A 142,639-nucleotide genomic window follows, 5' to 3' on the forward strand; every position below is an offset into this window, starting at 1 on the left:
TCTAGTCTACTTTTAAATTTTTATATGCCAAAAAAATTTAATGAATAAAAGTAATTTATTTTCGCATTTTAAAGGAAAATGGCTGACGTAATGATAAGAAATGAAGATCCATGTTTAGTAGACAGTGGAACAACTAATACCATATTGAAAAGTAAGAACACTATATCTAGCACAAGTAATTTAATAGAAGGCTTCGGAAGAGCTTGTATTTTGTTACCTGAAGGAACAAAATTAATAATAGATGATGCATTATATTCAAGTAGATCCAGAAGAAATCTACTAAGATTTGAAAAGATATTCGAAAGAATGATTATCATATTGAAACCATGAATGAGAAAAAATTGCGAGTATCTTCATATCACATCTATTAAGAATGGCCAGAAGGTCATAATTGAAAAGATGCAAGCAATGTCCTCTGGACTATATAGTACTTATATAAGTAGAATATAATCAAATATGGTTGCTAACCCGAAGTTAGCTGTTACTAACCAAAAGTTAGTTGATCCAAAATTATTTACATTATGGCATGACAGATTGGGTCATCTAGAAAAATATAATGATGATGAGAATAATTGAAAGTGCAAATGAGCATCCCCTAAAGGACCTGAAGATCATATTATCAAAAGACATGACATGCGAAGCATGCTCTCTTGGAAAACTAATTATTAGGCCATTTCTAAATAAAGTTGGACCTGAAGCTCCTTCATTTTTAGAAAGAATTCAAGGAGATATATGTGGACCTATTACACCTCCATGTGAACCATTTAGATATTTTATGGTGTTAATTGATGCATCAACACGCTGGTCACATGTGAGTTTGTTAGCAACAAAAAATGTTGCATTTGCTAGACTATTAGCAAGAAAAAGTGCTTAGTCCTGAAGTATCATACTTAAGCACAATTGGGGAATTATCATATCTTGCAAATAATACAAGACTTGATATCGCATTTGCAGTAAATGTGTAAGCGAGATATAATTTCAAACTAACCAGAAGACATTGAAATGAAATTAAATAAGTATTTCGGTATCTCTATGGAACTAGAGATATGTGATTATACTATCAAAATGATACAAAATCCAATTTAATTGGATATGCATATGCAGAATATTTGTCGGATCCACATAAAGCACGATCTCAATCGGGATATGTATTTATCTATTTTAGAGCTGCAATTTCATGGCGATCAACAAAACAAACTCTTACGGCTACATCTTCAAATCACGCCAACTGATCGCCTTATATGAGGCGGGTCGAGAATGTATTTGGTTACGATAAATGATTCAAAACATTAAAGAAGAATGTGGACTTGAACCCATCTGACAGACCTATTCACAAAATCTTTACCGACAAAGATTTTTGTATAACTCACAAAAAAAAAAGGTCTACATTGATTGAAGGATATTCAATGATATCAAAATGAGGAGAAGAGTTATACGCATTGTACTCTTTTTTCCTTAATCGAGTTTTTATCCCAATGAGTTTTTCTTAGTAAAGTTTTTAATGAGGCAGTACATGGTCCTGATGTATCATGTTAATATCGATTCTGAAATATCATATTAACAACGTATAATAAAATATGAACATCCAAAGAGAAGTGTTATAAAATATATTTATGTGGATGTTCAATCTATAACTCCAAATATTAATTCTCATGTTCATTGCCCCAGTACTCCACTACTATGGACATTCATGTTCTCATTAACTATTGTAATTACTCTTTATATACAATTTCTAATTTATAAATAGAGACTTTGTAAACAAATATATTATATACAAAAGAAGAGAATAAAGTTATGTTATTGTTCTCTCTATCTCTTTTATTATTTGCTTTATTTTTGTTACAGCTACATTTTAATTTTAATTTTACAACAGTGATGTCCTTGAATGGGAAAATTGTGAGAATGCCACTCCAAAACCTTGAAATTGGGAGATTGCCACTCCAAACTTGAAAATTGTGAGAATGCCATTGTAAACTCTGTTAATTGGTGAAAATGCCATTCATACGATATTCTTATACTATTTTGATATACATATTTATGTATTTCCCATTTTACCCTTTATACAATTAATTTTGCCTTACTCTGTTAATTTATTTTGCCAAACCCCTCTTCTCCGCCTCCTCTCTATCTCCTTGTGCGAAACCCCTCTCCCCCCTGGATCCCTGGTGCGAAACCCCTCTTCTCCGCCTCTTCTTCTAATCGCCAAAGCCCTCTTCTCTTTGTGCGAACCCCCCCTCCCCCGCCTGTATCAGCGCTGATTATAGTTGATTTCAACGCTGAGCCATGAACCGCCTGGATCAACGCTGAAAATGGCAAACCCCTCTTCAACACTGAAAAGTGCAAACCTCCTGGATCAACACTGGATAAACCGCCTGGATCAACGATGAAAAGGGCAAACCCCTCTATCCCAGTCGCCAAACCCCTCTATCTCCTCTTGGATCAACGGTCGGGCCAGTGGTCGTCTCTCCTCCGCCTTGCAAGGAATCAAACGAGCACCATGTAAGTCTCTCTTTCCCTCGTTATCATAGGTGATTTTGGAAGGAAGCTAACGTATCTATGGCATTTTGGTTTTGAAACATTTGAACTCGCGAATTCACCCAAAATCATGAAATATTTGAAGGAAAAAGAACAATGAACTGTTGGCTTTAGTTACAGTTTAATGGAACAGTGACATTAAGCATAAGCATGTTTGTAAAGCGTGCTAGTGACTCCTAATAGAAAATTCCAAAGAAATGCCAACAGAGAAATTAGACTTCATAAATTAGGACTAGGAGATTCTGACCTACGGGTCTTGTAAGAAATAAAAAAAAAAAAAAAACTAGGAGATTCTGAAAAATGTACCCAATGTTTTGTACAATTTGCAAACACTATGCAATAAACCAGCCTCAATTGCAATATGAGAAAAATAAACCCCATGGCTGCAAACAGAAGCTATTATCTGACAAATAATCGAAAGATTTGAGAGTAATTGTAAACTAATAAATAAGAGTAAGTTTTAGGTCACACTCAATCTCATTTACAGCTACATCAGCAATTTCTGGAAAATAACCAGTCTCAGTTGCAATATGAGAAAAATGTTTGGCATCATTTGAAAGTCCATTAATATGTCTATTATAATTTTAGGCAAGCCATTAAGCACTCATGGTGTATTGTTCAAAATTTTATTTTATTCAGAACTTTTTTGCGAGTGATTTATTTTAGATTCTTTTTTCTGTTATTTAGACTAAGAAAGTCTTGCATAATAATATGTTACTGCATGTTATGGCAGATGATAAAATTAACTGATTTTGGCGTACAAAGAGCTGATGTAAACAATATCCTCTACCTAAGGGAGATTGATGATGCAGATAAGATAGTTACCGCAATTCAAGCAAAGAAGGATGGCAGGGCCGCTGTTGTAGGATGAAGAACAATGATCTGGTGGAAGAACTTCTATTGCAATGAAGGCTTATACACTAATTAGCTAATTACCAGTTTAGCTAATTATGAAGGCTTCTACATTTTCACTTTTTTAGTAGGGATGAGCCGACGAGGTGATATGTCACCTTAGTGTTTCTATATGCACTTAATTTTATTTATCATATTTTATTTCAAAATCTCAAAATTTTGCTTGTACCATTTCTTCAATGAAATAAAGTAAACAAATGATCTTTGTTTTTCACAAAAAAAAGAAGAATTTAACTATGGTCTTTGCTGAGCCATGGTGCAGTATGTATGTTTCCCTTTAGTTCTTTTTTTATTCTTCTCTTCAATCAAATGTTGGTGGATGCTACCTTTGTTATTTAATTATCTAATTTGATTCCATTGCTTGTACAATTCTAGTGCCTCGATTGTTCACTGCTGAAATTATCTAATTTGATACAATTTTGACTATATATACCTTCCGATCAACAATTTAAGATGAATTCAATTCTTCTCCATTTTATTTCCGATCAACAAATTTCAATTGAAAATCATCTCTATTGAATTCTATTAAATTGAAATCAATTGAACTCTATAACGGTTGAGGTTCCAATCAGACCCTTCATTTAATCCATTTCTGACGTGAAGCATGCATTTTGTAGTTTTAATTACTCAATTGCAAAGTACCTAAAATAATGACCGCAATAATATAGCTAGCCCAATTCACAGTCACACATCTCCGCTTTATCAGCTTCTTTAACGTGTACAGCAAAATCGAAATATTAGAATCAACACTTGCAAAATATTAGAAGACAGTACCAAATAGCACGTACTAGAATCAACTTGCAAAATATCTATCTATTACAAACAATGACAACAGGTACAAGCCAAATGTTACAATCTTGCAAGAAATGGAAAATATTACAAAATCAATCACAACATGTAGTGACCCAATTGAATTAGGGATTACTACAAAGGAGTTCTGGGTTCTGACAGCTCGAATCGAGTTTGTCAGTTGGTGAATTTGGAAAAGTTTAGGAAGAATTGAAGGAGAAATGGTAAAAATTCAGATCATTCTGTAATACAGCTCGAATCGAGTTCTGACAGCTCATTCTGTAGTATACCTGTTCCTGCAAGAAATGGTAAAAATTCAGATCAGTCCCTGTTCTTTATTTTATTTCAAAATGAGTGCTTTCATGAATATTAAACCTAAATAACAGATTATGGTCAAGTAATCTGAAGGTGATAATTCAGTCATAATATATCAATCGTAGTTTTATCAAATTTTCGGTTCCAATGTGCTACCCAGATCACAAATTAAAATGTAACACATTGTAATAATTTGCCTAAATCAAAGAAATATGCTACTGGCACTACTAAATCAAAGAAATATGGTACTGGTATATACAAAACCATAGACAATTATGAAATTATGTAATTGATTGTACTACAAAAATGAATAGATGATTTAACTAGTTTAAAGAATAGTAATTGTTATGATAGTACCCATAAAAAATATTTAATTTTATGAATTTTGTAATAATTTGTACCAACAGTTTAGAATGAGCCTAAACACATGGACATATTTTGTTGCTATCATTGTTTATCTTAGAAGTCAAATTACTGTAATCAGGAAGGGAAAGTTACAAGATTTAATATATATGATCTAAGATCATTTGTTGTCATTATTTGTGCAATTACTGTTTTGGTCTAGACGCACAAGATTTAAACCTTATGGTACTGGAATAGATTGCTACTGGCACTACTGATTGAATAGATTGCTACTGGCACTAATTGAACATATTGAACAGATTGCTACTGACACTGATTGAATAGATGGAACAGATTGTAAATTTTCAGGATTTTAACATAAATCTGATGGAAATTCAATCTAAAGTTGCAAGACAAGCTTTTCAAAACATAATTTAATCTTCCTAAAAAATATAAGCATTACCAATTTTCAGCGTTGCCAAACTCGGTTCACATTGCCGCCTTCTCCTTCTCCCTGGAGGTCACGTCAGATGAAACCCTTCAAGTCGAGAGAGAGAGACCTCCTTACGAACGGACCACGGGGTCACTGACACCAAGAAAAGAGAGAGCGACAGGGGTAGCGAACGGAGGTGAAGGGGACCACGGGGGTCACTGATGCCAGGAAAAGAGAGAGCGACAGGGACACGAACTCACGAAGGAGAAGGGGAGAGCGTGTTCGCCTGTGCGGGGGGAAAAAGGAGAAAGGGAGAGCATTTTAGGGTTCGTGTCTTCTCCTGGCGTATTTTCTGAGTTTGGATTAAGGGTATTTCAGGTATTAAACAGATTAATACTGTATGAATGGCATTTTCACCAATTAACAGAGTTTACAATGGCATTCTCACAATTTTTAAGTTTGGAATGGCAATCTCTCAATTCCAAGATTTTGGAATGGCATTCTCACAATTTTTCCTTGAATTTAAACAATAGTATCTGAATTTTACAGTACATATAGTCAAATTTAGTCATGTGATGTCTTTGGAATTTGCGTGCATGCATATCCATTTGCCTCCCCTGCTATAAATAATGCTTTCTAACCTTTTTGTCTCCTCTTAACTCTAAAAGCACCAAAGACCAAACTAACCTCATCAGGAGAAAGAGAGAGAGAGAGGATAGGGAGAGGGAGAGGGAGAGGGAGAGGGAGAGGGAGAAGGAGAAGGAGAGGTTTAGGGAAAATCAAACCCTAGCTCCCATTCTCTCTCTCTAAGCGCTCAGTTCTCCCTGAGGTTAATTAATGTAAGCAATTTTAATTACATGTATTCTACAACTGTCTTGTGATCCATGTTCCTTTAATTTATGGATCAATCAAGTAGAAACTGGCTGATTTTTTATTCTCTTTTGTTATTTTCTGATGGATTGAAAGAAGTAAAAGATACTCAGGCGGGTTCCGACTTAATTGGTCTCAATACCCTGAATTGGGTCAACTTTATTCGGGTTATAATTGTGTAATTCCAGTTCTAGTCTTTGCTTGTATACTATTCTGTTCATTACTTTGTGAAAAAAAAATGAACCAAATGTTAGTTATCTAGTTGTACTACGGTGATGCTATATACATCTAAAAACAGGGAATAATTTGGGTCTGACGCGCACCATTTGAGTTTGATGGGTTCTACGTCAGTTCGATCCGTCTTAGGATCTGTGCGCACAAATATTAAAGAGGACGTGCACAGATATTGAAGAGGTACGTACGGATCCTAAAGCAGTTCAGATGGATGCGGAACCCATGAGACCCTAATTGTTCCCCTAAAATCCCACCTACATGTGTTTCTGATGCTTTCAGTTTTCATAATTGGTTTTGATTCTCTGTTCAGAAAAAAAAATAGTAAGAAATGGTGCTGTGGGTTTTTGGATACGGGTCACTTGCGTGGAACCCCGGATTTGATTTTGATGACAAAATAGTTGGTTTCATCAAGGACTATAGACGAGTATTTGATCTTGGTAAGTGGTTTCATAATTTTTAAAGAATACACCAAATCTAGTTTCTTAGGCCCGGAAAATTCTGCATGATTCATTTATTATATGATATATTATTTTTTATTGTAGCATGCATAGACCATAGGGGCACACCCGCAAACCCAGCACGAACGCTTACTCTTGAAGCTCAAAAGGGGGCAGTTTGTGTAAGCATATACTTAATAATTACAGTTTAATTGTGATTATAAAGAGAGAAATTTTTATTTCAGCAATCGTCAGTCGTACTTTGATACTTTAAACGGGAAACCTTTTTCGAAATGTATAATAACTTTTAATTGAAACTACTATGTAATAGTGGGGGGTTGCATATTGTGTTAACGGTGGAGCAGAGAAGGAAGCAGATGCAATTAAGGTACATGATTTTTCTCCTCTGCATAGTTTAATTTGATTTGTTCACCCTCAAACCGTTTTTTTCTTTTAATGGTTTTTTAATGCTTTTAGTATTTGGAGAGAAGAGAATGTGAATATGACAAGAAGATCTCTGTTGCTTTTTACAAGGTAAGGCCGTCAAATTTACCTTCAATGTATCCTAAGTTGTCAATTGTGTGCACATAAATGAACAAATGATTATACAGTATTTTGTTGCAGGAAGGAGCTTGCCTTATCCCAGCAATTACAGTGTATGAACTAAAACTTCTCAAGAACCTATAATTTCTCTGTGAAGAAATATTGCTGTTTTTCTTAATCTGAGATGGCTAAAACAATAGTGTCATCTTTCATGCAGGTTTGTGTCTACACCAGATAGAAACATCAACAAGTACTATCTAGGACCTGCCCCTCTTGACCAAATGGCAAGGTATCGTCTCTCTCAATTTTTTAAAATAAGTTTATTTATGGCAATGTCATGTTAATTGGGAAAATATTATGCTCATATTCAATTGAAGTACACTTCATGTTGTTTTGGTTGCTTTGACACAAACAAAATAGAGATGCAGTCTTTTATAAAGAAAATAAGGTCTAAATTGTAGTACATTCCAAAACATAGTCAATTTGAAAACTGTGCAGTCTTTTATAAATAGGGAAAAGAGGCTAATATGGACTTGTTATGAAACATTTGTTAATTCCAGCAACAATTTTGTTAAGATTTTGTAATTTTGTTTTATTAAGGATGATGATATTTCATGGAAAAAAAAGGCCACTTAACTGACCTTTTTGTTTTTAGGATAGCTCATTAAATTGTTATATATTCAATTGTTTTGCACAATTTTTGTAATTTTATTTAGGCAGATTGCTACAGCAAATGGGCCTTGTGGGAATAACAGGGAATACTTGTTCTCTTTGGAGAAGGCCCTGTTTGATATAGGTACTCATGTCATATCTTTCTCAGCATACATTACTGTATCATTTTTTTTTTCTTACTGCATCATTCTTTCTCTATATCCTTTTAGGAATGTTAATTTTTTATTTTTATAAATTCATCTTTGATCCCCCTTTTTTTTATTCCTAGTTGCACGGTAAATATGAAAACTAAAAGTACGCAAGGGTATTGCTTTGTGTGGTTGTTCCCTTCTCATTTTTTTTGTTGTTGTTAAAAAATCAGTTTGCAATTACAATTTACTTGTGTTGCAATTAATGAAGAAATTCTAGTAAAACTATTGATAGTATTGTACTGTTGAAGGAGATATATATACACTATGTACAGGACATGAAGATGATTATGTGATAGTACTCGCAAACGAGGTAAGGAAGGTCCTTGCAGCACAGGAAGGAAGGAAAAGCAAGATGAGTGGGTCCCACTTATCAGTCAGATTCGACTTCTCTCCAGTCCATCTCCCTGCCTTACGAAAGGCCACGGTCGTGAAGTCGGGATAGATAGTACTCTAGCTTTCCTTGAGAAATTAATTTCACTACTGGTAAATTCTGGTCATGCAAAAAGGCATTTCCCTCTTTTATATCCAAGTGGTAGAATTAAACTATTAGGTTAATTCAATCAACTAATTCTCTCTTTTGATTTTATGAGTTGAACCAATGGGCTGCTGATCTTGTGGGGCCATTGCTTGTTAAATTAGGATCGATATATTTGGAATTTTTATCTTGATCTAGAACCTTTTATCTAAGAAATATTTGAATCTTTTTTTTATCATTTTGCAGCAATTACTTTGTGAATAATTGTTTGATGCTTATAGTTAATTAATTTCGAGAAATAATATGACGTTCAATTAGTTGTATCCATCGATGTTTTTTTTTTCGAGGGTAAGGTGGCAAGATGCCATCCTACGGTTTTTCATTGATTAAGAAAAATATTTACATCGGTACTAAAAGACCGTAATAACGAAAACAAAAAATCAAAAGTAATTACAAAGGTTCTCTTTTCCCTAACAATATGTCAACCACTGTTGAATATCTCTTATTGTCTCGCCTAAAAGGATGCGGATTGTCTTTGTCTTTTGAGAGAAAAACCTGTTGTTCCTTTCCCGCCAAAGAGTGCAAAGTCCCGCCGACCAGACGATGTCCCATTCTCTTTTTTGAATTTTGTCCAACGGCTGTGAATGTGCTATCTAGAAGTCGATGTGTGAAGCTATAACCCGCGACGGCGGGGACCTCTGCAGTGACCGCATTAGTGCCCACCATAATGCAATCGAGTAAGTACATTCCCAGAATAGATGTACACTTGATTCGACTATGTTTAGCTCACACATTACGCATCCGTCCATTGTGTGACAGCCCCTTTTCATGAGCACCTCTCTTGTCAACAATTTGTTATGAAATAAAACCCACATAAAGACACGAACTTTCGGTGGAGTTTTGAATTTCTATAGTCGACGAGCGAATTGACAATTAACTCCCCTTGTGTGCAACACTTTGTATGTCGACGCCGTAGAGAAGAGACCCCCGGCTTCCCATTTCCACACCCCGGATTCCGTCGGATGTTGGAACACAGTTGTATCCATCGATGTTAAATGTCAGAATTTGAAATAGTGAGGTGGTAACTAAAAATTTTTCGGGTAAATTGGATAATTATATATATCAATTGACAAAATTAACTTTTAAAACAATAATACTCGAAACATGATTTTTGAAAATCTTCCTAATCTGTTACGCCACAGTTTTAGACAGATGTAAACATTTTTACGAATTAACGGAAATATTTGAAATCTAATTCCCGCGCACAAAAGAATTAATCCGATAACTTGCAAAATCAAAGTCTAGAAATCTTCATCATAGCTAATTTAATCTTCACTCTACAAATTAAATTTTAGAAAGTGATTTCGTTAAAAGGAAGCTTTCTAAAATAAGAAATCAGTTTGTTGAATTTATTTAGAAAGTGACAACGCAGATTTAGAAATGATGTAGATGCTCTTACAAATTTATTATGACAGATTAAAAAAATTATTTATCCAGTTTGTAATATTAAGTTATTCGACTAATAGTTTTGCGTGTTGTAAAATTAGGTAATAATTAGTTCGTTGATTGTATCATTAACCTTGAACTTACTATATGGATTCAGTTCGTATCAAATAAAAGACAATTGCATGTGCAAACTCATTCATATTTGTAAAAATTTGTTCATATAAAATAACGAGAATAACAATAAATTTTTTTTGAATAATTTTTTATCAATGAAAATGTCAGTGAGTCAGCTCACTGTCCTTAAAAAAATAAAAAAAATAACTGTTACAAAATATTGACCTACATGTGGGAAATTTAATTTCAGTAGAACCCTAGTGGTAGAAAATAGTCCGACACACACACATGCAGAATATAATTCAAATTGTAATCGAATAAGCAGACTAAAATTTGTGTTCCAGTTGGGTGAAGTAAAAAGCAACATAAATTTCAATTCATAGTTTCGTATAGGGTACAAAACTGCTCGAACTCGCAACTCGCTCATAACTCGCTCGTTAATGACTCGTTTTAATTCGCTCATTTACAAGTTGGCTGACTTGTTTAATAAATGAGCTGAGAGCCCAACTCGCTCATTTATAACTCAACTTATGTATTAAGTTATATGAAAAATTGTTAGATTCTAAGTTATTGTTTGCTTTGAATTAACCTATTATCTCTCTGTTAGATTGTTTGTATTTAGATAAATTATTACTAGACCGTTTCAATTGTTTGTGTATAGATAAACACATATTAATGTATAACAAAATCTAAGAACTTGACTGATTAAACGAGTTGATAACGAGCTGAACTCGAGTTGGCTCTACAGCTCGTTATTACCATCCCAACTCGAGTTGACTCGCTCGTTTATTAAATGAGCTGAGTTCGAGTTGGGAGTAACTTGCTTGAACTCGGCTCATTTACAGCCTTAGTTTCGTACCAGTACGAGAGTGGGACCCTTGGACTGGAAAACTGAGGCAAGTACCAGAAAGAAATAAAGAGAGAAAGAAAAAGGAGAAAAGCCATAAAAAAAAGAATAAAAATGTAAGATGCAGAATACACATTTTTGTTTTCTGTTCGAGGTATGCTGGAAAATTGGGGTTCGGTATTTTTCCAGAAAACACCTCACAATTTACTGAATTACCCTCCAATTCAAACTTCGATGATAAAAGAAATGCCCCACAGCATGAAAATAAGAATGTTTTTTATTGTTACTGTTTTTTTTTTTTCTTGGAGAAAGGATATTTGATTTAAGAAAAGAGAGTGAATATACCATACCAAGGAGGAATAAAAAGGATTTGTCAAAATAAAAAGTCCAATTGGCCTGAAAATTCAACCATACAAAGTATAGAACAACACATATTAACAAAATTGCGTTATTATTAAACATAAAGAAGTTAGAACTGAACTGCACAGTTATTCGGAATGAAGCTTCAGGCCATCTGAGAAACGCTTCTTGAAGCAATCCATCTCGTTTTTTGGGAATGCAATGCTGATCTCTGCTCATCTCTGCTCTCCGCCACTGACATGGCACCTGTCTTTGTCGTCGATATGATTTCCACCTACGTTGGCCTCCCCAGTCCGAAATCAACATCATATGCTCTAAAGTTTGATGATCCGGCTATGGTGAGAATCGGCACGTCCATAAAGGGGATAAAATCTCGGATCCAATTGCGTGCTGATTTCAACCTCTCGCTTGCTTGCGCAACTGTTTTGCCAATAGCTTCAGCTGCAATTACAATCCCGTCATCCTGAATTAAGTCGGTAACATTGGCTGAAGCCAAGCAAAGTGCAACACAATTCCCAAAGTACTCTGCAGGGATTGGTGGTTGTATACGTGCTCTAAGATCGGCTGCTATCCCGATACAAGCTCTCTCGCTGCTGTCGATCCCTTTTGCTTGAACAAAGCAAGACCAGATATAAGCGAACACGATGACTATTGTCGAGCAACGGAAAGAGTTCATCTTTCTTTGCTCAACCTTGGTCGAAACTAGTTGTTTCAGCCTTTGGATATCTCATTGCCCAAACGTGAATGTGGTGACAACGAGGTCAGAATGAGGCTTAAAGATACCATTTGGAGCAGATTTAAGTGCATTTTGAGTTTCATTAAAGAAAAAGGAGTAGAGGTTGGAAGGATCAGAAACTAATGTTTGATCGAAAATCGGGACACGAAAAGATGACAGGACTCCCGACAAACATGTTTCAGCCCAGGTGTGCATGCATTGCATGGAGGACATTCCATCGCACTCCGTGTGATGCACTAATGTCCCTATCACCATACCCTGCTTGGGAAAGACCGTCACCTGCACAGCCAAAACCGATTTCAGATCCTCAGCATCCTTTGATTCACATAATAGTGGTGGGACTAAGCAATCTAGATGTGATAGTACCATAGTAGGAATTATCGGTATCGGGATCGGGATCGGGATCGGTTCTGGCCAATACCGATACGGGATCGGAGTATCGGCTGAGGATTGGGTTTTTTTTTTTCTTTTCTTTATGATTTGCTACATGAGGATCGGCTCAGGATCGAATCAGACTCGGCCGATACCGATACGTATTGGCCGATCTGTATCGGTATCGGCCGATATTTCCTACTATGTGTGATACATCACGTTCATGGTCGCTCGCAAGATCTTCGAACCGGCTGTCAATGCACTCTGCCACGGTGAAAGACACGCCATCACCTTCATTATAGTGATGCTCAAACTCGTTGTCGGTGCCAGGCTTTCGACGGTAACCGCCAGCCAGGGGGTAGTATGTTGCGAGTGCGAGTGAGAGTGAATGCTTGAGGGAGGGAAGATAAGAGGACAGGAAGTGCGCGGTGCAGTGGCAGTAAGGATAGAAGAAAAGCCAGTCAACTGGAGGTAGAGCCATCAAGTAGACGTTGAAGAAGGTGAACGGGAGAGATGGGCGGCCGGGTGTGGTGCCCGGCAGCAGAGCCACCATGGATGTCTCCATGATTTCTAGAGGAAGAGGACTCAATGCCATTTTTCATCTACTTTCTAATTCAAGGAAATTAACAGTCTGATGGAGTGATTGTGCTTGGAGTTTTGGATCTGAATGATAAATTTGTGATGCAGCAATGTTCTTTTTATAACTTATGGATTTTTATAATTGTTTCTATATTTTTTATATCTTGCTGATCAACAGCTGCATAGGTGTAACTGAAAAAAATATTAATCACAGCTGTTCGATCTGATCAGCTATTTTGAATTAACTTAATTTTAATTTCAGCAACGCTTTACTCATGAAATTTAAAATCAACTTTTTTAGGGTCCACGCACCTCTGTCTGTCTCTTGTGCGAAATTCTTTCTGTATGTTTTTTTTTAATGAATCAATCTCACTTGCTCGCTCCCTTTGTCTCTTGTGCGGTTCCTTCTCTCTTGCCTCGTAGTAAAAGAACGGACTGGAGGTGCAGCCAATAAATCCAAATCAAATAAGCAACACGTACTCTACTTTGACAAAAAAATAACAATAATAAAATGCCAACTAAATGAGGAATCATGAATAGCAATAAGTGAAATTCAATGAAATCTTGCCGGATGTATTGTCATATTTGTAAACCTCTATAATAGCTAGTTTTTTTTATATTATAAATAAGTTCATAGGTTAGAAAGAGAGGAGATTACAGTTATTTCTTTTTATTTTAGTGTGATACTAAGTTTAGAGTGAGTGAGTCCTCTTTGGTTTCTGCTATAAATAGGCTGTAATTGTAACCAGTTGAATCACGCTATTGAATAAGAAGTTAGTGACTTTAACCTCTCTATTTGGCTTTCACCATTTTTATCGAGTTTGAGCTTAATGTGTGAAATTCGTTCAAGCAGCCATGTAATTGGCTCAATTGCTATTTCTGTCAGCTCCGTCAGGGCAAGTACCTGACATGGTGGATGAGAGAGAGCATACTAGGAGCACAACTAGGAGGATACCGGGAAAGACTTCCTCGCCGAATGAATCAACAATGCTTCGCTCACCATTAGTGCTGCAGTCATCCATTTAGCATGAAGACCAGAAAGAGAGAGATATAGATGAGGTTAAGAGTTCTCAGAGGAAGTGGGATTCGAGTTTTACAGTTTTCTCAAAAGCTATTTCGACTATTTGCACTATTTCATAAATCTACGCATATGATATTTCAGCTTAACAGTTTGGACATCAATTACCATTCTATTTTGTAGAAGTGAGCATTTCTTTTCTATTTTAATTTTGCCTGTATTTAACTCCACTTATTAAGCAATTTCAGTGAAAAACATAAATATTTTCACAAAAATGCATACAATTGCTATGAAATGGACCACATTCTGTACCAGTCTAGTCATGTACCCATTGGTACCAATCCGAAATATAACCCTTGCTGGACCAACATTCTGTTCCAGAATTTCTTGAACAAGCTCATAAGCCTGTACAAAATGATAAAACAAAAAAATAAAGAGCAATATATTGTACGTACAGAATTTTCGGAGAGTATATAAATTAAGAGTTTTTTCCATTTCAGTTGCTTGTGCTACATAAAATTCCTTTCTACTTGATTCTTTTGCTATTGCGTATTGATGATGCTGTTTGTAAAAAGTGATGTCTGGAAACATGTGTTATGGTTTACTGTGTGTACCAGTGAAATACTTACTTTGTTTTGCTATTACTGTGTTTTACAAAACTGTGCAGTCTTTTATAAAGAAAAAAAGGAGCAAATTTGGTCTTGCTCTAAGCATATCTAATTCCAAAATTATGTAATTCTGGTGACAACTTTGCTGAGATTTTCGAATATTGTTTTACTAATGCTGATGATTTTCCATCAAAAAAAGGACTCTTGTGACCTTTGGTTTTAGGATAGTTCATTAAATTGTTCTATCTTAAGTTGTTTTGCACAATTTTTTTTAATTTTATTTTGGCAGATTGCTACTGCAAATGGGCCTTGTGGAAATTACAGGGAATACTTGTTCTCTTTGGAGAAGGCCCTCTTTGTTGATATGGGTATTCATGTCATACCTTCTCAGCATATTACTGTATGCCTGTATCATTCTTTTTTTTTTTTCTTACATTCTTCCTCTATATCCTTTTAAGAATGTTAACATTTTTGTATAACTGGTCTTTGATCCACCTTTTTAATTTTTTTAATCCTAGTAGCACGGTAAATATGAAACTAAAAGCACGCACAGGTATATCGTTTTGTGCAGTTGTGCCCTTCTCATTTTTTTTTTTTTTTTTTGTGTTAAAACATCAGTTTCTAATTACAATTATTTATGTTTTGCAATTAATGAAAAAATTCTAGTAGACTATTGATAGTATAGTACTAATGAAGGAGAGATACTATTTGCAGGACATGAAGATGATTACGAAGGTCCTCGCAGCGCAGAAAGAAAAAGAAGAGCAAGATGAGCAGGCCCCACTTGTCAGTCAGATTCAACCTCTCTCTGGTCCATCTCCCCGCCTTACGAGAGGCTACAGTCGTGGAGTCGGGATAGATAGTAGTCTTCTTTCCTTGGAAAATGATTCCCAATTGCCAAATTCTGGTCAAGTAAAAATGCATTCCCTCTTTTATCTCCGAGTGCTAGAATTGAAGTATAGGTTCATTTAATCAACTATTTTTCTCTTTTGATTGTATGAGTTGAACAAATGGGCAGCTAATCTTGTGCTGCCATTGCTTTTTCTTGATCTAGAACCTTCAATCTTAGAATTATTTGAATCTTCTTTATCATTTTGCATCAAGTTTACTTACCTTGTGAATATTGTTTGATGCTCATATTTAATTAATTACGATAAATAATACGGCGCTCTTGTGATCGGATCTTTTGTAGTATCAATTAGTGTTATCCATCTATCAGAACCAGTAATTATTCGGAGAGATACTATATAATATTAAAATCTAGGCTAATTATCAATTTATATTAACTTGGAATAAAAATATTAGATAACTATATGGTTTTGTTCATATATATATATATATATATATATTGTTTCTGCCTTTAATTCTTTTCTTGGAGAAAGGATATTTGATTTAAGAAAAGAGAGCGAATATAAAATACCTTAGTGTTCAACCTGCGGTATGTGGGAGTGCCAAATTCAACAATAAAAGGATTAAATTTGTGAGTTTTTAAAATTTAGAAGGATAAATATGATATCATGAGTTTTAGAGGAATAAGAAGTAATTTTGAGGCTTTCGAGGGGTATACATAAAATTTCTCCAAAAAACAAAAAGGACCACACAAGAGACCGGTGTTGCAAAATGCGGTATGCGGAAGGTATGCGGAAGGGCACCGCATACCGCATATACGGTATGCGGCCGCATATGCGGATTTTTATGCGGACTAATATATGCGGATTTTAAAATAAGAATTCATATATAATTTGTATCATTATATGCATAATCTCACAAACAAAAATAAAAATACAAACATAAATGTGAAATAGTGAATAGATGTAGCGAACATATCAGTTATCACAGCAAACATAAATGCCACAACTCACAAGTCAGTTATCACTTATCACAGCATAATACAAACATAAATTTCATAGCATACAAACAACATAATACAAACATATCAAAGAACATAATACAAACATATCACAAGTCAGTTATCACAGCATAATACATAAATTTCATAGCATACAAACAGCATAATACAAACATAATGCGGTTCTATGCGGCCGAATATGCGGAACCGCATATTAGACTGCATATGCGGAACCGCATATTAGACCGCATATGCGGAACCTCATATTAGACCGCATATGCGGAACCGCATATTAAACCGCATATCTTTTTTCCTATGCGGTTTCCAACCGCATACGCATATGCGCCGCATAGAACCGCATTTTGCAACACTGCAAGACAGACAGCTAGCGTGGCATGTACCCTGAAAAAATGATTTTAAATTTCATGAGCAAAGCATTGCTGAATATAAAATCAAGTTAATTTTAAAATAGCAATGAAGTTAATTTTAAAATAGCTGATCAGAACAGCTGTGATATATATATATTTTTTTGGGAGAATTTCATATATACTACTCAAAAACTGTAAAATTATATATTTACCATTCAAATTTCTATAATTACATATGTACCATCTAAAAATCTAATAACTCACATATTTATTCAATTAATCAAAAAATGAGATTAATTAAGTTTAAGATTATATAAAATATAAATAATAAGTTATTTAGTCTTTTCTCCTTCTCTGTCTCTTCCTCTTTTGCACACATATTTCACTTCCGTCTTTTTGACGTAACTTCTCATTTTTGCTTAAACTCCCTCCTCATCTTGTATCTTCTGCTTAAACTCAAAAAGAAGGTGCAGCAGACTCGGATTTAAGAATTCTAATTCCAACTTGATTGTATAAAAACAAGGTATACACTCCAACATTTCCAACAAAATAACTTATACTGAATTCGACGCTGATATCGCAACCCGTTATCAAAGTAGTAACTGAGTTTGAGAATCTGTGTTTTGTTACTAACTCAATTTTTAATATTTATTTTTAATCTTTTATATTGAGTATAAAGGAGAACGGTTCTAAGAAATGAAAGAGAAGGTGCTAAGTTAATCCTTAATTAATTATAGTTTTAAAAAAATTAAATATAAAATTTGAGTTTTGGATATATTTGATATATACTTAAAGTTATATTGGGTAAATATGTGATTTATTGGATTTTTAGATGGTATATATGTAATTACAAAAATTTGGATGATAAATATGTAATTTTACAGTTTTTTAGTGGTATATATGAAATTCTCTCACTTTTTTTAATTACAGCGAGGTGTTGACCCGCAAAATATAAATATCTAGATTCCTCCAATTAGAATGTAGAACAAAAATGGCATTGACTCCTCTTCCTCTAAAAATCATCGAGACTTACCGGGTGGCTCCACCACCGGGCATCACACCTGACCGCGCATCTCTCCCGTTCACCTTCTTTGACGTCTTCTGGTTGCTTCTACATTCAGTTGAGCGGCTTTTCTTCTATCCGTACCGCCACTCCACCATGCATTTCCTGTCCTCTCATCTGCCCTCCCTCAAGCATTCTCTCTCGCTGACACTCGCAACATACTACCCCCTGGCCGGCGGTTATCGTCGAAAGCCTGGAACCAAAGATGAGCTTGAGTATTACTATAAAGAAGGTGATGGCGTGTCTTTCACCGTGGCAGAGTGCGTTGATGGCCGGTTCGAAGATCTTTCCAGCGACCATGAACGTGATGTATCACATCTAGATTGCTTAGTCCCTCTATTATCTAATTCAGAGAATGACGAAGGGTCAAAACCGGTTTTGGCCGTGCAGGTTACGGTCTTTCCCGAGCATGGAATTGTTATCGGGACATCGGTGCATCATACAGCGTGCGATGGAATGTCCTCCATGCAATTCATGCACACCTGGGCTGAAACATGTTTGTCTGGTGTCCTGTCGTCTTCTCGGGTCCCGGTTTTCGACCGATCATTAGTTTATGATCCTTCTAATCTCTACTCCCATTTCTACAATGAAACTCAAAATTTTCTTATATCTGCTCCGAAAGGTGTCGTCAAGCCTCATGCCGGCCTCATTGTCGCCACATTTAAATTTGGGCAATGTCATATCCAAAGGCTGAAGCAACTAGTTTCGACCAAGGCTGAGCAAAGAAAGATGAACTCTTTCCATTGCTCGACAATAGTCGTAGCGTTCGCTTATGTCTGGACTTGTTTTGTTCAGGCAAAAGGCATCGACAGCAGCAAGAGAGCTTGTATCGGGATATCAGCCAATGCTAGAGCAAGGATACAACCGCCAATCCCGGCAGAGTACTATGGAAATTGTGTTGCAGTTTGCTTGGCCTCAGCCAATGTCGCCAATTTAATTCAGGATGATGGGATTGTAATTGCAGCTGAGGCCATCGGCAATGCAGTTGCACAATCGAATGATTTGAAATTGTGGCAGAATTGGTTGCGAGAGTATGCCTCTTTAGTAAGCATGGCGCCGGTTCTGTCAGTAGCCGGGTCACCAAAGTTTAGAGCATATGATGTCGACTTTGGATTTGGGAGGCCGACAAAAGTGGAAATTGTGTCGGCGACAAAGACAGGCGCCATGTCAGTGGCAGAGAGCAGAGACGAGCAAGGAGGCATCGAGATCGGCATTGGATTTCCAAAGGATGAGATGGATTGCTTCAAGAAGTGTTTCTCAGATGGCCTGAAGCTTCTTTCCTAATAAATGTGCAGCTCAGTTTAAACTTGTTAAGTTTAATACTAATGCCGCTTTGTTAATTTGTGTTGTTCTATGCTTTGTATGGATTCTAAAAGTAGGAAGAGGTTGAATTTTCAGGCCAGGTTGGTCCTTTTTTTGAGGAAAAATAGGGGTCCAGCCCCTATTTGGATATATATTGATTGAAATTAAGAAGAGTTTTAACTTACATAAATAGTACAAATAGATGCTCCTAAAAAATGATTTAAATAGAACAGAAACAAAAGAAAAAATATATCATTGGTCTTTATTTTGGCAATTCTATTTTATTACTCCTTGGTATGGTATATTCACTCTTTTTTCTTAAATCAAATATCGTTTCTCCAAGAAAAAGGAAGAAACAATAAAAACAAAACCAAATAATTTCTTATTTCCATGCTGTGGGGCAATTCTTTTAATTACTAAAGTTTTAATTGAAGGGTAATTTGGTAAATTGTGGAGTGCTTTCTGGAAAAAATGCAGAACCAATTTTCCGTCATACCTTGAAGAGAAATAAAAAATATGTATTCTGCATCTTACATTTTTATGCTTTTTTTTGTGCCTTTTCTTTTGTTTTCTTTCTTTCTGGTACTTGTCTCAGTTTTCCAGTGCAAGGGTCCCTGGTACGACACTGAATTAAAATTTATGTTTCTGATAGATTTAAGAGAGAAAGTAATGAAATGATTGTAATAATCTTGAGTAAATCTTTAGCACATATACATCATGTATTGATAGCTATGGTTTACAAGTATAACAACTCTATAACAAATTAACTAATCTAACAAACTAATGTTAAGAACCCTTTTAAACTAGGCATTACACTGGTACACACAGTAAAGAGTAATAGCATATTTTAAACTAGTATTATACTGGTACACACAGTAAAAAGTGTTCCCGAATTGGGAAAACACAGTAATAGTCGGATTGGCCCAAATTCATTCTTAAACTAGTATTATACTGGTACACAGTAAAAAGTGTTCCCGAATTGGGAAAACACAGTAATAGTCGGATTGGCCCGAATTCATTCTGGATTGTGAGTTAATTGTTGTTTTTATTTTTATTTTGAATTGGGAATTGGTGTAATTTTTTGGAACTAGCAGCCCTAATCATAAATTGGTGAAAAGGGGTAAGAGAATTAATCAAGAAAAATAGTTTGTTATTCTCTCGACCTTGATTCCCCAATTGGCAATCTTACAGAGCTACTAACAGGCAGCAAAGGTAAGATATCACTATGTTTTCCCAATCTGGTCAGAATTCGGGCCAATCTGGCTATTACTGTGTTTGGAAACACTCTTTACTGTGTGTACCAGTATAATACTGGTTTAAAAGATGCTATTACTTTGTTTTCCAAAACTGTGCAATCTTTATGAAGAAAAAAAGGGGCTAATATGGTCTTCCTCTAAACATAGAGTTGTTTTGAGCCAAATTGAATTGATTTTTTATTCAAGAGCTTACAATATAGAGCTTACAATATCCTATTTAGTCCTTCATCTTTCTATAATGTCCTTTTTACCAAAAGAACCCTAACAATGATACTAATATAAAACATACAAATAGTACCAACACATAGCTAATTCCAAAACTATGTAATTCTGGGGACAACTTTGCTGAGATTCTGGGCCCATACAAATCCTGCCTCAATGTGGTCTATGATCATAATTAAAATCAAAGGAAGGTCCAACCCGGAAGCAGGACCTATCATCTTCTCTGCATATGACTCCTTTTTTTGGAATCAGCTGGGTACCATCAAAGGTCTCTTCAGATGGTCTACCACTTGGAATATAGGGTCTGGTTAAACTATATCCTTTTGGTTTGATCACTGGAACGGGGCCCCTCTCAATGCAACAATATCAAGACCTCCACAAGCTCTGATCTCACTTAGAGAGGCATGGCCACTCCTTCACTCTTTTCCTGCTCCCAACCTACAAGAGGTCAACCTTCAATTCTCGGATGAGCCAGACACCTTAACATGGAACTGGGACACTACCTACTCAGTCAAATCCTACTACCAGGTTTATATGGGTGAGGGAAGGATTGAGTGGGAATTTCATCACATTTGGCGATACAAAATCCCTCCTACGATAAGAATTTTCATCTTTCACTTGCTGCAGGGAAAGATCTTGACTAGAGAGTCAATGATAAGAAGGAATATGCACTGTGATCCCCAATGTGTAATGTGCACGACGGGTAACATTGAATCCGACCTGCACCTCTTTTTCCGATGTCCATATGCAACTCTGCTATGGAACAGATTGGAAGCAATATTGGGGTTTCAAGTGTTGTTCCAGGCCGAAACGGTACCAATGACTTGGTACGAGTCAGAGATAGTGGCACGTACATGATCGAAGGAGCAGTATGAACTTTGGAAGCTGGTCTTCACAAATGGATGTTGGCAGTTATGGAAGCAGCGCAATGCTACAATTTTTGATAGGAAGAGGTTGCCACCTGACAGATTAGCTCAGGTGATTTTGCAGGAAGCCAAGCTATGAGAGAGATTCTGTAATTGAGAATGCTGCAGACTGGGTACAACGTTTTTGTTATGTAGTGTGATAGAGGTGGCATGATACAGTGTAACGCATGACATGAAAGTTGTAAAGTATATTGTACCCAGATACTCTGTTTTTCATTAATAAAATTTCAACTTGGCAGCTTCTGCCAAGCTCACTTTAAAAAAAAAAGATTCGTTGCTTGAACCGCTGGAGAAACATCAATAATAGTATTTTATTAGCTTTTAGTGATATTATTGAAACAAAATACAATAATATAGTTGTCGGGAAAATAAAAGAAATTGAATTAGAGCATCTTTATTTCTAAAATTAATGAGAAATTGTCACATTGCATTAAACATTAGAATTGAAAGTCCAATTTAAAATTAACAAGTAATACTCAGTGAATAAAAATTCATAATTTTGTTAACGTGAAAAATTTGAAAGTAACTTTTTATAATAATTTTGCTAATTGTGAAATTCTCATACATTCTGAAAGTTTTAAAAAATTTACCATGTCAAATTAATAAATAGAATAAAAAATCTCATTTAAGTCTAATAAATATTTGGAGAACTGATCCAAGGCCCAATAACCAAAGAACTGACCCAGTAAAGCCTGATATTGGTTGCCTTAATGTTTTGTACTAATGCGGTTTAACTTAAACCCACGCATTCATTGCCCCTTTATCTCTATCCAATCTACTGTCAAGTTCACAAATCAATTTGGTACTGGATCAAAATACTCTTTGATTTGAGCATTTCATCAAACATTGTGTATGCATAGAACTATTCAATAAAATTAATTCAAAAGTTTTTATAAACTTCTTTTGTGATTCGGATTCAAACGAAGTCTAAAAAACGATATTAATCTACCATCAAATTGACAATAGAGAGAGGTCGAAGGAGATTTGAAAGAGATTTCAGACAAATAATTTTTTATCTCTACTACCGACAGAAAGCAAGAAATCACAGAAAAATCAAAGAAAGACTTGAGAAAAAAGAAAAGAAGAAGTCAAGAAATCGCACAAGATAGGTTTGAAAAAGAATATGATTTGAATCAGAGTTTTACGTCGGTTGAAATCAGCGAGTTTGCGGTTTAACGGCTTATAAACAGTTCACTACCTAAAACGATTCAATTAAAGAACCGAATCGGACAGATAACTGGTCCGGTTTTTCGGTTGAACCACTCTGTCCCATCTGGTTATGATAACATTGGGTTGTGTTAACGTTAGGGCTGCACAAAAAAATCGTAGTTCACGATTCGATTTGAGATTATTCGAAATTTTTTATAAAAAATTCGATTCGAAATAGTTTGAAATTAATTCAAACAAAATTCAAATTGGACCTGGTTTATTCAAAATAGGTTCATGAACTATTATAGTTCGAAATTCAAAGTAACGTGAACCGTTGATTTCTGCTCATGACTTATGTTCGATGATGACTTAAAAGTTAAAATATAAGGCCGTCTAGCCATAAGTCATAACTCGTAAGTTGTAACCCTCGTTCTAAGTTCTAAAACTCTAGACGACTTTCACATCTCGCTTTCGGTGACTGTGATCACTCTTCCTTGTTGTAAAAATGTTCGTAAAAGATTCAAAATTAAGTTCATAAAAAATTTGATTCAAAATTAATTCAAATTAAACTTAGTTCGAAATTAATTCAAACTATGGTATAAGTTTGATTCGTTTCCAGCCCTATAAGTTGACGTTATCATTTGCGTTGAAGTGTTAATAACCTAAAGTCCATCCAATCGGCCTTCAGATTCGTGCAACCCCTCTTGGCCAATCTGCTTTAGATTCGTGCGAGCCCCCTTCGCCAGAGAGAGAGAGAGAAGCCTGTTCGCTCTCTTCCATGAAGGAAACCTTCTCTCTCCAATGGAGAACACTGTGCTTTCTCTATCTCTCCTGCTCCTCTGGTTGCTTCTGGTGAAAAACCTTATGTCGTTGATCACTGAGACGACGAGGATGAAAAGACGAGAGCAATGGATGTTGATCGCTCGCCGCCTAAATCAATCTCTCAGGTCACTTACTGGATCTCTCTCTAGCGCGCGCGCACACACACTCACGCATAATCGCAGTTCAAATTGTAATCCAATTATTAGACTAACAATTGTGTCACAGTTGGGTACTGAAGTCGCAAAGAAGTACTAAGGAAACATAGATTTCAATTCATTGTTTCGTACAGTACAGGAGGGGGACCCTTGAACTGGAAAACTAAGGCAAATACCAGAAAGAAAAAGAAAAAACCCAAAAAAAAAATTAATAATAAAAATAAAAATGTTAGATACAGTCATACAGATTGCAGAATACACATTTTTGTTTTCTGTTCAAGGTATGCAGGAAAATTGTGGTTCCACATTTTTCCACAAAGCACTACGCAATTTACCAAATTACCCTTCAATTGAAACTTCAATCATTAAAAGAAATGCTCCCCAGCATGAACACAAGTAATTATTTGGGTTTTGTTCTAATTGTTTCTTTTTTTAATTTTCTTGGAGAAAGGATAGTTGATTTAAGATTATAGTGTAAATATACCATACCAAGAAGGAATAAAAAGGATTTGCTAAAGTAAAGGCCAATCTGGCCTAAAATTCAACCTTTTCCTCCTTTAAAAACCCATACAAACAACACAAATTAACAAAAGAGCATTAATAAACTTCACATTTATTCAGAAACGAGCTTGAGGCCATTTGAGAAGCACTTCCTGAAGCAATCCATCTCGTCCTTTGGAAATGCAATACCAATCTCAACGCCGCCTTCCTCATCTCTGCTCTCTGCCACTGACATGGCGCCTGCCTTTGTCGCCGATATGATTTCCACCTTCGTTGGCCTCCCAAATCCAAAGTCAATATCATATGCTCTAAACTTTGGTGACCCGGCTACGGTGAGAACTGGCACGCCTGCAAAGGGAGCATACTCTTGCATCCAATTACGTGCCGATTTCAACCTTTCGCTCGGTTGTGCAACTGCTTTGCTGATGGCTTTAGCTGCCATTACAATCCCGTCATTCTGAATTAAGTCGGCGACATTGGCTGAGGCCAAGCAAATTACGATACAATTCCCAAAGTACTCTACTGGGATTGGCGGTTGTATCCTTGCTCTGACATCGGCCGCTATCCCGATACAAGCTCTCTTGCTGCTGTCGATGCCTTTTGCTTGAACAAAGCAAGACCAGATATAAGCGAACGCTATGACTATTGTTGAGCAATGGAAAGAGCTCATCTTTCTTTGCTCAGCCTTGGTTGAAACTAGTTGCTTCAGCCCTTGGATATGCCATTGTCTGAATGTGAATGTGGCGACAACGAGGTCAGAACGAGGCTTGAAGACACGTTTAGGAGCAGATTTAAGCATTTTTTGAGTTTCATTGTAGAAAAAGGAGTAGAGGTTAGAAGGATCGGAAACTAATGATCGATCGAAAACTGGAACCCGAGAAGACGACAGGACACCTGACAAGCATGTCTCAGCCCAGGTGTGCATGAATTGCATGGAGGTCGATCCATCACACACCGTGTGATGCAACGATGTCCCAATAACTATACCCTGCTCGGGAAAGACCGTCACCTGCACGGCGAAAACAGGTTTCAACTCTTCATCATCCCCCGATTTAGGTAATAGCGGGACTAAACAATCTAGCTGTGATACATCACGTTCATGGTTGCTTGCAAGATCTTCGAACTGGCCATCAACACACTCTGCCACGGTAAAAGACACAGTGTCACCTTCTTTATAGTAATGCTCAAGTTCACCATCAGTGCCGGGCTTTAGATGGTAACCGCCAGCCAGGGGGTATGTTGCCAGTGCGAGCGAGAGAGAATGCTTGAGGGAGGGGAGATGAGAGGATATGAAATGTGCAGTGGGGTGGCGGTATGGATAGAAGAAGAGCCGGTCGACTGGAGGTAGATTTATCCAGAAGACGTCGAAGAAGGTGAACGGGAGAGGTGCACGGTTAGTTGTGGTGCCTGGCTGTGGAGCCACCCGGGATGTCTCCATAATATTTAGAGGAAGAGAAATCGATGCCATTTTTTTTCTAAGTTTTTCCTTGATAAATCAAGAAATTAATAGTCTGATGGAAGAGATTTCGCTTGGAGCTTTGGTTCTGAATGATGAATATGTGATGCAGCAAAGTTCTTTTTATAGAAAAAAATATATGTTATTTCTATATCTTTTTCTACTTTGCTGATGAACACCGGAAGCAAAATGAGATAATATATGCGGAGATTTATGTGACTAAATGGTCTTTGTAAACTGGGTGCAGATAAGTTTTACAAATTTTAATTAATAGACAAGTTTACCCCTAAATTTGTTTCTCAATCAAGCTGTCATTTCTTTCTTATTTTTTAATTAACAATCTTCTAAATTTTTCATCCTTCATTCATATTATCTTTTTTGGTAAAAGAAATTGTATACTATACTATGAAAAGAAGCAAAAATTATTTAGCATGTTATTCAACCAAATTTTGAAATAATATATTTCAATTGCCACTTAGATTTTTTTTTACATGTAATTAGTTCCTACTTTTAATTATGTTACTCAATTGATTGAAAATTATATTGATAGTATTTTTTGTTAATTGCAAATTATATACTTTAATTAAATACTTGGGTAATTTTATCTTTAAATCTGATAATTCAATTAATACAATCTACAGTTTATTATCTGTTAATTTAATTATAAGTTTTTTTTGTTAATTGGTAAATTAATTTTTCATCTCGTTATTTATATGAGTTTTAATTTGTGTTTTCTGTTCTTTAGAAAATAAATGTATTTAGAACGAGATGTTTTGATTTTAAAATAAAGTGAATTATAATTATTAAAATAAATAAAGTGAATTATTATTAAAATAAATAAAGTGTTGATTGCATAATTAAATAAGCTAAACTATAGTAACGATGAAGTAGAGACAAAATTATCTCCATACTTGAAACTTTTAAAACTGCTGTCTTAATAAAGAAAAATAGTTGTGTAAAATCAGCACGCCATCTGTTTTATGGTCCGGAAACAGCAACAAAATATATGGTGCGCGCGGTTACAGTTGGAGGAATCTAAGCAAGGGAATCGGGAAATTCTCATACATTCTGATATTTTTTTTTAAAAATTACCATGTCAAATTAATAAATAGAATAAAAAGTCTCTTTGTTAAGTCTAATATATATTTAGAGAACTGATCCAAGGGCCAAGGCCCATTAACCAAATAACTGATCTAGTAAAGCCTTTTGTACTAATGCGGGTTAGTTGCTTTTCCCTGTGAGTGGCTGTTAACGTTAGCATTTGCGTTGAAGTGTCAATAACCCCAAGTTGGTCTGATCTATATTAAGAATCGTGCGCGTCTCCTTCACTAAAGGAGCCGTTCGGCAAATGCATGGAATAGTGGAAAATAAAAGAGACTTCTATTTCATATAATTTCATTATGTTCGATACATTTGAAATAGTGGAATTGAACTAATTTTAACATGTAAAAAAGTCACTCTTTTTCGATTTCACTTTTATCTAGAATAGTGAGATGAAATAGAGATACTAGAGTGTAAAAGATAGGGGTGTCAATGGGTACAGTACGGATCGGGTGGAGACATTTTCATACTCTACTCATACCTATTAAAATTGACTTTACTCATACTCTACCCATACCCATTAAAATTTTACCTTACCCTACCCTAACCTTACCCGTTAATATTATAGGGTAACGAAACGGTAGCGGGTGATAACAGATAATACTAATATAATAATTAGTTTTATTATATTTTACAAATTAAATATCAAAAACTCATTCATTTCACAATATGTAATTGTATTTTTAATAAAAAAATAAAAATGAATGTGCAATCAGTTCCAACTAAATTGTTTTTTATAAATGAAGAAAATTTAAAAACATGAATATATATATTTAAGTGGGTTGGAAATTGAATTATATATATCTATGTAAATTTTATAGTTACCCTATAGAATAACGGGTACAAAATAGTCATTACCCATACCTTTATCCATTTGATTAACGAATTTTTTTTTTTACTCATACCCAACAAGCTAACGAAAAAAAATCTTACCCATATCCGCCTTATCGAATACGATACGGGTTGGATAAACGGCTAAAAAGGTACCATTGACACCTCTAGTAAAAGAGAAGAATTTGACTGCATATTTTCATTATATTTTCACTTTTTTTCTATTTCATTCAATTCCACTCACATTCAGCTATTATTCAGTCATAATTCCTCACTCTATCTCTATTCAACCACAATTCTTTTGTGCCGAACAAGCCCTCCAATGGAGAAAACCTTCTCCCTCTCTTCCATGAAGAAAACCTTCTCCCTCCAATGGAGAAAACTGTGCTTTTCTATCTCTCTTGCTCCAGACGAACCCTATGTTATTGATCACTGGCGAAGATGAGGATGAAAAGACGAGAGCAATGGATGCTAATCTCTCTCCCCCTAAAGCAATCTCTAGCTCAGGTCACTTGCTGGATCTCTCTCTCTCTCTCTCGCACACACACTCTCACGCATAATCATAGTTCAATCGCTGTTTTTTTATGGTTCAGATTTGCTGAAAACAAATATTTTCAATAAATCTAAAGAAATAGTAAAAAAATTCCAAAAAATGTAAAATTTGGCCCCAAACACATATTAATATGGAGAACAAGATGAATGGTTCGAATCGACTGTTAGGATTTTGAAAAGTCGAAATCCAAGGCGTTGCATGGAGGGGCTCTATGCTATGCATAGCATGCTAGCATATTCCTATATATACATATACATATATGGTTTTGGCTAATATGCTACGGGTAACTAAGAGGCCTCCGTGCTACGGCTCGGATTTCGAGTTTTCAAAATCCTAACGGTCGATCCGAACCGTTCATCTTGTTCTCCATATTAATATGTGCTTGGAGACCAAATTTTACATTTTTCTGAATTTGTTTACTATTTATTAAGCCACTTTGAAAACCGCTGATCCAACGGTAGTTTCTGGTTTTACTGTTGGGTTAAGCCACCGTTGGATCAGGGGTTTTCAAAGTGGCTTAATAAATAGTAAAAAAATTCAGAAAAATGTAAAATTTGGTCTCCAAGCATATATTAATATGGAGAACAAGATGAACGGTTCGGATCGACCGTTAGAATTTTGAAAACTCGAAATCCGAGCCGTAGCACGGAGGCCTCTTAGCTACCCATAGCACCGTAGCCACGTCCTACATATATTATACATATATTATAAAAAAATGAGTTTATAAAAAAAAACCAAACCATAGATATTTTCTTTCTCCAAACTCTAAAAAAAAAAAAAAATCGGGGCGCGGATTTTTTCCGCGGCCTGGTTGTTTTTAAAAATCTGACTGAAAACTGGTTATTTTTAATAAAATATTTATAGTTTTGGTTATTTTTAAAAAACTCGATACGTACCATAAAGAAAGAAAAAGAAAAAAAAACCAAAAAAAAAAAAAAAATTAAGCATAAAAATGTTAGATGCAGAATGCACATTTTTGTGTTCTGTTCGAGGTATGTAGGAAAATTGGGGTTCCGCAATTTACCAAATTACCTTTCAATGCAAACTTCAATCATTAAAAGAAGGCTCCCCAGCATGAAAATAAGTAATTATTTGGTTTTGTTCTTATTTTTCTTTTTTTAAATTTTCTTGGAGAAAGGATATCTGATTTAAGAAAATAGTGTCAATATACCATAACATGCAATAAAAAGGATTTGCCAAAATAAAGGCCAATCTGGCCTGAAAATTCAACCTCTTCCTCCTTTTAAAACCCATACAAAGTACAGAACAACACAAATTAACAAAAGTGCATTATTAATAAACTTAAAGAAGCTAGAACACTGCACATTTATTCTGAAAGAAGCTTCAGGCCATCTGAGAAGCACTTCTTGAAGCAATCCATCTCGTCCTTTGGAAATGAAATACCAATCTCAACGCTGCCTTGCTCATCTCTGCTCTCTGCCACCGACATGGCGCCTGTCTTTGTCGCTGATATGATTTCCACCTTCATCGGCCTCCCAAATCCAAAATCAACATCATATGCTCTAAACTTTGGTGACCCGGCTACGGTGAGAACCGGCACGCCTGCATAGGCCGCATACTCTCGCATCCAATTACGTGCCACTTTCAACCTTTCGCTCGGTTGTGCAACCGCTTTGCCAATGGCCTCAGCTGCCATTACAATCCCGTCATCCTGAATTAAGTCGGCAACATTGGCTGAGGCCAAGCAAATTGCGATACAATTCCCAAAGTACTCTTCTGGGATTGGCGGTTGTATCCTTGCTCTGACATCGGCTGCTATCCCTATACAAGCTCTCTTGCTGCTGTCGATGCCTTTTGCTTGAACAAAGCAAGACCAAATATAAGCAAACGCAACGACTATTGTCGAGCAATGGAAAGAGCCCATCTTTCTTTGCTCAGCCTTGGTCGAAACTAGTTGCTTCAGCCTTTGGATATGCCATTGTCTGAATGTGAATGTGGCGACAACGAGGTCCAGACGAGGCTTGAAGACACCTTTAGGAGCAGATTTAAGCATATCTTGAGTTTCACTGTAGAAAAAAGAGTAGAGGTTAGAAGGATCGAAAACTAGTGATCGATCGAAAACCGGAACCCGAGAAGACGACAGGATACCCGACAAACATGTTTCAGCCCAGGTGTGCATGAATTGCATGGAGGTCGATCCATCACACACCGTGTGATTCACCGATGTCCCAATAACTATGCCCTGGTCTGGAAAGACCGTCACCTGCACGGCAAAAACAGGTTTCAACTCCTGATCATCCCCCGATTTAAGTAATAACGGGACTAGGCAATCTAGCTGTGATACATCACGTTCATGGTCGCTGGCAAGATCTTCGAACCGGCCATCAACGCACTCTGCCACAGTGAATGGCACAGCATCACCTTCATTATAGTAATGCTCGAGCTTGTTGTCGGTGCCAGGCTTTAGACGGTAACTGCCGGCCAGGGGGTAGTATGTTGCGAGTGCGAGTGAGAGAGAACGCTTGAGGGAGGGGAGAAGCGAGGACAGGAAATGTGTGGTTGGGTGGCAGTACGGATAGAAGAAAAGCCGTTCAACTGGAGGTAGAATTATCCAGAAGACGTCGAAGAAGGTGAACGGGAGAGATGCACAGTTGGGTGTGGTGCCAGGTGGCGGAGCCACCCGGGATGTCTCCATGATTTTTAGAGGAAGAGAAGTCGATGCCATTTTTGTTGTAATTTTCTCTGAATAAGATTGTGCTTAGAGCTCTGGATCTGAATGGTGAATATATGATGCAGCAATCAATGTTCTTTTTATAGAGAAAATATATGTTCTTTCTATATTTTTCTATTTTGCGGATCGACACCGTAAGCAAAATGTGATGAAAATATATCTAGACTAGGTGCGGAGATCCGATGGATGTGACAAAATAGTCTTTAATGCTCGTTCTTGTAACGGATACAAAATATATGGTGCGTGCGGTTACAATTGGGAAATAAATCTTCTGTAATTCCTATGGAATAACAGGTTCCTGTTGTTCCGATCTCTATCATTCAACTTCGTTGAGATTCGTAAATGAAAAAGTTTCTTTGTTAAGAGTCATGCATGAGAAATTTGGAATGGTTGAGATCGGAATAACAGCAGATTTATTTCCTACAATTGGAGGAATCTAAGCAAGAGGATTGGCTTGTAAAGCGGTGCGGTTTGGTCACAAACTAGACCAGTTTTCTTTATCTTAATTTCTTCTAGAAACTCTATTCGGCTTTTTAACATTTAAAATAACTAAATTTAAATTTCGAACAAGATTTGGAAACATTACCAACAAATTGTACTTAACAACTTTTTTTTCTTTACGTTTGTCAATTAATGACAACATCCCTGTCACTGACATAAAACGTTGTCATTAATATTTTTGAAGTATTTTTATAAAATAATATCTATAGAGCATCACATGAAAAAAAATCAAAAGTTTAATACAGTTCTCACAAAAGTTTAGAATATCTTTATTTTTGAATTAATTAAATATTGTCACATTGAATTATTAGACATTAATTGAAATTTCAATGTAGAATTAGCAATTAACAATGATACAAATTCATAATGTTGCTAACATGAAAATTAAAAAAATTGTTAATAATAAAATTCCAATATATTTAAAAAAGAAATTATCATGTTAGATTAAATTTTTTTAAAAATATTATTATATTAGCAATATCTGCTCATGAATTGCCTCATTGAATTTTCAGAATTATTCTCAAGCTTGATTCACTTAATGACTCATTGGATGTGTACCTATTAATCTAGAAGAAAATTTAGTGAAGGCTTCGGATATATTTATTACTATGTATCCTTATTTCCATTCTTAATGGAAAAAGAAAAAAAAAACCATTGTCAAATGATGTTCAAATTTGTGTCGTAAATAATCTTTTGCTTGATGTGAAAGAGCGCAAATCATAACTGTAACTAGCAAGTTGCATGTAGAAATTCTTTTCTAACAGTGTCAAATTTACTGAAATTATTGTTTATCCTCCTGTGATGATTTTTTTTTTATTCTTTAATTATTTACTGGATTCTCTGACAACGTCTTCTCAAATCAAGCAAAAATATCTCAAAAAACTGAAGAAGAAAAAAAACCAAATATTGTGTTCCTTATATATTGGCTGTATATCAATTTTCATGCAATTCTGAAGTCATTTGATGTTCCATTAAACACTCAAGTCATTTGATGTTTCATGCAATTAGTTTTTACGGTTGTTAAGGTTGTCAAATTAATTCTGTTGTTAACGGATATCCACTTCTGTTTTTTTAGAAAAGTGGCCTTAGTGTGCCACCGATTCTATAGAGATTAGAGAGCTATTATTAATTAATACACAACACTATCGTTTTGGCAACGGTTCATCAAAAAAGAAATAATAAGCCACTAACCCATTGGCCATTGTCTACATGCACCAAGATGTACCAAACACAAGCGAACATCCACACAGAGAACAACAGTACCACAAGCATAATACAAAAACCCAAAAAAAAACACTCAGTATTAGAGAACAAAAAAGTAAGGTTTTTGTCTTCGTAATTCATGTCCATTGGCAAACGGTCATCTCCTTGACTAAATGGCCGATATATATATATATATATATACACACTCTGACTGGTGTGGTGGTGACTAAATGACCGATTTTTTGTTTGTAAGCATTTTAAAAATAAACATTAAAAAAGTAGCACAGTATCCATGAAATTTCTGTCTCTATGTTTCATCCTGAGTGAAGCACAAATCCAGTGTGTGATCCACTTAAACATCAATATTTTCTCCTAAATGTCGATGTTTAATCTTAAATTAAACCGTGAGTGAAGCACATTTATGCTAGAATTTGAGTTTTTTTCTAATTGCGTGTTACTTTTTTGAAAATTTATTTTTAAATGCTACAAATAAAAATAATGTCACTAAATGATGCCAAAAGTGAGTTGCAGTCTCTTAAAAAGAGTAGCCGAAATATGGACCCAACTTGCGCTATAGTCCTTTTTATGTCCTCAGCCTGTCATTCCAGGGCAACTTTTACCAGATATCTTGCTGTTATTGTACAGAGAATAGCAGGATGATGCTCTCCATTTTTGTCTCTATATTTCTCTTGTAAAAAGGAGGAGAGAGAAAAAAGAGAGATAGAGAGAAGAGCACAAGTAGCAATAATTTTGAATAGCATCATATTTCATTGAGACCGAATCGTCTGCCTCCCGGGGGTAGGAAATTCCTGCCCTAGAGTCTCTACGGGTGGGGCCTATTTAAAAATAGTAACAATAGTTAAACCCTTAAACAGTAACCGGTTCCACCCCGGTCCCACCCCGCAGAGACTCTGGGGGCAGGAATTTCCTGCCCCCCGGGGGCAGACGATTCGGTTTCTATTTCATTCCTACCTTGTTAGAATGACGTGTCAAATGGTCAATAAAATGAGAATTTTTTATTTATAAAATTATTATTAAATAATAAAAAGTGTGCTCAGATTTTTTCGATGACATATATGAATTCGGAAAAAGTATAGAATTCAAACTTTAAAACTGTTTTTTCTTATCCAAAGTGTGTGTGTTTTTTTTTTCTGAAACAGTAAATGAGTTTTTCTTAAAACAAAATAATGACTAAATTTTTTTGAAATATAAGAGTGCTGAAATTTCTTGAAATAGTGGCTAGAATTTTTTTAAAATAGAAAGAGTGGCTAAAAAAAAAAATTTAACTAAAGGCACTTTGGATCACAAAAAAAAATTCAAATATAATATTTGAATTGGAAATTTCTTTTTTTTGGGACCTAAAGATTGAATCCGAAATTTATTTTCAGATCCATCTATGCCATAGAAAAATTTCAAGAGGTCAAAAATACAAAATTTATAAATTTTCGAATTAATTTATTGTAAACCATCAAAAATTGAAGATTTATAAGTTAATTTTAATGCATTTATTAGTCATTATTTTTTTATATGTATTGATTGAAAGTTTTGATACATTATGCTAGATGCCTCTCATGACTTGTGGATCAAGTATTCCATGGCAAACACAATACGCGCTCAAGTAGGTCACACCTACAAAATCCTAGTTGAGATATCACTAAGTTTGTGATACTGATGATTGTGTTGCTGGACAATATATATCGAATCTAGTAGTGCATAATTATGTAAGACATAATATAGCATTCATTCAACACAATAAAGGTGATGAAATTAATCGAATCAATTTAGTACATTAGATGTACGGAGGATGACTCGATTAAATGGGAAAATATTTAATTAGATTAAACATGAAATGGAGACAACTAATCATGTTATTTTAGTCAATTAGATTGTACCAAATGAAAGAAGATTAGTAAAGGATCGCGTGGAAATGTGGAACGCGCGAAATAAACTTGTAAATCACAAGATATGGCAAAAAGAAGGAAGGTTGACGAAAGACAAACTTGGTCAACTGCAGGATTGACTAATGAATAAGAGTTATGTTGACCTGGTCAACATTATGAAGAGATGGGAGTTTGCTTGGAGGACAAGTCTATGACTTGGTCAATGAGGAACCATGTGGACCACGTTAGATTCTATTTGAATTAGATTTAAAATGGACTCATGGTGCATACACCACTTTTGAGTCATGTTACTATTATGTCTCTCTAATTAATTGGAGAGGTATGATCACAATGCTCAAATCTGAAACTGATATTATCTAAACACATGTTATCCCCTTCTCCAAGCTAAGCAATGCATTCTAACAAGATCTACTTTCTCTCTCTTCAATTAGATCACAAGATTGAGCATTTAGGCATGTTGAACGAGCTTGCGTTAGAGCGATTCAAATAGTTTGAAGTTGTGAGACAAGACTCGAGGATTCGAAAGGAAAGAGGACCGTAGACTTAGCTTTCGATCTCCTCTTCTTCTCGACTAAACCTTAGTGTGCGAAGTTTGAGGTTTCATATTTTGAAAACTAGCGAGACGACTAATCAAAAGTGACTAAGGAGTTGGCAACCTGTCTCCCTCCAAATATTGGAGAGGTATGTGTTATAACACTTTGCTAGATCGTGCGTGTGGTACGATCCATAAACTGCGTGGATTTGATTGCATGTTCTATCGTAAGATCGTCTCTAGATATTTAAAAATTTTAAAATTGTACCTGCTAGTCTAAAATATTACCCCAACAATTTTGCACCCTACTTCACCACCACCACGTATTGTGGGGCCCCACCAAGTATAGGTGATGGACAAATTAGAAAATAACAACAACTAAATAAGGAGCACCACATATTTCTTTTTTGAATAAAGTTTAAAGTCAACTCATCAAACTATTTAATATTAATATATTTTTTGAGAATTAGATTTTGATTTAGTGACAAAAACAATACAATTTATGAATGAAATAAGTTCAAAATCTAAATAAAAATATCATGTGATATTAAAAATTATGTGACTTAACTTCCAATCTTTACTCAATACAAAAAAAATATTATCTATAACAAGCTAATGAAATATACAATTAGCAAGCTTCTAAATAGCGTTTATAGCGGTGTAGCGGGGAGACAAAAAAAAAAGCTTTAGCGAATAGCGGAGCTATAGCGAAAGCTATTATAAATAGCGTTTTTTTATTTCAAAAATTATATTTTATATTTCTACTAATAGTAAAAAGAGTGATGCTTCTATGGACATAAGGGCCTATAATTGTAAAATGAATATAATTTTATTTTCAAAGTTCAAACAGCCGATCCGAACCGTTCATCTTGTTCTCCATATTAATATATCTTTGGAGACCAAATTTTACATTTTTCTGAATTTATTTACTATTTATTAAGATGGGTATAAAAAATATCAAATTCAGACCATTGAATTTTGTACCTATCTTAATAAATAGTAAAAAAAATCAGAAAAATGTAAAATTTGGTCTCCAAGCACATATTAATATGGAGAACAAGATGAATGGTTCGGATCGACTGTTTGAACTTTAAAAATAAAAATATGTTCATTTTACAAATAGGTCCTTATGTCCATAGAAGGCTTTGCCTAGTAAAAATGTCTCATCAAGAAAAAAAATATCAAATTAATAAGAAGTTCTAATATTATTCATATTAAACCAATACAAAGTTCAAATTGTCATTCAAAATATCTCTAATTAAAAAACTATCGATATATTTTATATTCAAAATATACCACTACCATATATTAATGCATGATACAAAATTTAATTGATATAGCGGTATAGCCCGCACATGTTCCATTGTATTGATATAGCTTAATAAAGTAAAAAAAAAAAACCAATCTAGATATTAAGGCCCATTAAAATTGCAAAATCATGTTTTCAGAAAAAAAAAATTGCAAAATCATAACCCATGTAGCATAGCGGACCGCTATTGCCGCTATTGCCGCTACGCGCTATAGCGGACCGCTATTGCCGCTACGCGCTATAGCGGACCGCTATTACCGCTATAGCGGTCGTAGCTTGATTAGCGCAGTTTTAGCCCGTAGCTTAGCTTTCTGGGTCCAAAATCGCTATAGCGGCGCTATAGCTAGCTATTTAGAAGCTTGACAATTAGACATGTTTTTCCAAAGCTCAAAATATTGAAACAATTATCATCCAAAACAAATCTAACACCAGGATATATAACACCATGAAATGGTATTAATTACAAACGGGCTGAACCGGTCTGTACAACCATGTATCAGGTGGCAAAGTCTGATTCGACTCGACCCATCCAATTGCCACACATATTTCCATCCGAACCTTTTCTTGGTACTACTAGTTCTTCCTCAACAGTAGGAAGTCAGGATGAACTTCTTTGAGTCAACTACGCTAAGGCCCGTTCTTGGAGAATTAAGGACCTCTTTTATAATGCAACCGCTTTATCAAGTCAAAGAATGTCCAATTTCTTTGAGAAAATAAAAAAAATGTGCAAGTGGTTTAAGAAATTTTAATTTGAAATCCAATGGAACAATGAAGGAGAGCACGTTTAAACAATAATTCTTCTTTGGTTGGATGTGCATCGTTGTATATATCCATCTCTATTGAAACCTTTTCTTGGTACAACTAGTTCTTCCTCAAGACTAGGAAGTTAAGGCCCAATCAAGGCCCGGATATATACTACGATGCACATCCAACCAAAGAAGAATTATTGTTTAAACGTGCTTCCTTGATTGTTCCGTTGGATTTCAAATTAAATTTTCTTAAACCACTTGCACATTCTTTTATTTTCTCAAAGAAATTGGACATTCTTTGACTTGATAAAGCGGTTGCATTATAAAAGAGGTCCTTAATTCTCCAAGAACTCTTCAAGAGAGAACAAAAATGGAAGCCACCCCAAAAAGATTGGATTTATGGTGCTTAGTTCTCCTGGTAATATTTGCCTTTGCTACACTGGTTGATAGCCAGCAGCCTGATTCTACAGGTATATCTGCTGCATTATTACAATTTTACAATCACTACTATGAATTAACATTTGTTCCTCTCATTATATCTCAGTTTCTTTCTTTTTTTAAACATGTATGGACAGTTTTAATGCAATATTTAATCGATCAAACCAAGTTTAAGCTGAGCTTTTTGGCAACTTGTGTTAGAAATTTATTTTAAAAATCAAAATTTATATATCAAATATTTATTTTAATATTAATGTGTTTTAATTTTATAAATTATAGAGCTACTTGCGAATACATATTCAATATTTGTTTTCTGTTATAGACAATAACTTTATGAATTAATCATGCACCAGCTTTCATATGCAATTAATTACATTTTGACGTTTGAGTTTTGATATACAATTAATCAATTTTCCGTTTGAAGTTTGAGCTGATGCGTGATCCGTTTATTTTGTTCAATATATTGAAACGGTAAACATATAATGAATATAAACATAAATGTCACGGATGCATAAATTTGCTTATAATTAAATAGTACATGATATTTGAAGATTAGATCATCAGATCATCTAATAATCCATCAAATAATTCACATTCTTTAGCTCTTCCTCTTAGCTCTATAATTCATAAAACTCAATTTCTATTCTCCCACAAACAAATATTTTCTTTATAGAAAACATATTATTCTGCTATCATTGTTGAAAGAAGCTACATCAACCTCTACCACGGTTGCGCCCGCAGGTAGGGGAATACCGGCGTAACTTGGGGCAAGCTTAACTGATTATTCCTGCGCTTAGGATGAGAAGTTGCCTTAGGTCCGCATTTTGCAGCTCCGGGTAATAAAGTTTTAATTATATTCTTGATTATATTTTTTAATATAATTGTTATTTATTTTATTGATCAAAATTCAGATTTAAAATTAGTTAGTTCATATTTTTCCAACTTGGAATACAGGAATTTTGTTCTATATTAGCTTGTTGCTGATGAATAAGTAGTTTCTCAATGAACATAATTTATTGGCTCGGAAAATACGACAGTAAAAATATAATGGCAGTAATTTCTGCAAAAATCAAAATGTGTGGATAATGTATGGGTTTCTCAGTTTATTTCTTTTCTTTGAAAAACAAAAGTTGCTAAAAAGAATTTACGGTTTCTTAATTACTCTTTACAGGCTATATGAACATTGACTGTGGACTTACAGATCCTAGTTATAGTGATGGTTTTACTAAATTGACTTATGTATCTGATGATCAATTCATCGACATGGGAGTGAACAACAAAATTGCTTCCAAGTATGCTGTAAAAGACCTAATCAGCCAACTTCTGACTGTAAGAAGTTTTTCCAATGGAACCCGAAATTGCTACACCTTAAAATCCTTAACAGCAGGATCAAAATACCTTGTAAGAGCAATGTTCATGTATGGAGACTATGATGGCTTAAATAAGCTCCCCACCTTTGATATTCAATTGGGGGTCAATCATTGGGACACATTTAAGGCAACTTCGGTAGATGAAATATTCATATCTGAGATTATCACCACAGCCTCTTCTAACTACCTACAAGTTTGCCTCATAAATAAGGATCAAGGCACTCCTTTTATCTCTGGTTTAGAATTGAGGCCGCCGACGAGCATATATGCAGCTGCAAATTCTACACATTCATTGGTTTCCGCTGCAAGGCTGGATTTAGGAGCAGAAGGATATGTAAGGTAAACATGCTATTTACTCCATTTTAACTAATTAACTAATTAATAGTTGCCCTTTGTTACAGGAACACATCTTAAGGAAATTTTTGTACTCTCTATCACTAATTTATATCAGTGTTGTAAATAACGGTATGCGATTGTCGGACGAACAGAGAGTACCGCCAAGTGATTAAAATCCGTGACGGTTTGATTACCACCAACGACTAATCAGCCGATTAATCAGTCTAAACAGAAGTTTTTTACAACACTGATTTATATAATGTCAAATCTTATACCATAAGTTAAAAGTTAGACTATCGCAGGTGAATAAGGGTACCAAAATGTCCAGACTTCGAAGAAAATGAAAACACAAGCTTACCGTATGAAATTCATATTCTGTTTTATAGAGATTACAAAAGAAGAAAATCAGGTAATTATGATATACATCAGTAGAAATTAAGTCAATGAAAATACTTAAATATGTATGGCAGCACTCATATTCTTCTTCTCCCTCTTGATAAACAACTAAAATAGGTACCCTGACGATTTGTTCGACAGAATTTGGCTTTCCACCACACCACAGGGATGGAAAGAGATCTCAACTAGATCCCCCGTGCAATCCAAAACAGACTATGCGGTCCCCTCTTTCGTGATGCAAACTGCTGTCACAACCTTAAGCACCCAACAACCCCTCACTATTCCATGGCGCAGCAGCAATGAATCCACCGTGTATTTAATAATTCTTCATTTCTGTGAGGTTGAGGGCTTGAGGCTAGCACAGTTATTAGGGAATTCTATATGTTTGTTGATGGAGATCCAGTGTTTACTATTACACCGGGCACCTCTCCGCTATCGGTACCACTTAGTCTTACCGGTAACACTACATATGTCGCTTGTGGCTTCTTCACGCTCAATATTCCCGCCTCTATTGAATGCATTTGAGCTATATATCATTCAACCTGTCACTGGAATTCTCACCTACAGTGGAGATGGTAAGTTTGATCATAATCTCATTAATTCGAGGTACATTGCTGAATCATTTGTGTAATTATTTGCTTGGATCTCTTCAATGTGAAAATCCTAGTTTAGTACTTTAATAAACCCTTCAAATAATGTTATATTTTAAGAGGAGGGATCAAGTTACAACAAATTTTGAGTTACAACAAGTTATCACAATTATTTTTTACATTTTCAAAGTTCAAATCTTCGATCCAAACCGTTAGATGTGATCTCCACAATAAAATGTGCTTGGACACCAAATTTTTCATTTTTTGGAATTTTGTTACTATTTATTAAGATGGGTACAAAAACTAGTCAAATTCAGACCATTGAATTTTGTACCCTTAATAAATAGTAAAAATATTTCAAAAAATGTAAAATTTGATATGGAAGCACATTTTATTGTGGAGATTATGTTGAATGGTTTGGATCGACGATTTGGACTTTAAAAATGTAGAAAATGATTGTGATAACTTGTTGTAACTCAAAAAAATTTGTAACTTGATTCCTCCTCATATTTTAAATATGAGTAGAACTTGGGTGTTCTCAAGTTCACCAAACTCTTTTGGGAACTCAATTCTAAAACATATCGTATTGGCTTCAGACAACGAATTCAAACCGTTGAAATCCTTCTACCTTACTATTGATGCGTCTACATGCGAAAATTTTTAAATTTGAAATTAATTTTGTATAGAGTCAAGTGGTCAAAAGGTGTCCAAAAAATAAATGCATTAAAATTAATTTATAAACCTTCTAATTTTGATCACTTAACTTCATACTAAATTAATTTGAAAGTTTAAAATTTTCACATTTAGATGCATCACTAGTAAAATAGAAATATTTCAATAATTTGAATTCATCGTTTGAAGCCAATCTAATAGGTTTTAGAGTTAAGTTCACAAAAAGACTTGATAAATTTAGGAACACCTTAGTTCTACTCTTTAAATATATATAAATATATTGGAAGGATGAGTAGAACTAGGGAGTTCTTAAGCTCACCAAAGTTTTGGTGAGCTTAACTCTAAAACTCATCAAATCGATTTCAAATGACGAATCCGAATCGTTGAAATCCGCCTACCTTACGTGTGATGCATCTACATGTGAAACTTTTAAACATTCGAATTAATTTAGTATAAAGTCAAGCGGTCAAAATTAGAAGGTTAATAAATTAATTTTAGTGCATTCATTTTTTGAACGTTTTTTGACCGCTTGACTTTATACTAAATTAATTCGAATGTTTAAAAATTTCATATATAAATGCATCACACGTAAGGTAAGTGGGTTTCAACGGTTCGGATTCGTCATTTGAAATCAATTTGATGAGTTTTAGAGTTAAGCTCACCAAAACTTTGGTGAGCTTAAGAGCACCCTAGTTCTACTCTTGGAAGGATACTATCAAACATACTTCGCATTTTTATTGGTTAGTTATCTCAAAGTGATACACCATATTGTATATATATATATTTCAATCGCAGTTTCCGCCATTGAAACAATTAAGAATAAGAAAAGATAATGTCCTCCGGATTACAGTCTTCCAAAAATTTCCGTGTATAAAAGTTTTCCCTTTTTAGCTTAGTTCTGACGCGTTTTTAACTGCCACAACTGCCATAATTTCAACTGCTATAATTTCAAGTACACTATGTATGTTTACAGAATTATATGTTATGTTTATAAGATAATATGTGTATGTTTACAGGATAATATGTGTATGTTTACAGGATATTATGTGTATGTTCACAGAAGGTGGTCCCCAACAGCTGTCACGCGTTTTCAACAGCTATCACGCGTTTTTAACAGCTTTCACGTGTTTTTATGTTTACAGGATTTGTTGAATTAGTTTACATGATTTAGTATTGATGTTTACAGAATTAGTTGAAAATCTCCGAAAATTTTTGAGAGACTGGAGTTGGAAGACTGTTAGCTGCTTCCATTAAGAATAACTACCGGGTAAACAAAGGCTGGAGTGGTGACCCTTGTGTTCCTACAGACTTCTCCTGGACAGGTGTCAATTGCACCTCTGATTCCAGCAAAAATCCGAGGATCACAGCCTTGTGAGTATTTGAAGACTTCCATATATTTTATTTCTTAAAAAGAGAAAAGCTATTAAAACTGATTTGTAAATAATTTCTATTCCAGAAACCTATCATACAGTGGACTGACTGGTTCCATTATATCAGCTTTTGGAGATCTAAGTGCTCTGAAGTCATTGTACGTTGCTTTTACCTTTGAATGAAATCCTTATTTTTGCATTGATCCCCATCAAAACACAGTTTAAGTTGGTAGTATGTAATATCTTCATTTTTGTGCTGTTAAATAAATTTCGCAATTGCAATTTCTTTCCTACATTGGTGAAATTCAGTTTTTTGTTGCTGTTGATTGATTTTTTTTTTTTTTCAGGGACTTATCTTATAATGACTTGTCTGGGGCTCTTCCTACTTCTCTGGAACAATTAACAGCTCTTACATATCTGTAGGTTTCCAAATTAATATTTCTTTTGATAACAAACAATGACTTCATCAATTGGATTATAATTTTCTGAAACTTTCAAGGACATAACAGGAAATAGCAAAATTTCAACCACCCTTCCTCCGAGTCTTCAAAAGAAGTACCGAGATGGGGTTCTAACCTTCAAGTATGTTTTATTGTTTTAGATGCTACTTTATTTTGTACACTAAAATATATAGCTGGACATTTTTTGTTTGAAGGTCATTACTATATAATATAACAGCTAGTAAAATAGATGAACTGTGAAATGTAAGACAGAGAAAGAGAAACAGAGAGAGGAAGAAGAATACTGTGAATAAATTCTTTCATTACCCAAAATCAATGAATTACATAGTGTATATGTAGAGCTGCACTCTAATGTAACGCTATACAGTCAAGAGACAATTACACTCACTTTGACTAACTAACACTTGTAACAGAACCTATGTAACAGCTATATAACTGTTGAGGAGGGTTCAAGAGCTTGTGAAAAACATACTAATATGGATAAATTTCTAGATGTTGATTTTTCTACTTATTGATTCACATAAAAATAAAATTGAAATGTGATAATTTTTTATGAGCACCTAGATAAAATAACATAGATCACATCTAATGGTTTTGTTTTGACTTTTAAGTTTTAAATTTTGAGTTTTTAAAGTTTTAAAAAATGAAAACATGGTGAAGGCACAAAAAATGGAGGCATTTGAACTCTCCTCGTAACTGTTTTACAATGCTTACTGTAATATGAACCCATATTGGGTTGTGGAACCTGGATCCAAAATCCACCATTTCCTTTTACTTTCTTCTTTCTCATCTCTATATCTCCCTTTGTATACACGTGCTGGTGCTCGTTTGCTAGCCAAATAAAAATCAGACTAGGCCTATTTTGAGCCAACAATTAGGAAAAGTACAAAACAAACCGTGTAAGAAAGAGAAAAAGACACCAGCAGATGAAAACTTTATCCATTAGCAGTACTTGCATAATAACTGGAGTGCCTTAATTTTTAAGAACTCATTAGGATTGAGCTATTCATAATTCCAAATTTCTGTTGACCTTTTCAATCTCTCTTTTTTACGTAGGTTTCAATATGGAACTCCAAACCCCTCTCCACATACAGATTATACTAGGTCGAGTACGAAAAAGAAATTTCCTGTAATTATAGTAGCGATCGCTGGGGTGGTGCTGCTGCTTCTCATTATATCTGCCTTCGTAACGATTCTGTGTTTGATGAACAGGCGGAGATGTAAGTGCTGCCTTTTCTGCTTTTTTATTTTCTTACGAGATAAATAAAATCACTGGTTCTTAATTATCAGATAAAGCAGTTGATTGTGGGTGTTTTAAGGCCTCATATTTGCACAAATCATTCTAAATGAAGATGGGATATTGTTTAAAAGGAATAACTTAGAATTTGGTACTGTTCAACAGTTCACCAGAATATTCTAGGTGGTTCAAACCAGTACCAGTGAGGCTCTGCCAGGGACTGATTTTCTTAGCTTAAATAGAGTTCATATCTTCCTTTCATTAATTTTATCCTAAAATATAGTTGTATCATTTTATATATTTTTCAAATTAAAGCTGGAAAAATATAACTTTGATTATTTTATTTTTTTACAGATAATCAATTAAATAACATACCAAAACCAAATGGAAGCTACGGACTGACACCTCCAGCAAATAATAATATGGCAAATTTTGCAAGTAATCCAGAAGCCCCTCTAGCACATAATTATATGGGAAACTATGCAAGTAGTCCAGAAACCCATCAACCAAATAATCATATGGGAAACTATCCAAATACCCCAGAAGTGAGCAATCCTCAAAGGAATAATATGTCACAACCTACTTGATTAATTTCATGCTAAGGTGAAAAAGAACAGCAATATAATTTTTAGGTCTGATTTCAGAGCAAATTTGCTTAGTGCTTGTTTAGGAACAATTTTTTTTTAATCGCATTGTAATTTTTTCTTTATTCACATTGTTAATTAATGAAATTGAGTGCTTGTGACATTTTATTAAGCAAGTGAATTAACAAATCATTCAGTTATTATTACCAAAAATATAGCAAATCAGATCCTCAGGCCACCTCCACCACCTGGCCCCATATATTTTGCCACTCTGCCCACCAACAACACCACCATCATATTATTCATCCATAATGACAAATGTGTTAGGATTACACGTGGCAGCGGAAGCTCCGATCAGCTTGTCCCACCGAACCATTGGCTCTCATACCAATTGTTAGGATCCCACTTGGGAGCTTCCGCTCTCATACCAAATGGTAGGAGCAGCAGAAGCTCTGATACCAGTTGTTAGAATCCACTTGACCCTAACAATTGGTATCAGAGCTTCTGCTGCCACGTGGGTCCTAACAAAATGATCCTGCTCTAGTACATTAAAAAAAATTAATGATCCATATAAATTTTAATTGAATGGCTGTTGTATAGTTTACCCTAAGGGTACGAAAGTAAATTTATATGGTTTACCTCTTGAATATATCAGCAAAGACATATTTGTGGTAGTATCAGGTGTTTTTGCTAATACAATCTTTTAATTAAGTATTTAAGTTTTGGTTGTGGTAGTATCAGGTGTTTTTCCGGTAGCAATCTTTTAGTTTGTGGAATTGATTGGAAAGGAAAGTGAAATCTCATACCTCAATTTGAAGGTACAAAATTGATGAAGTTCGTTACAGTCTCGATAATTTCCTCTTCCTTTTAGTCCCTTCCTCTATCCTTCAAAAAAATTAAATTCTAAAACAAGAGTCTTTTTTCTGTTTCTATGTTCAATGAAGCTTGTAGCACTGTGCTACTTCTTTAAAAAAAAGAAATCAATTCTTTATCTAAACAGTACCGTGAAGGGTTTAAGTATTTGCATAACGCGTGAAATCCATCACTTATCTATAGAGATGTGAAAGCCAACAACATTCTTTTAAATGCAAATCTCATGGCTGCAAATCTCATGGCAAAGGTTGTTAATTTTAGGATCTCCAGAGTTTTGAACAATGATGCAAGATATTTTGGGTTTCTTTTTGCTTTTACTTCTGTTTTCTTTTTAATAACCTACTTTCTATTCTATCAGAGTAGTTTCTTCTTTTGGTGATAAATAATTTGTTTTTCTATGAAGTCTTCCTACCTGAAGTCCAATGATTACTCAAAGATAGCATAATTTAAGAACCAAAATAGAACTCAATCAATTTATAAATTCAAATCTTTCCAAGGAAGCTGAAATTGTAAACACCAAACATAATTGTTCCAGAAATAGAAACCCAAGAAAACTTTTCTTTTACTAATGCCTCTACCTAAGCTAGTAATTTTTTTGTAAATCACAAAAATAATGAGTTCACCTGGTCCTTCTGCTGATTCTATCCTTTTTTTCACTGAACTAGAGGCACCTGCCACTCGGGAATTGAAAAGCGCCACAATCTTTTGAGCCAATACTTTGACTCTATAAAAATTCCACCATGTCCTCTACCTCCTCCCTATTTCTCTCGCCATGCTCAAATTTCAAGACTTCTTTAATGCCTGTGTCTATTTTCTGACAGCAAATTATCATAACATTGCTGGTGACTAAGAACGTCTTACCTCTTTTTTAGATACTTTTCAAGCTTATAGAAAGCCATAACCATTTGATCATTTGATCATTTGATTGATTAAATGGTACTTTTACCAGTTTCAAAGAAGCAAACGGCTTCAATCCGCTCATTTATTTTTGATTGGCCAGTCCATTTTGTTAGAATTATAGTCCAAGCTGCATGATTTGATTTGCTTTTGGATGGAACAAAAAGAAAATATCATATTAGGGGTGAATCTGGTGCAACCAGTAGAGTACCAATTTAGCCTAAACGTACGATAGTTCGTAGAACTATGCCTCAGGCTAACTATCAAACAAAACCAAATTAGGATCCACTAACCGAATATTAAAATAATTTATCAATTAAAACCAAGTCTCAAATGTACAATTAGAGAGCATTTTTCAGAGAAATAGCATTATATGTTTCTTTTCCTAGAAAAAAAATAAAATATTGATGAGAAGGATTGCTTTTCTACAGAAAGGAATACTGAGATAATATGAAACAGCATTTTTAAATAACAAAGCAATGCCCAGCAACAGTAACAATGGAAAAGGACCTTTCCATGAACTAACAAAATCATCAAGGAATACTTGATCAGAAGAAATCCTGTATTTTTATCTTTCCATCAAACAACCGATCTGAGAGCTCAGCCAGAATCCCATTTACTGACAACAAGGCCGCTGTGGACCCCGCAATTACGGCCAATACAATCCCAGTGGTCCCCACCACCTTCCCCAAATTAAGCCATTCAATCCCTTTCACCTCCTGTTTAACCCCTATCAACAAATTATCTCCTTGTTGTTGTTCTCTCTCCTTCCTTTCTCTCATCATGTGCTTTAGCTCCGATGCCACATCAGTGGAAGAATCCGCCTCTTTCTCCTCAGATTGAGTTTGCACTTGAGTCTGAAGTTCAGATTGGTCGTCTAGTAAAATTTTCTCAGAGGTGGTGGCGGATGAGTCGCTGGATTTCTCTTGAGCGCAGAGGCGGTGATAACGGATGCGATTGGTGGAGAAGAGAGGTGGAATCGAGGAATTGAAAGAGAGAGTTGCTGAGAGGAGATGAAGGCACTGAGGTCGTAATGGCTTCGACTTGGGTGACATGAAACCCGGTGAAGAGTGAGGAGAGAAGGAGACGGCCATGGCTGAGATTCCCGCTCTCCTACTTTCTTTCGCTCCAACCCAGGCTCCACGTTTTTATTAGATTATTATTGTTATCCGTATCACGTCTCCAGTCCAGTGTAGACTGGACACTGGAGAGTACCAAATTATGCGCATACAAAAAATGTTATCATAGTACCGGAAAAATTATAAGAACAAAACCAAAGCAGCAGCTCGTCTATTTGTGCGTCTGTATATAGTGTATTAATGGTCGGGCGGATATGGGTACCCCGGGTATCCGGGCACGGGTACGGGTACGTCTCGGGTACGGGTATGACGGGTACTAGGGTATACGGGTATGGGTATGTCGGGTATTTTTTTCAAAAACCATACTCTACCCGTCCTATACCCATACCCGTGTACCCTTGACGGGTAGGGCAGTCCGGGTACGGGTAGGGCGGGTATGGGTATTTTTTTTTTTTCTTTTTTTTTTTTGTTTTCGTTTTTTTTTCCTGTTATTTTTTTTTTCTGTTTTTGTTTTTGTTTTTTTTTTTACTTTAAAACAATAAAATATAAATATAAATATAAATAAAAAAAAACAGAAATAAAAAAAAAGAAATTAAAACAGAATTTTAAAAAAAGAAATTACAAAAAAGAAATTACAAAACAGAAATTAAAAACAGAATTTTAAAAACAGAAATAAAAATAGAATTTTAAAAACAGAAATTAAAAAACAGAAATTAAAACACAGAAATTAAAAAATAGAAATTAAAAAACAGAAATAAAAACAGAAATTAAAAAACAGAAATTAAAAAACAGAAATAAAAACAGAATTTTAAAAACAGAAATTAAAAAATAGAATTTTAAAAACAGAAATTAAATTGAATTTGGGAGGGAAATTTGAATTTGGGGTTTGAATTATTGGGTCGGGTATAAGAATACGGTTACGGGTACGGGTAGACGGGTACCCAGGTATGGTAAAGTCGGGTACGGGTAAGGTCGGGTACGGGTATGGTCGGGTATTTGTCCAAAAAAACCGGTCCGGTCCGTTTTTTGCCCGTACCCACGTATCCGAGTACCCGACCCATACCCAGGCTCAAGCACGGGCAGGTAGGGTAGGGTATACCCTTAACGGGTATAATTAATACTCTATCTGTATATAAAAAGCAGCATTACATCTATGAAATAAAGACGGTTAATTTCAATTAGAGAAAAACAGAATTATATCCCCTTGTGCTCAAAGCTTCTCACTTCTGCTTTTACATGAAAGTAGAAAGAGAATTAATAATTATAATCTACAAAACAAGTCCAACTACTATGATATCAGCTTCAAAACCTGTCAAATAGATCTCAACCGATGAATTCAAACTGATTTACTTCACGAGTGATATATTTATATGCAAAATTTATAAAACTCATTTATTATGAAGTTAAGCAGTAAAGAAAATAACTTGATATTAAATGCCATCGAAAATTTATAAATTTTGTATGTAAACTCATCTCTCATGAAATAGATCAAATTGAATAGTCTGAATTCATCATTTGAAGTTTATCTGATAGATTTTGAAGGGAGATGGCATAGTAGCCAGACTCCTATAAAGCAAAACTGCCTTGTTCAACCAACCTATACAAATAAATGGCATGCCATTTCAAAACCATCATCTATTAGATCTAGACCTATTACGATCACTACTAATAATGTCAATATCTTTTGCCCTTGCTGCTATTAGCATTTCGGTTATTTTTACTATTATTATTGTTGGTCAGCTTTTTCAGTATGCAAGCCATGGCAACCTGCGCCCCAACAGAAGAGCTGGCCTGTGAGAGGCATACGATGGTCCCCACCAAAAGTATTCCTTTCGCAATTAGTTTGCTGGGATTTTCACCCCCTTTCGAACGTTTATTTACTGAAACAACATTGGAGGTCTCCGGATGTTCTTCCATTGTGCTGGTCTCCATTGATGGGGGAACCTGAGCAAAGGGAAGGGTTAAAGGGGAAAATTAAACAAAAAGTAAAATTAGAGTTATTTTTTATTATTTAAAATGCAAAATTGACAATAGGGGAAAAAAGTTCTCAAGGATTCCACTAAAGTATTACTCAAATTAGGCTATTTCTAAGTGACCCGCAGCATAAAATTAGCATAATACACAGAGAAATTGAATGTTTGACAAGAAAAAGAGCATCCCACCATACTCCTGAAGTGTTGTTTAGGTTTCTATCTCATAATAAGCAAAACAGAAACGTTGCACTGGGTATACACATTTACAGAATTGTCCTCTGAACGTTGTACATACTAACATAACAAAAGAGGAAAACCCAAAATTCCTGTCAGATGATAATATCAGGTCATGTACCAGAAAAATTGATCCACTACCCTATCCCCAAAACAACCCAAACAAACAGAGAGAGAGAGAGAGAGAAGTGAAACAAAGGATTGAAAAATTGAAGTACCTTCTTAATTAGACGACACATGGCAAGGACAGAACATGAGTTGCGAGGATAGGAACTGGAATATTGGCGCAATGCTCGATCCATCTTGCATACATAATTCCATATCCCTTTTGCAAATGCCAATTTGGCCATCTCCACATTCATACCATTTGCCTCTTCATGTACAACTCTTATCTCACAGGCATCAGTTCCTGGTACTATATTACAAATTTGCAAAAATTATTAGAACAGAAGATGAGATATGTAATAAAGTATTATTTTCGGAAACTGATTAGCCAATGGCAACTACAGTACCCAAATCCAAAGGAGTTAGTGTATCCACAATACCAAACATTGATCGAACTACAAATTCATATAAGCAGGTTGACAGGTCCATACATTGCAGAGGAGTCTGAATCCTCTGAAGTAACTCAAATTTTGAGTTTAGATCCGGTCCGTACAATCAATATCCGGGCCAATCTGTCCTTAGGTGGAATGCATGGGGCCCCTTTAATTTCGTGCCAAAACAGGTCTGACGGTCGAGATCTAAACTCAAAATTTGAGTTAATTTAGGCAATATGAATTCATTGCAGAGTGGATACAATTACATTTACCTCCTGAAAATTAACAGCTTAACATGTAAACAAGTATCACCCGAATTGTGTCTAACTCCAGCATACATATGTAAATGATTTAGTGATTGCATGTACCTTAGGATTATTCCGATTATATATAATTCCAAACAGCTTTTAAGGATCTATTTACCTTTACGGATACACCAACCAGATCTTAAGTGGCTAACACGTACATACTTCTTCTGAAGTGGGGCCATAGGATGTTCGCACTCCTATTATGTTTTAAAGTTAATACCCGACAAAATAAAAATTGACAAAAAAGTATTTTGAGGAATATCTTTAGTAACGGATAAAACCAAATAAAAATAAAGGAGCAATGTAAGGGCCTACTTGATAACTGATAACTATAGCAAAATGTAACTAAAGAATTTTTAACTAAGTCTAACCAGTGACTTGGTAATGAACAGAGAACAAGGGTATAATTCAGAAAAGTTTCTTATAGTCTAAAAACCATCAAAACTCCTGTAATTTAGAAACTGAAAAACACATACTTGGCCCCTTTCAGCTTGGTACAGCTACTAGCTTTCGACACCATACATTTACAACAAAAAATTACCTTTATAAAATTCTAGCTTGACAAGGGTAATTTAGTAAATTCCATGTTTATATAAATGACACTACCTTGATAAAGCAATAAAAGGTGTTATCCTGTCCTTCCCAAACACGCCATGCCAACACATATTCCCTCGGAGTCAAAAAGGGAAATTTCTTGATGGTTCGACCAACCTCAGTACCAGTGTTATGATCAACCTGGAGCTGGTCTTCACTCGACAGAGTGTTATCCCACTCCTTCCTGAATTCACTGTCCATGTAGAAATCACGCAACATCTCTGGAGAACACCTTCCGAATGTGGTCACACTAAGATACCTCGGTGGCCCCACCTGCCAAAATGCAACATACATCTTAATTTAATGGCCCAGCTAGTATTGGGTGTTTTTTCAGTGCAGGTCGATAGTTAGTATATGTTATAGTACAGTATCAACACAGAGATTAACTGTTACACTACTGGTTCTGTGTTAGTTACTAATGAATCTTACACCAGTAAAGTCAATAGATAGTTCAGGTAAAGTATCTTGATATCATTCGAGTGCCAAGGTAGCTGATAGGGTACAGAACTCAAAAAAAGGAATTAATGCACCAACCAGTTTTCGTGTTGGACTTGACCTGCTCCATACCTGTATCAATCTGGTACTGAAGTGGTACGTTACAAATCTATGACCATCCACCGACTTTTCTCTAGTACTTTACTAGCAAAAGGATGCTGGCACGGGGTACACCAACTTTTTTTGTTTGTGTTTAGTAGGGGTTATATGTCTTGACCAAGTACATAGCGGTCCAATATTGATACCCAGTCTTACTATAAAAAATACATACTGTATTTTTGTGACGCCAAGCTTGGTATGATATGCTATCATTTCTTTTAGAAATAACATCTACCCAAGCTGCCCTTTCTTTTGTGGGCCCCCCTTGCAGGCTACTAATCAGTTCCCTCAAATCGTCCTCTGATACTATATTGGCAATACTGAAATATCAAACCAACCCAAATAAATTAGTAATAATCACTAAAAAGTTAAAAATTGTAAAAAAAAAAAATTACAGTAAGTGAAACTGTAATTACAGTCCGTCATGGGCTCATGGTTTAGAATTTAGGCACAGTAAGTGAAACTGAAGCCATCACTTTCATTTCAAACTTATAAAATTAACCAGACAGTGATTTGAATCAGGCGTCAAAGCAGGTTTAATCGGAAGTTCGTAAAATTACTAATTGAGCACACAAAAACTCAAGATTTCTAAATCGAAAAGATACCACAAATAATAATGACAATAACAAATTAACAACCACCTAGAGGTGGAGGTGTGCTCGACCGCCTCTACCGCCGGAGCTCCGACAGTTACGGAGCGACGCCGGATACGTCGGAGAAGGAAGTTAAGAACTACCAGAAAGAGAAGCGCCGCAGCCGTGGCCCACCCTCCGCCTCGGGAACCAACGAGCCAGAACTTGCGCACTACCTCCATGTGGTAGCGTGGAATTAGGAGGTGAGGTTTCTCCGTAGACATCTAGAGCAGGAGATTTTGACAGGAGAGAGAGAGACTTGTCAGGGAAGGAAGGAATGGTTTTCCTTTCACGAATTTCTATGGAGGGGGCTTTTATTTGCAATGCGCTTCCAAATGACGAAACCAAAATTCAGTTTGGGCAAGGATGAAATTGTGCAAAAGGCAAGTCAGGGGCGGCTCAGGGGAATTCATATCGCCTAAGGTAACTTAAATTTTCAATTTTCAGTTTAGATCTGGACTGTACGATCTGCATTGGTACGGTATTGAAGGAATTCGTGTTTTCATCTTTGCCCGAAACGAATTGGTCCGGATGATCGGACGGTCTGAATCTAAACTCAAAATGTGAGTTACCTCAGAGAACTGGACAAAATAGTCAAGATTAATTACCTTTTGTTGCTTGCAGAGCTGGAAATAATCCTTTTGTAATCTTTCTCGGATATCTCGTGGATTTACCTGTGCTGTAAAATTTGTAGCTCATTACTGCTATTCTTTTTTAATAAGATGAGAGATTTAAGAACCGCATTGTACTTCTCAATTCTCATTGACAAGCATAGCTAATTGCTCGAATTTGTGTATCGTACAATTAGGCCACATAATCCAAGAAACAAAAAATCCGAAGGTAAAATTTTTCCCGGTTTGCGTTTGTTCTTGTTCTCTTGAGACCGTCACATTTGCTAAAGTAGCGGTGCTGGTGATAGTGACCGTAATTTAATTATTGGCCCGTAAGCTTTGCAGTAATAACATAAATTGAGACGGTTCAAAAACTTTGAGCAAACTAAGGTGTGATGCGCTCACAAGTGGGTTTGGTGAGCACAACTTTAAAAGTATATCAGATCGGCTTCAAACGATAAATCTAAACCGTTGAAATTCATGTACTTCATGAGTGATGCATGTACATGTAAAATTTTGAAAGTTTTGAATTCATTTGATACAAAGTCAAGCGGTCAAAGAAATAAATCTTTTATAAATTATTTTATAAGTTGTTTTATATATTTATTTTTCATCATTTCTTTGATCGCTTGACCTTGTAGCAAATAAATTTGAAACTTTCAAAATTTTGCACGTAAATGCATCACTCATGAAGTACTTAGATTTTAACAGTTTGAATTCGTTGTTTAAAACCAATTCAATATGCTTTTGAAGTTGTGCTCACCAAACTCTCTTGGTGAGCACATCACACCCTAACTTTGCTCAAATACTTTTATTCTTTTTTGTCTTCATTGTATTTTTACATTTTAAGTTTTTAATAATAAACTTTTCAAAATGTATATAATTTTTAAGGAAGCTGATATGAGTACCCGCGCTACAGTACCCGCACAATACCCGCACCTAAACTGCCATAACTGTTTGTGGGGACCAAACTGCTATAACTGCACTTAAGATCTGTAACTTTTTTTTTAATATTAATAGTCAAATCTTGAAATATGTAGTCCAAAGAACACAAGTATTTATATCTATATAGTAAACAATGTAAATTATAAATTAATTATTTTTAAATAATCGTACCCGCACTTTTTTTTTTAATTTCTAATGTCGTACCCGCACCTAAACTGCCATAATTGCTTGTGAGGACCGCAACTGTTCCAGATCTGTAACTTTATTTTAAAATATTAATAGTCAAATCTTGAAGTATATAGTTCAAAAAACACAAATATTTATATCTATATAGTAAACAATGTCAATGATAAATTAATTATTTTTAAATAATCGTACCCACACTTTTTTTTGAAATTTCTGATGTCGTACCCGCATCTAAACTGTCATAATTGCTTGTGGAGACCGCAACCGTTCCAGATCCGTAACTTTTTTTTAATATTAATAGTCAAATCTTGAAGTATATAGTTCAAAGAACACAAGTATTTATATCTATATAGTAAACAATGTTGTAATTTTTACATAACTGCTTGTGGAGACCTAAACTGCCATAATGTTGTAATTAGATCCCTTCTCTTTTTACATATGACACTGAAAGTATTAATATCTAAGTATTAAAAGTATTTATATCTATGCACTGAAGTATTTATTTTTATGAGGTCAACTATTTTTGTTAGAGAAATGTTGACGCGGAATTAGTGCCGAGGCTTTGAAAGGGTGCTGCTGGAATTTTAGAATAATAATTAGTTGAGACTATATAATATCTTTTTAGAATAATAATTAGTGGACACAATATAATAATTAGTTGGGACCATAATACATTATTCCTCTAAATGTAGTTACTGTAGCGCGGGTACAGAAATAATTATTCAATTTTTAATAATAAACTTTTCAAAATGTATATACAAAGTCAAATCGTTGAATGTGATTTTTTATTCTACAACCGAAGAAGGGATAGAATGATTTTCGGTTTAAGTCGAACTAGGTTGTTCTTAAGCTCACCAGTGTTTCTGATGAGTTAAATTTAAATTGTTGAAATCAATGGACTTTATAAATATGTGTATATATGTCAAATTTTTAAATTTTCAAATTAATTTAGTATAAAGTTAAGCGGTCAAAAATATAAATCTTGAACTTTTTAATTTTTATTCTTTTATCATTTGATTTTATACTAAATCATTTAAAATTTACAAATTTGCATCACTCGTAAAGTAGATCAATATCAACAGTTTGAATTTTGTACCAAAACCTGTGTCCAAAATAGTGAAACCATGTTTATTCCATTAAATATCTATATAATATGGTACTGCTGCACTTTTATTCTTATCTTGCAGGAAACGGGCGAAGATGGAACGAAAATATGTTTTCTGAACATTCTGTCCGGGTCGGACAACATTCTGCTGAAATTTCAGCATCCGAACTTAAAACAGTCACAACTTTTGACTCGCAACTCCGTTTTGAGTGTGTGACCACTTTTTGGAAAGCTTGCGAGAAGATCTACAATCTGAGCAAAAGATACAGTTGTACGGGTCAGACAGGATCCTATCCGAGTATTACCAGACAAATCCGAAAACAGATCCAGAATCTAGAAACAAGGTCTAATGAAGGAAGGTCGGCCAGAGATGGATATATACGAGATTTCTTGCACATGAGAGCTAATTTTGGAGCAGAGAAGCATACCTAGGGTTTTGGGATTGGCGGCTATTGCTTAGAGACGAAGTGGAGAAGCAAAAGACGCGATTTTTCATTGTGGATCTTCTTCTTCTTTGGGTTTTATCATGACTTTTCTTTATTTCATCTGTTTTATTTGCTTTAGAACCATGTTTGAGTAGATTTTTTTGTTTCTAGGGTTAAGATGTAATCGAATGTTTTGTTTTGCATTTTGGATATTGGAATTTTTGTGTTGAAATTTGTGTTTGCTTGATTGTGTTTGATTTTAATTGCTTAGCAGAAATTGTTTGATTATTATTGGTTTGCCAATAAATGAATGACCACGTCTATAGTGCATTACAATCCTTATAATCTCTCGACCAAACTAAGTACATGAGGTATGATTAGTGACTCGAAAGGTGAAACCAAGTAGTAGCCGAAAGGTGAACATTTCCTCTTATCGACGGATAAGAGGTTACCTTTAGTATACCAAACAAGCAACCAGGTAATTCAGACCAATATACGACAGTTGAGGTCTAGAACCCGACGAGGGCAGATATTGCAATTCCATACCAAGTTAATGAACCAACATACGACGGTTGAAGTTGATAAGCCGAAATTGTATATATTGAAACCTAGGGTTTGTTATGTAAATTAAGCCAAGTTTTGATTAGATTAGGTTTAATTAGGTTAGAAATGTCAAAAAGTTCAAGTTACTGCCCTAGTTATGTTTATTTTGCAGGTAATCAAGTGTTTAGAGCTTAAAGGAGCAATACGGGTGATTTGTAGCAAGTTAGCACGAAGTTTGGAGCAGCTTTTACTTTCATTGCGGCCCGCAACCAAACAAGTCAGGGCCACTTCATTTCCTGCACTTTCATTGTGGTCTGCAACCAAATCCATTGCGGTCTGAAATGACTTTTACAGATTTTCTGCACTTTCATTGCGGCCCGCAACCAAATCCATTGCGGCCCGAAATGAGTTACAGTTTTCTGCGCGACAAATTCTTAACTGCCTCCACTCATTGCGGCCCGTAATAGATGTTATTGCGGCCTGCAATAAGGCGGTTCAGAGCCCGAATTTGCTATTTTTAGGGAGTTATTTTTAGGTTTTGCTAGGGGTATAAAAGGGGGACTTGTAGAACAGATTGAGGATGGTTTTTAGGCAGAATTTCTAGGGCTTCAACAAGGAAAAGCAAGGAAGAGAGAAGAAGGGAGGAGAGAGCAAAAATCGATCAACTGGTTTTATTATTTTCTTTCCTTTGGAACTCTTTTATTCTTTTGATTTCATTTGTGCTTTAGCCATGACTGGCTAAAGACTTTTCTAGGGTTGATTAGGGTTGTACTTGAAACTTTTGTTATGATTTAGTTGGTTTTATCTTATATCTTCTTGTTCTTTGTTATGATCTATTCTTTATTTTTAATTGATTGTGATGACTTAATCGAAATCACATGAAACCCTAGAATTTGGTATTTGCAATTGAGAAATTGAATATTAGGTCCAGACCATAAGGAATAGAGTATTTGATAGGCTAAGTACCGAGAGGTGACGCTTGTCTTATACGGGCTTCACCTAATAGTTTAGAAAATTGTGCCAAGTACCGAGAGGTGAAAGATAGTTTTCTAGATTTATTGGGACAGTAAGAACTTAATGACTTTAGATTAGGGTAGCCAAGTACCGAGAGGTGACGTTTATTCTAATTTAAAGATGGTATTAATATAGAGATATCTCTTTGTACCTACAACACCCAACTGTGCCTTCATAACTAAAAGAACAAATTTAATAAACCAATTAGTCATAACACTAGTGGATAGGAACCCTAAGAAACCCTAATTTCTCATACTTGTTGAAAACTCAGATTTTGCTTTAAGACTTTAGTTTAATTCATTTTAATCGAAACCAAACCAACCTTTGAACAAACAAAAACCTTTTTTACTTTCTTTTACTAAATTAAATTGTTAGGATAGATTTGATATTCCGACTTGTCCCTGTGGAGACGATCCCTAAGTACTACTTGACAAGGTTGTACACTTGCAACCGAATTGAGTGTAAATTAGGATTTATTACTTGTGTAGTAAAAATCACATCAGAGGTTTAGGAACATTAGGTCTGGTCAGTAAAACCCTACACAAAGAACTGTATCTGGTGTATTAACTCGAAGTCAGTACGAGTCGGACAGAAAGCTGTACGACCCGGACAATCCGATACGACTCGTACAGGAAGTTGTATGGCCCGTATCAGGGACTGAGAGGCAGAACTTAGATGAGTCTGAAACCCTGAAAACGCCTTTTATTATTGATTTAAAATCAAACTTTACTTTCTGTCATTTAATTATTGCAATTGAACTTAGAAAATATAATTACCCAAACCAACCTTTCAAACTTCTAGTTTTTAGCTACTTTAAGTAGAATCTGATTGATACCTGAACCATCCCTTGGATCGATACCTGACAATACAAATGATAGAATTGTGCACTTGCAGTCTAAATCAAGAGTTAGTCAAGGTTAAAAAGTACAGCTTGCTGTACTGAAACTTTGTGTACACTTTTGTGTGAACAATATGTTTTGGAGTCAATCTTACCAATCTTTTGGGGAACTTAAAAATGCACCAGTTCTACTTTATATATAAATAATTATTATTGTTATTTTGTTTTTATATGAATTAATAACTTGAAAATTTAACGTTTAGAAATTATTCACATCTGTGTATTTTTGTAAATTCTTGGTATCAATAAAAAAAAATTTAAAATGTCAAAAAAATTTACATTTTAAAAAAAAAAATAACATAGATCATATTTAGTGGTTTTGTTTTGATATTTGAATATTAAATTTTAAGTTATGAGTTTAAAAATGAAGACAAAACATTTTGTGCCATCCTTGTATAAATTAAGAGGTTTTTAAATAATGCAATCTGTTTGCAATTGATTGATGTGGTCCTAGGGGTGCAAACGGGTCGGATATTACCCGTCCGAATCCGGATCCGTATCCGAATTTTTGCGGATTCGAATATGCGGATACAGATAGTTGCGTATTCGGATACGGATACGGATATTTTTTATGCGGATTCGGATACGGATACAGTTTGAGTTTCAGAATCGGATACGGATACGGATAATTATCCGTATCCGCATAAATTAGTATTTCGAATATCCGCATAAATTATACTGATCCTAAGTTATAATTATTTCTAAATAAAAAAAACACTGATTATCACCAAGTTGAGTCGATTCAAAGAAAAAACACCTGATTCTCACCAACCTATACCGAGTCTCAGCCGCTTGTGCCGTCGTAGGGTGATCTGGACTGCATGGAGAATTGAGTTGCTGCGCATTGTCAAGTTTGAAACGGAGCACTGTCAAGACTCAAGAGTTGTCCATATTGAGACGATTCTCACGATTTGGGTGAAAAATGCAAGTTTAATTTGAAATTTTAATTTCTGTTTTGCATTTTTCCGAAAAAACACCATGGTTGTGAGAAATTGGGAAGGGCCAAGTATATGGCTGAGTTGATTTGGGAGGAAGAATCTTCTTACTTTTTGGTTTGGATAGACTTGGTGCATAATTTTATAATATAAAAATTTGAAAATTTCTATTGGTTCATGGTGAACCTTGACCATTTTTATATCTATTATGTAGTTTTGCTGGTGAACCAATATGTAGTCAAGTGTGTAGTTAACTCATTCATAAAAATATATTTGATAATAAATATAATATATTGAATAAAATTAAATAGTCTCGTCAATTGTACTAACTAAATAAAATTATTAATATTGAATATTGATGCATTGTAAACGTTCCAAGTAAATGTATTTGTTTCTAAAATTCTTATTTCGTTCCAATCCAATTGTTCCAATGTGTATTCTTGTTTGACTAATTAAGTAATTTGACTATATGTATATTCTAATTTGACTAAAGTAATATAGTATATAGAAAATACGGAAACGGATATCGGTTTTGTTATAGTTTTGTTACTGTTTACAACAAAAATTGTAATCAATAAATATAGCTGATAACTAATTACTGTTAAATTATTTTCATGTGGCAAGTTTTTTTTTATATTTTTTTTAACCACAATTAATTACATAAAAAAGATTTGAGCTAAAATAAGTATCAACCACAATTAACCACAATTAATTTCCATGTAGCAAGTTCTTTTTTATATTTTTTTTAACCACAATTAATTACATAAAAAATATTTCAGCTAAAAAAAGTTTCAACCACAATTAATTAGATATATATTTTGAATTAGAAATCCGAATTATATCCGTATCTGTATTCATATCCGAAAATATCCGATCCGTATCTGTATCCGTTTAATATCCGATCCGTATCCGTATCCGATTACTATCCGATCCGTATCTGTATCCGGAAAAAAAATACAGATACGGATATGGGTTGAGCACTATCCGATCCGTATCTGATCCGTTTGCACCCCTATGTGGTCCTACGACATTAATAACGTTATAAATAATCTAATACAATTCGAGGCCATCTTTATTTGTGCTATTCATCTCAATTATACTTTTAAAAATAAACTAATAGAACATTTCATGGAAAGTACCAGCACAATTTTATATAGTATCTTAGGTCAACTATAAAATATATTTTGTTTGTCATATTTAGGTTACCAATTTTGTTGCCACGTTAATATAATTCAGTTCACAGTGCACTGTTGACTCTAATAAAATTTGATTCTTCTGATCTCCGTCCTGCTGTTCTCTTTTGGTTAAATTAGCCTCCTTCGGGAAGAGAACACAACGGACTCTCAGTTGGAAGAGACGAAAATATTTAGTTCAAATGAATCTCTAAACTTTCTTTTGCATCAAAGAAGCCCCTGAGCTATTCAATTGAACTAAAAATTGAATAACTCTGGAGCCTATTTGATTCAAAAGAAAGTTTAGAGATTCATTTTAATCAAAAGCTCGATGAGAAATGCAGTACGCAAAAAGCGGCAATTTGCATACTTGTTTTTTCAAAACTAAGAAAAATCCGAGACAAACTGTCTCGTTTTTCTTTCCCAGTGATAATAATTAATAACATATTGACATGTTGCCATGTTGGTCCACATTAATTAAAATGAAGAACAGGCTAACAATATATTTCAGCGGCTGTAATTTAACCACGTGGCCATTTGGACTTCTAGATGTTGTCAAATTGTAAATCTCAGCCGCTAAAAATAATCAATGATAGCCACTACCAATTTTTCAAAAAAAAAAATAAAAAAAATAATCAATGATTACGATCCTCTAAAATATATATTGAAAATAAATCAAATAATATGAAATAGAAGTTTCATATTCAACAGAATGTTTTGTCGGATATGATTATAAGTCATGGAAGACAAAAATCCATCATATTTTCTTTTATTTGGAGAACAAATAAAGGTGTAGTATTTTAAATAAGAAAGCAACTGATTAATGTCCTATCACAAAAAATAATATAGATAGAGTACTCTTATCTATTCCAATGCGTCTAAATCTTATCGCCTTTGTACTTATTTCAAGATGCACCCGTCAATTTTAAAAGGCAGGCATCTTTCAAGAGTGAGACTGCATTTCATTTTCACATGTATCAAGTTCCCCGCCCTGGTGTGAGGAAGCTAACAGTTTAACAGGAGTGATATCATTGGAGTTGAGAATAAGCTACAGTAAATAATTTATTCAAGGAAACAAATACAAATGGAATGGAGTAGTTAAAACTTTTAAGTTGTTTTGGCACAGAAATAAAACTTTATACACTAATTTAATGGAAGAAAGAAAGTCAATTTTTGCCCTTCAGACCAAGCTATTCCGGTTTGATTACTAGAGCAAAGCATTCCAAAATTCCACAACCTAATACAATGCTCCATTTAAGATTTACTATGCTTATGACTTTTATACTAATATATGTTATGTTGATGCAGAAAAATCATCCACAAAAGCTTCTCGAAGGTATCTTACATATAACCTAAGCTCCAAGAATGCACAAAATTCTCCTTTTTCTTTAATTTGCAGCGTGAAAAACCTAAAACTCGTACTTTCAGCATATGCCTTCTTCCCTAGTACTAACTCCCAAAGAAAGATTAGTCTATATGTACATGACCAAAAACAAATATCCTTTTGGAAAGAGGGTGAGAAAAAGTAAGGAGGACCTACTCTGCTTCCATTATTAACAGCTAAAACCACATTCTGCAAAAAAAAAACTGGAGAGATATATTTTTTTAATTTTTTCCTTTTTGCCTATCTAATTTCTCACTCCCTTCAAAAGGACTACAACTCTTACTTAGAAACTGAAGGGTTAGTCTCACGCCTCCACTGGAGATGAGTGGTCATAGGATAACAGTGAGGAGAATTCCATGAGGGGGGAGATAACTGGAGACTGTGAACTTGTTTCCATACAAGATGAGATTGTTCTAAAAGCCCAGCCGGTGCATCGGCTTTGCGCATCACCTGTGTTACAAATTCAATATTCAAGTTTGTATAGATATTCATCTAAATAATCTAAATAGTATTCATCATCATGTTATGGCAAGTATTGGTCTGTACTGGAACAATACCAGACTACAAGCAAGTATGCATGCTGAAATTTACTTGGTTTGGTTCATATGTTTGCCAACTAAAATTTTCTCAAAAGTTTTTGAGTCATGGTAAAAATGTTATTCAGCCATAAGAGTCAAACCAATGTATTTTGAATCACTTTATGGGACAAGCAAAGCAGCACAGTATTTATCCTATACAAAAATTACCCACATTGATTATGTACTATATACAACAAAGAATATGGTACGGCTTTATAATAAAAGAGGAAGATTTTAAAAAACATACCTTCAAAGTACGAGAGAACAGAGAGGTGCCACTTAAAGAAATGGCCTTCTCGACGAAGTCCTTTTTTGGAAATACAACACAAGCAGCCCTAAAAAGATGTAAGAAGTTTGAGAGACGAGTTCAACTAGAGTGAGCTATGAGAGTTTTGATTATATATCAGTAATTGAAGCAATTTATTTAGCCCTTTAAATAAAAAATTATCATTCATACACATAAAAATCTTTGAAAAATCATCTACATAAACAAGGTGAGTGTATGAGATTTACTGTTTGACGATTGCAAAAAAAAAATTTAACTTTACCCCTTTGGTTTGCCAGTAATTTTATCCCTCAGAATGATAACTTTGGTCACAGGCCCACATATCGCAAAATGGGACACAATTGCTTCCTTCGTAGCCCCAAAATGCACCTATTGGTCATATAATATGAAAATTGTAGTTAATTAAATTGAACAAGTACTTAATTGCAAATAGAAAAAATTATAACATATATTACATTTGTTACTAGAACAGTCCTTGAGTCCATATCCTCCATTTGACTTGGCTGTGGTCCTAGATAATTACAAACGGATAAGTTGATGAGAGAAATGTCAATTTTTACCAAAACAAGGGTAGAGTTTCACACAAACCTCCACTTTCTGATATTTAATCAAACTATCCACCCTGTACATACAATTCTTATAGGGATGAGCCATGCGAAGGGTTAGCTTTTTTTGTTGACAGGTGATGAAGAGGCAAAAGGTGACGTACATATGTTATTTTCATGTGTGCACAGAAATTTCCATGTTTTGTTAAATAACCCATAAAAACCCACTTACAATTAACCCTGACCAAAGAATATAGAACAAACAAATAAATAAATTATACAGTCATATGCGACGGTACTTGTACATAAAAAAGGAATTTCAAAAACTCAACCTGAAGAATGGTTTGTTTCTGAATCAGGTTTTAAATTTTCAAGTTGAGCATGCTTTGTGCGGAGCTCTTGCATATCATTTTCCATCTCTTCCAATTTTACTTTCATATGAGGCACTTTCTGCAACATTTAAAATTAAGTAGAACAATAAGATAGCTGCATTGTTTTGTTCATAAAAGGTTCTAAATGAGTTTGATACTGACCTGCTGACTTGACATGCTTTCATGGGATAGTGATCCAAATACTATTTTTCCAACAAATATCAAATGTTCGTATGCTAATCTATACAAAAGACCCCATAATCTATATTCCAAAACATCTCACAATTGACAATTGTGAAGTTGTTGAAAAGCACAGAGGGAAAAAAACAACAACAGAAAAGTAGAAAAACCCTTACACTTGGAGGCTCTTCGCTGCTGTTTCCAGACTCTGAATTTTCCAGTGCTTTCTCTTTTGTCAGTGTCTGTACAGTAATTCCCCGTTAGAAATGCGCGAAAGTACAATAAAAGAGATTTAAAAAATAGAAATATTCTTACAATTGGGGACCTCTGCTCACTGTTCACAGACTCTGCATTACTAACAATCTCCGGCTTGAGCTCTGTTTGAACCAAAGCTGGTTCTTTTGCCATATTGCTCGAAAAGCAGTTGCCCACCGGTAACAGTTGGGGAGCCCTCACAGAAATTCCCAGCCTTTGCTTGGCTGGAACCCTTTCCCTTGATTTTGATGTAACCACACTTGCCAGTAAATGGGTTTCTATTTGCTCAAACTGCCTCTTCAGTTTGTTCACAATCACCCCATTGGCACGCATCGGGGTGCAAATTGAGGAGGTTTTAACCACCTCCTCTGGGTACAAACTGGTAGAGACAAAATGGTGTTGTGTATGAGGGAGGAAAGGAAGCGCAGATGGTAGGTTTTGAGTTATAACAGGATCCATAGGTGGTACAGTTGCAGTAGGCACCGGGAGAGAGTTGTTTGTCTCTCTTAGAAAAGGATTGTTACTTTCATTTTGAGGCTTGCCTAAGCGGTCCCACACATTGCGCTGTACTGGCTTCAGTTCTTTGTCCATTGCTAATTTAGGTAGCTTTTTAGAATGTTTAGTCCTGAGTACTTCTGCAAGTAAAAGAGTGCACACATCGAAATAATAAAAGAGCAGGGAAATTTTACTTCCCAGCAAAATGTTAGAATACCACTTGCACCCTAAGAGATTGATCTTGTATAGCAAAGACACTACAAAACATAGGGGATATCTCTCGTAAGATCTTCCTCCAGATAATCCTTCCTTGCTATTTACCACTTTAGCAGATGAGAGAAGCAAGAGGGGTATTTGGGCACTAAAAGAAATAGAAGAAACACAGGAAATTACCCTATCTACCCTCCCTGCCCAAGCATCACAATAAAAGTTTCCTAAGTACCCCCACTTCCTCACTGTTTATCTTTATCTGTACTCGTCTTTTTTTTCCCTTCATTGTAGTTCTCACTGTATACCAGAACAAGTGCAATCAGGGAAGGGGAATATGTGTAGTACTGTAGTCCTCTATTTATAAACATGTAATATATCTGTTTCCAGAGGAGCATATGGTACATATATCTGTTTCCAGAGGAGCATATGGTACATGTAAGATAGTAGAAGTATGAAAAATTGCAAATTGGTTTGATTGCAATTTTTCAAAGTATGAACAAATTTGCAAGCAATGAAAATGCAAAAATATATTGCTTGCCTTTGTTGCTTGACTTGCTCTTCCTCCCAATAGCCACAATCTCAGACCTAGGTCTTTGGAAGCTTGTAGAAGGTCTAGTAGAATCATGCGCATTTTCTCCTTTCTGTTCTAACAAATTTACACAGAAAAAATTAACAAATTTTTTAGTCAAAATTGATACAAGTACAGTGCCAGTACACATAACCAAGTCCCACCCTGTACTGGTTCAGTACTTCTTTCAGCTTTTACTTGAGAAAAAAATTGAACATAACTGCAACTGGTACTAAAATAAATAAAAATACCCTACTGACCTTGTTATGCCAACCTTCCTCGGGACAAGGTGAGTATGGGTGACCTACAAATTCCAAAGTAGATATCCCTCTGGGCTTACTAATTGGAGGATCTTCTTCTATCTTCTTCTTTCGCAATGACCTCCTGGGTATTACACTTTCATGTAAATCCTCTTCCAGTGCCAGTGACCTCTCATGAGTTACACCCCAACATATATCCTCCTGTAAATTCCTCGACCTTAGAACCAGGTTGTCAGAAAGTTCTCTTGACCCCGCATAGTACTTGGATTGCTCGGCAGGTCCATCATTATCCTGTTAAAATTAAGCTGGCAAATTAAGGTACCAGTGAACATGATTACCGTAAAAATATTGGCTAGTACTATACACAAGGGAACTAGACCTTAAATACCAATATGAAAGTCCACTAATTGAACAATGATAATTTTATTGACAATACAAGAGAAACAATACAACTCCGCCTGTGTAGACTACACAGCCTATCCCAAGCCAGGAAAAAGGAAGAGGGTTCGTGATAGGCTTGGCGAGCTAGCGGTAAAATAACAGCCTCTTTATGAAAATGAAACCCTCACGAATTGGGCAGGAGTAGTACTAGGATGGGTGACCTCCTGGGAAGTCCCTGTGTTGCTGATTTCGATTGGGTTTCATTTCTAGCCTACCCCAACTTATTTGGGAATAAAAGCTTTGAAGTAGAAGTAGAAGTAGACAAGAAACAATACATAACAGAAATATGGGGTGGGGGTGGGACAACTCAAAAGGGATGATTTTTTATTCTGTTCTCCAGATATAAAGCATGCTAAATAAATTGAGAAAAGCTAGAAAAAGATGGAACCTGGTGTCCAACCAAGAGTGCATTCCCAGCATGAGCCCGTACTTCACTGCTTGATCTTTGCACCTCCGTTCTTTTACAACTTGAGGTAGTATGACCTGACTTCCCCACGGCATCTATTTTTCTACTCAAGAAATCCCATAACCTAAATGGATTTAAAAAGAAGAAACAAAAGGATATCTTGAACTCACTACTAAGTTTTAGAAATTAACTCTGCAATTTGTGTGCCTTTCCAATTATTTATTGGAATTGTATCTCTGCATATTTTATTTCCACACAACACAATGAGACAACTGTGCCAGACTGGTAGTGATTATGTACTGTCCAAACAGAACAGCACCAATTTGGCTTCTCCACTGAACCATAGAAAAGCCTAATCAGATGCAAAGAGAAAATGAAAGCCAAATGATAAACAAAAATACAATTCACAATACTAATTATAAGAAAAAAGAAAGAAAAAAAAATGGTATGAACCAAGCCACGAAGCTCTCAGTGCTGTCGGCAAGAAAGTCTACAAGATCCTTGTGCGTCTGGTACTGATCTTTTCCATTGCAAAGAAGCACAATTACATATTCCTTCAATTAGGAAAGAAAAATAATGAAAAAACGAACTCTGTGTGTAAGTCATTGAGGCAAGAAAATACAAGAATTGGAAAAGAACTTGACATCTTTTGATGTAATATCAAATGACATTAAAACTGTATGAAAATTTGAAACACATCCAATCTATAAGCCAACATACTTCTATAAACTTTCTCCTATTTATTAAATTTCTTTGGCTCGACATGAAAAACATTGTCAAAGATTGTCAGGTTAACCCATTGTAAATTAATTACCATTTTTTTTATCTTTTTTATTGAACAACTATCAGCAACCCGTTGTCAAGTTTCATCCAGTACAACGAATAAAATACGTTTCTTCCAATGGCATTTCATTCGAGAAAAAATACGTTTCATGCCCTGGCAAGAGTTGGCCTAAAAAAATCGAGAAGTTCCTATGTGAGATGTGCAAATAATTTACTCTACGGTCTCCGAGTTCGAGGGAGATCACACTCACGACGAACAAGATAGCAGAGCAAGAAAGAAGAATAGAGAGGATAAAGGAGAAAAGATTGATACGACGAGGGTTTCATCGGCGAAGGTGCTGAGGAACACGGTGAGCTTCTCGGACAAGGCGCGTCGTAGATTCATCTTCAGCGCCGATCGTCGATCCACTCTGTATGTCACCGGGTCCGACTTAAACAACTCGCTTATCTTATCGCTTTCCTCTCTTACTCCGACCATCTCTGCAATCTCTCTCTCTCTTTGTTTTTTTTTTTTAAATACTCGGCAGTCTCTCTCTCTCTTTCTCTCTCTGTGCGAGCAGCGCAGTGACCACTGAGCAACAGAAAAGTGACAGACAAAAATCCAAGAGAGGGGAAGAGATATTTATATAATGTGAAAATGGTCTATCGACGGGTGGTAGTTGAACGAAAGAGTGTCCGCTAATAAGGTCCACTGGCAGAAGTGCTGGTGTATGTAGTTCGATAAAAGGGTTGTCCAGATAATAATTTGAAACGGGAGAGGTGCCATTTGAGTTTCCAGCGGTCTGTTGTATGTATGCATTGCATTGGGATTGTTGCTAATATTTTGGAGAGCTTATCACAACCGTGCTATCACTCGCAATAGAAATTTGTGTTCAACCTGATTTAGGGCCGTTGGATCTTTAAAAAAATGCTCCTTTTTCGAATCTAGACAAGTTGGATGCATCCCAAACAAGTTTTGCCGCGTAAAACACTGGATGTGAACCCAGCTCAGGAAGAATTCGCACTCGCAGGGCTCAACCGCTAAGTGCTCAAATTAACAAACTAGTCAGACCGGAAAATTTGCTGACGCACCGTTTTTTTTTTTTTTTTTTTTTTTTGCATTTTGTTCTTGAACTTCTTGATCAAGTTATTGAATTTTGTTTTTGTTCTTTCAAGTCTTTTTACTAGTTGCACGTAATTTGATTATATTTCTATTTCGTTCAAATATGTCTTCTCTCAACAGTGTGCACTCCCTCTCATTTTCCTTTGTTCCCTTTCCGATTCTCCTCTAGTTGATATGAGTTGACCAGATTTTGAGAGTTCTCATCTTCGCTGCCGTACTCCTCTCTGCGTCCGTTTGTCTGGAGCACAACCTAAAACTCTCCAGCATCACTCCAATCATGCTTATTGGACTGTACTAAAACCTCTCCTTTCGATCACCTTCAACTCTTCTCAACGCCATGCCAATTGATACATACTCTCTATCTTATATTTCTTACGGGTGTCTTAATTTTATTTGTGCTAAATCAAGCACATACATGTCTCATTTTTATTATTAGCACATAAAAATTCACGTCCTAGCACATGGCAATATTTTGAGTATATACGTTGGATTCGGTGATTAATTATTTGACTTTAAATGCAACCAATCTGATAAAAAGAAATTAGTACGTGCACTTGGCGTGTTGTGAATTAATGCACGTGATTGACGACAAATAAATTCACACACTCGTACATGATTGCATTCAGAGCATTTCTATCAAATTTGCTGGGTTTTGGGTTTAAAGGGATGACCAATTTTTTTTTTTTTTTTTTTGACAAAAGTGATATTTTACCACTGATTTCATTACGAAACAAAAAGTTTATACAATATGTCCAAAATAAAGCACTAGCATACAATCCATCGACACCTAATAACCAAAAAGGTTTTAAAAAAACAAACTAACAACAAAAGCATACTAGCATAACATGAAATAGTGATACTAAATAGAATCAGAAATGACTATATCATTAGAAGAGGAGGCACTAGCTGATGAAGATGAAATACTTGGCAGAAGGCCAACAGCACAATCAATAGCATCAATAACGGCTCTGTCACTCAAATAATCAGCTAGGTCCAACCCTTTCTAAACCAAGACCAGGGTTCTCGTCTAAATCCAGCGGGGAGCTGTCCTGGTCCTGTGCATCCGTGTCGGATAATACTATCAGAGGCCCTATCTGAGGCAAAAAAGAAACATCGAAAGGCATAATCATAGATAACTTGAAATAAGAATTATCTAAGCGCGACTTACACCAAAATAAAGTTAAAGCAATAATAGAAGCAGCTACAGACCTAATAGAAGGTATAGGAGAATTTTGAAAACAAATCTTATTTCGTGTTAACCATACAATTCAAAGAGTTGCAGCCCTAATCAGTTCCACTAGTAGTGAATCCTTTAATGGAATCCAATAATCGAAATACCAAAGATCAGACACCTTAGTACAATTAAAAAGAAAGTTGTTATGGTTACCAATCCAAGACCATAAAGAATGAATAAAAGGACAAGTAACAAAGAGGTGATCTACAGTTTCTGGGGCACCACATAAAACACAATCAACAGTACCATGCCAACCCCATGATTATAAATTGCATTTAGTAAGTATTTTATCGTGCCTAAATAACCAAACAAAAATCTTAATCTTAAGTAGAATCTTTGCCTTCCAAAGAGTTGTAAATACTAGTTGGAACACCTCTAAAGGACAACCATTTATAGAGAGAATTTACAGTAAAAAGACCAGACGAATTCTATCTTCATAATAATCTGTCAGGACATGATGAATTTAATGAATAAGAAGACAAATATGCTACCAAGCATCTAAGTCAAGCACAGAATATGTGAAAACAGAAGCGTTGTTAAAAGAAGAGCAGCGACGACTAAATGATATTGAGAAAGAAATCGAGAAGTCTAAGGTCGAAAAGGATGTTGTTTCAAGTAATAAGAAATCATCCAAGAAGATCGGGAATCAGAAACCTGTTGTGACGCAAGGCGCATCAAAAAAGAAGAAGTGCGAGAGGATGAAGTCTTCAATTGAAGGAAGGAGGAAGAACAAATGTGGCAACTGCGGTATGCTAGGCCATAATCGACAAACATGTCAACTTCTTAGCTCGGTACGTGAAGAGCGATTATTTAGTGTTAAATTAGATTTTATCACCCTACTAGATTTGTATTAATCTTCTCAATTGTGGGCAGGAAAATGATGTTGCTAGTATTTATATCGAAAAACTCAGCAAATTGTCATAGTGGTCTGAAGCACTTGTCTTCAACAAAATGTAAGTGCCTCAAATTATCAAGGAGTTTGGTCTTTGCTATCTGAAAAGTAACAGCGTGCAGGTTTGGCTCAGTTGTAAGAAAAACCTTGGTCTTGAATTTTTTTGGGTAAAACTGTTAATCCCAAGTCCTCGGAAAATGAACTTATATAAATGGATCATTTGATGAATGCATTAAAAACTACTTAGTGGTTAGTTATGCAATGTGCAGATTTTTACAAATAGCCCTTGCCCATAATTTGAATAATTGATTGGATTGAAATGATAACAACTCTATGATTCGTTATTTCCATTTGTCCAACTTTATCCTTCAGCTTCCTGCACTTGAAGAAGAGAAATTGGATGTATGATCAGATTTCACTTTGATTTATTTGTTTTAGTTTCAACAAAGATATAAAGCCGTAAGCATATATTAAGTGATTTTATTTTAACACAGAAACTCACTTCTAGGGAAATTTTGTACATGATAATTTCAGTTATGTTTGGCACTACATCCAAATGGGGAATTAGCATTGTTATAAACTTACAATGTATGACTTCTTCAAGTCTCCAGAAAAAAAAAATCATCAACTAATAAGTTTGTTTATAACTTTTCTACAAGAACACCTGCACTTTCTACTAATGAAAGTAGCCTATTCCACCAAATTACCATTGCATCTGCCGAAAGTTTTGGTTATTGAGCGCATATGTATAATTTTGGTGCCATCAGGACCTTGTAATTCGGTACCATATTATATACCATTATGGTTGGATATAACCATTTTTAAATTATTCAGAGTATAATTGATAATATGTGTTCGTGCTTATACAGTCCGAAATATGCAATTCTGATTAGAGATTATTTTGTGGGAGGAATTGGTACAAGATGGATGTCCAATGATTTGGAAGAAAATGCCAAAAAGGAGGTAGAGATGATTCGCTTACGATTGCCTCAACAAATTCTGACATGAGAGATGCATTTACTAGCGTAAATGCAATTACTGGTCTTTCAAGGACTAAACGAGAAATTCTAAGTTAAGTATTTTGGGTTAGGCTTGTTTGATGATTTTAAGTTTCTCGTTGCTTGGATAGAGTTTGTGATAATGTGGTGATGTGATTATAAATTGTTGTAGGAAGTTTGGACCTCCACTGTAGGATGTCAATCCTGCCACTGGTGTATGAAGCTGGTACAATTTTTTTGCCAGGGTTTTGATGGGTATATTTGTTGTAGAGCTCTTTAGATACAATTTGGATATATATTTTACAAAATATGGAGGCTTTTAGAACTATTTTCTGAAATTAAAATTGATGTCCCCATTTAAGGGATACTATAAAATATGCGGTTGGTTTTAAAAAATGATGTATCAGTATAACAAAAGAACCATTAATCGTTCCTTTTATTTTCATCTCTTCAAAATGCAATGCTACATCTAGTGTCTCCTTTTTAGGAAAAATATATTTTTACTAATCTGATTGAATTCTTTCAGAGCTTTTCATATTATGTCTTGTGTAATTGAATTACTATGACTTTTATTTTCTTTTTACTTGCAAGTTTTGTATATAAATATAAATTTGTAAAGTTTCAAAATATGTAAATAATTGACCATGTATATCTTTAAATTAACGCATGCACATTAACATCGATAGTTCGTATTAATGATTTGGTGCTTAAATTAAAATTATTAATCAGAAATGATGTTGTGATTATGATATAAATCACCAAGAAAAAAAAGACATTGAATGCACAATGTGTGAATAGATTGAAATGGCTAAGGATATATGGCACAATGTGTGGAATGCCCATCTTTTTTTTGTTTATTTTTTTAAGGAAAGAGAACTCCCAGGTTGGTGTGCATATTATGTTAACCATGAGAAAGTTTTTTAACCATGGGACAACTAGACAGTTTAGGATGAACCAAATCATTTCATGACAAATTGACAATACCCAGTTTGATTCTATTTTGTGTTCAAATATTGTTGTCATGTTTTGAACTTAGTTGTTAATACATCAAAGAAAAATAATCTAATCCATAAAAAACACAATAAAGAGCATACAAAAACAATAATTAAAATTAACAAAAAAATAATCCAAAGAAACAATACGATTTTCCCTGGAGAGTTATCAATCTAATTTTCTTCATCAATGATAATCGTTGCTCCGTGCCTAGTTCAAGCTCCATTAAAGTAGCCATGTCTTCCACAAAGTATACATTTCTATGAAGACATAAAAAGTATGTACTGTGACAGAAGGCGGTAGTTTCTTTGTAAGAGGTTGCTTCTCTCCTATTGAAGGACCCACACATTTCAAAGTTAATCTGCAAAAATAGGGGTAATAATAATAAGGAAACAATTTATCAGTAAAAACCAGGATTCTAAATAGCACGCTATAGCGTTTTCGGACTATAGAAGCTATGACACTATCGGTGCTATAGCGGCGCTATATGAACATAGCGCTGTTTTTTTAACCATTATGTTATGTGCAATAAACACTATTTAAACCATTGATAAAAACAGTGTGAGAAGTTACTATTATAAATTCAAAAGCATACCAAAATGTAATTAATAGATGGGTATAGCCGTATAGGCTATATTGAGACCATGACAACCAACCAAATGGTTGTCAAAATAAAAAATTCAAATAAGTTCTGCCTTATATTTTAGATACGATGTGTATCAAATTTGATACAATTTCAAAGCCGATTAGCCATTCATATTTGACACTATTTAAAAAGTTTAGTAGTTCCTTATTGTCAGCACTTGATCGTAACAGATTTATTCCCAATTTGCACCAACATTGATGCACACTGATCTAATCTATAAAAAACATAGTTACAATTTTACTTTTTTAATTAATAACAGTTATGACGGTTAATAACATTCATATTGGATTGGGTAAAATTTACTACAAAATGGATAAATGTAACATTAAGTATATTCTCCGATCGTTTCGATAGTCTTTTGATTTATTTTTTAATTGAACCCTACTAGATAATAATTTAACTTTTCTTATAATGCATAATATTTGGAACATTAATATGTTTTCCTCGCGTGATTGATATAAATTTTTACGATTGTCGCACTTTACAAAATATGAAAAAATATTATTTTTATTTGTAAGATGGATGGCAAATTTATTTATTATATAAACATAATAAATTAAAAAAAAACATTTTTGTCCTCATATTTCATTTAGAACCGAAATTTAAATTTATTTGTCTTCTAGTTCTAATTTCTTATTTGTATGCGGTCTTCTATTATTTGTGCTAAATCAAAGCATATATCTGTCAGTTTTTTATTAGCACATAAAAATTCACACAGCATAAGTGCATAACATGACATTATTTTGAGTATAGACGACTTTAAATGCAACCAAGCTGATTAAAAACAACAGTATGTGCACTTGACGTGTTGTGAATGCATTTCAAATGATTATTCTTGCAATAATATGTGATGTATCTTTAAGATTGATGACAAACAAATTCACACACTCGAACATGACTATATTCAGACCATCTGTCGAATTTGCTGATTTTTGCTTTTAAATGAATGCGCAATTGATTAAGACATCAGTATAAACTTTCTAATGCTCAGTAGTGACACTATGTCAGAGTGCCCAATTCATTCTGGCGCTCAATAATTTTTTGGGCTAAACTAGGGGTGCAAACAGATCAGATACAGATCGAATAGTGTTGTAAAATTATATCCATATCCACTTTTATTTTTTGAAATGGATACGGATTGGATATTAGATGAATACATATATGAATCAAATATTAAACAGATATAGATACAGATATCTATTTTTTATAATGGTGAATAACATAATTTTTTTCATAATATATATTAAACTATATGGTATATATCTAGTATTTGGATAAGGATAATTAAAATTTAAAACGATATCCATATTTGTATCTGCACAGATATTTATTTATCGGATATCTATCTAATTTTTGGATACAGATCCGGATATAGTTTGATAATCCCGACCCGTTTGCACCCCTAGCTGAATATGCTTAGAGAAAAGACTGTTATACTCTGTCAAGTGCAGCAAGGGAACTCGTACCTCCAGTCAGTACTAATCTGTATATGATTGATGTGCTGCTGGAAGTCAAATCAGATCTGTCAATATCTTTATCACATTGAACTGTACCAAACTGGTATTTTACTAAGCAACCTAGTTTAGCAACAAACAAACAAACAAACAAAAAAGAACGAAAATACAAATGAGCAAAGCTAAATCAACTGTATACTTCCTCTTTCAATGTGGTACTCGTACTAAATAAACTATGTTTCATCTTAGTTTCAAAACAAATTGAGGAGCAAATTATCAAACAAACAAAAACCCAGCAATTCCAAGTTTTGAACTGCAAGTTCAATAAATTAAAAACCTCTGCAAAAACAAAAGTTGCAGTTGCAATTTATTTAAATTGGATGGGAGAAAAAGAAGAGAAAAAGAAGAAGATATTAATGCTCAACCGGCCTTAGCCATCTCCTCCAGCTTAGCATTGATCTGCTCTGCTGTAAGACCATCCAAGCGCACACATCTCTCCACACCCATATCTATCACACGGAATTTATAAAACAAACAATATTACCAAATGAAAAATTATATCTAAAAATTGAATAAACTTTTTTAACCCATAAAAAAACATTAAGCAAGCTAGACAGTTATAAAACTCAAGATCTGACGGTAAAAAATGATAGGGGGAAAAAATATGTACCAAAGTAGCCCGATCATGTTGGTAAAATCATACTCTTTCAAGGTACCAACTGTCTTCCTGATTTTCAGACTATAATTACCTAAAAACCAAGTTGTAATGAACATTTGCTAGAGACTGGTATACATCCCTTTAGGTTGAATCCTCATACCAACCCTAACCAGTTCAGTATAACTCACAATTTTTTAATCCTTTTAGCATTGATTCACCACAAAAGAGTGCAAGATGTACCATAAAAGGTATCAATCGTGGTACTGGTACAGGTCAAAATTCAAAACCTTTCTTAATAGTTCAACTAAAGTGACCACAACAAATGTTACATCTATGCCATTTTATGGCTTAAGTGCCTAATTGAGGTTCCTTCAGACTACATAAGAGCAGAATAAACCCAAAAAAAGGTACATAAATAGGTAGAACAATATCTTACCCTAACACAAACTTTGTAATATCTGTTTAACTTGTAATTTATTTTGGAAAATGTTAATTACATATGAAATAGGTATTCCCACTTAAAACCCAACCAAGAAAACTATCCTTTTCTTCCCCATATATGGGTATACCAGTATTGCAAGTATGTTTGACATGAATTTCATTTGGAACAAGTTATAGTGAAACTGGAATCAGCATTTTAGTTGTTCCCCAACCAAAAACAAACCTCCACCTCATCTCCTTCTAGCTTTCTCTCTATTATTATTATTATTTTTTTTTTCCAATTTCAGACAATATCACAACAAAGCAACTCATTTGATAAAATCAGGAGAAACAAAATTGTGAATTGTAAAATATTGAGTACCATATCGTGCCCAGATCTGAGGCTCGATACCGGAGCATTCTCGGATCAGAATAGGAAGCTTGGGATTCTTCGTCTTCAGATCGGCATAGTTCTTGATCACAAAATCCCTTTCGAATCAAACAAAAAAAAGTTTGATTTGAGAAAATTTTAGGTAAAAAAGCAAGTAAAGCTCGAGTCTTTCAATAGAGAGGAGAGACACCGAAAAAGAGAAATAGAAAGGGGGGTTTATACCGCGTCTGAGAGCTAGCTGGAGAAGTCTGACAGTAGAGGAAGCGCAACTCCTTGATGCCCTTAGAGAGATTTCCTCGCCACGCCATTGATGATGCTATATAGATAGAGAGGGAAAGAGACCGAGAGGTTCTTTTGTTTGTGCCGTCGGAACCTCGGAGGAGAAACTGTGGCACTTTTACGAACAAACCCAGATTAAAAATGAAAATGCTACATTAGAGTCCAATGAAACACCGTAATATCAAATTTTCCATTCAATAGCTACAAATATCAAACTTTTTGAAGTCCAATTTTTTTGTCTTTTAATATTAATTCTCACATAGCTAAAATGTATAAAACTTTGATCAATAACTAGTCATCAAATATAAATTTATTCCTGATTAGAGGAAATAATTCCAAAATTCTAAGCAGTCGTCACAATTTCTATTCAAATTGGCAATATGAAGTGTTTTTTTAGAATAAAAAAAAACTGAACTTCTAATGTAAAAAATATAATCGGTAACACCAGTGTTGTAAAACACGGTCTTAATGGCCGATTAAATGACCGTTTAATCGTTAATGGCGGTCACACTATTACGAATACATTTAACAATGTCTGTTTGCGGATGAAAACAAATAATCAGCCGTTTTGTCCAATTAATCGATCGTTTTACCATTTAATCGTCCATTTATTTCCATTTATTTCCGTTTATTCTAGTAAATATTTATTTTCATATTGATTTTTTTTTCTATAATAGTGTAAAAATGTTGAATTTTGAACCTACAACATTTCACATGTAGAATAATACTGATTTTGATATGGAGAAAATAAATTTCATAACAAAAATAGCGGCAAAAATCACAGAATTGATGATATTGTCTTTAGAAAATGAATTTGCAATTTTGCAATTTTTTTGACAAAGCCTTTTGTTCCAGTTAAATACATGCATCAATAATAAAATAAGTGGTAAACCTTTAACTTAAAACTCTTTATTATCAAAACTTAAACGCAAAAACATCATCAAATTGAAAAAGTAGAATTGCAGCAGCATCAATTTCAAGCTCAAAACGAGCACATTGTATTATTTTTCTCCTAGATACTTCTCTCTCAGTAATCTTCTCAGTATCTTCCCCGATGCCGATTTAGGAATCGAGTCGACGAAGTGCAACGCTTTAATCCTCTTGTAAGATGCCACACGAGAGGCCACATAATTTATCAAATCCACCTCCTTCTCCTGTGCATCTTTTCTTATTACAACACAAGCTATTGGGATTTCCCCTGCTTCCTCATCTGGCAACCTACATTGTAAGTACATTATATATTTATGCACAAGGTATATATAATTTCATTATTAAAAAAATGATTTATGTCTCAAGAGGTTTGCATTGAAACAAATTCCACATTGTTTAATTTCAGTGAAATTCTCAAATGTGTATAATCTTACTATCATTTTAGTTAAAACAAACAAATCAGAGTAGAAAATTTTGTAATACATAATACCTCAAAAAGCACCATGAAAGTGTTAAAATCTTACGAAAATACTGCACAATCTTCGACAGACAGGTGTGAAAGAAGTATTGCTTCGAGTTCTGCCGGTGCAACCTATAAAATATGGAATGAGCTTAATTTGTAAATTCAATACATATATTTGTTGAGTAGAACTAGGGTGTTCTTAAGTTCACCAAGCTCCTTGGTGAACTCAAGTCTAAAACCTGTCAAATCGGCTTTAAATGACGAATCCGAACCGTTGAAACCTGCCTACCTTACGAGTAATGCATCTACATATGAAAATTTTAAACATTCGAATTAATTTAGTATGAAGTCCGGTCAAAATTAGAAGGTTAATAAATTAATTTTAATGCATTCATTTTTTGAATTTTTTTTTACTGCTTAACTTTATACTAAATTAATTCAAATGTTTAAAATTTTCACATGTAGACGCATCACTCGTAAGGTAGGCGGATTTCAACGGTTCGGATTCGTCATTTAAAGCCAATTTGACGGGTTTTAGACTTGAGTTCACCAGAGGGCTTAGTGAACTTAAGAACACCCTAGTTCTACTCTATATTGTCTCCTCTTAAAAAATTAAAGAAATAAACATAAATTATAATTTGTTATTTGGATGATTCTTATTAGAATAAAAATGAGCTTAAAAGGTCTTTACATAGGATTTAATGGAGAACATGCAGAATAAATTTGAGGAATGGAAAGAAGCAGAAATTATTTCTTCTCTGTACTAAATTTTACCTGAAATCCCTTGTACTTGATAAGCTCCTTAATGCGATCAACGATGAATATGTCACCATCATCATCTATGTATCCGATATCTCCGGTATGAAGCCACCCGCTCTCATCGATGGTTCTCTCAGTTTCTTCCCTATTCTTGTAGTAACCTACATTTAATTAATTTGTGGCCTTTTTGTTATACACATACATACAGTTCTACCCAATTCGAGAGGCACAGAGGATACTTCTGTATTTGTTGTGTATGTGTGTCTCCTTCTTTGTTCATGTTTTTTTTATGACTATGTGTAGATTTAATTATATGTATGAGCTTGTAATGTAAAGAAGTGAAACCTTGCATTACACACTGGCTCCTGACACACACTTCCCCGCGAGTGTTCTTGGGTAAAGAGATGCCAGTATCAGGATCAATGAATTTAACCTCCAAATTCGGTAAGATAAACCCCACCGAGTTTTTCTTCGCCATGGGACGTCCTTTCCTTGGATCGGCATGGGTTAGTGTAATGCAACTGTGCTCAGTGAGCCCATAAGCCTAGTTAAAAGAGATACTCAGATACTACTCCTTTGCATATGTAGAAAGAATTGAAGCAAAACAATGTATGCTAAGATAAGTTCGTTTAAGGTTAATGATTAATTAAAGAAACCAAATCACATATTAATACCGTAAAGAAGGCTGAGACAAGTTCTTTTTACTAATATAGATTTTTTTTTTCAAATGAGCAATTTGCTTTTTAGTTACCTCTTGAATTTGAACACTGGGGTATTTCGCCTCAAAAGCAGCCCTCAAATCGGGTGCAAGCGGTGCAGCAGCAGTCATCACCGACTTTAAATTAAGCTTACTAATATCGAACTCATTGACAATCGGGTTCTTGACCATTGCTAACATAATAGCAGGAACCATCGGTGCAAATGTGACCTCGTGCTTGATAAGCGCATCCATAAATGCTCTTATCTCAAACCGCTGCATCACCACCACCTTGCCTTTGTTCCTCAGTGCCGAGCAACAGATGCCGGTTATGCCGTAGATGTGGAAGAAGGGTATGAGGCCCAGCACGCACACGTGGCCTATCATCTCGGGAGCAACGCTGAAGAGAGTGGAGCATAGGTTTGAAACGAGGTTGCGGTGAGTCAGCATGACCCCCTTTGAGGTGCCAGTGGTCCCAGAGGAATAAGGCAGGGCACATAGATCGGATTGGGTTACCGGGTCTTGTATGTCTGCTTGACCGGCCCTGTCTGCTGCGTGCAGAAGCTCTTCCCAATTTATTGAATCAGGGATTTTGTTGTCACCGACTGTGATCACTGGTATTCCGATATCCTTCACCTGGTAAAAGCATTGTATTGAACTATTAGGCACAAAATGTACTAAACATGTAAAACCTGTAATTAAGTTACATGAGCAGATAAGATAAATATGTATCTCACCTTGTCAAAGGCCACCTCATTTGCTACGAGAAGTCTCGCCTCCGAATCCTCAACTTGTTTCCTTATCTCTGATTCCACTGCCATTGGATTGACACTCGAGAAAACCCCTCCTGCTGCCATGATACCGAGTGCAATAATCGGGTAAACCGCGAGGTTAGGCAATGCCACCACAATCACATTCCCTTTTCTTACGCCGATAGACCTGAGTGCCTTGGCGAATCTCCGGACATCACGTACAATGTCACCATACGTGTACGCCTTCCCGGAGGCGGTTTCCACAATCGCCACCTTTTCAGCGTATTTTTCTGCATCTTGTAGTACAAACTCAGGCAGAGTGATGTTTTCTGGCACTGATACTGTTGCAAAACGGCTCCGGAAAATGTGGAGATCCTCCTTAGCCACACCTGAAACGTCTCCCATTTTTGTTAATTTTTTTTTTTGGATTTAATATACTGCCAGTCACTGTTGTATGTATGACTAAACTACAATGTTTTGTATGCATATATAGGGTTTTTGATTTAATTAGTTGAGGAGTAAGTAGGAGGGGACTTAAGCATGATATTGGAGTAACATGGATGTATTTAATGTTATTTAGAGTTGGTGCTGGTACATTTTGGTTTGTCACATCCAATGAATTGGTGAAATTTCTTTCTTTTTTTTTCCTTTTTTTTTTTCCCTTTTTGGAACCAGACTAGTAAAAAATGTAAAGACCATTAATTTGCACAATTTACTAATTTTCTTTTCAAGGTAATCATCTACTTTTATTAGTAGTTGCCTTCCATGTTCAAATGAAAATAATGTCATCATCTTCTTTTATTAGTAGTTGACTAGGTCAACTGGACTTATGTATTGATTTAATATTTTGCCGTTGCTCTTAAAGCATGGCATTGAGTATTAATCTCACCTTAATTCTTTATTATGGTGGTCATAGCTTTATGGTTTAATTGATTGTAACAGGAAATGCAATGGTACCTGTGACCCTTGTAAATTTCACACATTGTGGCAGAGAAACGAGTAAGCACTTACAATAGGAAATCAATTACTTGTATCTCTCTCTTTCCTACTTGCTTAATAAGTAAAATTGTCTCAAATTTATTTTATTTATTGATTTTGTTCGATTAATTTTTAGATATTCATTGATTTATCTTCAATAATTATGTTTATCAAAATTATGATTTAATTAATTTAAAGCCATCAATATTAAATATTGGAAAATATTCCAACATAGACACATTATATTTTAATTATATAGGGACCATAAATCCATAATACATATCCACGGCATTAAAACGACGGTGGTAGATGTTTTTACAAGGCATGTGAGCAAATACAATCATAATCAGACGGTTCACAAATTTCCAAAAATTAGAAGTAGAAAATTGATCAAGTCAGACGATTCAGATCAAATATAAGTTCCTCTCTAAATTGGAAGTATATATGAATTGCTTGATTTTGATCAGATCGCTCAGGTAAAGAATGATAAATCTTCTTCATGTCAGATCAGGTTGGATGCCAATAGCAGGGTTTGAAGGGCCAGTATGTAAATTTGCTTTAGTTTGCATTAGTACAGAATCAGATTCTTTAGGTTGACTGCAACCCTCCCTTTAAACTGTCCAGTTACATCAACCAAAAGCAACGAAGATTCTCAATTTAATTGATCCTAGAAGAACTTTTCAGCTTATTTATAAAAAAATAAGTTCCTATACTTCTATAGAATTTATGTTGTTTTAGATTTATCTAGCAAAAGTGCTGCAAAACTCTTTCTAGTTACTAAAATAGAGCTTTCGACTAAGTCAACTTATCTACAATTAGGGGTTATTAATGAGTGAGCATGAGCGAGTTAGGGTATGCTCATGCTCAGCTCATTAAGTAAATGAGCGAGTTTAAACGAGTTACTAAATGAGCGAGTTATGAGCGGTTCACGAGTTATGAGTACCAAAATTTAAGAAATTGTCATAATTTATTTAAATAAAATAGAATAAAAATCCAACAAAAATTAACAAAATAGAATCAACATATTATATTATCCACAGTAGCATCGACTTTGTTCTGCCGACTTTACAAAAATATGAATGTATGAATATGATATAGGGATTTAATGAGGCAAGGTCGCAAGAATGATTTCATGTTGCATAAATTTAGTTCATTGATTTAATGCTACAGAAATTTATTTGAGATTGAATGTGATAGGAATTAAATGTGGCAAATTCTTAATGAGCAAGTTGGAGCACATCCCTATCTACGATTTCTTAATTAAATAATAATTTAATAAAAAAAAAACTAAAAGATAAAATCTCTGCAGAACAAGAATAAACTTTGTCTAAGTAATAATAGAAAAAACAAATGAACAGCTCCGTTGTAGTCTAGTTGGTTAGGATACTCGGCTCTCACCCGAGAGACCCGGGTTCAAGTCCCGGCAACGGAAAACCATTTTTGCTTGATTTTTCCCCTGTCGATTTATTGGCTCGGTATCCGGAAGAATTTGCATCCTCTGAGATATCTCATATTTTGCGTAACCGACGTGTCTGATGCCAAACCGGGGATAGCGCAGGTGGCCAGCATTTTGTTAGCTTTGAGAATCGTGCAGAAGTATTTGAACGGTTGAGATTTTCCAAAAAGTCACGCAAAATATGAGATATCTCAGAGGATACGCACTCGTGCCCGGAGGGCCTTCCTCCTCCAATTGTCTTTTTATTTTCTTCTCCAGTTGTAAATTGTTGTTTTGTCCAGTACCTGTCGAAACCCTGAACCCGTCCCGTTCAGCCAGATTTTACACATGATTATTTTCTGATCAGATCTGGATTGTCCAGTCTAAAATGAACGGTTCCGGATCGGGCGAGACACTTCAATAAACTAATAACGGGTAAATATTTTAACAGAGCTATTTTCACTTCCTACAGCGGCACAGAAAATAGAATCAAAACAGCGCCTCATATGATGTGTGGGTTGTATCAAGTCAAAACTCCTCTGTTTAAGACTTCTATTTACCCCTTCTCTTCTCCGAACTACTAGACCGTAATTATAAACTGTCCCGAGTCCCGTTTCACTTCGCACTATTCTTTCCTTTCTCTCCTCTTTTTGGAAAGGAGGCCACGAACCTACGACGCAAACCTACGGGACTTCGCCATTTTGCTCTTGATCGTTACGCGCTTTGATTGAGATATCTGGCTCGTACTTTCTCGCCTTCCTCTCTAGAAGGAGTGTGGTATATAACAATTTCCTTTTCTTAATATTTCACGTTCTCTCCCTCTCTCACACAGACGCACGCACACAAGCATGTTCACAATCTCTCCTCTTCGTTGTCCTACTGAAATTGAATTTGAGTGAAATAGTGTTAAATTGAGGCTTGCGTCAGTTTAGGTTTTAATTGCAAATTGGAGAAATTGGTATCGCCTGGACATTTAATTTCGTTCTATGATCGTTTAGTTGGTTTCTAAATTGTGCTAGAGAGAATTATGAATATTATTTGAGAAACAATCAGGTTACTTTAGAAGTTAACCAATGCTGGATTCTGTATTGATTTTTTTAATTATTGTTCTGCCTTTCTTGTGGCTAAAATAAAGAATATCACAGAATTGTAGAAAAGGACTATTCTATACTGTTCTTGAGTTATCAGATGACCCCTACAGTTTTTTGTTCTCATACCGGCCAAGGTTGTGCTGGTTCTGTACCAGTATTTTTCAAGTAATAGGAACAAGTTTTGTTTTGTTTTTTTTTATTTATTACAATTTTTGTGATGCTAATTGAGCCACAATTACATGCTGGTATATTAATGTCAATAGTCGAAACTGAATGTAATTTATCTCTCTGTCTTCTTTCTTTCGCTAGGAAACATGACAGCAAGGTCACAAAGTGACATACTTGCCCTCCTATTGGAAGCTGATCAGCACCTAGAACCAGTAAATGAACTCTCGTCAGAATCAGATCCTGACGTATCAGCTGTTCTTTTGGAGTCGATTAAAAAGGCTCAAGAAACTAACAATCTCGAATTCACACCAGAGGACAATGCATTTGTCGATTCTTGCCTCGCTTTCAATTCTGACAATGATTGGGAATTTATGAGAACTGCCCTACTTGATGCTCTAAACACCCCAAATTCTGATTTGCTCAAGAACCCATATTTGGATTTGGATGAAGAGATGCTTATGGAGAGAGAAAGTGATGGAGAAAATGCGGAGGAGGAAGTGGAGTTACGAGAGGGTATTTTTGGAATTTGGAATTTGGATATTGAAGAGGCTTCGGATGAGGAAATAGGCCTAATAAAGGATTTGGAAAACATTCTAAGCATTGGTGATGGTAGCAGTACTGATACCAGCACTGTTACTGGTACTGCTGTGCAAGAAGGGTTGAGTTCAGAGTTAAGAGCACAAACAGTGAATATTGAAGAACTTGTGGCTGGTTTGGGAAATCTTTCTTTGAATCCGATCGAGAGTTGGAATGATAAAATCTTTTAATTGAATTTTTTTTTATTTCTACATTTCCTCTAAAAAAAATTAATGAGTAGGGTTTAAGGAATTAGTGGTTCTGTAGGCACGACTGGTTGGGTTTGCCAATGTTTGATTACATGCTTAGGATTTACCAGTGTTTAGTAAACATGGTTAATCATATGTTTGCTCTTAGAAATACAAAGAATACAAAACTTCGAATTCTGAGAATCAATCTGTATCAAACAAACAGTACTGATCCAACCTTTTCCTTTTCATGCCTTAATGTAAATCTTTTGTATGAAATTTGCATTCTTTTCCTTTAGTATTATCTTATTGTCAGGACCCTGTGCAAAAAGGGTAATTTTCACTAATGATTATGATATGATATCCATGCTTTTAAGTTGGTCATAAACAAGTCAATTGCGATGTGTTGGTTGCCTCGCCATTCTGTCAACTTATTTTTTTCAGGTCATTTTGTTTATTTCGAGCCCACAGTGAACTACTTCATAATCATCCGTTGATCACTGGCGATGTTCTAATTTCATTTTTTTTTTAAATTGTAAGAAAAAAAAAGCAATTGATTTGTGCAAAATTTGTAAACATGCTGCGGAAAGTTCTTTCTCCGACTTAATTATACTGTTACTTAAAAAGAAAAAGAAAAAAGAAAAGAAATGAGGGATTGTGACAAGATAAACTACTGAACTTTCCGACTTAATTATACTGTTACTTAAAAAGAAAAAGAAATGAGGGATTGTGACAAGATAAACTACTGTTTGGCAACTGCAAACATCCTGAAAATGCTCTGTATAATAATGCATGTGTTGATGTTTCATGAATGGATAGGTAGTGTTATTTTTATGACCTTATTCTTATTTTTTATGCATCTCAATTTATAACTGCTGGATATTACCGGCATCTCGCTTTGATTTCAAAATTGCCAATAAATTGGCTCAAATGTGTAATTTGTAATTGTTCGAAATTATAAAAAATTGAATTGCCAACCTCCAGCATAAAATTTGAAATCACTGACAATTGACATATCACCTCAAATGTGTAATTTGAATTGTTCAAAACTTAAATAAAAATAATTTGCCTGAGCCTATTCTCTTCCATCGGATCTAAATGGGACCGCAGTACGAAGGGGTCACCTGTGACATGGAAATTGGAGAGGGAACGGGGAACCGGGGGGCGTCCGATGGGCATCGTACCAAAAATCGGTCCGTTACCCTTTTGTAAGAATTCGTTTCCTCTGAGATATCTCAAACTTTGCGTGACTTTATGGAAAATCCCAACCGTTTAAATACGTTCTGCACGAATCTCAAAGCATACATAATACTGCCCTACATCACCCCGAATAGGCACCGGACACGTCGGTCACGCAAAAATTGAGATATTTCAGAGGATACGCATTCCTTTTGTAAACGTCCGTTTAACAAAACGATTCGCGATCTTCATTCACACGACTTTTGAAGCTGTGAGAATGAATGTTCAAGTAAATTAGACGGTTCAGATTGGACTCCGGTGATCCAATGCCCATCGGACATCCTCTTCTTTCGGGAGCAAGAGATTTTGGGAATCTCAAAAAAAAAAAAAAAAAAAAAAAGAAGAAGTTTTCTTAGTTTGGTCTCTCGCGGGCCCAAGTCGAGCATCGACTTCTTAGACCCCGCATCAAAGCACTGTTTTTTCTTTCTCACTGCGCTAGCTTCTTCGATGGCGGATCCACATCTCAGTCGAATCGGATTCAGTCCTCGCTTCGTGATCCAGCTCCTACTTCTACTGGTAGCTCTGCCTCTTTATTTTTGTCCTTTCAATCGATCAATTTTTTCCACTTACAGTGATTTCTAATTGCAATTGAACCAAATAGCTATGTAGCACGACGCTCTTTGTGCGACACGTGGCAGCTGAAGACACACCTGGTACCCGCAGCCGCAAATTTGCGAAGTCGTCTTCTGTGTTTTCTCTATTTAATCTCAAGTCCAGGAGCAAATTCTGGAGTGAATCAGTTATCCGTGGAGGTAATAAGCAAGACAGGGTTCGGAGGCGAAGTATTTTTGTTTCTCATTTTTATAATACTGGCCTGACCAAATTGTTCTATTCGCTACAATGCTGGATTATCTTTACTGATTTTAGAATATTTTTTTGTTCATTTTTCAGATTTTGATGACTTGGAACGGTCAGTATCAAAGGATGCTGGGAAAATGGCTGTGTATAACTACACTAGTTCCGGTATTTTTCTACTTGATTAGTTTGTAATGGTACAAGCTTTATTTGTTTTTATATGGAAATTGAACTAGTCATATTTGGCTTACTTATTTTGAATATATTTATTTGCTCTCATATTTTTGTGATTCAATTTGTCACAATTAATGATAATTCGTCTGTGTAGGTAATTTGGCGAATTATATGAAATTGTCAGAGATAGATTCAATTTATCTATCTGTCCCGGTGAATTTCATTTTCATAGGATTTGATGGAAAAGGAAATCATGGTAAGTTTCCTTTTAAACCTAGCATCTTTCATTGCTGCACATTGCAGCTGATGTTTTACCTTCTTTCAACTGCGTACCAAATGCTTCTCATGATAGGAACTGATACCAACATTTTTTATTGGAAATTGCAAAAAATTAACTGCCAGCAATAATGCAACAAAAATCCGATAACAGGAAGCCAATCAAAACCTGGTTACCTCAATTTTAGTTCAATTTTGGCTTATGAAGAGAATTGTCAAGTTAGGGGTAAAATAGTCAATATAAGGGAGTATACATTTTCTAGCGCACTAATGCTGGTATTACTTTCTAGTACCTGAAAAGATGAGAAATATTTGGTATTATTGACAAAAGGCCTTAAACTTTGCACTGGTGAATGTTATATGTGTCTGACTTGTTTGGTTATGTTGTGATTTGCTCCAGCGTTCAAGCTGGGACCAGAAGAACTGGAGAGGTGGTTCACCAAAATAGACCATGTGTTTGAGCACACAAGAATACCTCCAGTTGGAGAGATTTTGGCCCCTTTTTACAAGATTGCCATAGACAGAACTCAGAGGCATCATCTACCTTTGGTCAGCCATGCCAATCACAAGTTAGTACAATTTTCTCAACACTTCCTCGCTCTTTAAACCTCCCCACAACCAACTGACTAAACACACACACTTTTTTTCTTTCTTGATTTATGAGGGAGATGGTGAGGCTAGTTCTGGTATGTTTCCAAAGAAACAGTAAGAGGACCAATAACTAACGTTTTTCATAATTTGAACTGCCATGCTTGATCTTTCTTCATTTACTGAGGACCTATTTGATATTACTGAAGTTTATGCATAGTTATACGTCAAAAATTTCACTCCATGCACTCCTACTTCTTTTAAGCTTTTAATTATGCGTAACAACTGATTCTAATATTGGTTACAGTACCACTAAATGAAAAATGAATTATTCCAGCCAAAATTGTAGCACTTGTTGATCATACTTACCATTTGGATGAGTAGCATGATTGGTACTGAAGAAAGTCTGGGCTGTCTTGATATGATTGTTTGATATTGATATAATATATGATATGTTGTACAGTTGCATTGTCTTTTTCTTTTTATTTATTTGGATACCAGAAGAAACATCTCTTGTTTGACTATTTTGAACTTTGCAGTTTCTCAGTGCATGCTGTACTGCTAGGAGAAAAGGTCACTTCAGTTTTTGAGTATGCTATAAGGACTCTATCCCGTATGGAAGATGTTGAGCATACCAGGTACTTGGCTTGTTATATTTTCCGCTATGCCCCCAGAACCCTGTAAACTATTGTTTGAAGTGAAAAAAAATCCTTTGTACTACAGATTGGTACCTGAAATAATCCATTTATGTAATATTTTGTTTTTTGTAATATCTGAATATTTCATGACAGGTAGTTAAAAGGCCTATACTGTTTGTGATAATGCCAAACAGGTTATTCTTGTTGTCGTCCTTAAGCTGTCTTCCTTATTCAAGGGAATTGTAATATTACCCTTGTTGTTACGACCATTATTGTTGTCCTCATCATGGTAGTTGTCTTCACTTCTGATTCTCTCATGGTAATTCATTGTTACTCGTAACATGATTTGAAATGAGTGAGTTAGGTTACTATATCTGACATGATTGTTGATTCTTCTTCTCTTAACATTATTTGGTATAATAAGTCTAGCTTTCTAGATAATCGTTTTGTAAAATAAATTGCTCGACAGCGGGAATGAAACACGAGAAGAGGTGACGTGGCAAGTCGACATGGATAGGATGGAGTACATATTTGAGACGCTAATAAAGTATCTCCAAATTCAAGATTCCTACAACGTTTTCATTTTAAATCCTAAGCATAGTGATAATATGACTCGCTACGGTTATAGGTTAGCCTTAAATCTCATATCTTTTTTGTGATATTTGAAAATATTTTTGCTTATTTTTCTGATGAAATTAACTAATGTTTCATATCGTAGGAGAGGCCTATCAGAGTCAGAAATCAAGTTATTCAAGGAGGTATCTCTTTTACTCTCTTTTATTGTGATTTAAACTAGCCAGCCTTTTAGGTTTATGCATAAAAATTATGTTTTCTTGTACAGTATGTAAAGAAAATGATGTTCTTTTATGCAGAATAAAGCACTACAAAGTAGAGTCCTCCAATCAGAAGGCAAGAAGGCCTTTGCTGGTAATTAATCACCACTTATTTCTCAGTTTTGCATTTTATATAGTTTTTTGTATTAAGAATAATAGTGTTGTATCTGTGTTATGTGAATAGAAATGGACAAGATCGCATCAAAGCCCTTGTACCACATGCGACCTTTGTCAAAATTTGCATGGACAACAACAGAAGACATTGCTACCGTAAGTAGTTTCATCTCTAGTAAAATTCATATTTTTCTGTTCTGTAATTTACCATAGTGACAGTATCATTTGCTTTACTAATTTTTGTTTGCACTAATTGGTTGTACTGAACTAGTAACAAATTGATCAGCTTTTCTGGTTGAACTCTTTTACTAATTTTTTAACTATTTTGTTCAAAATAGGTGGAATGGTCAACAAAAAGTATGGAAGCATTGGAGAGCATAGAGAAGTTTAACAAAGGAAAGGACTCTACTGACCTTGTCTTTGAGAAGGCTGCCCAGGTACTTATCTCTGCTTTCTTAGGGTATTATCAGCAATTACTGTTCTGCCAATTTATGATGCATCATTTCCTTAGTAGATGGTGCATGGTAGAAAAGATGGAGTGAATGCAATTTTAGAGAGAGAGCTTAAATCAGATTTGCAGGGTCTCCACTCTGACTGCCTTACTGATTCTTGGATTGGCAAAGACAGGTATTTCTTTTTTACTAGAGTATGATACTTCTTCTGACTTTCACACTTTTTCAGCAAGACCTTGAGCTTTTTTCTTCCCTTTTTCGCTTCAAGCTGTGATTGAAATTCTTTCACTTGGCACAATGAGGCCCATGAACCTTTTTTGTTTATTCGGTCACCCCCCTTAGTTTTTAGTACAGCTTCGATTTGGCCCTTCAGGGGGTTGATCAAATTAAAATAGGTTTGGGAGCCAACATTGACTACATAATAACCTATCCAATATTGGTGGTATTTTTATTAATACTGGTAAATAAAATTGTAAAAAGGTGGGCGTTTTTGGATCTGAGTGCGGGGCCTTTTGCATGGGGCCCGGCTGTTGGTGGAGAAGGGGTTCGCACAGAGCTCAGCTTGCCTAATGTTGGTAAAACCATTGGTGCAATAGAAGGTATATCTCAATTAGAATTCTTTGTAACTTCTCTTTTATGTTGGCATGTTCATGTGCTTATGAGTTGGTATATTGAATTTCTTTGTATCCTTCTAAAACCTCAAAATTATATATTCGCCCTTTCAAAGTTGCAAATAACTATTTATCCTTCTGAAGTATAAACCTCTTTCCTCTCCTTTTGCTTACTGTTGTAAACCAAGCTCTCTAGTGTGCCTCCCACTTTGCTTGTACATCCTTCTCAATCAGTTCAATCTCACTCTCTCTTTCCCTTCTGCAGCGAAGCCTGCTTTGTGCCTTCTTTATTCAACTTTACTCCAATTCCTCTTATCTGTCTGTACTTCTCTCCCCTTTGAAAAGCCTTATCTCTCACTCCTTAGTATAGGTACCAGTTTATTGGCACCAGTCTCTTCTCTCTTGTACCAATTGATGGTACTCATCTGGTTGAGAGAGGGAAAAGCTGGTTGAAGTTGTGCGGTCCGACATGCTCTCCTGTACGAATTTGGATGATAGAAAAGGAGAGGGCTAAATTTGTCTGTAATTATCCAACCAAAGATTGTAACTCGATTTCTAGATTTCAACCATGGTAAATTTTGCACAAATTTTTGCTTACATATTGGGTATATTGGTAAGCTCTTACATTTTATTTTGTAATTGTGAGAGCTTAGTTTTAGAAGGATAAATATGATATATGCAATTTTGAGGTTTAAGAAGGGTATGCATGAAATGCTGCCTTTTTATTACTTTTGTCTTGAATAAAATTTGAAATTTGAAAGTTTAATTCCAGAAATAACAGAGGATGAGGCAGAGGAGAAGTTGCAAGATGCAATTAGAGAGAGATTTTCTTCTTTTAGTGAGGTTTTATTTCTCTCTTGTATTTGTTTGCAGTTGTAGATGTTTGCATCTCATTTCATGGGTTCCTTTAAAAGTTTATTGGTAATGTAGGAACACCATGCAATTGATATTCTGTTAGCTGAGATGGATATATATGAGCTTTTCTCTTTCAAGCATTGCAAAGGCAGAAGAACCAAGCTCTCTCTTTGTGAAGGTTCTCTCTCTCTCTCTCTCTCTGTGGGTTGGTGGGTGTGGGTGTGGGCAGGTGTGGTGTTACAAACAAGGAACTTATGAAATGACCGTTATTCCCTTTTAGCTTTGAATTTTCATGAAGTTCCTCAAAAAGTAAAAGAAGTATGAAGATGACTAAATATAACATTAGAAGTCCTGAACTCTGAAGACGAATAAATATTTTATAGCTCCTTATAAGATTGAAAGTTTATAATATATTCTGTGATAGTGTCATCAAAATTATCAAATAGCCTTAAAAATAATCGTATACTCTCCCTCTCTCTCTCTCTCTCTCTCTCTCTCTCTCTCTCTCTCTCTCTCTCCCTGACTGTTATGTTTTAAAGAACTGGATCAAAGGATGAGGGAATTAAAAGAAGAACTGGAGGGGTACCGCACTGGAGACCATGATGAATCTCACAAAAGAAAAGCCATCCATGCCTTGAAGAAAATGGAGGGCTGGAATCTGTTCACCGAGGCCCCTGAAGTTCACACTAAATACACTGTTGCTCGAGATTCTTTCCTGGCCCACCTTGGCTCAACATTGTGGGGTGCTTTGCGCCATGTTATTGCCCCTTCCGTCTCTGATAGGCCTTACCACTACTATGAAAAGATCTCATTTCAGCTCTATTTTATCACTCAGAAGGTACTTCAATTTATTACCTTAGTGAAAAACTCAATTATCATTCCTCATCGTTTACTTATTCTTTGTGTAGTAGGTCAGAAGAATGAAAATAAAAATTTACCGTTCTGTTCACACCTCATCATGAAAATAAGAAAAAAAAAAACCTTTGTTGAAGCCAAATGAAACAAACCTCAAGTTGTTATGTTAGTAGTAAATAATCATAAAGCAATATAACCTCGGTCAGTAGTACAATAAGTGTCTTTTTATCATGACAACACAGTATTGCTGTACATTAGTTGCATGTCCAACCATACTTCTATTACAATAATTCATTTCAGCTCTTTTACATTACTTAGAGGACTTTAAATTTACTGCTTAAAACTTCTATGGTATCCTATTCATTTGTTGCTAATTTTTTTCTTCTTTTTGGTATGCAGAGGGTTAGGAGCGTGAACCAATTGCCAGTGAATTTGAATGTACTTAAAGAGGGACTCAATTCGTTGGTTTTGCCTTCTCAGACACCCCTGTTTACCCCACACTTGTATGTTTTATGTTTTCTCCTTTCTCTTTTCTTTTTTCTCAAAAACAAAAAAGAAAGAAAATGGAAAGCGGATATCAACCGATGAGCTCATAAAGCTTTTATATAGGCAGTTTCACTCGTTAATCTTCCCAAGTCTCAAATAAGAACATCAGTTTTTTCAGGGTAAATAAGTGAACCAAACTTGAAGGCTACTTTGGCTTAAATATAACTTTCACACTGATTGGTGACTTCAATATATACATGCATGCATCCATGTGTATAGCAGAAAATAAAGTAAAAAAGCCCACATTATATTTAATGAAATAGCTTTTTGAAGACACCCACCACCACTTTCTTTTAAGGCATCTAGAATACTTCATGCTCTTGCTAAGGTACACAAGCAAAGAAATCTCTATTATTTGATGCTATTATTTTTCTTTCTTACTGATGAGTATTTAAAAAAGTTAGGGTTTCACTTGACGATGACCCAACACTGACAATGGCCTTTGCCATGGCCCGCCATGCAGCTGCTGTACCAGTCTTGTTGGTCAATGGAACATATCGGTCAACTGTTCGTACTTACCTGGACTCCTCCATTTTGCAATACCAGCTCCAGCGCCTCAACAATCATGATTCCATGAAAGGTAGAGATTATGTACCTTGCAAGAATAATTCAGCAAACCTTTGTATAATTCAGTTATAAATATCATTGATCATGTTCAATTGTGCTAAAGATGAGCTCATAGGATGGACTTTTTTTTTTTTCCAAATAATTAGGTACTTCTAAATTATCTGTTTTATCTTAAAATGAATGGTCATTTGCCAAATTCCTACTATACTCATAATAAATGTTTATGTAGGAGAGCATGCAAATGCTAGGGCTACACTAGAAATACCTGTATTCTGGTTCATACATCCTGAGCCGGTTTTGCTTCTAGACAAACACTACCAGTCGAAATCTCTTCCTAACATGGTATTGGTGGTACAGTCTGAGACATCTTCTTGGGAGACCCACTTTCAGTGTAATGGCCGCTCTCTCTTGTGGGATCTCAGGTCAGATACTTTTTAATTTTGGTCAATTTTATGTATACTCTCTTTGTCAATTTAATTTTCAGTACTTTCTATTTTTTTCATTTCTTTTATATATATGCCTAAAATAGGGTACATGTGAAACTCTGCAGTTTTTGCTTTGTCATATTATATAAATATTCTTCTTTAGTTATTCATAGGTCATTATGTTTGCATTAGAGTTTGATTGAGGCTTATTGAATTGAAATTAACAAGAACCAATTCTGACTGTTATGCTACTGTGTCAGGCTGAGCGATGCAGTAACTACAAAGAAAATATAAGCTATTCATAAAAGATCTGGATTTAACTCAAAAAAAAAAACAAAGATCTTGAAGTTTAATTTGTTATTTTGCTGATAAGTTAATAATATTAATAAAATAGGAATCCAATAAAAGCAGCTGTCGCAGCAACTGCAGAGCACCTAGCGGGTTTATTGCCCTTACACCTGGCGTACAGTCATGCTCACGATGCTGCTATAGAGGTGCTTTTCTCATTTATTCATTTTATTTTGCTGTTAATTAATTTGTCAAAAGTTTTTTGTTGGGCAAAAACAGATAAGGGGTACAGTGCAGCTGCATCTTGATGGCCTGATACCACTAACTTATGGCACAAAATTCAGAGTCAATTTGTGAATTCAAACCATTGATCTTAATGTACATTATGTACTCTATATTCTTGCAAATAACCATGCAACTTCAATGTGACTTTCACAGGTTTTAGGAATCAAAAGTCAATATCCCATATTTGTCCACATTTGGTTGAATTTTTTAGTGCTATCTTTAATAAGATGAAGGGAAAATGGAAAGTTCGTTCTGTACAAGCATAAAAAGTAATTTAGCAAATATTCAATGGTTGTGTTAGTCTTGGCTTAAGATTTTGTTTTAACTAATATCCTGTACATCAACAAGCGATGGCTATTGTTTGCCTCAAAAAAGAAATACCAGTTATTTTCATTGTTTTCTGAAATTGTACTTTTGGAATTTGCATAAAGCACCCCTTTCTAATGGAGGAATAACTAAACACAATATGCCTTCTGTTTCTGGAGTTAATTTTCTTTTGAACTACGGTGCCGTCCATTCTCTTACAACAATACTCCCTAGTTAGAAACTTTGGAGTTTCTTTAATACATGATCTGGATTAGGGATTAAGATGATGAGACAAAAAATGCAATGGAAGAAGAGAAGAGAAGAGAGGAATTTCTAGTTTAGAAAATTATGCCCCAATACAAGGTCAAAGTTTGTTAAATCTATGTTAGGATAAGGGAAATGTGGATATTCTATCCTCTTTTCTTTTTTTGTTATCTCCCAGTTCCTGCTCACAGCAGTTATGGGTATTTTGTGCATGCGAGTACCACTAGCCATTGGTCTTTGGCTTTTGATTATTGTTTGGCCCAATGTATGAAGTAGACTTTGTTTAGAAACCAGAGGTATGGAATGAGACCGCATCTTTTGCAAATGCTGATAAGTAATTGGTGCTTTTGCAAAAAAGGAAGTCCCTAAAGATATTCTAAAGCTTTTGAATGCTCTATTAGCTTCTTGCTCTCATTGTCCGATTTATTAATTGTGTATGAGTACCCAGATCGCTAAATGTTTTTACTATCAAATATTTTAATGAATTCTGAAACTGACAGGACTGGACATGGTCTATAGGGTGTAATCCACTGTCAATTACAAGTCAAGGATGGACTGTTTCACAATTCCAGGCTGATGCAATTGCCCGAAATTATATTATTACTTCAGTTGAAGAATCCATACAAGTTGTCAATTCTGCCATTCACCGTCTCATCACTGAACGAACCAGTACAACCCTTTTCTTCTCCTCTCTATCTAAAGCTTTATTTCTGGATTTTGCTTAGCATAGTATAATTTAAATGAAGGACGCTGTGGTCATTTGAAATCAAAAGAAAATAGTTCAATACAAAATTGGTTCCCAAAATTTTGTTGCGTAATTTCAGTATGTTGAATTTTTCAAATAATGTTTAAAATTTTGTTTTGTAGCCCCGAAAGGATATAACCCATTCAAGTCTCGGGAAAGGATAATGATTGACAAGTATAATTCTGTCGTTGGCCTCTGGAGAAGAGTATGAAATTCATATTTTTTTCATATTTGAGCTTCCTTTATGTAGTCAGTTCATTCCATTTTTAACACAATATCCATTTCAGTTCCTGAAAGTTGAAGTTATATGGATTTTGGACTTTTTATGTGGTTTTTCTGTTTAATTGGAAGGGTAAAAATGAGAATGATGTAGAACTTTGTTCCATTCCATTTCTTCTACCTCTTTTTCTTTCTCTCTCTCTAATATATTCTTAAAAAATTATACATGTAGATATCAAGTCAATGCAGTAATTTACGATACGGGGATGCACTGAAGCTTCTATCTCTGCTTGAGGAATCTTCTCATGGGTTCGTTTGAATAATACTTTCTCCCTTACTAATACTGACATTCACATAGTATATATTGCCTTCTGTCATGTTAGCTTTGTTAGTTATTGTAAGACAATGGGCTAATTTTTTTAAAAAAACCAAGTCTTTAAAGCACACCAAAAAATTTGAATTGGTCAAATAATGGTACAGTGAACAAAAAGGGCATAATGTTATCTCATTGGATGAGAATGTTATTTCTATATAAGAAAAAACAAGCCTATAGAGAAACAAGTGAAGCCCTGACAAAACACAAACTATGCATGAAGAGAACTGTTGGTCAGTTGACTGAAGCAACCTGTATGCCGTGGGGGTGGTGTGTTGATTTTTGTTGCCATTTTCTTTGCTAAGAGTTTTTCCTTTATTTTTATTGTAGATTTGCGGTTTCGATAAATACGACCATATCAATGCTACATCCTGTGCACTGCACTAGAGAAAGAAAGGTTGACATAGATCTTGACATCACAACCGTCCCTGTATTTATCTTAGTTTTTGGCATGTTGTGGCTTCTTCTCAGGCCAAGACGTGCCAAACCCAAGATTAATTGATACCAAGGAAAAGAGGGAAAAAAATAGCATTTCACTTTGCAATAAAAAAGTTTTTGATGTGATAGATAGAACTTATTTTGCACCCACTTGTAGGTTATTAGTGAATTGAGAGGGAAACTGTACAAATTTTGTTAATTTATCTTGTTGCTTTGTTTTATTGATTTTTACAACTTCCTAGTCAATGAGCATGATAAATAGAATTTAGTTTTAAACAGAAAAAAAATCAAAAGATAATTATAATAAACTTCTTCCATCCAAATAGCCAATTAAGTATTTTACCATATGATACTCTATTTCTGTTGATGGCCGTATATGTCATGACATTCCATTAATCGCAAGTTTATATCTCATGGTGAGTAAATTACTAGGCAAAGGCACGCCAGTTCACAAATTTATGTAAAGGTTCTGTCTAAATAAAATTTTGAAAGTATCTTGAATCCCAAACTAAATCAACAAACAAAAAGCAAACAGGAAAATATGAAAAATGAAAAATGTACATAATATTCTGTAGAAACTGGTCAAAAAACAGCTAATCCATCTATTCTACAATGCCTTTCAAGAGAGTTACTATAATGAACTCAAAACGAGAAATGAACTAGAGAAAAAAGAAAAAGAACAACTATCTGTACAAAAGGTTGTATGCTGGTAAGTCTCGAATTCTACGAACATCCTCTAGAGAAAGCTCTCTTTCCAGCTGAATTTTTGTTGCTTCCAATACTTCCTGTTAAATTTAACCAATTTAGATACCCCAATAAACATATGATAGAAGAAAATAGAGTGGGTGGGTGTGTGTGTTGGGGGGGGGGGGGGGGGTTAATTTACTTTGAATTGCATGTAAGAAGCCTCCATAGCAAGCCATTGGGCATCCATCAGTTCAAATGCAATGCAGTAAAGTATGTCGAATGCTTCTTCGTCTTCTATATAACAATCAGTACCATTTAAAAATTTCATGTCTAATTAGTATGCATGAACTTGCCAAGATAATGGAATATATAACTTCATACGAAAAGAACTGCAGCTGAATTTGTTAATCACTTTACCTGACAGTAGTCTTGCAAAATTCATCCCTGGTAAGGACTTTGCCTTGACTGTACATATAACCAAGACAAAATTAATGGATAGAACCCGATTTAATAACTTAAGATGTCATTACTTTTTGATAATTTGACATTACTAACCAGACTTTAACTCGAGCATTTGAATAAGCATGAAAGAGACATTGACACCGGCAACTGCGAAGGGGTATTCCCACGTAGCCCGTGTCCCGTCTCTTTTGTTTAATATCCTCTTGAAAGATGCCTGTCATTTATATCTCATGTCATATCATGCCAATTCATGTGAAAGTCAATGCTGGTACATCGCAGCACCATAAAGAACAAATACAAATCATATATGAGCTCTATATAACATGATATACGACGTAAGTATATATACTTAGTCTCTGCAGTATTCATATATGTATCAGGATGTGTTTTTATGTAAAGAAATTAAAAATTATGTACCGGGTAAGTTCTCGCATAAAATAAAAGGTTCTCTAGGGAAACAAACCCACATCCCCTGGAAAAAAGGGAAAAAAGAAACATAGTTAAATAGAGAATGCATTTAATTAATCAACTTGCATTGGGATACATAAAAAGATATCTTGAGTGACACACGCCGGTACGGTAATTTATGTCAATTGGTACCTAAAATCAGTTGAGGGATTAGGTCCTTGCCATCCCATTTCTTTCCACTGGTCAGAGACCAAGTTTTTTAATTCTGTTTCCGGAAACGAAGCGTGCCAGAGTGCTTCAAGTGCTTCCTACATAAAAAAAAAAAAAAAACTCATACCATTCAATTTTTACATATATCACAAATTAATAAATACTATCACCAGTCACCACCAAAATGCATGCCAGATGGTAATATGTATACTCACTCGGTGATCAGGTCGAGTTTCGTCAAAAGGTACACTTAATCTATCCCTTAGTTTTTGTAGTCTTTGTTCCTGCAAAGAAATTAGGTAATACAAATTGTGAATTGTTAACAATTAGAGTTAACTAACATGATTTTTTTTTTTTTTTTTAAATTGAGCTTAATTGGTATGATTTTCGTTACCTGAAGAGGGGTTAGCAAGCCGAGAGGTTGACGTTTGTTAGTCGAGCGGTTAAAAAGCCATCCAAACCATGACTTTCCTCCAACCATGTCATTCGCTAACATATAATTTAATATGAATACAGTCATTATTTGACCATTCCACATTTATACACTCATGTGTATAAATCAATTGATTACATAAAAAAAAAAATCCAATTACTATTATTATACTTAAATAATTTAGTAACATGTAGACAGCCATCAAAAAATAGATTAGATATATACAGAATGAAGTATATTAATATTACTTATAATTCAGGCAATATGCAGCACAAATTGGACTCCAGCCATAAGTTTTTCAAATTGATACCATATTATATTATCTTAATTCAAAAATCACTACTTTATTGTGGATATTAGACCTTCTCTTGTATTCTGGCAATTAATTTTCTCAAAATTGGTATCCTGACAAGGTTAATTAATGAAATTTTGTATAAACCAACAAGCATTTATGTATCCATAGTCGGATTAGGGTCTCATTATCCAAACAAAAAATCACATAACCAGAAATACATACAGGTAATAGAGAAAAAAAATGTGAGACTCACCATGGCTTTAATTATCATTTGAAAAGGTAAAAGGAGAGTTTCATCAAAAGAAAAATTCTAATTTGAAGGAGACGCTTCACTTTAGGAAGAAAATATTGAAGAAAAATGGAGAAAAAAATATAGGTCCTCTCCTCTCTGTTGCTTAAAGTTTGAAATGAGCTTGAATTTGAGAAAATGAAGCCAAAATTAGACAAAGGGGAGAAGATTTAACATGAGCTTGAACATGACATAGAACACCCAAAATTAGACATTTTGAGGGGTTGGGGTTGTGTTAGGCTTAGAGAGAGAAACAAAGGATTAGCAACCGTCTCGTCCAATAAAAAACAGGAGCAACCACTCAAAGCAGTTTTCTACTAATATTTGACAAAAACTTTAGTAAAATATTTTTTATTTATCTTACAATATGACATCTCAATCCATTCTTGGATAAACATGCATGCAACTACACTAGCACATTTCATCTCCTTAATTTTGTCATAAATGAACCATGCAATTATTTTTTGTTCTTAATTTTTTTTTTTTGGGAGATTACCTGTGACCAAATGACGCCGTGCTTAATTAAGGCGATTATTGTGTTTGTCAAAATATAATTGCCAGATTAACAAATTATACATTCTCTATTTGTTGTAATTAATTCTTTTGTTAAGGAAATTTTATTTACTATATGCAAGTATCATGCTCTCTTTGTAATTGTCTCCGATTGGGGACAAGATGAAGCAACAAAAACATGAACAAAAATGGAAATAAGGAAAATTGATAAAAATAATTAAAAAAATGAATGTCCAAAAACAAATATCGCACGAAGTTAAGGTAACATTTTATCTAGGTATCGCCAGCATGATAGCACCATCTGTGACAGACTACTGACAGCAGAGAAAACAGAATAAATAACGGAGAAACAGAGAGAAAATCACAAAGAAAATTATCTAAAAGTTAATCAAGTTATTAAGCAATAACTTACTATTTAATGCTTGATAACCTCCTACCGCTAGTAAATAGCCTTTAAAATTTTTTTTTTTTTTTTGGAAATATTGAAATGTTCGGATCTAAGTTGTCCAATGTTTTGTACAGTGATCGCTTACAAATGTATGCTACAAAGTCTCAGGTACAGCTAGCTGTACCAATTTAAACCTTGAATCAACTCTCGTCTAAGATTGCAAGTGCACAATCCTATCCGTATAGTATAATAAGGTATCGATCCTCAGAGACGGTTTAATTCGATTCTAAATTCCTACAAATCCGAGTTAGGTACTAGAAGTGAAAGGTTTGGTTTGAATTCGTTTCAATTTCTCAATTCAATAACAAAAGATTGCAAAGGAAAATAAATGTTTGTTTCAGTCAAGTTTAAAATGATGTTTCCAGGGTTTCAGATTTCATCCTCAGCTTTGCCTCTCTGGACCCTCACTCGACTCGCATCATCTCTGATGCGACCCTAGTGATGCGACCCCCATGGTCTCCCATGCGACTCGCATGGCCCTCGAGTGAATGCAGCATTGCACCTGTTTCTGAGTTATTCGATTGTGCAAGGTTCTACTGACCCTACCTACGATTCCTGAGCCTCAACTCTCGTTTATTAGCACCAGAAACCTAGTAAGGAATTGCAATTTCACCTTCTTAGATCTACAACTTTCAACTCTCGTTTATTCGTGTTCAATCTAAGTCAATTGATCGGTTTGCTAAAGGTATCCACTATCTCTCAATAAATGGAAATCTCATCTTTCGGTTCAATTGATCTATCTTTTCAGATTTCTAACCTACCTCATGTGCTTGATTAAATTGCAAGAAGGATCAAGTCAAGAAATTAGAAGAGATGCAAGAAACATTCAACAATAGACAATCAAGATTCAAACAATCAAAATCAAGCAATGAAAGAATAATACTCAATCAATTGATCACAAGAACAACTCAAATTCAAATGCAATACATACAATCAAAGCTTTAGACTACATCAACCCTAGAAACAAAGAAAAGATCTACTCAAGCATCATCATAAAAGAAGAGAGAAGAGAAGAGATCATGATAGAACCAAATGAAGCAATCTTGCAAGGATCTTCCCTCCTTCCTCTTTCTTGATCAACACTCCAACTCTTGAGGTTTTGAATCTTCAAAATTCGGAACTCTCTCTCTGGTGACAGAGGTGGTCTATTTATAGACCTTTCAAAACGATTGCTTTAATTCTGGGTCCTTATTGGGCCTTTGCTGTCTGCTTTGGAAGCTCTCGATGCGACCCGCATCACCACTGCTGCGACCCGCATCGGAGTGTGATGGATGCGCCTCGCATGCAATGGTGCTGCGACCTGCTGGTGCGGCTCTGAGTGGTTGATGCGCCTCGCGTCAAGTCTGATGAGGGTCGCATCAAGGTCTCTCAACTTCAGCAATTCGCTTGATTTCACCAATTTTCCTGCAAGATAAGAATGAAAGCACAGCAGTACCAAATTCTACACGTAATCATTATAATAGATGTTATTTGATGGCTCAGAAGTCGTGTTTTGGTACTGAAATTGGTCAAAACAATAGGTCGGATATAGCAATATCATACAGCCACTGTTAAGGTTTAAAAAAAAAAAAAAGTTGTCCAATGTTCCTACCGATTGTAAGGAAGGATGTGTAAAATTTTGCATACGGGCGTGACTCAAGCAAAAAAAAAAAAAAAAAAAAAAGTTGTCCAATTTGAGATCGACTGTATGCATCGGAACTCCTCTTTCCTGGAGAAAAAATTATGGAGTCGAATGCAAATCGGGTTGTTGTTTTTAAATGTACACATTTTTAAATCGGATTTGACTAAATAAATATCAACACTGTCGACAGTATGGGTGTCAATGTCACCCTTTTATCTGTTTGCTCGATCAATACTATATTAGACAAGACAGGTATGAATAAGATTTTTTTTTTTTTGTAAATTTATTGGGTATGGGGGTAAAGATTTTTTTTGTTATCTAAACGGATAATATTACGGATAAAGCCTATTCCGTATCCGTTATCCGATCGGGTAGTTATTTAAAAATTATATATATAATATATATTAATGAGTAATGAATATTTATTCTCTAACTATTTTTGATAGTTGTGTTACGTTTAATTAACTATTAAAATACGTAAATAAATTTCAGCAAATTCCAATAAAATTTAGACCATTAAAATATGTATATATATTTGTGAAGTGAATGTATTTTAATATTTTATTTAGTAAATAATATATTTTTTTATTATATTAGCATTATCCGTAATTTATCCGCTATTATTTTATTATCCGATAATCATAACGAGTAAGATTAGAGTAAGGTTAGGATACATATAAAGTAATTCATAGCGGATAAAAATAGAGTATGAATAAGAACAATTTATAATAGGTACGGATATAAAACAGTCCATTCTAGCCTATGTGGTAGCAAGTATTGAGACCCTTCAATCAAAAAGCACACTGCTCAATTTATTTGGGACGATCCAATAAATAATTTTTATACAGACTTGTATTTTTTTATTATGATTTGAGAAAATTTTATTATATATATCTTAATTGATCTCGATGTTCTATACTAAAGTTCTCCATTTTAATCCCATACTTATATAATAATAAATTAAATAAAATTAATTACCATAAAATATCTAATTGATAAATAATTATCTCTATTAAAATTAAATTACATGTCCCAGAGGTCACGTACTCACGTGTCATGCACCCGGCACATACCATAGCCGTCTCATCACTTCTCATTATGTGTTATGTGTAAAGTGGAAAAAATGGCACGGTTGATCTAACTTTGTTACAGAACGGCATAACATGTGTGTCGGTTACGTACCGTGACTCGTGTATTCTATGCCATAACTATCTTTTGAAAACATGATATGGCGCGGCACGTCATGCAAAATATCTAGTCATGGTACGTGGTCACGTCACAACAAGAATGAGACACCTTTCGCGAGGATAAAAAAGTGACTTTTTGCGACGGACTACTCTCATTCTTCAGCTTTTTCTTTTTGCGACGGTACTTTTCGCGAGGGAGTACCGTCATAAATTTGTTTTTTCTCTCGCAAAAAGTATCTACATTGTTGTAGTGCGTGTAATTAGTATTGTTAGATCTTGACTAAATGATGAATCTTAAATAAATTAACATAAATTATGATCAAATGATTAAGTGAGTCACGTTTGGTCATGGAACGTTTAAACACAGCGTGACTCACGTGGCGTGACCATTAGCGTGCCATAACCATCCCTTGATATTTTGGTCACGGCACGTAAAAAATTAATTTGGTCATAGCATGGCACGGCACGAGACCAAAGTCACGACATGTTAGTCATCAGGGGCGGAACTAGAAAATTTTGATGGAGGGGGCTAAAACTTAAAATGCACAAATTGTGGTTGATGTGAATTGAATCCAAATTCTCCATCAACACAAAATAAGCTCTAACCACTAGACTACAAGTAGATATGTGACATTTATAAGGGAGACTAGGTCTATATAAAATATTTAAAAAAATAAAATTCAATTAAATCTTAGTACACATAACTAAAATTTTAAAATTATAGGAGTGACTTGGCCACATTTTAAATGGTTTTAGATCCGTCTCTGTTAGTCACGACATGACACGTTTTTCCTACTCTAGTTATGTGCCAATAAATGTGTTACGTCCAAGTTCCACGTGTCGGACACATATCATGGATTATCTCACTTGTCATGTTGTGTCTCGTGTCAGACACATCATCGGCCGTGTCAAGCACGGTTTAGATGACGTGTGAAATCCTATATATTTGAGGGAGTAGTCTGACATGTACAATGATACGGTACGTGGCAGGTATATCAAACTGATATGTATTATCATTTTTTATATGTATGAAAATATAAAATATAAATTGTATTTTAATAGTACGATTTAAAAATTATAAATCAAATTTGACGTGAAAATTATTTAGTTAATCATCCCACGCGGTTTTTGACTCATGGTCGAAACCTTTTCATATAAGAAATGTAAAATTTGAGGTGCAATGCAGATGCGAGAGAAAGTAATATATAATTTTTTTTATATATAATTATAAATTTATAGAAAAATTTATAGCTTTGACTATCTCACTTGTCATGTTGTGTCTCGTGTCAGACACAGATCAAACTCAAATTTGAATCCATCATATCAGATGCATTGGTGATACAAACAATTGTGTTGTCCAAAGCAGCTTCCCAGTCCGATATATAAGTTCATCCACGCAATTTGTGTTACAAACAATTTCGGTGTTTGTTACGTAAATTCTTAAGAAACGTGTTGTGGGGTCAAGAAGTAGAACTAGACAGATTAAATCTCACCGGATAGACGAATATTCGGGCTTTCGGGCCCTGTTACTAATTTGTACAATATTATTCTACACCATGCCGCATGTATAGGATTCAAATGCCTTATGTTCATAGTTTCATGTTTCATGTTTTTATCTTCGCTTTTAAAGTCTAAATAGTTTATTTAAATTGTTCAACATGATCTTCATATTAAAATATACATAAAGACCAAATTTTATATTTTTGAATTTTTTTTACTATTGTTTAATAGTAAATTTTTTTTCAAAAATATAAAATTTGATCTCCAAATACATTTATGTTGGGTGGTTCGCATTGTCTGTTTGAACTTTGAAAATAAAGATAAGGATATGGATATCATTGGAGTGATTATTTGGATCATAATCTCATTGGATCTTAAATTTTTTGTCCGGTTTCTAAATGTAAATGATTTTTTTTTTCCGACTGTCTATGCCATTAAAACCCCACCCACTCTGGATTACTATAGTTGACATAATTCAAAATTATTACACGGCCGGGTTTTCTAATATTTTTTCATATTTTGGTTTGTAATTTATTGAAGGAGCAAATCCTCCAGTTAACTTCGGTCTAATTAGTTTGCCGCAACAGTTTCTTTAGATTTAATTTGCCAAGAAAAGTCTGATTTCACAATCAAATTCATATAATGGAATTTGTATAGACATTATCCTCCAATAACTTCTGAGAAACACAACAGCATAAGAGTTATATATATATATATATATATATATGAGGAGGGTTTAAATGCACCCTATCCTTTTTTTCCGTTTTCAAAGTCCGAATAGTCAATTCGAACCATTAGATACGATCTATATATTAAGATGTGCTTGGAGACCAAATTTTACATTTTTTGGAATTGTTTTACTATTTATTAAGCCACTTTGAAAATCGCTAATTCAATAGTCCAGAAAATATAAAATCAGCGATTTTCAAAGTGGCTTAATAAATAGTAAAAAAATTTCAAAAAATGTAAAATTTGATCTCCAAGCACATCTTAATATATAGATCTCATCTAACGGTTCAGATTGACTATTCGGACTTTGAAAATGAAGAATAAAGATTTGAAAGATAGGGTGCATTTGGGTGCACAAACATTTGGGTGCATTTGAACCCTCCTCATATATATATATATATAGAGAGAGAGAGAGAGATGGGTTATGATGCATTGCAATGCATAGGCCCCTTGTGCATTGGACCATAAATCATCGATTCAAAGTCCAAATGACCGATTTAAGCCGTTCATCTTATTCTCCATATTAATATGTGCTTGGAGACCAAATTTTACATTTTTTGAAAAAATTTTACTATTTTTTTAGATTTATTGAAAATCTGGGTGAACAGTAAAAAACAGTAAAAATTTCTGGACCATCAGATCAGTGATTTTCAAAGTGGCTTAATAAATAGTAAAAAAATTTCAAAAAATGTAAAATTTGGTCTCCAAGCACATATTAATATGGAGAACAAGATGAACGGTTTGGATCGATCATTTGGACTTTGGATCGATCATTTGGACTTTGAATCGATGATTTATGGTCTAATGCACAAGAGGAGCCTATGCATTGCAATGCACCATAGCCCATCTCTCTCTCTCTCTCTCTCTATATATATATATATATATGGGCTATGGTGCATTGCAATGCATGGAGGGGTTTGTGCATTGGATCATAAATCTAAAATTCAAAATCCAAATGGCCGATCCAAACCGTTCATCTTGTTGTCCATATTAATATGTGCTTGGAGACCAAATTTTACATTTTTCTGAATTTTTTTACTATTTATTAAGTATTTTACAAAATTGTTGATCCAACGGTGGCTGCTGATTTTACTGTTTTGTTAAGCCACCGTTGGATCAACAATTTTGTAAAATACTTAATAAATAGTAAAAAAATTCAGACAAATGTAAAATTTGGTCTCCAAGCACATATTAATATGGAGAACAAGATGAACGGTTTGGATCGGCCATTTGAATTTTGAATTTTAGATTTATGATCCAATGCACAAACCCCTCCATGCATTGCAATGCACCATAGCCCCCTCTCTCTCTCTCTCTCTCTCCCTATATATATATATATATATATATAGAGAGAGAGAGAGAGATGGGTTATGGTGCATTGCAATGCATGAACCCTCTTATGCATTGCACTATAAATCATGGATTTAAAGTCCAAACGACCGATCCGAACCGTTAGATGTTTAATCCATATTGAAATGTGCTTGGAGACCAAATTTTATATTTTTTGGAATTTTTTTACTATTTATTAAGCATTTTTGAAAATTGCTGTTTTGCTGTGAACAGTAAAAAACAGTAAAATTTTCTGGACCATCAGATCAGCGACTTTCAAAATTGCTTAATAAATAGTAAAAAAATTCCAAAAAATGTAAAATTAGGTCCCCAAGCAAATATTAATATGAAGAACAAGATGAACGGTTCGGATTGGTCGTTTGGACTTTAAATCCATGATTTATAGTGCAATGCATAAGAGGGTTCATGCATTGCAATGCATCATAACCCATCTCTCTCTCTCTATATATATATATAGGAAAATGCTAATATGCTATGCGTAGCATAGAAAGTCTTCGTGCAATGGCTCAATATTTGAGTTTTCAAAATCCTAATGGTCAATCCGAACCGTTCAACATGATCTTCATATGAATATGTACTTGCAAACCAAATTTTATATTTTTTGAGAATTTTTTTACTATTTTTTTAGATAGGTAGAAAATCACTTGATTTGAAAATTCTGCACCATTCAGATCTAGTGATTTTTTATATATCTAAAAAAATAGTAAAAAAATTCTAAAAAAATGTAAAATTTGGTTTGCAAGTACATATTCATATGGAGAACATGTTGAACGGTTCGGATTGACCGTTAGGATTTTGAAAACTCAAATATTGAACCGTTGCATGGATGTCCTCTATGCTACGCGTAGCACTGTAGCCACCGTTGGATCAATAATTTTGTAAAATACTTAATAAATAGTAAAAAAATTAAGAAAAATGTAAAATTTGGTCTCTAAGCACATATTAATATGGAGAACAAGATGAACGGTTTGGATCGACCGTTTGGATTTTGAAAAGTCGAATTTGAACCGTATGTATTTCGGCTCATATACATTCGAATGCACATTATATATTTAAGAAAAGAAGTACTGGCAAACCTTGAGTAGGAAGTAAATATTCAATAAGAAGTTCAAATAAACAACAAACTTGCCTAGTCCTCAGAAGCACCCAAAGAAAAAGAATCAAGGTGGAGTAGAATTCAACCTTTTGAAAGAGGTGAAACCACCATCCACCACAAGGTTATGCCCGCTGATATATTTTGCATCATCTGAAGCCAAGTAGACAGCCGCGTTAGCAATATCAGCGGCGTCACATCTGGCCCCCTTGAATTCCCACATATTGTGTATCGCAGCAACTATTTTCTCGTCATCAATATTCAAAAGCTTCTTGAAGGCATTTACACCCAATAACGTAGGTGTTGCATGCGGCGATATGCAATTCACTCGAATACCATGTTGGCTTAGTTCTGCTGCTGTTGATTTTACCAAGCCTATTACAGCAGCCTTTGACACTGAATAATCATGGGGTGCTATGCCTCCGAGCAAACCTATTGACATTAAATTGATCATTCTACCAATGAATTTGACATTTTTATGTTATGTAGAGAAAAAAAATTGTTGTTACACTCGAAAATTTGTACATCTTTCTGACAAATTATACCTCCTGCTCTATGCTTTCAATATAAGCAGTGTGAGCCAGATCAGGCCCAAAGATCAAACTGTACTGGTTGCTACCTGAAATCAAGTAGGATACTATACTTTTACGAGGTACGCAGTCATTACTGCAAAAGTTCAATGAGAAAATACCTAATAAACAGTCAATCAAAATATGATCAATTATATATTTACTTATTGTTATCAGTTATCCCAACCAAGTACTAAATAGACATTCTAATACAACCAATTAATTAAGAGAATTCCAAATACAACTAACCTGCTGCGCTGGCTGTGCAAATGATACTTCCAGCTTGGCACGGGATCATTACGCGAGAAGCATGCTTGATCCCAGCAACTATTGAACGGACATTAACTGCCATGGTCCGATCAAATCCCGCAAGCTCCAAATCAATTATAGTTGGTACCAGTGTCCCAGCAATGCCAGCATTGTTATACATGACATCAAGCCGTCCATACTGTCCCACAACATGATCAACTGCGTTGGAGATTTCTTCCTCATTAGTGACGTCACAGTGAAAAAAGATGGCATTTGGGCCAAGATCATTTGCAATTGATTTGCCTAAATGATCTTGCACATCTGCAAGGAGAACTTTTGCACCATTTTCTATGAATTTGATGGCAGCTGCTTTGCCGATTCCATTGGCTGCACCTGTTATCAGAGCAATTTTTCCTGCTAGCCTGAATTTGTGCAAAATTGCAACTATATTAGCTTTATGGCATGCAGCACAAACTTACATGTAGAAAATAAAGAATTTAAACAATAATTAAATGCAGTAATGAAATTGTGCTTTGTTTTGATAAAATAATTTGGCATTGGTAAACAAGGCAGGTGAAAAATGTAGCTTATGAGAAAATCTGTGTCTCACAGAGAAAATAAAATAAAAATTGCTACCTTCCTGACTGTGAATTAGTAGAGAAGAGTTTATGCTGTTGGAGCCTATTAAAATTTGATTTGGCCAACACATCCAAGGCCGCTTTATTCCCCTTCAACCTAATGCAAAATTTGGCGAAAGCATCATGAACTATAATTAGTTCACAAAGGGATTGAAATGGAACTTATTACGCTCAGTTACATAATTATGGAAAAATGATTGTGTTTTGTTAGTTGAATAATTGGACCATTAAGGTTGTGATTTGCAGGAAAAGAAAGAAAGACAACTCATCTTTTCTTTTCTTGTCACTCTTATATATTTTTCACAATATTTTTAATAGTTGAGAAATAACAATAGTTCTATTGTTGGAATTATTGAAAAACTTCTTTCTGTTCATACGCACACACAAGCAAGTGTAATACCATTAAATAAGCAAGTTGAAAAAGAAGACAATTAATACTTTACATGAGAAAATAGAAAAATAAAGGAAAATTAGATGGAAAAAAAAAGAGCTAATTAACTTGAGAGCGATCCTCGACATGTAGAACTTCTTTACACCTTTATGATTTCTTTTCGTTTTCCTTTCTTTGCAGGTTTTGCTCGTGGCTTCTCAATTTTCTTGGATGGAGCAGCCACTTTTATAATAGCAAAAATATAATAAATTGGGACTTGGCCACTTGGGAGGAAGAGGAATAAAGGAGGGTAAATATTTTAACAGAGCAGATTTAACGTCATGCAGTGCCCGGACTATATAATCAAAACAGCAACATATGATTACTGCTCTGCATGAAGCAAAAACTAATCTGTTAAAATTATCACCATGAACCGCGCACGCGCTAGTGAGCCGCGAGTACACCGGTGGAAATGTGGCTTTTTTATTATGTCAGCGTGGATCGAACTTGGCTTTCTCAATTTTGAGCCAAATCCTTTAACCACTGCGCCATACCGTCATATGTGTTTATTGTTAATAATTATAACATTTATAATATACTAACGTTAAGCCTGTAATTTTTATACAAATTTGATTTAAGTCATGATTATTTAAATACAATATATATATAAAATAGGCGTATCGTATCCTAGATTTTTGAAAATTGACATATCGCCGTATCGCCGTATCCGTATCGTATCTGATACGATATCCGTATCCGTATCTATGCAACATAGGACCCTATTGAAAACGATAGTGTTTGTTTTATTTAGCCTATTTTGTTCCTTCTGCGATCAATATGAAATTGCTTAGTGCAAATGCTTTTCCCGTTATAAATGTCAATTTTAATAGAATTTGTATTTAAAAAATAAAGAAAAAGCATCGACATTATTTTTTTTCTAGAGTTTGAACAACAATCAATAATTCGGATTGAAATACTTTTATTTTTTTCCCCACCAGCACACTAAAAAAATATTTTTATTTTTTTAACATAAAAATATTCATATTAAAAAAAATATTTGGTAGTCCTTCTAGTACATTTAAATTTAAGATACTCTATTTATTTCTCTAACACTGTTATTAAAAAAATATTAAAAATAATGTCAAAATGACACCTCCATCGAACCATCGATGGAGGGATAGAGAGGGATTTGCTCCACAGTCGGTAAGAAATTGACTCCACCGAACCAATATTTCGGTCGACCAAATCCGTTTCCTCCTCCACTAATAAGATACTAATTCGATGGAGTTACTTTTTGTAATTTCTACAGAGCTTGTGCTGGTTTTGTTTAATCTATTTTTTTTTAGTTCTCATTAAAAAAATCATTCAAGAGTAATCCACTTGTTAATATTATTTGGTATTGTTAAACAAATATAATGCAAAGGAGACGCAAAATAATTGAGTTCACAATAAAAAAAAAAAGGTGAGCCCCAGTTTTTCTCTCTCTCCTTCGACTCAATTTCGTAGAAAAGTGGTTTCACGTTTAGTTGAAAAATAATATAACAGAAATGTAGTTATAATAGTATCATATGATGCAACACGTTTAACTAATAGTTTAAAACATATTTATAACGCATCAATTATTGTATAGTTCAACTGGGCTACTACCTGTGCGGCTCCATTTCAATAGAGACATCTAATCATATCATGTGGTCCTACACTTATGTGAGAAGTTTTTGGTAAGGCCTTCTCGCACATAACAACATGCAGCTCGTGGATAGAGATTGTATTCGTCGAAGCTGGAAACTGAGACAACCGAATGTCACAAGGACTTGCGATCGAAACAGAAGATTTTTTTTTTTCAATAAGAGGAAACCAGTTGTTTTGTTAATTAATGATATAGCTCTCAATATTGTCTTTTGGGTGCAAAGCAGATAGCTATAAGAGAGGGGATATCAAGGGGCATGGTGGTGCTTATTCCGCTTTCCTGGCGGCGATTTCAAATAGCTAGAGAATCTCTCTTTAATTACATTACTTTGCTTTCTTTTTTATCTTTATTATTTCTTCTGTTTTGTTATTTTAATTTATGTCCATTTAGAGTTGCCTTTTGTAAATAACTTTTTTTATATATACCAATTCAATTATTGGCGGCATTTAGCCACCAACCTTAAAAAAAATGGTAGCAGGTGTAAACAAAGTGAATTCAGAGTGGATAATGCTAATATCAAATCTATATTCATCTTTTAATTAGCTGATACTGAATATAGATACGGATACAAATACGAATAGTAAATGAATGTCAAAATTTAAAACTAAATACGCTTTAAATGGAGATATATGGAGCGGATAATTCAAATATGAATACAAAACAAATAATTGTCGAAAATTGAGATGATGTGATCTTTATGATACAAATACTAATTAACAATATTAAAATATAAAACAAAATATCGACCAAAGGAACAAATTTATCATATGGTTGAAAAAAAAATGTAAACAACATTTAAATTTAGTTGATGTAGAAAATAAAATTATATTTAAATTAGATGTGCATTCTGAAAACATTTAAATTTAAATCTATTTGATCAGAAGAAAGCTGTGTAGAATATGAAAATAAGTTAGATTGAACGTTTGGCAGAGAAGAGACCACAATATGTGAAATATTGAATCTAAAAAGAAAAGAAAAAAGTATTCAGACTCTTCAGTCTTCATGTACCTAAATTTGACCAATAAGAGCATCTCCAATAGTGATTGATTATGGATTGCTTATACTGATGTGTCAATTGTTTTTGTAATTGCTGAGTTGTATGGCTATTGCTTATTTAGCCATTGTTGAAAATAATTGCTTAATAAGAAATTCTTTTCTAAAGATGAGTTGGTCAAATATTTAATTCTTATTGGCCAAGTGTTTAATTCTCAATTGTTTGATTGATTGTACCAATGTAGGAGTGAATTGCTTAATTTCTAAAATTTTCATAATTGTTATTTAGTAATTGATTTTAATTGCTGGACTGGAGATGCTCTAAGTAACGGGTATGATTCAATGGGTTATATGAATTGATGGCCCACGAATTGATGGGTGAATTATATTGCACTATTGATTTAGAATAGTGTGTCACTATTTTAAATTGGTTCCAAGTAGAAAAGCTATGAAATCAAGTCCCAAAACACGTTAAAGTTTTGATTTATATGATATAACAATTAAGTATTATAATCCATGAATTTGAACCTAGAAAATTTTAGCTGTTGTAAAATATTAATTAGTAACTAAAAAGAAATTTAACAGGGGAAACGGTGGCCCGATGGGAATTTTCAAACAAACAAGTAAATCACAGATGTTTGATTGTTTATCATTTTAACGTGTTTGTTTGAAAAAAAAAAAATTAACACATGTTTCTTTATTTATTTATATTGTATTTTGTTGTTAGAGATTAATAGTAACTAAAGATAATTTGCATGTTTGTTTGAGTTATTCAAAATTTATGAATTACTCTTATAATATAAAATGATTTACACGTTTTTTTAAAAGAACAAAATAGAAGAGGATAGGAAAACAAAATTCCACTATGCGTACCAAACAAAAATGGTGTGCAGATCCAGTCTGCACGTGGTAAGTTCTGAATTTTTGAGAAAAGGGTAGTAAAGTGTGAATTTTAAAAGTTTGAGGTGGTAACTAAATTTTTTTTCTGAATAATTGTGGAAGCTCTGTGGAACTGGAAGTGATCTGTTTATTATTATTATTATTTTTTTATCACTTTTAGAGTTATAAATGCATCAGATTAGGATCAGATTCTAATTAAAATATAAATACAAATTTATTAAGAATGCATAAGATTAACGTACAGAATCTATCCGATTAGAAGATCTAAATATATATGAATCCGTATTAATCATTTTAGCGGGATTTTGATTCAATCAGAATCATATTTCAATATTTTGTAAAAAAGATCTAAAATGACAAAATACACTTAAGACACAAACAAACATGTAAATCATTTTATATTATAAGAGTACAAATTAATAACTCAACTTTAATTTAATAGCTTCTATGGCATAATAAGACATTGTTTTATCAAAGGGTTAGGGAAAAATATTCATACAATTAGAATCACATATACATATCAAGCAATTAAAAAGCTGGATTTTTTTTTATCAATATTGATAAATATGTGTACGTGTGTGGAGAGTGAGTTCATCGTATTACACATAGCACCAATCAACCAAACTATAATTTCATATTACAAGTTTTAAGATTGAAACTCCAAACCACTCAATTTGATCTACGTACCAAAATGTGTGTGTGTATATATTTAACAATATTTTGATAGGAAGAAAATTATTAATTTTACAAATTCTTAGCCAATTAATATTTTTTTATTTTATTTTGTAACTATAAGCTATTAATATATGTATATGTATTAAGGTTCTAAATAGCGATTATAACACTATGGTTTTTAAGGTCCGAAAAAGCTATAGTGCAGCTATAGCGCAATCATAACTAGCTATTTGTAATCATTATAAAAGAAAAAAAAAGTTAATAGCATTATAGCTTTTGAGGTTCGAAAAAACTATAGCACAGCTATAGCTAGCTATTTAGAACCCTGGATTGCATTTTCAAAGGTGCTAATTTTTTAAATATGCAAAAAATGTACTAAAACATTTTTAAAAAAGAAAGTAAAAGTCTTGTTAACCATATTTCGTTATTGTTTTGAATAGTGTCAAAATTTTGATATTTACATGAGTATGTCTAGGACTGGCAACGAGTCGGCTCGGTCTGAGCTAGACCAAGCTCATGGCTCACTTGTTTTAGCAACGAGAGAGTCATGAGCAAGCCAACATTCAGATCCGAGCTGAAAAAGTGGCTCGTGGCTCACTTATTTTGGCATGGCAACGAGCGAGCCGAGCCAGCTCGCGAAATCTCGTTGGCCAAAAACCCAAATGTATTAGATAAATGTATTATAAAGTTAACTACATAAATTAAGTTTGTAACTAAATTCATACATACTAAAATACTAAATCTTCAAATTCATACAAACATAGTTCACAAAATAAATTCATGCATACTAAATTCACTCAAATTCATACTTGGATCTAGCTGGCTCGCCAGCTCACGAGCGAGCTAAACCCCAGCTCAAACTTGTTAATTTTCATGCTTATTAATCTATGGTTTTTATCATCTTAAATGAAATTATTAATTGAGTGACTTAACCGGAAATGTTATCCTTATTTTTTTTCTGCCAAAAAAATTATCCTTTTATTAGTTTCCTCTAATAGTTAACGTTTTAAAGCTAAGGACCGAAATTATTAAAAAAAAATCTGGGGGTTCGAAATTACGTATCCTCACTCTAAAGTTGATAATATCATGTTTTCTCCTTCAAAATTTTAAAACAAACAAATTTATTTAATTTATTTACTTTTATTAAAACTCATTTTAAATTTATGGAGTTCTCAATTTAACTTGTATTAAAAGAAATATCTTGTATGTGTTATCAAATGTTCAGTCTTATAATTGGTCGGTTTTCGAGAACAAATAATTAATTTAGGTATACACTTATGTGTACGTCATAAAAGTAAGAAAATGATCCAGTTGTCTTCACACCCAATCAAGTATGAAACTAGCATTTCTCTTAAACAAACTACATATTTTTTTTTAATAAATGATTAATTAAGTACTTAAGTATTTAAGATGGGTTTGACTAAATGATAAGTACTAATTGTATAAATTTGTGAGTTTTTAAAATTTACAAAAGTAAATCTAATTTTATAAATTTTACAGGAGACAGACATTTCGAATTTTTTTTAAGAGTGCACATGATATTGCCCCTAAAATTTATGGTGCAAACTTAGAAATGATAATCAAGAATTGAAAAAGGAAATTAAGGACAATTTGGCAGCAGGTTTTCTTTGTTTCAAAATAAATGGTTAGAATCCTGCCAAGAGCTTGTAAAACATGGTCGTTAGTAGATTCAATTTCATTAGTAGTGACTGTGTCCTACTGATATATTGTTTTTGCTCGTTGGTTCTAGGAATTTTCTTAGTGCATTTTGGGTGCAAAATAATTCACAAATTGGGTCCCATGTCTCAACTTTTCAGTCATTCATCTCATGCCCGATCTTTATAGTTATAATATAAATTATTTCACAAATTGGGTCCCAACTTTCCAATCAGTCATCTCATGCCCGGTTTTCACGGTTACAATATAAATTATTTCACAAATTGGGTCCCATGTCCCAACTTTCCAGTCAATCATCTCATGCCCGATCTTCACGGCTATAATATAAATTATTTCACAAATTGAGTCTCATGTCCCAACTTTCCAGTCAATCATCTTATGTCCGGTCTTCACGACTTCAATATAAATTATTTCAATTGCAGCTACAAGATGGAATGGCTCGGATGGCCATTTCATATTCACATGTGTTAGTAATCAAAGTGGCAAAGCACAAAAAAACACAGTACTAATGCCAAGAAAATCTAAAAAAATAATGTTTCCCTTGTTTTTCTTTTAATTGCATTACTTCAAATTGCAAATTGCAGGTATTTATGAACAGCCGATCATGATTGTCTTTTTTTCACTATTTATATACAATCTTTATTTTACATGCTGCAACAGTGCTAATTTTTCATTGTTCATGTTGTTTGTGCTTTTTAGCACCATCAATTCATTAACTAGAACCGATGGTTGCTCCCACCGTCTAGTCGGTTAATTTATACAACTGATGGCAAAACTGATCAACACCATCGGTCGTTGATTGATGGCATAGATGTATATCTTTTTTATTTGGGCGATGGCCATTGGTTCAGCAACCCATGGCAAATTGAAGTTTGAACTGAGTATTTTTCTGTAGTAGTGCCTCATTGATCAACTAAATACGTCATAGTAATTAAACAAATGAATAATATTTGGGCAAACGCCATTTTTTCCTACAGGATCTTTTAGTAATCAAATCTTCTAGAATGTGTAGCTTTCATCTGCAATTATACTAGTCATATCATACTGCAAGCAATTCTCACTCTTGAACAAAATTATGCAGTGGTGATCGGACACTTAAACATGAGATTTTACTATGGAAAATTCAACAATTGAAGTCTTTAGCCAAAATGATAATTTTATCAATTACATTCCAAATTTGTGGAAGAAAGTTTATTACAGTTTGTGGACCGATATAAATCATTTGAATAGTTGCACTAAACTTTTAGTTATTAAGTAGAAGGCTCAGCAACGTCGACTGGCTAACCTTAAGCACGAAGTAAATATTCAACAGGAAATTCAAAAAAAAAAAAAAAAAAAGTGCAACAAATTAACTTGCCAACTCCTCAAAAGCACCCATAGAAAGAGAATCAAGGTGGAGTGACATTCAACCTTTTGGAAGTGGTAAAACCACCATCCACCACAAGGTTATGCCCGCTGATATATTTTGCATCATCTGAAGCCAGGTAGACAGCTGCGTCAGCAATATCAGCTGCGTCACATCTGGCCCCCTTGAACTCCCACGTATTGTATAACATCTCAGTAACTATTTTCTCATCATCAATATTCAACATCTTTTTGAAGAAGTTTACAGCCATTGGCGTCAGTGTTGCATGCGGCGATATGCAATTCACTCGAATCCCATGTTGGCTTAGTTCTGCTGCTGTTGATTTTACCAAGCCTATAACAGCAGCCTTTGACACTGCATAGTCATGGGGTGTCATGCCTCCGACCAAACCTATTGACGTTAAATTGATCAGTCTACAAATTAATTTTAATATATTATGTTATCGTGAGTAACTTTTTTTTGTAGTTACACTCAGAAAATATGTACATTTTTCTGACTAATGATACCTCCTGTTCTATGCTAATTTGTTTTACGGTGGCATACGAGATTTCAATATAATTAAGTCTGCATATGATTACGGTACTCTGGGCCCGATTAGGCCCAAAGATCACTGTACATGTACTGGTTGCTCCCTGAAATCAAGTAGATAATACTTTGTATACGAGGTACCCAGTCATTACTAAAATCAAGTAGATACTACCTGAAATCAAGAGAACCAAATACAACTAACCTGCTGTGCTGGCTGTGCAAATGATACTTCCAGCTTGGCACGGGATCATTACGCGAGAAGCATGCTTGATCCCAGCAACCATCGAATGGACATTAATTTCCATGGTCCGGTCAAATCTTGCAAGCTCCAAATCAATTATTGTTGATCCCAATGTCCCAGAAGCGCCAGCATTGTTATACATTACATCAAGCCGTCCATACCGGTCCATAACGTGATCGACTGCACCGCAAATTTCTTCCTCATTAGTGACGTCACAGTGAATAAAGATGGCATTTGTACCAAGATCATTTGCAATTGATTTGCCTAAATGATCTTGCACATCTGCAAGCAGAACTTTTGCACCATTTTCTATGAATTTGATGGCAGTTGCTTTGCCGATTCCGCTGGCTGCACCCGTTATCAGAGCAATTTTTCCTGCTAGCCTGAATATTTGCAAAATTGCAACTATATTAGCCTTATGGCATGCAGCACACGCTTACGTATATGAAGAAAAGAAAGAGTTCAAAATATAATTAAATGCAGTATGAAATGTGTGCTTTGTTTTAATAAAACAATCTGGCATTGCTAAACAAGGCAGGTGAAAAATGTAGCTGATGAGAAAATTTATGCCTGACAGAGAAAATAAAGGAAAAATTAAAAATGCTACCTTCCTGACTGTGAATTAGTAGAGAAGAGTTTATGTTGTTGGAGCCTATTAAAATTTGACTTGGCCAACACATCCAAGGCCGCTTTATTCCTCTTCAACCTAATGCAAAAATTGGTGAAAGCATCATGTACTATAATTAGTTCACAAAGGGATTGAAATGGAACTTATTAAGCTCAGTTACATAATTATGGAAAAATGATTGTGTTTTGTTAGTTGAATCTATTAATGTTGTGCTTTGCAGGAAAAGAAGGAAAGACAACTCTTCTTTTCTTTTCTCGTCACTCTAATTTTTCACAATTTTTTTAGCAGTTGAGAAATAACTATAGTTCTATTGTTGGAATGGTTGAAAACTTTCTCTCTGTTCACACGCACACACACAAGCAAGTGTCAGTAGTGAGTACCATAAAATAACCAAGTTGAAAAAGAAGACCTTACTTTGCTTGAGAAAATAGAAAATTATAGGAAAATTAGATGGAAAAGAAAAAAGAGTTAATTAACTTGAGAGCGATCCTTGACATGTAGAACTTCTTTACACCTTTATGATTTCTTTTCGTTTTCCTTTCTTTGCAGGTTTTGCTCGTGGCTTCTCAATTTTCTTGGATGGAGCAGCCACTTTTATAATAGCAAATATATATTAAATTGGGACTCGGCCACTTGGGAGGAAGAGGAATAAAGGAGGTAAATATTTTAACAGAGTAGATTTGACGTCATGCAGCGCCCGGACTATAGAATCAAAACAGCAACATATGATTACTGCTCTGCATGAAGCAAAACTAATCTGTTAAAAATATTTTACAGAGTCGGAGTTTTGAGTGGAAATTCTAGACAAGAAATGTCGGTACAAAAAGACAACAAGGACATTTGGTCCTAGATCTAAGACCCAATTGAAAACGATAGTGTTTGTTTTATTTAGCTTATTTTGTTTCCTTGTGCGATAAATTAAATTGTTTAGTGCAAATACTTTTCCAGTCATAAATGTCAATTTTAATAGAATTTGTATTTACAAAATAAAGAAATAACATCGACATTATTTTTTTCTAGAGTTTGAATTACAATCAATAATTCGGATGGAAATACTTTTATTTTTTTCTCCACCAGCACACTAAAAAATATTTTTATTTTTTTAACAAAAAAATATTTGATAGTCTTTCTAGTACATTTAAATTTAAGATACTCTATCTATTTCTCTAAAATTATTATTAAAAATATTAAAATATTAAAAATAATGTCAAAATAACACATCCATCGAACCATCGATGAAGGGATAGAGAGGGATTTGCTCCACAACTGGTCAGAAATTGACTCACCGAACCAGTGTTTCCGTTGACCAAACCCATTTCCTCCTCCACCAAAATACCGATTCGATGGAGTTGCTTTTTGTAATTTCTACATAGCTTGTGCTGGTTTTGTTTAATCTATTTTTTTAGTTCTAATTAAAAAAAATCATCCAAAAGTAGTCCACTTGTTAATATTATTTTGGTATTGTTAAACAAATATATTGCTAAGAGACACAAAATAATTGAGTTCACAATAATTAAAAAGATGAGCCTTAGTTTTTCTCTTTCTCCTCCGACTCAATTTCATAGAATAGTGGTCTCACGTGTAGTTGAAAACAATACAACAGAAATGTTGTTATAATAGTATTATATGATGCAACATGTTTAACTGATAGTTTAAAATATATTTATAATGCATCGATTAATTATATAGTTCAACTGGGCTACCACCTATGCGGCTCCACTTCAATGGAGACATTTAACCATACCATGTGGTCCTGCACTTATGCGAGAAGAACACAAGGTTCTAGTGTGGAGATCAAATAGTTGTAACAACATTATAAGGCCCTAGTGTGGATATTGAAAATCCGGCATTTATAGAGGAATTGCAACACCTTGCTTCAAACATACATTCATCATCCTTGGATTATAGGTGGAAATTTTAATTTAGTAAGATGGTTGATTGACCGTTCGGGGGGACTTGTGGGGTTTCCAATTGATGGATTAATTCAATGACTTTATAAGAGATGTTGGACTAGTTGATATCTCCCTAAAAATAGACGTTTTACTTGGTTAAAAGTCCGATCGCAACACTCTCTAAGATAGACAGAATGTTCACTTCTCATGAGTGGTCAATTCATTACCCGATCATAGTGCTCAAAGCCATTGAAATGGTGGTTTCAGACCACGTCCCATTATTAATGATGTGTAAAAATGCGACACCGGTCCTGCGATGGTTTCATATTGAGACCTTTTGGCTCAAGTATGACAAACCAAAAGAAATAGTTGCAAGTCTCTGGCGAGAGGGGGACTGGATCCCTCAAGTCAGGTTGCAAAAATTTTAGCACAAGACAATGACGAGACAAGGATCCAGATGGTGCTTTTTGATGAAGACAACCTCATATGTTAATCAGTTGGAGGATAAGTTTGACCTTAGAATAATTATAGACTTCCTTAGCCCCTGTGGGAGCACTAGTGGAAAATATGGAATCAGGATCGGTTATATACACATATCAGTATCGGAATCCAACCGATCTTGATGAAGGCGATACTGATACTATCAGGATCGGTTTTATATTTTTTAAAGAACCGTTCCAAATAGATACTATTAGGATCGGTTTTTTAATAAAACCGATCTTAATAGATGTTATCTAGATCGGTTTTAGAATAAGAACCGATCCAGATACTTACTATCAAGATCGGTTTTTATATAAAATTGATCTTGATAGTTTTTTTGAAATTTTTTTTTATTAAAAATTACATATCTAGATCAGTTTTTGAATAAGAACCGATCCAGATACATACTATCAAGATCGGTTTTTATATAAAACTGATCTTGATAATATTTTTTAATTTTTTTTTTATTAAAAATTACATATCTAGATCAGTTTTTGAATAAGAACCGATCCAGATACAAACTATTAAGATCGGTTTTTATATAAAACTGATCTTGATAATATTTTCGAATTTTTTTTTATTAAAAATAACATATCTAGATCGGTTTTTTAATAAGAACCGATCCAGATACGCACTATCAAGATCGGTTTTTATATAAAACCGATCCTGATACTTTTTTTTTTTTGGAATGAGGATCTGAAATCTGGATCGGTTTTTTAAAAAATAACCGATCCTAATAGTACTAATCTGGATCGGTTGTTTAAAATAACCGATCCTGATGTTTTATTGAAGCTAAAAAAATATTTTTATTTATTTGACCAGCTTCCATATATATTTTGCTGGCCAGCATCCTAAATATTTTTTTTTGCACAGTAAGAAACAATAATCAAATATCATATACACATCATAAATTAAATATCATACACATCTTAAATTATTACAAAAAATTCATGTTCATACAAAGTTTTGTGAAGCATTACATATTATAACAAGAAATTTAAATCCAAAAAAAAATAATTAACAAACATACAAGTGACTAATTGAGCTATTTCTTTAATTAACACACATTTATGCAATTAATGTAAAGCACAACAATAAAAAAAACAATAATTACCTCTTTTGCAATCACATCACTTGAGATTAGAAAAGACCCGACAAACAAAAACAAAGGTAACAATTAGATGGAAAAACATTTTACAATAAAAAATACAAAAAAAATGTGTTTTTAAAAGTATAATAATGAGAAAATTAGATAAAGCTAATACCATGATAGTTGATCGGCCGGATGATTAAGTAACTTGAGCGAGATGTCCTCAAAACTGTAAAATAATATACAAACACCATTAATTAATTTTTGAAACAATAAAAAAAATTAAAAACTGACACAATTGAGCCGGAGGTGCGAGAGGCTCGGCTTTGAGAGGAAGAGACGGAGAGAGAGAGAGAGAGACACGGAGGAGAAGGAGAGACGGAGACAGAGAGAGAGACACAAAGAGTACAGAGGGAGAGACGGAGACAGAGAGAGAGACGCTAAGTTGAAAATGAGAGGCGCGAAATGAAAATAAGAAGAACCCTAAGCAGGTTAAATAGGGAGTTATCATTAGGATCGGTTGTTTATAAAAAACCGATCCTAATAGTATCTAGATCGGTTTTTTATAAAAAACCGATCCTGATACTAATTTTTTTTGGCGGGACCAACTTTGAAAAAAATAGTATCAGGATCGGTTTTTTATAAAAAACCGATCTTGATACTATTTTTTTTTTCAAAGTTGGTTCTGCAAAAAAAAATAAAAAAAAATAAAAAAAAAATAATCAGGGTCGGTTTTTTATAAAAAACCGATCCTGATACTGTTTATAAAAAAATTGGAGATATTAAATTCATTAATTAAATTTTTGTTATTACATCTAAGATACAATAATTACAAAGATATATATATTTATGGTGTATAACGCAAGTAAAAAGTGGGGACATTGATATTGTTTATTTTTTTAATGGAACATTGAATTCTTTCTTAGTTTGTCTAAGATACAGACAATAAAGATTAACGTACTGTTAATATTTGTAAGCTATAGTTTCCTATTAATAGTTCTTAGTTTGTCTCAGATCTGAGGGGTAAGCTGTAGTATTAGCAAAAAAATATATATATATTCCAAGTGGTTTCTGATTTCTGAATTAACGTACTGTACTAATATTCGCAGGATAACACAGTGGCACAGTGGGAAGCGCTCCCTTATCGATATCGCCACTTAATATATTTATTAAGCGCTGATTGAATCCACTTGATATATTTATTAAGTGGGTACGTGGTTGGTTAACTTGACCCGTGACCCCAAAACACGCTGCATTTTTTGTATTATTTGATTAGTAAAATAATTTATTTTTGGTCGGTCAGGAAAACTGAATTCGTAAACCAGCCATTGATTGAATCCTCGTTAAAAAAATAAGTTGTTTCTAGTACACGAAGCAAAAAAAAAATATATCAAGATCGGTTTTTAGCAATAAAACCGATCCAGATACTATCAGGATCGATTTTTAGCAATAAAACCGATCCAGATACTATCAGGATCGGTTATTATGTACAGAACCGATCCAGATGTTATTTTCTGATATATTTTAATTTGTTAGATGTATTTAAGTTATCTGGATCGGTTATTATGTATAGACCCGATCCAGATGCTATTTTATGATATATTTCAATTAATAAGATTTATTTGAGATATTTCAATTATCAGGATCGGTTTTTTGTTAGAACCGATCCTGATACTATCAGGATCGGTTTTTATAAACAACCGACCCTGATAGTTGAATTATTAAGATCGGTTATTTAGAATAACTGATCCTGATAGTATCAGAATCAGTTCTAACAAAAAACCGATCCTGATAGTTCATAAATCAGGATCGGTTGACAATAAAACCCGATCTGAATAGTTTTTAAGATCGGTTTTTTTAAGAAAACCGATTCAAATACCTTTTAGGATCGGTTGGCTCATATAACCGATCCAAATAGGCCGATCCTGATTCCAGTTTTTACACTAGTGGAGGCTTAGTTGTATGCATGGTTTAGATAGACTGATACTAGATATTGCTAGTCTTTTGTACTGTTTTGTGTTTTTCAAATTTGAGAGCAGTATGATGCTCGTGTTTGTCAGGGCTAGCCTAGCTTCCTTTTGAATTATAAGTTAATCTTATCTTCAATGAAAATGGGCTTTATTGCCTTGTTATCAAAAAAGACAACGTCTTTCTCGGGATGAAATGCAAATTGCCCCAAGCACCGAATAAGATCGATGCAATAACCATAGAAATAATCAATGGGAAATGGATACATTTTATCAAGGCCTAGTTGGTACTTTAAAGTCCACTCCTGTCTAGTGTAGCTCTCAAGAATCCAAAATAAAAAACATTTTCTCACGGCATATAGAAATACAATGTAAGACCCTTTGGGACCGTCCGATTTCAATCATGTCACGATTTTTTAGATTTGGCGAACGTATAACTTGATAGGAGTAATTGTTCAGATCAACGTTCAGGATTTCATCTTGAGTTGTTAAGCGATTAACCCTCTTGTCAACAAAAGTGCTCTTGAAATAGCACTTGATTTTCACATCAGACACCAACTTTTTGTGACATTTGCACTTGCCTTTCTCATACGAGAAAAAGTCAATGAAGTTAACTTTGTCGTTAAACCCATTCGTGAATCTAATTATGTGAAACTGATGGAGCACTTGAGGGTCAAAAGCTAATGAAAAAACTTGATCATGTAATTGTGTTGGAGTTATTCTAGAAATGCGTAATACCGGCATACAGGTACCAACTACAAGAAACTCACAAAAAATCCAATATATCGTATACCAACAAGATCCGAGCAATTAGAGACAAATACAACTTGCATGCAATCAAAATCAAGGAAAGATGTTACTACGAGATAGATCGAGTCCAACAAGCATACAAGAGAAAGCACACAAGAGATTAGGTAGATCAGTCGAGCCTACTCCACCGGGAGGCAACCAACGATCGACAAACTTCACTATTAATCAAGAAATTACAAAGAGTTACAAGAGTGTTTCAGTTGTTAGCACAAACAATCACTCTATCTCACTATCTTTCTCTCAATCTCTCTCCCTCTCTTTGTGTTTCACAAGAAGAGTCGCCGCTACAACCACTGCATTGGCGTAGGTTTCCTCAAGGGATTAACAGAGAGATGGGGAAATATTGGGCTGGACCTACTTGGGCCTAAACCCAACAAGTTGATGGAACACTTGAGAGTCAAAACCCAAGGTGAACAAAGTCCGGGTTGTCAGGTTATAGACATTCACATTCACGTCATGTGTGAACAATCTCTTTTTATAGGCTTTGACAAGAAGAAGCCCGTTACAGCAATCTAGTATCTTAACATTGTTGTGACGTGATAATTAGGCACTGATTGTCCCATCAACCTTCACCTTGTTGATGCCACATAATAAGTTCTCAAAGCCAACACCATATGCATAGTTGTAGAAAAAACCGCACATAGTCGGTTGCAAGTGCTTGTTTAGGCAAACGGCATCAGAGGGGAGGAAGAGCCACGTTTTGCAGATGCTTCTACAGCAAAAGAAGGATTTAGGTGGCAGCTGAGAGATAATCTCCACAACTAACACATCTAAGAGTTTGCTGAACGGTGATGTGTGTCGTTTGTGCCTTTGAATGTTGTTCTTGCTCTTGTGCTGAACTGAAGTCGGGACCCTTGTCTCTATAAAAATAAAAAAGATTTACAAAAAGTGAATCTGAAGTTACGTTCTAATATAAACCAATTAAGAACATATTCAGTTGCCTCTTATTTGCGTAATTGCAAAACTACACTTGATCAGATAGACATCAAAATTTGTAAATTGGACCATAAATAGGTATTTTGATGTTGGCATGAGAATTCCTACTTTTCCTTAATTTAGGAAACACACACAACAAAAATAAAAATAAAAATTGACTTGAATAGAAAGAACTGGGCTATTAATTTTTTTTATTAAATTTTAATGTCAAATTTCTTATTCTAGAAAGACATCTATGTACTGGTACCATGTAAAAGGGTACTGGTACTAATTTATCAAAATATATGCACTGTACATGCTTCAAAAACACTAAAAAATGGTTTTAACAGGTATTGTACCATTTAAACCCAACACATTTATGCAACAACCCAACATACATTTCATCTCAATGAGAAAGGGAAAAGGGAGAAGAGGGTAAAACCCTAACCTTCTCTCTTTGTCTAAGGGAGCATGGGGTTGTTCCTATTCCAGATCAGCTCCGACCATCGAAGCTCAGTGAAACCCATTTAACCTCAGCAAATGGCACAACACAGGAAACAACGACTATAATAAGGGTGGAAACTGGGAAAGACAGATTTGTAAGACTTAAAAACCCAGTCAAATTTTACAAAATCAAACTACCAGCACGCACCATCTTCGATGCGAGTTTAAAAGAGAGAAAATTTTACATAATTACCTTTGATTGAGAGAGAGAGGGAGGGCTTGCAATTGAGTTGAGAGCTCGTCTGGTGTGAGCGGGAAAACAGAGAGCGGTTTCAGGGTTAGCAACAATATCATACACAGAGCCATGGCCATAACTAACCATACACAGAGAAATTCAAATTTAAAAAATAAAAAAAATCGAGATAATTAATATAAGAGGAGGGTTCAAATGCCTCTATGTTTTTGTGCCTCCATCATGCCTCCATCTCCTTCCATTATTTTCAAAGTTCAAACAGTCGATCCGAACCGCTCAACCTAACCTCCATACTAAAATATGTTTGGAGACCAAATTTTATATTTTTAGGAATTTTTTTACTATTTTTTTAGATAGGTACAAAATCAGTAAATCTGAACCATCTAAAAACAGTATTTTTCTACCTATCTAAAAAAATAGTAAAAAAATTCCTAAAAATATAAAATTTGGTATCCAAACATATTTTAGTATGGAGTTTAGGTTGAGCGGTTCGGATCGACTATTTGAACTTTGAAAATGATGGAGGGAGATGGAGGCATGATGGAGGCACAAAAACATGGAGGCAGAGGGGAACAGTGCTCTGAGGTCTGAGGCTCTGAGCGGGAAAATGGAGAAGCAATTTTAGTGTCAGCGAGAATTATAAACCATAATTTTTTTTGGGCTTTATATTAATAGCTTTTAAAGGCTTTTATTTCATTACGTGGGCCTTCGAAAAACCTCTATATCAACAAATTAACATGATATCATCTGTAATTTAAAGTGAACCGTTTCATGGCTTTTATATTCAGTTTATTTAAATAATTTATTAAGGATCAATTCAATACGATAACGAAATGCCTGGATGGTAGCAATCTTATGTTTTTATGCTTGTAATAGTAGGTGTAGTATAGAATAAATATCAAAATGTCATCATATCATCGAGTGAGCAGTAAGAATAAAAAAAAATTATACATAAAACATTATTCTACTTTACTCTATCTGAAAACACTTTCGTTTAGTGCATTAGAGTAAACAAAGTAATTTTATTCTACTTTCTTTCTTGTATGATAGAATTTCTTTGCTACGAAGATTCTATATTTTGGTTTGACAAATGTAAACAATTTAATGTACGAGAATAAGTAGAAATAGGTCATTCGGATATATTATGAGAACTTTGATGAGAGATTCTTCAATTGCCAAAATATATTATGAGAACTTTGATTATTTCAAAATTAAGGATGCTTTTATATTGTTTGTTTCAACATGAAATCATTTTATGGTTCCTCATAAATCATATTTCAAAATTTTGATAAAAATGTTTAAATAAAAAATGAGCACAAACAAACATGTAAATCATTCTATATTATAAGCAGTGTTCTAAATAGCTAGCTATAGCAATTTTGGATCTAGAAAGCTAAGCTACGGGGTAAAACTGCGCTAATCGAGCTACGGCCGCTATAGCGCATAGCAGCAATAGTTGTCCGCTATTCTACATGGGCTTATGATTTTACAATTTTAATGGGTCTTAATGTCCCGATGGGTCTTTTTTACTTATCAAGTTATATCAATACAATAGAACATGTGCGGGCAATACCGCTATATCAATTAAATTTTGTATCATGCATTAATATATGGTAGTAGTATATTTTGAATATAAAAAATATCAATAGTTTTTCACTTAGGGATATTTTGAATGACAATTTGAACTTTGTATTGGTTCAATATGAATATTATAACTTCTTAATCAATTTGATGTTTTTTTCTTGATGAGATATGTTTACTATTAGTAGAAATATAAAATATAATTTTTGAAATAAAAAAAAACGCTATTTATGATAGCTTGCGCTATAGTTGCGCTATTCGCTAAAGTTTTTTTTTTGTCTCCCCGCTATGCCGCTATAAACGCTATTTAGAACCTTGATTATAAGATTCAAAAAAAATGTATCAACTTTAATTTAATAAACTTGTACGACATAACAATATATTGTTTTATCAAAAAGGTAGAGAAACTTATACAATAAATTACAATCACGCATGCATATCTTGCTATAAAAATATTGGGGTTTCTGTTTTATCAATGTTGATGAATATGTATGGATTTTGCGTAACACAAAATTGCAAGCTTGAGAATAAACTTGAAAATGATGTTGACAGTTTTATAACTATTTGGTGATTTGCTCTTATATTATCCTGACAAAATAGTATAAATTTCGGGCCGGGCTTTTCGGGCGCCCGATAGTTGACCATCTTCAACTTCGCAGTTAATTTTTTTAAATCATTAATGATAGTTTAATTTTTTATATATATATATATATATATTTTTCTACAAACCAATGAACCTAAAAAATAGAAGTCTAACAAATTATAAATTGGATGATTTTTTTCTCTTATCGAAATTAATCATGAATTGAAAATGTCATAATTTAACTTAGATGAATGACAAGATCCGACTAAATCAACTGTTAATAACTGTACAGCCTTTAGCACCGAGGCCAGCTCATTTATGTTCTTCTCATTTTTGTAACCATTGCTATAGGTTCGAAGACTACTGTTGTTTTTTCCTGATTTATTATGTCAATTTTGTGACTGCAATTTTTGTTTATATCTTAAATATGTATTGTAATATTGAGTAAAACTAAGGTCTTCTTGGTGAGCTTGACTTCAAAACCCATTGCATTTAGACATTGATCCCTAAAATTTCTCTAAAAGATGTTTATCATTATTATTATTTTTACACATCAATTCAGTCTCAAATTTTCTAAAAATAACTAAATTAATCTTTACAATTTAGTATTTTTTTAAACTAAAAAACTAATTTAACGCAAATAGTAGTTTTAGGACTAATTTTGTCATTTTTTAAATATTCCATGACCAGTTTAATTATTTTGAAAATTTAGATCTTATTTTACGTAAATAACAATCTAGCAGCTAAGTTTGTTTTGAAAAAAAAAATTTGAAGAACTAAATTTCAATATGCACAAAAAAATAATTTACCTAAAAGTATCCGGCTAGACCGTTTCTGTTTCCGGTTATGCTCTTCATAGCATTAAACATATAAGAAAATCTTATACAATTGATAACGACATATATATAAAGACATCTTATAAAAATAAATTAATTTGGAAGCCCGAGCCCGAAGTATGACCCGGCCCGAAAACTGACGCAATATACAGAAATGCAAAAATGAGCGCACACGGCACAAACTACACAATATAAGACATTCATCATTGTCTATAAACCACCTCTGAAAGCCTCAAATTCTCACCCCAATTCAGCAAACAAAGATTTATCAACCACAAACTACCTTCAAATGGCTGAAAACCTCGCACCTGGTGAACAGCTCCCTGCCGGTGCATTCGACCCGCACCCCGATCCGGCAACCCAACCAACGAACTTGGTGAAAGTCGGAATCTTCATTTCCTCATCGGCAATTTCAGCAATGCTGAGGCCTCTGCCGCTTGCTGTCATGATGTCACACATCCACATTCAGTATGCTTTTGGTGTTGCTCTCGCCGTTATCTTTCTCTTCGGACTTGGGATGATAGGGGTTGGGTGGTTCATTGCCAATGACCCCACAAGATACACTGCCTTGGGAAGAGCCGTGACTCGGGTGTCTCATGTTGTGCTCGTGTTCGCCGTTGCCTTGCGTGAGGTCGTCTCCACATCGACAACCCATGCCAATATCGGCAACAAGTAGTTATGTTACTTATCTGTGCTTGTAAAATGATCTATGCGTGTATAATTGTTTTTGGTATGGGAATTGTATATGTAAAATAATTTTACTTCGACGCTAGGTACTACTGTGTGATGTGTGTGTGCTTGTCTGTACAAGAGAGGAGAGATATTATTATGTTACTGAGAATTGATTAAACTTAATTGAGTAATTCTTCATGTCATTATTCAAATGAATTACAAGAGGTTTACTAGCCGTTAAATTAGATCAAAATATGGAATAAAGCGTTGAAGCATTTTTCCTATTTCTGGTAATAAGCTTTGGAAAATCACAGTAAAAAGGAAGAAGGTAAACTGAAGAAGGACGAATGAAACTGCAAATTTTCAATGAGCTGTTATGCTAAGTCGTACCATCCATTGATGCATCATGCATCTCCCACTATGTTTGCATTGCTACGTATCTCCAACAGAAGTCAATGATGTAATTGTTATTGTTTTTTGTGTTTATGCCTTTCCCATTGTTGCTATCGTCTACGTACAAGCATGTAGTATATGTTTTTATTTTCTTAATTTCTGCAACAATTAATTAACTATAATATGTTTTGTAAAAAGATTTATATATAAGTAATTTGTTTATCTGCTTTTAATGGTTGGTTCCAATTAGTAATTATATATACAGTATTTCCGAGAGAAAAAAGCACATTTATGACGGTATTTCCTCGCGAAAAGTATCATCGCAAATAAAAAAAAAGCACATTTATAACGGTACTCCCTCGTGAAAAGTCACTTTTTACTCTCGGGAATATTGTCTCGTTGTTGTTGTTAGTGACCCAAATAACATACATGTGCATACAATTTTCATAATTTATAAAATTAGTCTCGTAAATATTTATCAAATTCGAGATTGGACAGAGGAGGCTACAACTCTGATCCAGAATTTATTTTCAGAAATTTTGACTACTGATTTTTTACTTGGAGATTTGGTACTTATACTATAATATAATTATGTTTTAAAATTATCATTGGACCACTCATCTTTTTTGAAATTTAATGTGCAATAAATTTGTTATGGTTTGCCTGAAAATAAAATTATATACTAACCCTCTGTTTATTTACCTCAATGTTTCGTCACTCTTAGTAAGAATACTTAATAACTGCAAGTGAAATAAAAATTAGGTTCTCTAGCTAAAGATTCTTAATTTTAACAGTCTAAATTTTTCTAGAAAAATTTAGTTAAGATATTATCATTATCTAGTTATTGTCAGACGGAACTACGTAATAGCGCGGTCTCACTTAATTTAATTAACGTATATGACATAAAAAGGAAAAAAGTTTGAAAAATAAAATCATACAAATTACAATCACGGATGCATATCTTACTATTAAAAAAAGGATTTACAAATATGTATGTGTGTGTGTGGAGAGAGCGCGAGCGTATTATATATGCATAACACCAATCAGTCGAACTATATATGATTTCAAATTGCAAATTTTAATCTACGTGTCAAAATGATATTGAAAATTAAATTTTAATTTTTAAAAATTTTACTATTTTTTGGATTGGAAGAAAATTATCAATTTTATAAATTTTGAGACCATTCAATGAATATAATTTTACTATTTATCGATTAATACTGATCAGTTGCATAAAAAAATAGATGGGAGCAAAAATAGTGAATAAGGATACATATTAGTTTAACTTGACACGAATCTTAAAACGGATCTCTTCTTATAGTTTTTATGGGCACCGAATTAATTTTGTCCCCACTCGGATTAATCTGAGCCGTCTGTTTGTAATTTGTTTGGGTCGGGTACTTAGAAGTAGAGTGGAAAAAACGTGTCGAGCCGTGTTATGCCGTGACTAACACGCTGTGACTTTGGTCTTGTGTTGTGTCGTGCCGTGATCAAAATATTAAGGGGTGGTATGATCGAGTCACGTCGTACCCAAACGTGCCGTGACCAAATGTGAATCGCATGACTATTTGATTATAATTTAGGTTAGTTTATTTGAGACAATTCATTATTTTATTAATATCTAATGGTCTTAATTACACGTGACTAGCGTGACCACGTACCGTGCCGTAACTAGATCTTTCACGTGATGTGTTGTGCCGTCTTAAGTTTCAAAAGATGATCATGGCACGCGAATGGTCACGACACGTAACCACTGGCGGACCGAAGAAGGGTCAGGGTAGGCAAGTGCCTACCCCTGAATTCAAAAAAAAAAAATTAGATCCAGTGGTATATATTTTATACTTGTGCCTACCTCTGAATGAATATAGTGCCTACCTCTAAATTTAATTTACTGTCCAGTAGAAGAAAATTGTGCGGAAATGTAAGTCAATCCATATTGATTCGCACAAAAGAAAGAAAGAAATAAAGAAAGAAAAAGACGCAGTTCAATTAGCTATTCCACTTAGAAGAATCGTTAATTTGTTAGGAGAAAAAAGATGTTCACTACTAAGGATAGAAATATGTACTGTGTCGTGACTAGACACGTCGTAATTTGGATCACATGTCGTGTCGTCGTGTGACCAAATTTGAAAGGATAGTCATGGCACATGAATGGTCACAACACATTAATCACATTATTACCACACATGACGTGTCCAAACGTGACCGGTCATGTTTGTTACATTTGGTCACGTTTAACTATTTTTTCATAATTTAGGTTAGTTTATTTAAAATTCACCACTCAATCAAGATCTAACAGTTCTAATTACACATAACCATGTGTCATGACATGACCAAATCTTTTGCGTGGCGTGCCTTGTTGTGCCAAATTTTTAAAAGATGGTCACGTTATGTGGACGGTCACGGCACGTAACCGGCATACGTGCTGTGATGGAACCGTGTCATACCATGACGTATCCAGTCGTGCTGTGACTTTTTTAGATCCTATTCATTACTCCTCTCTAATTCGTTAGGAGAAAAAAATTGTACTCTTATTAATATTTTGTACTTATTCTGATCAAAATTCTAAATATGCTCCTGCACGTAACTGACATGCATATTGTATCGTTCCGTACTTCCGTGACATTTTTCTCAGTCTACCTAGGAGGGATGCAGATTCATAAAAAGTTGTATCCCAATCGAACAAAAGAAAATATTGCTGCGTGTGGACCTGAGGTGCAAGTGTTAAATCCGAACGATTATTTTTATTTGACACGAATCTTAAAGCAACTGTGAACAGTCTCTATATACGTCGGATTGAATTTGACCCGGCTCTATTAGCTTTATATTTCTTTCATATTTGTACTTAACACGTGTGTATCCTTATTTGTGGGGTCAAGAAGTAGAACAAAACAGATTAAATCTGACCGGATATTCGGGCCTGTTACTAATTTGTAAAACCTTATTATAATTTTACAGCATGCTTCACATATGCCATGCCCCACATGGCCACATATAATCGATAAGCAGTCTTTTTGTTAAGTATCTAGCCTGAAGAGTACATATTTCCGGTCGGGCTTTTCGGGCACCCGATAGCTGACCATCTTGATCCTTGTTCAATTTTATCCTCACTTCTTTACCAAAAGGAACTTTACGCTTGGCATCTTGATCTTATTTTCTTAGGTCATTAATAGTAGGTTAAATTTTGTATTGAACTTTTTGTCAACAAAACCTATGAACCAAAAAGTACCTCAAAACAAAGATTAATTGGATAATTTTTTACGTATAGCATTAAGTTAATTATGAATTGAAAATGTAATCATTCAACTTAGATGAACCCACTTAAAAACCTATACAACATCTGACTAAATCGACTGTTAACCTTAGCGCCAAGACCAACTCATTTATATTTGTTAAACAATAAATTTAAACTAAAACTGATCTACTTAACAAGTGATGTATTAATATTAGTGGTACAAATGGATCAGATATTATCTGACCGTATCTTCATCTGTATCCGAAAATTAGATACGGATATCCGAAGGTCCGTGCGGATATGAATACGGGTATGGTTTTGAATTCTAATTATCCGTAAATTGTTATGGATTGGATGATTTTGGATTTTCAAATGTATGATCGGATCCATTTGATTCGCGTTAAGATTTGTGCATATCAAATGAGTACGATCTCAATGCGGATCATGCGATCCACCCCCAAACCCCCTCTTCTCAGATCTACCTTGCTTCGATAGAGGGAAAAGTCTCCTCTATTTATAAAAGAGTTTGGCTAGTATAACATTAGTGTTATTTTCGTCTATATAACACCAACTCTAAAACCTATCAAATCGACTTCAAACGATGAATCCAAACCATTCAAACTAATCTACTTCATTAGTTGTACGTTTACATACAAAATTTATAACTTTTCGAACTTATTTAGTATCAAGTCAAACAGTCAAATGTGTGAGTTTTTAAGTTAATTTTAATACATTCATTTTTCAATATTTTTACCGCTTGATTTGATACTAAAATAACTAGAAAATATAAAAAAAATTGCGTGTAAACACATCACTCATAAAGTAAATCAGTTTGAACGGTTTGGATTAGTCGTTTGAAGTCTAGTTAATCGATTTTGAAGTTAGTGTCATATGACACCGATGTTAGCCAGACTATTTATAAAATAGAGTATATGCATTGAAAAATTACAACTATGAACTATGTATTATGAAATAGAGTATTTTGAAATTGTTAGATTTAAAGTTTCAGCTTAGGACATTAATATATATTAAAAAAAATAGATTTTGATCCCTATATTTAAAAAAAAAATTGGTCATTTAAAATATACATCAAATTGGCCTTTGAATTTTTTCCGAAGAAAAAAAAATCAAGTTGGATCCTAAACTTTTAGTTACACTAAATCAGCCCTTCGATTTTTTTTTTTTTTAAATAAGGTAATTTTGTTCTTCAACTTCTCTCAAATTAACTAAATTAGTATTTACAATTTTGTTATTTTTCAAAATTTATACAGACTAATTTTGTGCAAATAGTAGTTTTAATTAGGGATCATTTTGTTATTTTTTAAATGCTCAATGTCCAAGTTATTTTTTTAATTTAGAACTAATTTGGTGTAAATAAAAATCTAACGGTTAAGTTTGTTTGAAAAAAAAAATCAAAAACCAAAACTTAGATTTTCCATGAAAAGCCAAAACTAATGTTTTGAGTTTAATTATTCTTCATGAGTAGAACTAGGGTGTTCTTAAGCTAGCCAAAGTGTTTCGTGAGCTTAACTTCAAAATCCATCAAATCGATTTCAAATGATGAATCCGAATCGTTGGAACCCGCCAATCTTACGTGTGATGCGTCTACATGTGAAATTTTTAAACATTCGAATTAGTTTAATATAAAGTCAATTGGTCAAAATTAGAAGGTTCATAAATTAATTTTAGTGCATTCATTTTTTGAATGTTTTTTACCACTTGACTTTATACTAAATTAATTCGAATATTTAAAAATTTCACATGTATATGCATCACACGTAAAGTAGGTGGATTTCAACTGTTCGAATTCGTCATTTAAAATCGATTTAATGAGTTTTAGAGTTAAACTCACCAAACACTTTGGTTAGATTAAGAGCACCCTAGTTCTATTCATTATAAACATATATAATAAAAAATAATAAAAAAATCAGCCTCTCTCACAATTCACAAAGCCTCAACTTCATTATTCAATTGACATTTGACAGTGACATCTTGGCATTTCATAAATAATTGGAAAGCCGGAGCCCGATCCCAACCTATGCAATTCTCTCTCCAGCCTCCCTCTCGAACAAAATCTTCTCTCCAAAAGTTTGCACCAAAAAAGTTCTCAACAAAACTACCCTCAAATGTCTGACAACATTGCTCCTGGCGAACAGCTCCCTATTGCCGTATTCGACCCGCAGCCTGATCTGGAAACACATCCCAAAAACTTGATCGAAGTCGGAATCTTCATTTCTTCATCGGCAATTTCAGCAATGTTGAGGCCTCTGCCGCCTGCTATCATGATGTCACACATTCACATTCAGTATGCGTTTTCTGTTGCTCTCGTCATGATTTTTCTCTTTGGAGTCGGGATGATTGGGATTGGGTGGTTGGTCGCTGATAACCCCACGAGATACACAGCCTTGGGAAGGACCGTAACACGGGTGTCTCATATCATGCTCGTGTTCGCGGTAGCCTTACGTAAGGTCGCCTTGACATCTGCAACCCACGCTAATACCTGCAACAATTAGTTATGGTACTTATTTATGCTTGTAAAAATAAATGATCTCATATGTTTAATTTTCATTGATATGAGATCTGTATTTGTGTGATGAATGTGTTTGTGCGTGTATGAGAGATATTGTTAACAGGTAAAGAGTTTAGAGATAGAGAGACCTGTTAATTGTTAATTTACTAAATTGAATTGATGAAAGCTTTATTGAATGATTGTTCATGTCATTACAATACAATCTCAGTTCTATCTGTATATGATGTACAAGAGGTTTACTAGCCGTTAATGTAAAAATGGAATAAAGTGTTGATGCATATACCTATTTCTGGTAAGCTTCGAAAATCAGAGAAAAATGAGGAGAAGAAAGAAAGAGGGTTGAATTTGTAAATTTCCAATGGGCTGTTATGCTAAGTACCATCAATTGTTGCATCTCCCACTGCTATTATATTTTGCTAGTTATCTCCAACATAAGTCAATGGCGTAATTGTTGTCGTCTCCAAGTATGCAGCACATATATTATATTTTTTCTTTGAATTTCTACAACAATTAATTAACTATAACATGTTTGTAACTTTCATATTAGTAATTTGCTCATTTACTTTGAATGGTCGGTTCCAATAATTAGCGACCTATGGAATTAACCTCCAAAATATTTAAAAAGTTTCAGATTGGGACAGAGGAGACTACAACTCTCCAAAAAAATTTAGAACCAATTTATTTATTTTCTGAGAGGGGTTTGAGGTATTTATTATACTATGATTAGTTATAAAATTAAAAAGTGCAAATGAAATAAAAAATAGTTTTTGTTTATCTAAAGACTTTTTTTAATGGTATAATCAATGTTAGTGCTAGTGGGAAAGACAAATTAGATTCTAGAAAAATTTAATTAAGATATTATCTAATTATTATGATCTAATTAGTGCTCGGAATTGTTTAAGATATTATCTGCAAATGAGTTGTGGAGATCGACAATGGAGTGCATGAAAAAAAAAGGGAAATTAGATCCATGCCACTCCAAAATAGAGAAATTAGAAAAATGTCACTCCAAAGTTTTCATTTTGCTAAATGCCACTCCAAATCTCATATATTAAGAAAAATGCCACCCTATACAAATTATTGTACATTTGTATTAAAAAATAAATAGAATATGTTGTATTTTGAATAGTATTTTTGTACATTCCAAAAATACCCTTACCCTTTCATTTTTACACCCATTATGGGTTGAATTTGATCCTCCAAAAAAATAAAACCCTCACCGACGAGCCTCTCTTCTCTTCCGTCGAAAAGTGTTGTCGTCCGCCTCTCCTCCTAGTCGTAGCCACCCAAGCAATTCCTCCTTGCCGAGTATGAGGTGCCCGGATTGCGGGAAGCAGTTGCTAAGGCTTGTGAGCGGTACATACGACAATCCAGGGAGGGTGTTCTACAAATGCTTGGCAAATAAAACGGTACCGTGTTCTAATCTCAATTTGTTGGGTATTTCGAAATTTGAGATGAAATTGGGCAAATTGGGCATTAATAACTAATGACTGAATCTAAATTCATTTATATTTGTGATTTTGCATTAATAACTAAGCTAATTTATTTCTCATTAGCTATTGATGTACAAAGTGAAAAAGCAAAATTCAGATGCTATGATTCTGTTGGACTGGGATTAGACAGGAATAGTAGCGATGATTGAACTTATTCCTAAATCATGGCAACACCAATTGAGGGAATTAGTACTTACTAGTTGTAATTGCTGTCTTCAATTGTTAGATTTCTTTGTATATATATTTATTCAAAACTAGAGATTAATAACAGCCTTAAACTTCTCCAAATTCAAAGAGGGCATAGGTTAGTTCATAGGCTAGTTGATTTTATATGTTTAGTTTAGTTTGTTGTTTGCTCTCCTGGAATGCGTAATAGATGCAAAAGGAAAGGTAATCAATTGTAGTGTATTTGGAAAAGGGGTAAAATTGGTACTGCAATAGTACCAGTTAGATGGGTTTGGTTTAAATAGAATATATTGAAATGGCGTTTGCAAGGAGAAGAGAAATTTGGTTCTAAGGTTATTTCAGTAACTTCAATATATTTTATTTATTTTTTAATACAAATGTATAATAATTTGTATAGGGTGGCGTTTTTATTAATATATGAGATTTGAAGTGGCATTTAACAAAATGAAAACTTTGAGGTGGCATTTTTCTAATTTTTCCATTTTGGAGTGGTATGAATCTAATTTCCCCAAAAAAAATAGATATACAACCTGATTATTTATGCTGAAATAAAGTAAACTGAAACCACATCAAATAATACTAAATTATTTGTTTAACATTTATAATGATAAAAAGACAAAAACATATTTGAATCAATGTTGTAAATAACGATATGCGTTTATCGGCCAAATATGATACCGTTAAACGTTTAATTGAGAATAATCAGCTATAATAAAAAATAATCGACCGATTTGTCAAAAAAATCTATAATTATTTGATTGCCGCCAACAACTAATCGACCAATTAATCTATCTAAATAACCATTTTTTATAACACTACTGAACTACACTAACACCTTTGGAAGAAAAAAAAAAGAATAAAATTCTTACAACACGTGTTGTGGGATCCAGAAATAAGACCAAAAAGATAAATCTCACTTGGTATTCGGGCTTTCGGGCTTTTATCTTACTTGTTAGTAATTTGCGTGTCATGTGAGTCATATCGTATCAGTATAATACAGACCTTTTACGCACTTTTAATAATTTTTTCTGTCTCTATTTTTTTTAATAATTTTCTCTTTTATTATCTCGTCTGAACTCTGAAGCGAAGAGTATATATTTCGGGCCGGGCTTTTCAGGCACTCGATGGGTAACCATCTCAGATTTTGTTAATTTATTTTTTTACCAAGAAAATTTATGCTAAGGTATCTTGTGATTTTGATCTAATTTTTTTAGGTTATTAATAAAAGTTTAAATTTGTATACTTAATTTTTTAGTATCAACAAAACCTATGAACCTACCAAATTTCTTAGTCAAAACAAATATAAACTAGATGATTTTTAATGCTATAGAAGTTAATAATGAATTAAAAATATCATAATTTAACTTAGATGATCTTAATTGAAAATCAAGACAAGATTCGACTAAATCGACTACCGATCACCCGTAAAACCGTTAGCGTCAAGGCCAATTCATTTTTATTGTTTTCATTCATTTCTTCACTGTTAGGTTTGAAAACTTTTGTTGCTTTTGCCTGATTTATTAATTCATTTATCTAAAATATGTGTTTTAATATTTTTAAAATATATAAAATCAATTTTTGGTGGGTCTTTCGATCAACATCAAGCAACAAGAAATATTATTTGTCCTATTTGGATTAATGCAAAATTAAAGAAACAAAGTAGTATATAAGCCCTATTTTTTTTCCTACTGCTATCAATCTGATTTTTTTTTTTTTTGGTTGAAAGCTCGTAGGCGCATTAATCCGATGATTTACAAAGTAGCTATTACATATGATTTTTTTTGTTTAAATTAAAAAGCATTAAAACCTATACATTGAGCTACTTGTACAATCATCTAATTTATTGTGTCTAGAAATTAAAGATACGTGAAGTCAAAGAATGCGAATTGGTCTATTCACGCCTAAATAACAAATAGGTGGGTCTTCCGATTTTCTTCTCTGATAATATAGACACAGCAGTAATTTCTTCGAGTTGCATAGCTCGCGGACTACTTCACGTTGAACCCTTCCTTAAGGCCGAAATGTCTTCTTCTTTTCGAATTCGATGCTGCCTAGAGGGATTCACAGCCGAGAGGCACTGAATCAAACTAGATCGAGACAATCACCGCTCAGAGAGGAGAAAGAAGAGGGCACTGAATCAAACCGAACTAGGACAGTTAGGGGTGTTCATCGGGTCCAATTTAATCAGTTTTGGACCGAACCGAATTAGTTCAGTTCAAATGGTTCGGTTATTTCGATTTATTGAATCGGTTCGATTGGCTTTTCAAAACCAAATAATAAGTTTGATTTGGTTCGATTTTAAAAATTTCAAAACTAAATATACTGAACCGACCGATTAACCCAAACTCTTCAGCTGCGATTTGAAAATTTTCAAATCCATTGTGCGCGAACCCAGACTCCTCTTTTGTCCCACTCTTTTGCTCTTTTAGGGCCTGTTCGGCCGACAAATGGGAATGGAATTGGGCACAGGAATTGAACTGAAAAACATTGTTTCCGTGGAAAAAAAAAATTCAGCTCAACTGAATTTTTTTTTTCCCACGTGAACAGTGATTCGTCCGAACAGGCCCTTAATTTTTTAATCCCAGCTGGATCCCACTCTAGTTCCCACTTCCACTTTACTCTTTCTCTCCCTGTCATGCTGTCACTTTCTCCCAACTTCAATCACCCAAGGCAACAACATATTTATGTTTAGATCCAAGGTAAATAGCGTTTATAGCAGCATAGCGGGAAGACAAAAAAAAAGTTTTAGCGAATAGCGCAGCTATAGCAGAAGCTATCATAAATAGCGTTTTCTTATTTCAAAAATTATATTTTATATTTCTACTAATAGTAAACATGTCTCATCGAGAAAAAAAAATACCAAATTGATTAAGAAGTTCTAATATTCATATTGAAGTTCAATTTCTCACGGACAAGATCCCTAGGCATTGTTTTAATTTTTCACTTTTGGAAAACCCAACAATAATGCATAATACAAAATTTAATTGATATAGCAGTATAGCCCGCACATGTTCCATTATATTGATATAGTTTGATAAAGTAAAAAAAAAATCATATGGACATTAACGCCCATTAAAATTGCAAAATCATAAGCTCATGTAGCATAGCGGACCGCTATTGCCGCTACGCGCTACACGCTATAGCGGACCACTATTAGCGCTATAGCAGCCGTAGCTCGATTAGCGAAGTTTTATCCCGTAGCTTAGCTTTCTATGTCCAAAACTGCTATTGCTAGCTATTTAGAAGCTTGTTTAGATCACAACCGTTCAATCAGAATCTGTACGAATATTAAAAGAATTATGTGCATTCTATTTCAAGAAGAATTAGCTCAGATTCTTATCAGACGGTCTAACCTGAACTGAAATATTCTGTTACCTCAAAGGATATAGACTGAATTCGCTTCCTCTGAGATATCTCAAACTTCGAATTTTTTCTGGAAAATCTCAACTGTTCAAATATGTGTTCTCCACGAATCTCAAAACACAAATAATACTGCCCCCCTGCGCTATCTCCGAATAGACACCACGTCGGTCAAGCAAAAGTTGAGATATGTCAGAGGATCCACACTCGTATACTCCCCAATTGCTTGGATAACGATAACCAGCCGTTTCCTTGATAATATATACATGATAGCCCGAGCAAAAGAAGAGGCCCAAAAACGAGGCCCAATATTTTCTTTAATTCAGAGAAAACAGATCACATCTTTCTTCGCCGATCCATCCCGTTCTTCTCCGATCTCACCTTGTAATTTCGACCCCGTCAAAAAAAATGTTTCTATACTTTCCAGCAAATGTAGTGTTCCGATCAGACTGACAGTCTCTGCAACGATCCTAGATCGTTGAGATAGAATAGAGAGAGAGAGTAGAAATAGAAGAGAGACAATCAAGCAAAGAAGAACAGCTAATTTTGATTAATTTCCGAGGAAAGGGAAAAGTCTGACAAGCAAAACCAAGTCGAATGCATCACAGAAATTAGCCCATTTTTACAACTAAAAACATAATCTCTCTCCACAAAGGAGTTTGCCTTATAAAGGCGATCAAATTCGTAAAAAAAAAAAATGAAATGAATACAGAAAAACAAAAATTAATTCTCTGTTGACACGTCAGCTATAAGAGGTGACGTGGAATAACAACTAACCGCTTCTGCAATTGTCAGCGAACAGCAAACGGTTGTGCAAAATTCTCACTCTCCTTCTCCATTTAGAACTCCAGTTCCTCTCCTTTTTTAATGAATATGGCCCCATCTGTCAGATAACCACAATTACTTAACGGGTTTTGTCCCTTGTCTTTGCCCGTAGCCCAGCCCCTCAACTTCTTCAATTAAATTCTGCTCCTCAACGGTCTCCCCCAATTTAATCTCCTCTCGTTGCACTTCTCCTCCCTTAATAAAATTTGTGTCCTCACGAATCAAATGAGGGAATTTCTGAACAATTTCCTCGTAATCTTCCCAAGTCGCATCATCTTGACTTTGAGTTTTCCATTGAATCAGCAACTGAATTTGGGCTGCATTCTTTCTTTTCACCATTCTACGAGCTAAAATCATTTCAGGCTCTAACTCAGTTGTAACTCCCGGACCCATTACTAGCAATGTTGGAGAGGGTATTTGTGTAGTCCCCAACTTGCCCTTGAGTTGGGATACATGAAACACGGGATGAATCAGAGAATGGGGTGGAAGGTCTAATCAGTAAGCAACAGTACCAATTTTCTTAAGAATCTCAAAGGGTCCATAGAACTGAGAACTCAACTTCTGATTGCTTTTGCCTCGAACAGAAACCTGGCGATAAGGTTGCAGCTTCAAATAAACCCAATCACCTTTTGCAAACTTCCTTTCACTACGATGCTTATCTTCATTTCGTTTCATGCGATCCGGGGCTCTTCTCAGATTTTCTTTCAATTGAGCTAAAGTGAATTATCTATCCCGAATAACGATGTTAACGGATTCCACCTGACTCCGGGATATACTGCCAAGTGCCAATTGGGGAGGGGGATAACCATAAAGGGCCTCAAATGGTGTCATCTTGATAACACTATGCCAATTCGAGTTATACCACCACTCTGCTAGTGACAGATACTCTTTCCATCGATTTTGCTTGTCATAAACCATAGCTCTCAGGTATTGGTCCAAGCATTGGTTAACTTTTTTAGTTTGCCCATCCGATTGGGGGTGATAAGAAGTACTCATATTCAATTGAACTCCCAATTTCAACAAGAGTTCACTCCAAAAAGTGCTGGTAAAAACGGGATCTCGGTCTCACACAATGTCAGCAGGTAACCCATGTAATTTATAAATGTTGTCCATGAATGCTTGGAGCTACACTGGCAACTGAGTGTGGATGAGATAAAGGTATGAAATGAGCATATTTAGTCAATCGATCCACAACTACAAAAATGACTTCAAAACTCTTTGACTTTGGTAGACCAGTCACAAAATCAATGCCAATGCTACACCAGACTTCTCTGGGTATAGGTAGAGGTTGTAATAAACCTGGAGTGAATGTGTGC

The 142,639-nt window shown here is 34.4% G+C and overlaps 15 protein-coding genes, 2 long non-coding RNA genes, 1 other non-coding gene and 1 pseudogene across 20 annotated transcripts; 7 read left to right on the top strand and 12 right to left on the bottom strand.

Moving 5' to 3' along the window:
- Positions 1–4,207: 4,207 nt before the first annotated feature.
- On the bottom strand, positions 4,208–5,675 carry LOC144560090 (uncharacterized). Its single transcript, XR_013513318.1, has 2 exons — positions 5,357–5,675; positions 4,208–4,532 (listed from the first exon to the last, which is right to left on the bottom strand). It is a non-coding gene; the product is annotated as an uncharacterized LOC144560090 (long non-coding RNA).
- A 388-nt stretch (positions 5,676–6,063) lies between these two features.
- Positions 6,064–8,943, top strand: LOC144560419 (gamma-glutamylcyclotransferase 2-1-like). The gene is made up of 9 exons (XM_078309613.1): positions 6,064–6,165; positions 6,741–6,867; positions 6,973–7,049; positions 7,199–7,255; positions 7,345–7,401; positions 7,492–7,523; positions 7,628–7,699; positions 8,127–8,206; positions 8,546–8,943. The coding sequence occupies exons 2-9, from the start codon at positions 6,759–6,761 to the stop codon at positions 8,713–8,715; spliced, it is 654 nt and encodes a 217-aa protein (XP_078165739.1). The 5' UTR covers positions 6,064–6,165; positions 6,741–6,758; the 3' UTR covers positions 8,716–8,943.
- Positions 8,944–11,660: 2,717 nt separating this feature from the next.
- LOC144560281 (anthocyanin 5-aromatic acyltransferase-like) lies at positions 11,661–13,216 on the bottom strand (annotated as a pseudogene).
- A 4,771-nt stretch (positions 13,217–17,987) lies between these two features.
- Positions 17,988–19,528, top strand: LOC144560282 (anthocyanin 5-aromatic acyltransferase-like). The gene has a single exon (XM_078309447.1). The coding sequence runs from the start codon at positions 18,037–18,039 to the stop codon at positions 19,390–19,392; it is 1,356 nt and encodes a 451-aa protein (XP_078165573.1). The 5' UTR covers positions 17,988–18,036; the 3' UTR covers positions 19,393–19,528.
- Positions 19,529–24,396: 4,868 nt separating this feature from the next.
- Positions 24,397–26,068, bottom strand: LOC144561003 (phenolic glucoside malonyltransferase 2-like). The gene has a single exon (XM_078310224.1). It carries the CDS (start codon positions 25,907–25,909, stop codon positions 24,554–24,556), a length of 1,356 nt encoding a protein of 451 aa, XP_078166350.1. The 5' UTR covers positions 25,910–26,068; the 3' UTR covers positions 24,397–24,553.
- A 3,351-nt stretch (positions 26,069–29,419) lies between these two features.
- On the bottom strand, positions 29,420–31,068 carry LOC144560283 (anthocyanin 5-aromatic acyltransferase-like). Its single transcript, XM_078309448.1, has one exon. The coding sequence runs from the start codon at positions 31,066–31,068 to the stop codon at positions 29,710–29,712; it is 1,359 nt and encodes a 452-aa protein (XP_078165574.1). The 3' UTR covers positions 29,420–29,709.
- Positions 31,069–37,639: 6,571 nt separating this feature from the next.
- LOC144560284 (putative leucine-rich repeat receptor-like serine/threonine-protein kinase At2g19230) lies at positions 37,640–39,420 on the top strand. The gene is made up of 2 exons (XM_078309449.1): positions 37,640–37,739; positions 38,879–39,420. Exons 1-2 carry the CDS (start codon positions 37,640–37,642, stop codon positions 39,418–39,420), a joined length of 642 nt encoding a protein of 213 aa, XP_078165575.1.
- A 7,362-nt stretch (positions 39,421–46,782) lies between these two features.
- LOC144560423 (uncharacterized) lies at positions 46,783–47,656 on the bottom strand. The gene has a single exon (XM_078309618.1). It carries the CDS (start codon positions 47,585–47,587, stop codon positions 47,042–47,044), a length of 546 nt encoding a protein of 181 aa, XP_078165744.1. The 5' UTR covers positions 47,588–47,656; the 3' UTR covers positions 46,783–47,041.
- Positions 47,657–48,726: 1,070 nt separating this feature from the next.
- LOC144560422 (uncharacterized) lies at positions 48,727–52,794 on the bottom strand. The gene is made up of 6 exons (XM_078309617.1): positions 52,456–52,794; positions 51,987–52,134; positions 51,233–51,493; positions 50,742–50,823; positions 49,998–50,194; positions 48,727–49,516 (listed from the first exon to the last, which is right to left on the bottom strand). Exons 1-6 carry the CDS (start codon positions 52,668–52,670, stop codon positions 49,247–49,249), a joined length of 1,173 nt encoding a protein of 390 aa, XP_078165743.1. The 5' UTR covers positions 52,671–52,794; the 3' UTR covers positions 48,727–49,246.
- Positions 52,795–61,533: 8,739 nt separating this feature from the next.
- On the bottom strand, positions 61,534–67,607 carry LOC144560421 (uncharacterized). Of its 2 annotated transcripts, none has more exons than XM_078309616.1 (12): positions 67,356–67,607; positions 66,713–66,813; positions 66,254–66,383; positions 65,413–65,703; positions 65,123–65,225; positions 63,940–64,514; positions 63,801–63,866; positions 63,406–63,523; positions 62,984–63,039; positions 62,791–62,897; positions 62,490–62,577; positions 61,534–62,114 (listed from the first exon to the last, which is right to left on the bottom strand). In XM_078309616.1, the coding sequence occupies exons 1-12, from the start codon at positions 67,518–67,520 to the stop codon at positions 61,944–61,946; spliced, it is 1,971 nt and encodes a 656-aa protein (XP_078165742.1). In that variant the 5' UTR covers positions 67,521–67,607; the 3' UTR covers positions 61,534–61,943. The 2 variants fall into 2 exon arrangements, with proteins under 2 accessions (XP_078165742.1, XP_078165741.1); XM_078309615.1 differs by having other exon boundaries at positions 66,242–66,383.
- Positions 67,608–69,849: 2,242 nt separating this feature from the next.
- On the top strand, positions 69,850–71,397 carry LOC144560587 (uncharacterized). Its single transcript, XR_013513422.1, has 3 exons — positions 69,850–70,169; positions 70,252–70,331; positions 71,140–71,397. It is a non-coding gene; the product is annotated as an uncharacterized LOC144560587 (long non-coding RNA).
- Positions 71,398–74,534: 3,137 nt separating this feature from the next.
- Positions 74,535–76,253, bottom strand: LOC144560424 (NADH-ubiquinone oxidoreductase B8 subunit). The gene is made up of 3 exons (XM_078309619.1): positions 76,053–76,253; positions 75,822–75,928; positions 74,535–74,870 (listed from the first exon to the last, which is right to left on the bottom strand). The coding sequence occupies exons 1-3, from the start codon at positions 76,136–76,138 to the stop codon at positions 74,782–74,784; spliced, it is 282 nt and encodes a 93-aa protein (XP_078165745.1). The 5' UTR covers positions 76,139–76,253; the 3' UTR covers positions 74,535–74,781.
- Positions 76,254–77,068: 815 nt separating this feature from the next.
- Positions 77,069–80,140, bottom strand: ACOS5 (acyl-CoA synthetase 5). The gene is made up of 6 exons (XM_078309941.1): positions 79,696–80,140; positions 79,013–79,594; positions 78,607–78,805; positions 78,277–78,422; positions 77,564–77,631; positions 77,069–77,327 (listed from the first exon to the last, which is right to left on the bottom strand). The coding sequence occupies exons 1-6, from the start codon at positions 80,113–80,115 to the stop codon at positions 77,111–77,113; spliced, it is 1,632 nt and encodes a 543-aa protein (XP_078166067.1). The 5' UTR covers positions 80,116–80,140; the 3' UTR covers positions 77,069–77,110.
- Positions 80,141–82,047: 1,907 nt separating this feature from the next.
- TRNAE-CUC (transfer RNA glutamic acid (anticodon CUC)) lies at positions 82,048–82,120 on the top strand. The gene has a single exon. It is a non-coding gene; the product is annotated as a tRNA-Glu (tRNA).
- A 630-nt stretch (positions 82,121–82,750) lies between these two features.
- LOC144560696 (uncharacterized) lies at positions 82,751–84,462 on the top strand. The gene is made up of 2 exons (XM_078309942.1): positions 82,751–82,900; positions 83,524–84,462. The coding sequence occupies exon 2, from the start codon at positions 83,529–83,531 to the stop codon at positions 84,147–84,149; it is 621 nt and encodes a 206-aa protein (XP_078166068.1). The 5' UTR covers positions 82,751–82,900; positions 83,524–83,528; the 3' UTR covers positions 84,150–84,462.
- A 1,261-nt stretch (positions 84,463–85,723) lies between these two features.
- LOC144560694 (uncharacterized) lies at positions 85,724–96,278 on the top strand. Of its 2 annotated transcripts, none has more exons than XM_078309940.1 (24): positions 85,724–85,901; positions 85,987–86,137; positions 86,277–86,348; positions 86,509–86,610; positions 87,031–87,199; positions 87,758–87,856; positions 88,326–88,484; positions 88,575–88,614; positions 88,729–88,783; positions 88,874–88,959; positions 89,142–89,240; positions 89,318–89,430; positions 89,736–89,854; positions 90,639–90,709; positions 90,797–90,899; positions 91,261–91,559; positions 91,976–92,079; positions 92,527–92,702; positions 92,919–93,111; positions 93,509–93,608; positions 94,758–94,926; positions 95,125–95,207; positions 95,454–95,530; positions 95,925–96,278. In XM_078309940.1, the coding sequence occupies exons 1-24, from the start codon at positions 85,833–85,835 to the stop codon at positions 96,094–96,096; spliced, it is 2,880 nt and encodes a 959-aa protein (XP_078166066.1). In that variant the 5' UTR covers positions 85,724–85,832; the 3' UTR covers positions 96,097–96,278. The 2 variants fall into 2 exon arrangements, with proteins under 2 accessions (XP_078166066.1, XP_078166065.1); XM_078309939.1 differs by having other exon boundaries at positions 85,733–85,901; positions 92,922–93,111.
- Positions 96,279–96,430: 152 nt separating this feature from the next.
- On the bottom strand, positions 96,431–99,018 carry LOC144560682 (uncharacterized). Its single transcript, XM_078309930.1, has 9 exons — positions 98,781–99,018; positions 98,194–98,288; positions 98,015–98,083; positions 97,782–97,897; positions 97,599–97,653; positions 97,275–97,395; positions 97,137–97,184; positions 96,919–97,013; positions 96,431–96,817 (listed from the first exon to the last, which is right to left on the bottom strand). Exons 2-9 carry the CDS (start codon positions 98,278–98,280, stop codon positions 96,716–96,718), a joined length of 693 nt encoding a protein of 230 aa, XP_078166056.1. The 5' UTR covers positions 98,281–98,288; positions 98,781–99,018; the 3' UTR covers positions 96,431–96,715.
- An 8,197-nt stretch (positions 99,019–107,215) lies between these two features.
- Positions 107,216–109,395, bottom strand: LOC144560698 (secoisolariciresinol dehydrogenase-like). Its single transcript, XM_078309944.1, has 4 exons — positions 109,213–109,395; positions 108,712–108,810; positions 108,076–108,497; positions 107,216–107,689 (listed from the first exon to the last, which is right to left on the bottom strand). The coding sequence occupies exons 1-4, from the start codon at positions 109,230–109,232 to the stop codon at positions 107,325–107,327; spliced, it is 906 nt and encodes a 301-aa protein (XP_078166070.1). The 5' UTR covers positions 109,233–109,395; the 3' UTR covers positions 107,216–107,324.
- A 6,914-nt stretch (positions 109,396–116,309) lies between these two features.
- Positions 116,310–118,348, bottom strand: LOC144560697 (secoisolariciresinol dehydrogenase-like). The gene is made up of 4 exons (XM_078309943.1): positions 118,256–118,348; positions 117,758–117,856; positions 117,112–117,533; positions 116,310–116,771 (listed from the first exon to the last, which is right to left on the bottom strand). The coding sequence occupies exons 1-4, from the start codon at positions 118,273–118,275 to the stop codon at positions 116,404–116,406; spliced, it is 909 nt and encodes a 302-aa protein (XP_078166069.1). The 5' UTR covers positions 118,276–118,348; the 3' UTR covers positions 116,310–116,403.
- Between the last annotated feature and the right edge of the window lie 24,291 nt (positions 118,349–142,639).

The sequence above is a fragment of the Carex rostrata genome, chromosome 10 (assembly GCF_964058835.1).
Source record: "Carex rostrata chromosome 10, lpCarRost1.2, whole genome shotgun sequence".
Taxonomy (NCBI): Eukaryota; Viridiplantae; Streptophyta; class Magnoliopsida; order Poales; family Cyperaceae; genus Carex; species Carex rostrata.

Excerpts from the sequence above, each read along its gene's own strand:
- LOC144560694 (XM_078309940.1), top strand. The coding sequence starts at position 85,833 with ATGGCGGATCCACATCTCAGTCGAATCGGATTCAGTCCTCGCTTCGTG. Across the intron at positions 86,611-87,030 it reads TGATGGAAAAGGAAATCATG|CGTTCAAGCTGGGACCAGAA; the intron begins GTAAGTTTCCTT and ends GATTTGCTCCAG. Across the intron at positions 90,710-90,796 it reads GATTTTCTTCTTTTAGTGAG|GAACACCATGCAATTGATAT; the intron begins GTTTTATTTCTC and ends TTGGTAATGTAG.
- LOC144560697 (XM_078309943.1), bottom strand. The coding sequence starts at position 118,275 with ATGTCAAGGATCGCTCTCAA. Across the intron at positions 117,534-117,757 it reads ACTAATTCACAGTCAGGAAG|GCTAGCAGGAAAAATTGCTC; the intron begins GTAGCATTTTTA and ends GCAAATATTCAG. Across the intron at positions 116,772-117,111 it reads TTGCACAGCCAGCACAGCAG|GTTTGGTCGGAGGCATGACA; the intron begins GTTAGTTGTATT and ends TAACGTCAATAG.
- LOC144560698 (XM_078309944.1), bottom strand. The coding sequence starts at position 109,232 with ATGTCGAGGATCGCTCTCAA. Across the intron at positions 108,811-109,212 it reads ATGTCGAGGATCGCTCTCAA|GTTGAAGGGGAATAAAGCGG; the intron begins GTTAATTAGCTC and ends ATTTTGCATTAG. Across the intron at positions 108,498-108,711 it reads ACTAATTCACAGTCAGGAAG|GCTAGCAGGAAAAATTGCTC; the intron begins GTAGCAATTTTT and ends GCACAAATTCAG.
- LOC144560283 (XM_078309448.1), bottom strand. The coding sequence starts at position 31,068 with ATGGCATCGACTTCTCTTCCTCTAAAAATCATGGAGACATCCCGGGTG.
- LOC144560419 (XM_078309613.1), top strand. The coding sequence starts at position 6,759 with ATGGTGCTGTGGGTTTTTGGATACGGGTCACTTGCGTGGAACCCCGGA. Across the intron at positions 7,402-7,491 it reads TCTCTGTTGCTTTTTACAAG|GAAGGAGCTTGCCTTATCCC; the intron begins GTAAGGCCGTCA and ends ATTTTGTTGCAG. Across the intron at positions 8,207-8,545 it reads GAAGGCCCTGTTTGATATAG|GACATGAAGATGATTATGTG; the intron begins GTACTCATGTCA and ends CACTATGTACAG.
- LOC144560284 (XM_078309449.1), top strand. The coding sequence starts at position 37,640 with ATGGAAGCCACCCCAAAAAGATTGGATTTATGGTGCTTAGTTCTCCTG. Across the intron at positions 37,740-38,878 it reads CCAGCAGCCTGATTCTACAG|GCTATATGAACATTGACTGT; the intron begins GTATATCTGCTG and ends TACTCTTTACAG.
- LOC144560696 (XM_078309942.1), top strand. The coding sequence starts at position 83,529 with ATGACAGCAAGGTCACAAAGTGACATACTTGCCCTCCTATTGGAAGCT.
- LOC144560423 (XM_078309618.1), bottom strand. The coding sequence starts at position 47,587 with ATGGCCGTCTCCTTCTCTCCTCACTCTTCACCGGGTTTCATGTCACCC.
- LOC144560282 (XM_078309447.1), top strand. The coding sequence starts at position 18,037 with ATGGCATTGACTCCTCTTCCTCTAAAAATCATCGAGACTTACCGGGTG.
- LOC144560421 (XM_078309615.1), bottom strand. The coding sequence starts at position 67,520 with ATGGTCGGAGTAAGAGAGGAAAGCGATAAGATAAGCGAGTTGTTTAAG. Across the intron at positions 64,515-65,122 it reads GAGCAAGTCAAGCAACAAAG|AAGTACTCAGGACTAAACAT; the intron begins GCAAGCAATATA and ends TTTTACTTGCAG. Across the intron at positions 62,578-62,790 it reads ATTACTGGCAAACCAAAGGG|GGCTGCTTGTGTTGTATTTC; the intron begins GTAAAGTTAAAT and ends ACATCTTTTTAG.
- ACOS5 (XM_078309941.1), bottom strand. The coding sequence starts at position 80,115 with ATGGGAGACGTTTCAGGTGTGGCTAAGGAGGATCTCCACATTTTCCGG. Across the intron at positions 79,595-79,695 it reads ATGAGGTGGCCTTTGACAAG|GTGAAGGATATCGGAATACC; the intron begins GTGAGATACATA and ends TGCTTTTACCAG. Across the intron at positions 78,423-78,606 it reads GAGCCAGTGTGTAATGCAAG|GTTACTACAAGAATAGGGAA; the intron begins GTTTCACTTCTT and ends AATTAAATGTAG.
- LOC144560422 (XM_078309617.1), bottom strand. The coding sequence starts at position 52,670 with ATGTCTACGGAGAAACCTCACCTCCTAATTCCACGCTACCACATGGAG. Across the intron at positions 50,195-50,741 it reads TGGTTGGTGTATCCGTAAAG|TACCAGGAACTGATGCCTGT; the intron begins GTAAATAGATCC and ends TTTGTAATATAG. Across the intron at positions 49,517-49,997 it reads TGTGTCGTCTAATTAAGAAG|GTTCCCCCATCAATGGAGAC; the intron begins GTACTTCAATTT and ends CCCTTTGCTCAG.
- LOC144561003 (XM_078310224.1), bottom strand. The coding sequence starts at position 25,909 with ATGGCATCGATTTCTCTTCCTCTAAATATTATGGAGACATCCCGGGTG.
- LOC144560424 (XM_078309619.1), bottom strand. The coding sequence starts at position 76,138 with ATGGCGTGGCGAGGAAATCTCTCTAAGGGCATCAAGGAGTTGCGCTTC. Across the intron at positions 75,929-76,052 it reads CCAGCTAGCTCTCAGACGCG|GGATTTTGTGATCAAGAACT; the intron begins GTATAAACCCCC and ends TTGATTCGAAAG. Across the intron at positions 74,871-75,821 it reads TCAGATCTGGGCACGATATG|ATATGGGTGTGGAGAGATGT; the intron begins GTACTCAATATT and ends TCCGTGTGATAG.
- LOC144560682 (XM_078309930.1), bottom strand. The coding sequence starts at position 98,280 with ATGGTTGGAGGAAAGTCATGGTTTGGATGGCTTTTTAACCGCTCGACT. Across the intron at positions 97,898-98,014 it reads AAACTCGACCTGATCACCGA|GAAGCACTTGAAGCACTCTG; the intron begins GTGAGTATACAT and ends TTTTTTATGTAG. Across the intron at positions 97,396-97,598 it reads TTTATGCGAGAACTTACCCG|GCATCTTTCAAGAGGATATT; the intron begins GTACATAATTTT and ends TATAAATGACAG.